Source organism: Pogoniulus pusillus, chromosome 1 (assembly GCF_015220805.1).
Source record: "Pogoniulus pusillus isolate bPogPus1 chromosome 1, bPogPus1.pri, whole genome shotgun sequence".
Taxonomy (NCBI): domain Eukaryota; kingdom Metazoa; phylum Chordata; class Aves; order Piciformes; family Lybiidae; genus Pogoniulus; species Pogoniulus pusillus.
The window spans coordinates 6,317,188-6,447,955 of NC_087264.1; the positions used below are offsets into that span (position 1 = coordinate 6,317,188).

The 130,768-nt window shown below is 46.8% G+C and overlaps 2 protein-coding genes and 1 non-coding gene across 3 annotated transcripts; 1 reads left to right on the plus strand and 2 right to left on the minus strand.

The window, feature by feature from the left end:
* Positions 1 to 14,634: 14,634 nt before the first annotated feature.
* Positions 14,635 to 100,528, plus strand: RHOJ (ras homolog family member J). The gene is made up of 5 exons (XM_064156331.1): positions 14,635 to 15,249; positions 82,867 to 82,925; positions 92,608 to 92,772; positions 94,041 to 94,136; positions 95,226 to 100,528. Exons 1-5 carry the CDS (start codon positions 15,072 to 15,074, stop codon positions 95,370 to 95,372), a joined length of 645 nt encoding a protein of 214 aa, XP_064012401.1. The 5' UTR covers positions 14,635 to 15,071; the 3' UTR covers positions 95,373 to 100,528.
* On the minus strand, positions 90,237 to 90,308 carry TRNAC-GCA (transfer RNA cysteine (anticodon GCA)). The gene has a single exon. It is a non-coding gene; the product is annotated as a tRNA-Cys (tRNA).
* A 16,664-nt stretch (positions 100,529 to 117,192) lies between the features above and the next one.
* On the minus strand, positions 117,193 to 118,952 carry GPHB5 (glycoprotein hormone subunit beta 5). The gene is made up of 2 exons (XM_064153940.1): positions 118,752 to 118,952; positions 117,193 to 117,381 (listed from the first exon to the last, which is right to left on the minus strand). The coding sequence occupies exons 1-2, from the start codon at positions 118,950 to 118,952 to the stop codon at positions 117,193 to 117,195; spliced, it is 390 nt and encodes a 129-aa protein (XP_064010010.1).
* Between the last annotated feature and the right edge of the window lie 11,816 nt (positions 118,953 to 130,768).

Sequence of the window (130,768 nt, forward strand, 5' to 3'; positions counted from 1 at the left end):
CTGTATGGTGCATCTGACCACAGAATCACAGGGGAAATGAAGCTGGCAGGGACCTCTGGCGGTCATCTGGTCCAACACCCTGCTCAAGCAGGGCTCCCTAGAGAATCATAGAATCATAGAATCAACCAGGTTGGAAGAGACCTCCAAGATCATCCAGTCCAACCTAGCACCCAGCCCTAGACAATCAACCAGACCATGGCACTAAGTGCCTCAGCCAGTCCTTTCTTGAAGACCCCCAGGGACGGTGCCTCCAACACCTCCCTGGGCAGCCCATTCCAATGGGAAATCACTCTCTCTGTGAAGAACTTCTTCCTAACATCCAGCCTAGACCTACCCTGGCACAACTTGAGACTGTGTCCCCTTGTTCTATTGCTGGTTGCCTGGGAGAAGAGGCCACCCCCCACCTGGCTACAGCCTCCCTTCAGGTAGTTGTAGACAGTAATAAGATCACCCTGAGCCTCCTCTTCTCCAGGCTAAACACCCCCAGCTCCCTCAACCTCTCCTCATAGGATTTGTGCTCCAGGCCCCTCACCAGCTTTGTTGCCCTTCTCTGGACATGTTCCAGCACCTCAACATCTTTCTTGAATTGAGGGGCCCAGAACTGGACACAGCACTCAAGGTGTGGCCTGACCAGTGCTGAGTACAGGGGCAGAATAACCTCCCTTGTCCTACTGGCCACACTGTTCCTGATGCAGGCCAGGATGCCATTGGCTCTCTTGGCCACCTGGGCACACTGCTGGCTCATCTTCAGCTACTATCTATCAGTACCCCCAGGTCCCTTTCCTCCTGGCTGCTCTCCAGCCACTCTGTCCCCAGCCTGTAGTGCTGCTTGGGGTTGTTGTGGCCAAAGTGCAGAACCCTGCACTTGGCCTTGTTAAATCCCATCCCATTGGCCTCTGCCCACCCATGCAGCCTGTCCAGGAGTATGAGCCGTCTGTCCTGGACTATGTCTGGGCAACTTTTTAATGCCCTCAAGGATAGTGTGCTCGTTTGAAGCTAGCTGGAATATTTTGATTAGAAGAATTAGATGATAGGCTGTGAAAAGGAAACAATGGTGATGGCTACTGCACTCATAGGCTTGCTGAGATGGATAAAAACAAGATCACAAATACAGATAACAGAGCTGCTCTCTGGCTTTGGCTGCCTCCCTTCTCTCTCTAACCTGCTGTCTGTGTAACTAATTCTTCTGCTTCCTAACCCCCCTGGCTCATGCTCCAAACTCACCTTGAAGGTAATGCAAAGTCTGGGATAAGGTAGAGGGGTGGAAAGGAGGTGGAAGGGTGGTTGGGATCACCTCCTGGGGACTCTGGGAGGGCTGCTGTGTTTCTGTATTAGCTTTTTAACTTATTTAATATTTATATTACTGATACAGCTGTAGATATTGTAATTACCTGTTTGTATATTGTGCTAAGCTGTAAATATAAAGCTTCATTCCCTAATTTCCAGCTCAGCTGACTCTAGTCTGGATGATTTTTCATACTTGCTGGGGGGCAAGTAACATCCAAACAGATAGATATTGCACAACCTCTCTGAGGAAATGCTTTGTCTCTTGAGGTACCACCATTGCAAAGCACACTTTCATGAAGACAGCATGCTCTTAAGTGCATCTGAACTAAAACAAACAACCCACAGGGTGACCTGCCATTTAATGCCAGACACTGGAAAACAAACCTAGGCAGCTCTGAGATGGAGGTAAATGAGCATCTGGGCTCATTTTCTGAGAATCATAGAATCAGGGTTGGAAGGGAACACAAGGATCATCTAGTTCCAACACCCAAGTCATGGGCACGGACACCCTACTCTAGATCAGGCTGCCCACAGCCTCATCCAGCCTGGCCTGAAACACCTCCAGCATGGGGCCTCAACCACCTCCCTGGGCAACCCATTCCAGGCTCTCACCACTCCCATGCTGAACAACTTCCTCCTCACCTCCAGTCTGAACCTACCCATCTCCAGCTTTGCTCCATTCCCCCCAGTCCTGGCACTCCCTGAGAGCCTCAAAAGTCCCTCCCCAGCTTTTTTGTTGGCTCTCTTCAGATCCTGGAAGGCCACAAGAAGGTCACCTGAGAGCCTCCTCTTCTGCAGACTGAACAGCCCCAACTCTTTCAGTCTGTCCTCCTAGCAGAGCTGCTCCAGCTCTCTGCTCATCCTCATGGCCCTTCTCTGGACACACTCCAGCATCTTCACATCCTTCTTGTAATGGGGGCTCCAGAAGTGGATGCAGTACTCCAGGTGTATTCCAGTGCTCCATTTTACATAAATGTGCTGCTATGGTAAAAGAGGAGCAGGGAAATGGAGCAATGACCCTAAAAGCTTCATGTGGCTGCATGACTTGATTGCAGCACGGAAAAGAGCACCATACTGCAGTACTGAAGAGTCACCATTCCCTGGTGATACACTGTGCCTACATTTCACAAATGGCCACCACTGAATAAGCAGAGCTTCCTACTGAGAGATATCAGTGCCCTCTCAGAGAAGGAACAATCCAGACAGCAATGAGAAACAAGAAATGGGTGAAAGACTTTTTGGATCAGCCTAAAAGCCAGGAATTGCAGCTTCTGCCACATGCAAACCACATATGGTAGCCACCAGTACATTAACAGCTGTATTACCTGCACTAAAAGCTCTACTGATCACTGAATAACCCACACAGGCCTCTTGGAAAGCACTTCAGACAGCACAGAGCACATTTCCATGGCATGAGCTCAGGCAGGCCAGGCTTTGGCCAGGGAGCTAGGTGTAATTTGTAAATCCTTCACAGGCAGCTAAGGAGAGATGCAGAGCTGTGCCACTAGGTCAGTAACATGAGCCTCTGCAACGGAGAGAGACTGAGCTATGGAAACCTTCTTAGGATAATAGCATCTGGTTTTCTCCTCTACAGGGAGCTCTAGAGAATCACTGCAACCACTCCCTGCTGCTCAGATCAACAGCTCTCCCATAGCCCAGGGTACTCATAGAATCACAGGATAGTCTGGCTTGGAGGTGATCTCTAAACATTAAATAGTTCCAAACCCCTGCCATGGGCAGGGACACCTTCCACTGGACCAGGATGCTCAAAGCCCCATCCAGCCTGACCTTGAACGCTTCCAGTGACAGGTCACCTGCAGCTTCTTGATCTGTTTCTGATGGCTTCTGGCCACAAGAAAATCTTGTCATGCAGTCCATTAGTGCAGAAGGATTGCCAGCCACCAAGCTGAGTTTTCAGCCCATCCACACACATGCTCTGACCTCTCTTTTCCTTAAGTGATGAATTTGCTGTGGGTCCAAAGATTACCTGTGAATAGCCAGCAGAGACTGAAAATAAAGGCTTTGATTATTTTACACCTCTCCCCTCTGTTGCATATTCAGATATTTGCTAGGTCCCAAGGTGTTAACTTATGACTTAAAACCCTAACCTTAGTCCTCCTGCAGCTTGGCATAGATATTTCAGCAGTTTTAGGTACAGTGTCCACATTCCTCTCTCATTTTACCACCACACCCAGACATATTTAAAGCAAGAGGATAATTTGGCAGTGCAAATAAAACTTCCAATTGCTACAAAAGGAGCAAAGTAACCTGCTGCTGCCAGCATTCCTCCCATAACTGTCACGGGTGGAAAGCCAAGCTGCTCCTTTAGCCAGCTGAGGGAGTTCAGCCAGCAGCAAACTAACATGCAGGGGGAACAAACCTCCAAACAAACAAAAAACAACAACAAGGAGTATAAGAGATTCATACACATTTTCTCCTTTAACAAGCTCACTATGAGATTAGACCAAACATTTGCCATTGGAATGGGCTGCCCAGGGAGGTGGTGGAGTCGCTGTCCCTGGAAGTGTTGAAGAAAAGCCTGGCTGAGGCACTTAGTGCCATGGTCTAGTTGATTGGACAGGGCTGGGTGCTAGGCAGGACTGGATGAGCTTGGAGGTCTCTTCCAACCTGATCGATTCTATGATTCCATGATTTCACTGGTGATGCCAGCAAGCAAGTTGATGAAAACTGGTCATGGGCACACCACACCCTTAAAACTAGGCAGGAGTTGGTTAGAAGAGAATATAATAGAAGAGAATAAACCAGGTTGGAAGTGACCTCCAAGATCATCCAGTCCAACCTATCACCCAGCCCTGTCCAATCAACTAGACCATGGCACTAAGCGCCTCATCCAGGTTCCTGCCCTGAAAGCTAGCATAATAAACAGAGAAGTGGAAAGATTCCTCATTCCTGTTTTACAGACAAGATAAGGGCTTTGCTTAAATAATCTGCTCCACCTGTCCAACTCTGAGCTGTAGTATTGGTGCTCCTGAATCTCACTGCAGTGCCTTTGCCACAAGAAGGCTTTGCTTAGAATAGGCCAGCAAGGAGACTCACTGTTAAAATGTGACATTCCTTTGCTTTCCACTTTGGTCCTCCTCCTGTCTGCTTGCTCCTGAAATGTGGGGGCAGTGTCAACCCTCTACTTCATTTTGAGCAGAGGCAGAAAGATCACATGAAGCACAAAAGCACATTCCCTCTCTGGAAGCTGCCTGCTCCCTTCTTTCCAAGAGAGTAAAAACTCTGCATGAATGTTTTATGAATCAGCTGTGTGTTCATTTCAACAATAAAGCCAGCCTAGTAATTTGGCCTGAAAAGGGGAAAGCTGAAAACCTACAGAAAACTGGCTTGGGTTTAGACACAAACTCTTCCCCCGCTGTTGCAGCCATTACATTTGCTCACATCTAACTTGGAGAAGCTTCTTTGCTTCTAAAGAAATCACAGATTAGGTCTAAAGCATTACTCAGAGATGAACAAAATAAATGTGACCCTTCAACGACCTCACTGAATGCATGCACGCACGGTGCTAATTGGTGACAATTTTGGTGCCCTTAGAGCAGCTCCATTTCCTGATCACAGCCTTTGTGTATTCTCAGCAGTCCACGTTGTACAGAGGCAAATGCATTTCAAGATGCAAAAGAGGCACGGATGGGTTTCCTTTGGTTTACTCTCCTGCCCTATTCCTCAGACTAAAATAAATGTAATTTAGGGGGGGAAAGTCTTTATGGAAAATATCGTAGGTGAGGAGGAAGAAATTGTCTACAGAGATGTTTTCCCTGCTATGGTAGTCGCAGGTCAAACACTTACTTAAGGCCACTTATCCAAAGTGTCACAGGGAGAGGGAGAGGGGGAAGAGGAGAGGGAGAAGGAGGGAGAGGGAGGGGGGAGGAAGAGGGAAGAAAGCGATGGAGAGGAGAGGGGGGGGGGGAAGGGGAGGGAGAGGGGGAGGGAGAGAGGGAGATTTAACAAGGCCAAGTGCAGGGTTCTGAACTTTGGCCACAACATCCCCAAGCAGCACTACAGGCTGGGGACTGAGTAGCTGGAAAGAAGCCAGGAAGAAAGGGACCTGGGGGTACTGGTAGATAGTAGACTAAAGATGAGCCAGCAGTGTGCCCAGGTGGCCAAGAGAGCCAATGGCTTCCTGGATACAGTATCAGGAACAGTGTGGCCAGCAGGACAAGGGAGGTTATTCTGCCCCTGGACTCAGCACTGGTCAGGCCACACCTTGAGTGCTGTGTCCAGTTCTGGGCTCCTCAATTCAAGAGAGATGCTGAGGTGCTGGAACATGTCCAGTGAAGGGTGACAAAGCTGGTGAGGGGCCTGGAACACAAACCCTATGAGGAGAGGCTGAGGGAGCTGGGGGTGTGCAGCCTGCAGAAGAGGAAGCTCATTGCTGTCTACAACTACCTGAAGGGAGGCTGTAGCCAGGTGGGAGTTGGTCTCTGCTCCCAGGCAACCAGCAACAGAACGAGGTGACACAGTCTCAAGTTGTGCTGAGGGAGGTACAGGCTGGATGTTAGGAGCAAGTTGTTGCCAGAGAGAGTGATTTGCCACTGGAATGGGCTGCCCAGGGAGGTGGTGGAGTCACCATCCCTGGAGATGTTGAAGCAAAGCCTGGCTGAGGCACTTAGTTCTATGGTCTAGTTGACTGGATAGAGCTCGGAGATATTTAGACTGGATGATCTTGGATGTCTCTTCCAACCTGGTTGATTCTATGATTCTATCCTCATTTCAATTATTCTTACCACAATGTAGAAGGCCACATGGGCAACCCAAGAACAATGGGAAGGCACCCCAAGGCTGCTCTGTTTCGGACTAGGAGCTTGAGAATATGATGACCACAGGGATGTTTTAAAGTCCCAAACTCTTTTAACTGAAATAATCTAGCTCTCATTGTAACATAGGCCCAGCAAGGTGCTGAATCTGATGGCTAGGGAAACCTGGTTTTGAACAGCACAGTGATAGTTAAGCTTAGCATGGTTCTGATATGTTTAGTCCAATATCAACACAATCCCTGCCCTAAAAAGCTCTCACAATCTAAACAGATCAAACCAAAGATAAGAAAAAATGTGAGAAGATTTGCCTGAAGCCAATTTACAGCTCAGTAGTGGTGACAGAAACTTCAATTCTATGTCAGTGCTGGTAGGTGGAAGTAGAGTAGTTGGACATGACTGTTTCTAGCAGCGACACCTGGAGAGAAAGGCTTCACGTTAGTGCAGTCACCTTCAAAATCCTCCATCCCATGAAGCTGCCTTTGTGGATGAGAATTAGGCATCTGCCTGGTTTAGGCTAAGATAAGATCATGAAGAGGAGTATTTAGGAGGACAAGACCTAAGTGAAAATGAAGCCCCTATAAAATCTAGGCAGTGAGGTCTGGTGAGGAAATCAGTCAATGGAAAATTCCTCTCACCCTCAAGTTTTAAACTCGTGAGATTGCACAAAGGAAGACCAAAGGAAGTGCATTGCAGAAGGCACTGGAGAAGCCTGAGAGTGGCAGGGTTGGCTGAGAGAAGAGAGCAGATATCTTCCTCTGGCCAATAGGGGAAGACAGAGCATCACACAATTTCTTCCCTCTGCAGTCCTGCCGACAGATACAGAATAGAGTTACCTGGCAAACGTAGTGCTCATTGCAGAGCTAATTAACAAATCTGTGAGCCCTTCATCACTTACAGATCTTCTCTCCAAAATTTCTTGCACCAGCCTCAATCTTGCTAATCCCCAAGGAAGGAGCTCCAGGGACCTCCTTTTCAGACCTGTGCTGAAGAAGATGAGGCTGATGCTTCCACACAGACATGTGGGAGTTGAAAGTACTCTGCAACCCCAGCTGTCAGTTAATTTGTTAATTAGCAAAAGGTCAGAGGCACTTCATCTAGAGCAGAGCTGTTGCTGTTTGCTTGAGAAACTTTGTTAGGAAGTGCCTCAGGTGACACCTTCAGTGCAAATAGTGCTTGCCCATATCTGTTGTCTACTTTAGCTTCTCTCTTCTTCACATGAGTCCTTGGCTAGAAGCTTCTCAAATGAGCAGGCAATAAACTGGGTTGGATACCCAAGATCCACACATACCTGAACCAGCTTCCCAAGCATTCAGTCTAGTTGGGTTCCTTTTTGAGCTTTGGCTATGTCTTCCCAAACGTTGTGCCTTGGAGACAGTCTGCTCTTACTGGTTTTGTGAGGTGGGAACAACTGAGATCTTGTGAGCAAATCAGACCATTTCTGAAGTTTCTAACCTATACTCAACACTGGTCAGGCCACACCTTGAGTGCTGTGTCCAGTTCTGAGCTCCTCAATTCAAAAGAGATGTGGAGGGTACTGGAATGTGTCCAGAGAAGGGTGATGAAGCTGATGAGGGGCCTGGAGCACAGCCCTGTGAGGAGAGGCTGAGGGAGCTGGGGGTGTGCAGCCTGGAGAAGAGGAGGCTCAGGGCTGACCTCATTGCTGTCTACAACTACCTGAAGGGAGGTTGTAGCCAGGTGGGGTTGGTCTCTTCTGCCAGGCAAGCAGCAACAGAACAAGGGGACAGAGTCTCAAGTTGTGGTGGGGAAGATCTAGGCTGGATGTTAGGAGGAAGTTGTTGTCAGAGAAAGTGATTGGCATTGGAATGGGCTGCCCAGGGAGGTGGTGGAGTTGCTGTGCTTGAGGTGTTGAAGCCAAGCCTGGGTGAGGCACTTAGTGCCATGGCCTAGTTGACTGGATGGGGTTGGGTACTAGGTTGGAGCCTGCTCTTCTCCAGGCTGCACACCCCCAGCTCCCTCAGCCTCTCCTCACAGGGCTGTGCTCCAGGCCTCTCACCAGCTTCGTCGCCCTTTTCTTCCTGTCCAGGGGAGATTGGCAAGTAGATCTGCTGAGCCCTTTCCCTGCAAAAATTGAAGGACATATGGTTTGGGATTGAAGAGGTTCATTGTTAAGATTGTGCTTGTCATTGCTCATACAAATTTGGGCTAAGAACCTTTTAAGGTCGTGTTGGTCATTACACATCTAGGTGTGCATCGCTCCAAGCCTGTGTGCTTTTGGGCATCTCATTCTGAGCAGGCAAGACAAAGGTGCAGCAAGCATTCAGCACTGGTGTGCTTTGCTGTGGAGTCTCAGACAGGAGCTGCTTCCCCCTTTCAAAGCCTTCAAGTCTCACGGAAGGGAAACGGAGCCAGCAGGATGTGCTGGGCTGATGTGCTGGGGTTTATGTTCATGTCTGGCTCACTTCTGCTGGAAACTGCAAAAGCTTTCCTGTGGAAGGAGCTGGGAGTTTGGCCCTTCATGTGCACATCCATTGTCATATATTTAAATGGAGAGAAGAAGCTGGAGGTGCTTGGAATGGGCTGCCCAGGGAGGTGGTGGAGGCACTGTCCCTGGGGGTCTTCAAGCAAAGCCTGGCTGAGGCACTTAGTGCCATGGTCTGGTTGACTGGCTAGGGCTGGGTGCTAGGTTGGACTGGATGATCTTGGAGGTCTCTTCCAACCTGGTTGATTCTATGATTCTATGACACAAACCAACAGGGGGGAGGTAATCAGCCAGGGTAAAGCTGGTTCTCCACAGGCTGCTCTGCAGTGCTTTACTTTGGGTCTTAATTCCTGTAACTCTTCATTCCTCTTTTTAAGCCCTTTCTGTGTTTACAGATTTACACTAAGAAGGGAAAAATACAGGGGGGGGGGGGGAAGTTGTTTCATTGTTGTCATTTGGTTTTGTTGATTTTTTGTTGGGGGGTTTTTGGGGTGGTTTGTTGTTGGTTTGGGTTTGTTCTTTTTTCTGTTTGTGTTTTTGGTGGTTTTTTGGTTGTTGATTTTGGTTTTTTCTGTTTGGGGTTTTTGGGGGATTTTGTTGTTGGTTTGGTTTTGTTGGTTTTCTGTTTGGGGGTTTTTTTGTGGTTTTTTGGTTGTGGATTTTGTTTTGTTGTTTTTCTGTTTGGGGTTTTTTGGGGGATTTTTTTGTTGTTGGTTTGGTTTTGTTAGATTCTTGTTTGGGGTTTTGGTGGTGGTGGTTTTGTTTTGTTGGTTTTGTTGGGGTTTTCTTTGGGGGTTTTTGGGGTGGTTTGTGGTTGGTTTGGTTTTGTTGGGGGTGGTTTGGTTTTGTTGGTTTTGTTTTGTTGGTTTTCTCTTTGGGTTTTTATAGGGTGGTTTTTTTTGTTGCTTTTGTTTTGTTGGTTTTCTGTTTGGGATTTTTTGGGGGTGGTTTTGTTGGTTTTGGCAGGTTTTTGTTTGGGGTTTTGGGGGGTGTTTTTTGTTGTTGGTTTTGTTTTGTTGGTTTTTTGTTTGGGGTTTTCTTGGGGGTGTTTGTTTTGTTTTGTTTTGTTGTTGTTTTGTTTAGGGTTTTTTCAGGGTGTTTTTTTCAGTTGGTTTTGTTTTGTTGGATTTTTGTTTGGGGTTTTCCTGGGGGTGTTTTTTTTAGTTGGTCTTGTTTTGTTGTTGTTTTGTTTAGGGTTTTTTGGGGGTGTTTTTTTGGTTGGTTTTGTTCTGTTGGATTTTTGTTTGGGGTTTTCCTGGGGGTGGTTTTTTTTTGTTGGTTTTGTTTTGTTGTTTTTATGATTGGTTTTTTAGGGGGTGTTTTTTGTTGGTTTTGTTTTGTTGTTGTTTTGTTCAGGGTTTTTTGGCGGTGTTTTTTTTTAGTTGGTTTTGTTCTGTTGGATTTTTGTTTGGGGTTTTCCTGGGGGTGGTTTTTTTAGTTGGTTTTGTTTTATTGTTTTTTTGATCAGGGTTTTTTGGGGGTGTTTTTTGTTGGTTTTGTTCTGTTGGTTTTTAGTTCAGGGTTTTTTGGGGGTGGGTTTTTTGTTGATTTTCTTTTGTTGGGTTTTTGTTTGGTTTTTTTTTAGGGTTTTTTTTGTTGTTGGTTTTGTTTTGTTGGATTTTTGTTTGAGTTTTTGTGTGGGGTTTTTTGTTGGTTTTGTTTTGTTGTTCTTCTGTTTGGGTTTTCTGGGGGTGTTTTTTCTTTGTTGGTTTTGTTTCATTGGTTTTTTGTTTGGGATTTTTTGGGGGTGGTTTTTTTTTCTTTATTGTTTGGGGGTTTTGTTGCTTTTTTATTTGGTTGGGGTTTTTTTTGGGTTGGTTCATTTTGCTGATTTTTTTGTTTAGAGTTTTTTGGGGGTGGTTTTGTTTTGTTGGGTTTTGTTTGCATTTTTGGGGGTGGGGTTTTTTTGTTGTTTTTTGATTGGTTTTCTTGGGGGGTGGGGTTTTTTGTTTGTTTTGTTGTTTCTTTGTTTGGGGTACTTTAGGGGCAATTTTTTTGTTGTTTGTTGGTTTGTTGGAGTTTTTTGGGGGATGGTTTTGTTTTGTTGGCATTGTTTTGTTGGTTTTTTGTTTGGGTTTTTGGGGGGCTTTTATTGTTGGTTTGGTTTTGTTGATTTTTTTTTGTTTTTTGGGGTGGTTTTGTTGGGTTTTTGTTTCGGGTTTTTTGGGGAGTGGGTTTTTTGTTTTGTTGGGGTTTTGTTTGGTGGTTTTGGGGGTGGTTTTGTTTTGTTGTTATCTTGTTTGGGCTTTTTTGGGGGTGGTTTTTTTGGGGGGGTGGGTTTGTTCTGTTGGTTTTTTGTTTGGTTTTTCTGGGTTTTTTTTTGTTGGTTTGGTTTTGTTGATTTTTTGTTTAGAGTTTTTTTGGGGGTGGTTTTGTTTTGTTGTGGTTTTGTTTGATTTTTTGGGGGGGTGGGAGGTTTTTTTTATTTTTTTTGTTTTGGGATTTTTTGGGGTGATTTTTTTTTTGTTGGTTTTGTTTTGTTGGTTTCTTGCTTGGGATTTTTTATGGGGAAATTTTTCTGTTGTTTTGGGTTTTGGGGTTCTGTTTGGGTTTTTTGGGGGTGGTTTTGCTTTGGGGTTTTTTTGTTAGGGTTTTTTTTGTTTGAGTTTTTTGGGGGTGGTGTTTTGTTGGTTTTGTTTTGTTGATATTTGGCTGGGGTTTTTCGGGGGTGGTTTTGTTTTGTTGTTTTTTTGTTTGAGTTTTTGGGGAGTGGAGTTTTTTGGGGGTGTTTTATTTTGCATTTTTGTTTGGAGTTTTTTGGAGGAGGTTTTTTGTTTTGTTTTGGGGTTTTGTTTGGTTTTTCTGGGGGTGGTTTTTTGTTGGTTTGGTTTTGTTGGGGAGGTATTGGGTTTTTTGGGGGGGTCTTTTTGTTTGGTTTGTTTTTTGTTTGGGGGTGATGGTTTTTTGTTTGCTTAGTTTGGGTTTTTTTTTGTTGGGGGTCTTTTGAGGGTTTTTTTGTTTGTTTGGATTTTGGGGCTTTTGTTTGTTCTTTTTTGGGGATTGCTTTGCTTTATTTTGTTGGGGTTTTGTTTGGGTTTTTTTGGGCGTGGGTTATTTTGTTGGTTTGGTTTGGTTTGGGTTTGTTTGGAGGGTTTTGGGGGTGGTGTATTTTTCTTTGTTTAGCTTGTGGGGGTTTTTTTGTTTGGGGTCTTCTGAGGGTTTTTTGTTTGTTTTGGGTTTGGGGGGTTTGTTTGGGTTTTTTAAGGGTTGGTTTGCTTTGTTCTGTTGGGGTTTTATTTGGGTTTTGTTAGGGTTTTGTTTGGGTTTTTTTGGGTGTGGGTTTTTTTGCTGGTTTGGTTTGGTTTGGGGGGTTCCGGGGGTGGGTTTTTTGGTTGCTTTGTTTTCTTATTTTTCATTTGGGTTTTTTTGTTTGGTTGTTTTTTTTTTTTGCTTTTTGGTTTTTTTTTGTTTGTTTGTTTTTTTGGGGAGGGTTTTTTTGTTTTGTTTTGGGTTTTTGTTTGGGTTCTTTGTTTTTTTTGTTTGGGGGGTTTGGGGTTTTTTTTGTTGTTTTTTGCTTTTTTATTTTGGGGAGTATTTGGGGGGGGTTGTTGTTGTGTTTGTTTTGTTGGGGTTTTTTGGGGTGTTTTTTGTTGTTGTTTTGCTTTTCTTTTCTTGGGGGGTATTTTGGGGGAGACGTTGGGTTTCTTTTGGGTTTTTTTTGTTTGGGTTTTTGGGGGGTGTTTTTTTGTTTTTGTTTTGCATTTTTGTTTGGGTTTTTGGTTTTTTTTTGGGGGGGGTTGGGTGGGGGGTTTTTGTTGTTTTTTGCTTTTTTTATTTTGGGGGTATTTTGGGGGGGTTGTTGTTGGGTTTCTTTTCTTGGGGTTTTTTGGGGTGTTTTTTTGTTGTTGTTTTGCTTTTCTTTTCTTGGGGGGGTATTTTGGGGGAGATGTTGTTGGGTTTCTTTTGGGTTTTTTTGTTTGTTTGGGTTTTTTGGGGTGTTTTTTTTTAATTTTTGTTTTGCATTTTTGTTTGGGTTTTTTTTTTTGGGGGGGGTTGGGAGGGGTTTTTTTTGTTTTTGCTTTTTTATTTGGGAGGGTATTTTGGGGGGTTGTTATTGGGTTTGTTTTGTTGGGGTTTTTTGGGGTGTCTTTTTGTTGTTGTTTTGCTTTTTTGGGGGGGTATTTTGGGGGAGATGTTGTTGGGTTTCTTTTGGGGTTTTTTTGTTTGTTTGGGTTTTTTTGTTTTGGGTTTTTTCATTTTTGTTTGGGTTTTTGGGGGTTTTTTTTGTTTGGGGGGTTTTGGGTTCTTTTTTTGTTGTTGTTTTTTGCTTTTTTTAATTTTTGGGGGGTATTTTGGGGGGGTTGTTGTTGGGTTTGTTTTGTTGGGGGGTTTTGGGGTGTTTTTTGTTGTTATTTTGCTTTTCTTTTCTTGGGGGGGTATTTTGGGGGAGACGTTGTTAGGTTTCTTTTGTTGGTTTTTTTTGTTTGGTTTTTTTGGGGGAGCTTTTTTGGTTTTGTTTTGCATTTTTGTTTGGGTTTTTTGGGTTTTTTTGTTTGTTTGTTTGGGGTCTTGAGGTTTTTTGTTTGTTTTGGGTTTGGAGGTTTTGTTTGTTTTTTTTAGGGGTTGGTTTGCTTTGTTCTGTTGGGGGTTTGATTGAGTTTTTTTGGGGGGTGGGTTTTTTTGTTGGTTTGGTTTGGTTTGGGGGTTTTGGGGGTGGGTTTTTTGGTTGTTTTGCTTTGTAATTTTTCATTTGGGTTTTTTGTTTGTGTTTTTTTTTTGCTTTTTGTTTGTTTGTTTGGGTTTTTTGGGTGTGTTTTTTTTTGTTTTGCATTTTTGTTTGAGTTTTTGGGGGGTTTTTTGTATGGGGGGGTTTGGGTGGGGGTTTTTTGCTTTTTTTTGCTTTTTTTATTTTGGGGGGTATTTTGGGGGGGTTGTTGTTGGGTTTTTGTTGGGGTTTTTTGGGGTGTTTTTTTGTTGTTGTTTTGCTTTTCTTTTCTTGGGGGGGTATTTTGGGGGAGACGTTGTTGGGTTTCTTTTGGGTTTTTTTTTGTTTGGGTTTTTTGGGGTGCTTTTTTGTTTTCGTTTTGCATTTTTGTCTGGGTTTTTGGGGCTTTTTTTTTTGTTTGGGTGTTTTTTTTTTGTTTTTGCTTTTTTTATTTGGGGGGTATTTTGGGGGGGTTGTTGTTGGGCTTGTTGGGGCTTTTTGGGGTGGTTTTTTTTGTTGTTTTGCTTTTGGGGGGGTATTTTGGGGGAGACATTGTTGGGTTTCTTTTGGGTTTTTTTTGTTTGGGGGGGTTTGGGTGGGTGGGGTTTTTTTGCTTTTTTTATTTTGGGGGGTATTTTGGGGGGGTTGTTGTTGGGTTTGTTTTGTTGGGGTTTTTTGGGGTATTTTTTTGTTGTTGTTTTGCTTTTTTGGGGAGGGTATTTTGGGGGAGACGTTGTTGGGATTCTTTTGTTGTTTTTTTTGTTTGGGTTTTTTTTGGGGGGGTTCCTTTGCTTTGTTGGTTTTTTTTGGGGGGGGGGGTTCGTAGTGAACGAGGGGAACTGCAAGAGGAACTTTCTGAGCGGCTGAATTGAACAATCAAGTATTACTTCTAACACTTTAAAGACCTATAGACACAGAAAGTTGACACGAAACTCTTACCTACCCGGTACAGCTCCTGTCTGCCTTCCCACCTTCTCCTTCCCCTCCCAAACGGAGGGAAATATGTATCCTGAGATCAGAGGAGATGGAGGCTGGGAACAACAGACACGGGCACAGAGAGGAGATGGAGGCTGGGAACAGCAGGCGGGGGCACAGCTGCCGGTCCCACCGTAGCCTGCCTGAGCATGGAGGTCCAACACCCACCTCCCTGACAGCCGCTCTGAGATCCTCCTCGCTGGTCCCAGCGCCGGCAGCCCGGAGAGCGCAGCTCGAGTACGGGATGGAGCAGGAAGCCTGAAAACTTCATCCTGCAGAGAGACCTCTAGTGTTTTTCTTTCTCCATGTCCTGGCAGAGTTCCTCCAAAGTACAAATACACACAGAGCTCCCATTGTTTGCAGCCCTTCACAAGCCCACTGATCCTAATATGGAATTCAGCAGGAAACCCATGATTTCCTGACACACAGCAAGCTGGAGAAAGAAAGGAAAAACTCCATTAAAACCCTCCAGGCTCTCCTCCATGTTAGAAATGAAATGGAAAACGGAGTGGATTTAGCAGGAATCCCTGATTCCTGCAGCCAAGCTGGAGGAAGGGAGACGTGAATCGAAGCCACAGGCTGCTGAGATTTTTTAAGTCGCACTAAGTCCTGAGAGCTCTGGGGCAGGATGAAGATTTCCTGACTGAAGGAGAAAGGACAGACTGGCTTCTCTTTTTTTATGCTGTTCCTCTCTGTGTGTTTAATTTATTTACCTCAATGATTCTCTTGACTGATCTGGTAATTGTTAGAAGCGGCTGTGACAGCCTGGAAACATTAGTATGATTTCCTGAGTTTGAGATTTGCTGCCTTCCCCCCACTCCCCCACCCCCCACCCCCCACCCTAAGCCCAGCTCCCCAACTCAGGAAAAGTCAATACAATCGCACTTCATTTTTCCTTCATGTGCACTTGGAAATCCTGGGAGCAGCAAAAGCAGCGGCAGCAGCAAGAATGAACTGCAAGAAAGAAGATGACAACCGCGCTGACGGGAGCGGCAGCAACACCAAGAAGATGTTAAAGTGTGTGGTGGTTGGGGATGGTGCAGTTGGGAAAACCTGTTTGCTGATGAGCTATGCCAACGATGCCTTCCCAGAGGAGTATGTCCCCACTGTGTTTGACCACTATGCAGGTAAGAAAGTGTTTTAAAAGGGCTTTAACTGAGAGCTTCAGGTGGGACATAAAGGAAGTTTAAGGAGAGGATGTTTCAAAGGGGATGTATGGGTTACTTCTTACCCAGGAATGTGATTCAGGCCTGGGTGCTAGCTGGGCAGCTTAGATGGCAGCTCATACAACTGGGGCAAGGCAGGATTTATTCAAAGAATTCATTTCTTTGCTTCCCATTTTTATTTTGGGGTTTGACAATAAGCAGTGCTCACGATGCAATTAAACTGACTGGATTTCGGGGGGGGACGATAAACACAATTCAGCCTCCACTGATTTATATTCTTGCTTTGGTTTTGAAATTCTGAAGTTCTGAAGTTCACAGGGAGCAGCTGTGATGCACAGTATCCACATTAAAAAATAATATAGGCTGTCTGTGATATTGTGCCTCGTGGCAAATGATAAACACATTCAGATCTTTATGTCTTACTTAAGGAGTAATCTTTGAGAAAGCCAACGTAGTCTCTTTCAGTACTATCCGAATGTAACTCCTCTTTCAGAGCCATTTCTTACTCCATCTACAAATACACTCAAATACTGTAACTTGATGGTGGGGAATGCAGAAGTGGTGACTGGTTTGAGTACTTTATAATGAAGGAATTTGTAGTATAAGAAAAAATATGAGAGCATAATCAAGATCTTTGATGATGTGCACTGCATCGCTGTGTGCAGAGCAGACCTACAGATTCCGTGCAACATTCACAGGCCTCTTTCTGCAGCAGTCACTTTTACCCAGCTGTGTCTAAAATTGTACAGCTGGTGTGATAGGCTAAAAATGCTCTTCTAACTTCTGCTTACATTTTCCTCTCTCAGATTCTGGTGTTTTTCTTCTCTCACTGCTCCTTTTGGTTTACCGTTGTTGTTGTTGTCGTCGTTGGTAAGATCCTTGACAAACAGATTCCAGAAGCGCTGCAAAACTCATTGCTTATCTCGCAGTAGCAGTTGGAGTTGCCCTTCTTCTACCCCCACCTCCTTAAAAACTGAATTTTCATGGCGTGGCTTATCATAGATTTGGTATTCTGTAATGGGAAAATCTCTGTTTTCTTTCTGGCTTGGTGTCAGGTTTAGCAGATGAACTGGCCAAACTAGAAGGCTGTGTAATTGCAGAATCCGATCCATGGAAATGTGAGGATCTTTTCCTCCACGAGAGTGGGCAGCCTCACTTTGAATGCAAGCAACTCTCTCTCCTCTGCTCTTCCCACCAGACATTTAATGACCATTTTAGAATTAAAGAAAACCAAACAACTTTACCCAGACAAGATACAAGAACATTGCATAGTGGAAATAAGTACTTGCACGAGCCAAAAACCCTAAGGAAGCCTGGCTACGTGACTTTATGTCTTATATTGCAACAACACCCACTCTCCCGTGATAAGCTGGCATCTGCCTGTCCTTAACAGTCTCGCTCCCAAGCAATACACCAGTCACAACACCCCCTGCCCTTCAATCTCTCCCATGCCCTACGAGTACCTCTGCATATGGAAAAGCTGGTACCAGAGCATGTATGCATTGTCCTGTGGGCTGTGTGGTTTGGATGGCATGGGGGCACATGCATGTGGACAACCACAAGAGCTGATGCCAGCAAACTGATCCACCAGTGAGGGCACCACTCTGATTTTCTCTTCCCTACCCAGCGTGGGGGCACATGCATGTGGACAACCATAAGAGCTGGTGCCAGAAAGCTGATGCCCCAGTGAGAGCACCACTCTTATTTTCTCTTCCCTACCCAGCGTGGGGGCACATGCATGTGGACAAGCATAAGAGCTGGTGCCAGAAAGCTGATGCCCCAGTGAGAGCACCACTCTTATTTTCTCTTCCCTACCCAGCGTGGGGGCACATGCATGTGGACAACCATAAGAGCTGATGCCAGCCAGCTGGTGCCCCAGTGAGGGCACCACTCTGATTTTCCCTTCCCTACCCAGCCACAGGACTTGCTTTCATTTTGTTTCCTCTCTGCTAAAAGTGGTAGAAATTGCCAACAGGCTCAAAAGGGAGAGGAAGGATGAGAGGATGGGAATATGAAGAGAGTCACTGTTCAATCCTTATTTCTTTAGGGTGCCAGGTAAAAGCAGTATCCATGCACTTTTCAATCAGCCTATATTTTCAGGGTTTGAAGCCTTAGACCTCTAAAATGTCTCCAGCTATTCTTATTTGCTTTCTTAACTACTATAGCACAGAAATGCAAACCAAGAATGTTTTCAATGAAAGAGCTCAGGAAAATAAGGAGGGAAATAGCTCTATATATTAACATGCTATGCAGAGATATACCCTGTTCAGCAGCAGTGGTTAAAACAAAAATTGGTCAAAACATGGAATTTCTGGGTTTTGAGAAACTCCATCATTTAGTAAACCAATTTCACTACAAAACTACATACAAAAGTGAGCAGTGGAAATTGCTCCTAGAGCAGAGTGATGAAAGAAAATCTTACTCATAAACCATAAAATTATTACATGGCATGAAGTATAACATATCCTATTTAAAATATCTTGGGTATTGAGAGAAAAAAAGAGCTCACTTGGGGCTCACCTTACCCTTGAGTTTACCACCTTCTGCATACTATGTTGCAACAGCCCCTTCCACATCTCTCTTCATGGCAGCCCATGGTCTAGAGGAGGCGTAGCATGGCAGCACCATGGGCACAGCAGTACCACAAGCATGGTGAGACCACAGGCACTGTGACACAGAAGGAGACTTCACACACGGGCAGATCCTACAGGGTTCAAAATTCAAAATCTTGTTTGATTTTACCCCAGGGAGTTGCTTTGTTTACCTCTGCCCATGCCCTTGCCAAAACCAACTGTTTCAACTTTTCCAAACCATTTGATCCAGATCTTCTGTGCTGGAAATGCTGAAAAGCAATTAATTGCTGCAGATTTCTGCAAAGCTGCACTTTCCATTGCAGCTTTTTCACTCAGGCATTATTACCAGCAACAGCAAGCACCCTCTCCTGCCTCAGCAGGTCACAACCTGGCAGCAGCAGCAAGCACCCTCCCTTGCTTCAGCAGGTCACAACCTGGCAGCAGCAGCAAGCACCCTCTCCTGCCTCAGCAGGTCACAACCTGGCAGCAGCAGCAAGCACCCTCCCTTGCTTCAGCAGGTCACAACCTGGCAGCAGCAGCAAGCACCCTCTCCTGCCTCAGCAGGTCACAACCTGGCAGCAGCAGCAAGCACTCTCTCCTGCCTCAGCTGGTCACAACCTGGCAGCAGCAGCAAGCACCCTCTCCTGCCTCAGCAGGTCACAACCTGGCAGCAGCAGCAAGCACTCTCCCTTGCTTCAGCAGGTCACAACCTGGCAGCAGCAGCAGCAAGCACCCTCTCCTGCCTCAGCTGGTCACAACCTGGCTGCGAGTCCTAGGACATTTACCAGTTTCCTTATTTCTAATGGAAAAAGGGAAGGGGGTTGGGGTAGTGGTGTGTGGAAGCAGAGTGGTGATCTCAGAGCAGTTTCTCACTGCCATGACCCCAGTGACTCTGGAGACAGTGATACTATCCAGCTCAGCAGTGGGAAAAGCTCCAGATGCACCATTGCTTTGGCCAAGGCACTAACTGTTCACGGCTCCACACACCAGCTATGTCTGCTTGCCCTGCTTCGTTGCATCTTCTTAATCACTTCCCTGGACAGTTTTTCATGCCACAGATGAAGCAGGTGAACATATTGAGAAGGATGGCCCAGAGGAAGCAACTAGCATTTCAAAGGGCTGAGCTCCACCAGCATTAGACCTGTACAGTACTTGTTCAGTGCCTTTCACATGAAAAGGCTTGAAACCACTTTGTAACATTTGGGCCCAGCCTTCCTCTAAGAAAGTTGAAGGCAGTAGATGGATTTCACCCAGGGAAGGAACAGGCTTCCTGCAGATAACTCACACATTACAACTCAGATACAGAAATGCCTGGGATGAAAGGCTATTGGTGATTCACCATGTATGCAGCTGCACTGTACAAAAGTCCAAACTAGTTATTAGCTCCATGCTAGTAATACTCTCCCACAGATTTCACCCACAGTCCACAAAAATGAATTTGCTCAGGGCTTATTGCCAGGACTGAGATATGATGGATGTAGAGTAGGGTCAGAGACAGTGACAGACAGATGGGGAAAGCAAATTTGTTGCTTGGATCCAAAAACTGTTTCTTTTGTCAGATTCATGGAAGTTTACAAGTCTGGTTATTTCTCAAGGTATTTTGAAGAGGTTTTGCTGGAGGGCAGAGTTCTGAATAGGTTTCCTTACCTTTGATGCATTTCCAGGTCCCACTCTGAAGTGGTTTAGCCATGAGGTACGTGGCTATTTCAAGGGCAGGCAAACCAGCCAGTGAGAAACAGGATATAACTGGCAATAACTGTAACAATAGAGAATGTTTAGATAGTGAGTAGATGCCTTAACAGGCTGGTTCCATTCTGTCTTTTGACCATCAAATGCTGATCATCCATTAGCAAAGGTCTCTCAGCCAGGGTGACTCGTATTGTGCCTCGCTGTGTGAGGTTATAAATATTTAATTAGGGCTGAGGTTGTAACAACAACAACAACAAAGAAAAATCAATTCAATTGCTAGCAGAATTGATTCAGTAGTCTCAAAACTAACTGACTTGCCCTATGAGATACAGAAGGGAGGTGTGTCCTTTGTTACCTGGGAAGCCATCAAGCTGCCCATTTGATATTTATGAACCTTAAAGAACCCAGAAACTTTTAGCATAAAATCTATTCACCCTAAAATTTCTATTCAGGCTTCCTACTGAGGTGGTTATGTCCCATGCTTGCCAATGTTTAAAAGGTATTTGGACAATGCCCTTAATAACATGCTTAAACTTCTGATCACTCCTGAAGTAGTTGGATTAGATAATCACAGTAGGTCCTTTCCATATAGAACTATCAGTTTCTAGTCTAATTCAGTCTAATCTATTCTTAAAGTATGTGCCTGAGGGGTGGTTGTGGCCAGGGGGAGGTTGCTCTCTTCTCTCAGGTGGCCAGCACCAGAACAAGAGGACACAGCCTCAGGCTGTGCCAGGGGAAATTTAGGCTGGAGGTGAGGAGAAAGTTCTTCACTGAGAGTCATTGGACACTGGAATGGGCTGCCCGGGGAGGTGGTGGAGTTGCAGTCCCTGGAGCTGTTCAAGGCAGGATTGGACGTGGCACTTGGTGCCATGGTCTAGCCTTGAGATCTATGAGGTCTCTTCCAACCTTGATGATCTGTGATACTGTGAACTGTGATTTTTACTGTAAAAGCCCTCAGTGACTGAGGAGTAGTACCAATGCCATGCAACTAACTTGTCCCACTGTGCAGACAAAGGTGAATAGACTCATCAGATGAAGTCTATGAAGAAGAGGGTGGCAAGTCATAAACTGTCTAGTTCAGGCATAAAACGCAGACAAATGCCATGCATATAGCTTTAAAAGCCAAAGATGCACCTTTGGTAAATGAAGGAAGTTCAGAGGCCAATAGGATGAGATTTAACAAGGCCAAGTGCAGGGTTCTACACTTTGGCCACAACAACCCCAAGCAGTGCTACAGGCTGGGGACAGAGTGGCTGGAGAGCAGTCAGACAGAAAGAGACCTGAGGGTACTGGTAGATAGCAGCTGAACATGAGCCAGCAGTGTGCCCAGGTGGCCAAGAGAGCCAATGGCATCCTGGCCTGTATCAGGAACTGTGTGGCCAGCAGGACAAGGGAGGTTATTCTGCCCCTGGACTCAGCACTGGCCAGGCCACACCTTGAGTGCTGTGTCCAGTTCTGGGCCCCTCAATTCAAGAGAGATGTTGATGTGCTGGAACATGTCCAGAGAACAGAGCTGGTGAGAGGCCTGGGACACAGCCCTGTGAGGAGAGGCTGAGGGATCTGGGGGTGTGCAGCCTGGAGAAGAGGACATTCAGGGGGGACCTCATTGCTGCCTACAACTCCCTGAAAGGACACTGTAGCCAGGTGGGGGTTGGTCTCTTCTGCCAGGCAACCAGCAATAGAACAACGGTACACAGTCTCAAGCTGTGCTGAAGGAGGTACAGACTGAATGTTAGGAGCAAGTTCTTGCCAGAGAGAGTGATTGGCATTGGAATGGGCTGCCCAGGGAGGTGGTGGAGTCGCCATCCCTGGAGGTGTTGAAGCAAAGCCTGGCTGAGGCACTTAGTGCCATGGTCTGGTTGATTGTCTAGGGCTGGATGCTAGGTTGGACTGGATAATCTTGGAGGTCTCTTCCAACTTGGTTGATTCTATGATTCTATGAGCCTAAGTTGATCCCTCCAAAAGAGAGCCACAAAGGATCTGCATTAAAAGCACGAAGAGGCACAGATCTGTGCTTCCCTCACTTCGTTTGTCGGCACAGAGTGGTGAACATTTATAAATAGTGAATCCATTTGAAAAAAATTAGCAGTGGCATGTGATCAGCTAATGAATAGCATACAGAACAGCTCAGCCATGACTGAAGCTCTGCAAATTAAAAGCAATATAGAAGGAGATAGTCAGGAATTACCGTTACAAGACACACCTTTTTGCTCTTTAGTGGTGATTTAAGATAATCCAACTGACTTTGCACTGAAGTGGACTGGAGTGCTGACTGGTCTTGCAGAACTGTGATTCCAACCTTGCTGGCCCAGCAGGTCATGCAGGAAGGGATAGTCTTCTGCTCTGGTATTTGAATTAGCATAGGAGCAGTACCACTTCTCTTCCCAGAGCAGTCAGCTTGTATCATAGAATCAAGCAGGTTGGAAGAGACCTCCAAGATCATCCAGTCCAACCTAGCACCCAACCCTAGACAATCAACTAGACCATGGCAATAAGTGCTTCAGCCAGGCTTTGCTTCAACACCTCCAGGGACGGTGACTGCACCACCTCCCTGGGCAGCCCATTCCAATGCCAATCACTCTCTCTGTGAAGAGCTTCCTCCTTACCTGTCTAAATCCATAAACCTGTTAGATCTTGCCTTTATGTCACAGTGCTGACTCAAATCCCTGCTCCTCTTGTCCTCCCACAAAAGAAAGTGGTTGGAAGTGGACTGTCACCGGTCATGGGGCTGCCTCTGGCTGGCCGTTCTCAGTCCTGGAGTAGGCAGAAGTACTCGAGGGAGACTGGGATCACCCTGAGAGGCCAATATTGAGAGGTTGTGCACAGAGCAGCTTTGCGTTGCAGCCTCTCTCAAGACATGGTAGTAACCAGATGAGAGCTGTAACGTCCCAAGTATCTCCAGCTACAGGCAGAAGAGTACCTGTGCACAATTTCAGTATGCCAGTTACTCAGAACTGACTGGTAATGCCCACTGATTTCCACCCTTCTCTGTTTGCCATGGTGTGTAAGCAATGACTTAAATCCCATATCATCCCTAACTTCAGTAGACAGGAAGAGACTGCCCAAGGAGACTTGAGATTTCAGCATGGGTGCTGCTGTGGGAGTCTTTACACTACCACATTCTTGAGACAGTTGTCTCCTATAAACAGTCTTGGTAGCACATTAGAGAAACCCTTCATGCAGTGTTTGGGGTCATTAAACTGAAAAAGCTATAAATAGCACTGAAAGAGAGCTGTGATGTTTATTTGCATGGATGTTTGCAATGTTGCCTCTTCTTTTTTTTCTCCCTCTCCCTTTTAATGTTCATCCAGTTTTGATCGTACAGATTTGAACTTCACCCTTGAGACAAGAAAGCATTGGCTCTTTTAAGATCTGGAGTTTTAGACTAGCAGCCACAGAACAGAGGTATTCATTTGGCTTCTCGGGAGCTAAAAGGACTTCTCTGCCAATCTCCCTGGTATCACCCAGAATAAACCATGGATCTCACTAGAACATTCGAGGTCTAGCACAACAGCAACCCACCGATGCAATTCAAAGGCTTTCATGAATGGCTTTTGTGAAGATAAATTTTGTAGACCCCCTAACTCTTAGCCTCCTCATGGTTGCTCCATACTCAGAGGCACTTTATACACCCCCCAAGCATCTTATGATCTTTTTCTTACGAAGGTGTTTTATGGTATGCAAAGACTTGAGATAGGTCTCTCGCCTATCTCTCTTCCTCACACACATCCCGGTATTGTCCTGCGGGCGCACAAGCCACTCGAAGCCCGCGGAGACAGAGGTGTGTACATGCTCTGTGAGCCTATTTACTCAGGGCTGATGGTTTCTGCAGCAATGCTCCGAGCACTGTGGTGACAAAGACCCTGTTGTTCCCTGACACTTCTGAAATGCAGCTGTGGCTGAGAAGGAGCCTGCAGCACTTGAGCTGCTTCCTACTTTTGCTTCTGGCTCTGTTACACAGCTTCACCTTGTGCCGTTGCTATCCCTGGTTCGATTTTACGCTGACAAAAGCTTTGTGCTACAAAGAGACACAAATGAGCTCTGCACCAATCCCTCCCATACCTACCAGCATCCTGGTGATTACCCAGGACTCAACTGACAGCTCAGAAGCTGCTGCAGCCTGACGCAGAGAACTGATTTCTCCATCTGATATTAGCAGTCAATGGATGTCCCTGTGCATCAAGCACAGCAGGGGCCAATGCTGCACCACGAATAACATTTGCAACCTACAAACTAGATGTAGAGAATAAGCAAACTACAACGCACATCAGGAAGGACTGGAAGAGTAGGAAAAGCAGCCATGGTGCTCTATCCAGAATTATCCACTCTAAATTGCACCTAAGCTCTTCTGTCTACTGTTTTCACAGTGTCACAGTATCACCAAGGTTGGAAGAGACCTCACAGATCATCAAGTCCAACCCTTTACCACAGAGCTCAAGGCCAGACCATGGCACCAAGTGCCACGTCCAGTCCTGCCTTGAACTGCCCCAGGGACAGCGACTCCACCACCTCCCCGGGCAGCCCATTCCAGTGTCCAATGACTCTCTCAGGGAAGAACTTTCTCCTCACCTCCAGCCTAAATCTCCCTTGGCGCAGCCTGAGGCTGTGTCCTCTCGTTCTGGTGCTGGCCACCTGAGAGAAGAGAGCAACCTCCCCCTGGCCACAACCACCCCTCAGGTAGTTGTAGACAGCAATAAGGTCACCCCTGAGCCTCCTCTTCTCCAGGCTAACCAATCCCAGCTCCCTCAGCCTCTCCTCGTAGGGCTGTGCTCAAGGCCTCTCCCCAGCCTCGTCGCCCTTCTCTGGACACGCTCAAGCATCTCAATGTCCCTCGTAAACTGGGGGGCCCAGAACTGAACACAGTACTCCAGGTGTGGTCTAACCAGTGCAGAGTACAGGGGCAGAATGACCTCCCTGCTCCTGCTGGCCACACCATTCCTGATGCAGGCCAGGATGCCACTGGCTCTCTTGGCCACCTGGGCACACTGCTGGCTCATGTTCAGGCGGGTATCAATCATCACCCCCAGATCCCTCTCTGTTTGGCTGCTCTCCAGCCACTCTGACCCCAGCCTGTATCTCTGCATGGGGTTGTTGTGGCCAAAGTGCAGCACCCAGCACTTTGAGTTTTATATTGGCTATGTGGTGTTTGAAGAGCAGTAGGAAACACAAAGACTACTAAGCAAGAAGATAGACTATTTGAATGTGTCCTGGTGGTTCAGATATAGAACTATGGGGTTTTTTCTAAGGTCAGACACAGTCCTGAGGGAATGGCTTGAAAATATGAGAAAGTCAAATGGATTAAAAATAATTCTTTGTGTGATATGTGCTTAAGCCAAGGACTTATCACGGTGCAGAAGTTACAGGGGACCAGATTTTAACAAGGTCTGCACAAAGGGACTTTGGACCAGATATCAGTGAGGCTGAGCACTATCATAAGCTAATGAGCAGGAATTCTGCAAGAGATAATCACAGAATCACAGCCTAGTCAGGGGCTGGAAGGGACCTCAAAAAATCATCATGGAATCAACCAGGTTGGAAGAGATCTCCAAGATCATCCAGTCCAATCTATCCCCCAGCTCTAGCCAGTCAACTAGACCATGGCACTAAGTGCCTCATCCAGGCTTTTCTTGAACATCTCCAGGGATGGTGACTCCACCACCTCCCTGGGCAGCCCATTCCAATCCCCCTGCCAGAGAAGGATCACCTGGAGTAGATCACACAGGAACGTGCCCAGGTGGGTTTTAAATATCTCCAGAGAGAAAGACTCCACAACCCCCCTGGACAGCCTGCTCCAGTGTTCTGTCACCTGCATAAGGAAAAAATTCCTCCTCATGTTTACACGAAACTTCCTATGAATCATTCTAGAATCATAGAATCAGCCAGGTTGGAAGAGACCTCCAAGATCATCCTGGCCAACCTAGCACCCAGCCCTAGACAATCAACTAAACCATGGCACTAAGTGCCTCATCCAGGCTTTGCTTCAACACCTCCAGGGATGGTGACTCCACTACCTTCCTGGGAAGCCTCAGCTTCCACCCATTGCCCCTTGTCCTGTCATCGGGCATCACCAAGCAGAGCCTGGCTCCATCCTCCTGGCACTCACCCTTTACATATTTATGAGCACTGATGAGGTCACCTCTCAGTCTCCTCTTCTCCAAGCTAAAGAGCCCCAGCCTCTATAACAAAATGTGAGCAAACAACAAATCCTGCTAGGGGCCAGCATAATATCTAAATTGGGTCTGGAATGGCAAATTATCTTAAATCTGCTCACTGCTGCATCAGAGATGAGGTTGTGGAGTCTCCTTCTCTGGAGATATTCAAAATCAACTTAAATGTGATCCTGTGCAACCTGCTTTACAAGGGAAGTTGGACTAGATAACCTCCAGAGGTCACTTGCAACAGTTACCATTCTGTAAATCTGTGATTCTGACCTTGACTCCCTGGGATTTGACTTTGCCCCAGTCCAGTGCTCTTGTACTCAGTGCTGTAGAAAGAGACTTTTTGGAGTATGGAATGTGGAGAGGCAAATAGCTTTTGAAATTTTGCTTACTTAGCAATGGACTGCAGCAAGGAGATAGGGTAGGATTTTCTGGAGTACAAAAAGAGTTAACAGTGAGAAATCAATGAGAAAATAACCCTTTTCTTATCCAGTGCTCCAAAACAGCCACTCTTTGGGGACAGAGTGGCTGGAGAGCAGCCAGGAAGAAAGGGACCTGGGGGTACTGGTAGAGAGTAGCTGAAGATGAGCCAGCAGTGTGCCCAGGTGGCCAAGAGAGCCAATGGCATCCTGGCCTGCATCAGGAACAGTGTGGCCAGTAGGACAAGGGAGGTTATTCTTCCCCTGTACTCAGCACTGGTCAGGCCACACCTTGAGTGCTGTGTCCAGTTCTGGGCTCCTCAGTTCAAGAGAGATGTTGAGGTACTGGAAGGTGTCCAGAGAAGGATGAAGAAGCTGGTGAGGGCCTGGAGCTCCGCCCTGTGAGGAGAGGCTGAGGGATCTGGGGATGCTTAGCCTGGAGATGAGGAGGTTCAGGGGTGACCTCATTGCTGTGTACAACTACCTGTTGTAGCCATCTGGGGGTTGGTCTCTTCTCCCAGGCAATCAGCAACAGAACAAGAGGACACAGTCTCAAGTTGTGCCAGAGGAGGTCTAGGCTGGATATTAGGAGGAAGCTGTTGGCAGAGAGAGTGATTGGCATTGGAATGGGCTGCCCAGGGAGGTGGTGGAGTCACCGTCCTTGAAGGTGTTGAAGAGAAGCCTGGCTGAGGCACTTAGTGCCATGGTCTGGTTGACTGGATAGAGCTGGGTGATAGGTTGGACTGGATGATCTTGGATGTCTCTTCCAACCTGGTTGATTCTATGAGTCTATGATTCTATTCTGTGATTAGTTTTTCCCTGTCTTTCTAATCAGCAAAACAATGCTGGAGGTGACATCAGCTGAGGAAACCAAAACTGAAACTATAGCCTCTGGCTTTTGAGTAACAATCTCTACAGTCTGAACTAAGTCATGTCCACCACTTTAAAAATGAATAATTGACTCAGTATTTGTGGCCAGCCATCCACCAGCCAGAATGATATACAGGTGTTGCTGAATAACAGTCAGGCAAACACCAGATGCTCCATATGCAGGAAACAGAACCAAGCACTCAGCAAAGGCAGTTAAGCAAGCAAAACCTTTGCAAAGATATGAAAGCAACCAAATTCCTAGTTGTGCAAACTTAATTTCTCCAGGACATGGCAGAATGTTTACTAAGTCACCATTACAGTGGCTTAGTTACTGACTGAGTGCAAATTCTCTCCACTAAAACTTCCTTCTCATTTTCTGTCCTCTTGATAAACCATGATACCTAGATGTCTGTACTGATGCTTCATACCATTGGTACCATGCATGTATATTCTGCCCTGAAGGCAGTGCCTTTCCTATGTCCTAAGTTTCCATTTGTTATGGCCAAACCTAGTGACATCATGGAAATGGCAAGGGATGAGGAAGAGCAAACCTATTTCCTTCAATTGTTCTGTTCAGACAAAGTCATTAAACAGCAATGACATCTCCTGTCAAATTATTGTTTATCTTTGCAATGAAAAAAACTCCAAGTTACTATGTTGCTAGCCTGCTTTTTCAAATGATCACTCATCAGTCTCCTAGCTGATATATTCATAGTGGTTAGATGTTGTGCTGAGGGATTTGGTTTAGTCAAGGACTTGTCAGTGTGAAACTAATGCTTGGACTCGGTGATCTTGAAGGTCTTTTCCAATCTAAGAAATTCTATGATCCTGGGAACTAAGGCAGGGAGTAAGTTACTGTAGAATGAAAACTGTATGAATTGTCACCTCAAGTTTTATCCCAAGAGGTACTAAATGAATTCTAGACTGAATTTACGAATTGATATTTAGATCTCTTTTTTTTTCCCCACAAAGGATCATGGAAAAACATGCTTTAAAACAATGGCTAATAACAAACAGTTTAAAAGGGGAAAAAAGTTGGTTTACCATATTTGTTATCCAGCATTACTCATATTGAAAGTCAGAAATCTCTCACTCAAGACTCTCACCCGTGAGAGTGGTGAGAGCCTGGAATGTGTTGCCCAGGGAGGTGGCTCAGGCCCCGTCCCTGGAGGTCTTTAAGACCAGGCTGGATGAGGCTGTGGCCAACCTGGGTGTCCCTGCCTATGGCAGGGAGGTTGGAACTAGATGATCTTTGTGGTCCCTTCCAACCCTGACTGATTCTATGATTCAAGCCATACTACCACCACACTTGGCAGAATGCAGGGACTAAGGCTTACATGCAACTCCTACATATGCTAAAATGCTCAAGCATCATTCATAAGCCAATGACTTTCTGATGCATCCAGATGGACAGGAAAACTCTCTCAAATCTGAGGATGCATCATTACACCTCACTGCAGTCCTATGCACCATCCATCATGTCTCAGCAGTTAGGATACCACCAAGGGAGAACACCATGCAAGAGAACCCAATGATGCTATCCAACCATGTCATTGCTACTAACTTTAGCTAAAATGGATGCAGAGCTCATTGTGCAGTGATGGCTTTTCCTTAGCATTTGATCTGAGGCATACATATTCTTAGATCTATGATGAGGACCAGAGCCCTTTTTTTCAACAGCTGTCACTGTGGGCATAGAAAGTCATCACATGGCAGTAGGCAAGATTGCTTAGAAGGGTCCTGGGGAACACAGTAACTTCTGCCCCCTGTGGCACTTGCTAGGAAGTGACATCTCCAGATAGCCCCCTTAAGTAAAGTGGTGTATCATCATCATATCATAGTATCATAGTATCATCAGGGTTGGAAGAGACCTCACAGATCATCGAGTCCAACGTGTATTTGCAATCCCAGGGAAGGGGAAAGCATGAAAGACCATGAGAGCCTGGCATTTTAGCTAGCACAGCTCCCCAGATTTAATGTGGGTTGAGTGCACCAGCAAATAGAACCATAGAATCAGTCAGGGTTGGAAGGGACCACAAGGGTCATCTAATTCCAACCCCCCCTGCCATGCCCAGGGACGCCCTACCCTAGAGCAGGCTGGCCAGAGCCCCATCCAGCCTGGCCTTAAACATCTCCAGCCATGGGGCCTCAACCACCTCCCTGGGCAACCCATTCCAGCCTCTCAGCACTCTAATGCTCAACAGCTTCCTCCTCACATGCAGTCTGAACCTATCCACCTCCAGCTTTGCTCCATGGAGCAGAGCTTGCCCCAGGGTTGCCTATCTGACTCCAGGACTGGCAAAGCAATGAATCCATAAACATGAAATGCACAAACCATCCCCAAGGGAAGAGAAGGCTGGAAAAAAACTGCTCACTAACAGGAGAAACACTGAGGAGGGGAAGGTGGGAAAAAGACTCCCAAAGGAGAAAGGTGGACAGCTGTAAAAATATTCCCAGGAACAGTGAGTGGCAGTCAGGAAGGTGATGGCCTGGGAGCTGGAAGGAAAGAGATGCACAGCAGTGTACCAGGATCCTCACTCCTGTTTCATGACAGGATGCAGTTGTATCATGGAAATAGCAGCCCTGGTGATAAGCACAGGATCCAGCGCTCAGGCGTCTGAAAGAGTTAAAGAGGACTGCACAGAGGGGCTGGACAGAAGGGTCTAGCCACAGAGCAAGAGAGTGTTTGAGATGGCTCACTAGAACTACTTTCCAAGCCCTGCAATTCTGAGGGGACAGAGGCCACGTCTCATATTAAAGACTAGCTGGCACAGACATCCAGCTCTAACTTTGAAGTAATGATATTAACAGTATCTGCTAATGCTTGGCTCTCTGCAGGCTTTAAGAAATAGAACAGCTTCAGCAATGAGTGGGAAAACATACATGTTCAAGCATAACAGTCATTTTTATCCCCTGGGAGATGAGACAGAAAGAGCATCTATTTACAATAATAATGCTGCTTTGCTGAGAACAGACCATAAGGAAAATCCCATCAAGTTGGAAAATGTGTTTTAGTTTCACAAACTGTCTCATGCTCCAGCTCCAGAGTAGGCAGCAATCCAGCTGCTGCAAGCAGCTCCATCCTCAACAGCCAGACCATTCCTCTCTCAGACACTCTTGGCCTCTAAGCCACCTCCCCACCTCCCTTTCAGAACTGGTGAGTTTACTTCAGCATTTACCTCTCCTCCACTAACTTCCACAAAATCAATGCCTTTTTTTTCCTAGTTCTGGGGTTAAGTTTCTTGTGACCCTGCCCATGAGCATGCATTCAGAGACCTTATTTTTCATTTAAAGGGTGAAGCATTGGCCAGCAAGACCAAGGAAGTCACTCTGCCTCTGTACTCAGCACTGGTCAGGCCACACCTTGAGTATTCTGTCCAGTTCTGGGCCCCTCAATTTAAGAGAGATATTGAGGTGCTTGAATGTGTCCAGACAAGGGCAGCAAGGCTGGTGAGGGGGCTGGAACACAGCCCTGTGAGTTGATGCTGAGGGAGCTGGGGGTGTGCAGCCTGGAGAAGAGGAGGCTCAGGGCTGACCTCATTGCTGTCTACAAGTACCTGAAAGGAGGTTGCAGCCAGGTGGGGGTTGATCTCTTTTGCCAGGCAACCAGCAACAGAACAAGGGGACACAGTCTCAAGTTGTGCCAAGGCACCCTAACCCTAACCCTAACCCAGGTTTAGGCTGGATGTTAGGAAGAAGTTCTTCACAGCAAGAGTGATTGCCCATTGGAATGGGCTGCCCTTGGAGGTGGTGGAGTCACCATCTCTGGTGGTGTTTAAAAGGAGGGTGGATGAGGCACATAGTGCAATGATTTAGCTAATTGGAAGGGTTAGGTGTTAGGTTGGACTCAGAGGTCTTTTCTAACCTGGTTAATTCTGTGAAATTTCCACCAGAGAATCTCAGGTCTGGAACAAATCTGCACTTAAAATGCCACTTGAGGCTATCTATTTATATTATCAAGCAACGGCTTGTAGAAGTAATGTTGAGGACTTTGTGCTGTCTATTCAAGCTTGGACAAAAGTACTACTCTTGACAGGTCAGGTTACATGATTCTATTCCCCAAATGACTCCACATGAGCACACAAACTTCACTAACCACAGATAGATGACAGAATACCTCTAGAGGTGTTCATTCTTGTTTAGTCTTCACTTTTGTTGAGTCATAACTACACACAGACCTTTTCAGCTGCATCAAAACATGAAGGATACTATAGAATTCCTTCCAGTTTCTTTCTAGTTTAGAATCATAGGAACATAGAATCTTGGAATGCACTGGATTGGAAGTGACCTCTAGTGATCCTCTAATTCACCCCTCTGCAGTAAGCAGGAACATCTCCAACTAGAGAGCCCCATCAAGCCTGACTTTGAATGCCTCCAGAGATGGGATCTCCACCACCTCCCTGAGAAATGTGTTCCAGTGTTCTATCACCCTCATAGTAAAGAACTTCTTTCTAATGTTCAATCTAAATATACCCTTCTTTAGCTTAAAACCACTGCCCCTCATCCTAGTGCTGCACAACTTTGTAAACAGTCCCTCCTCAGCATTCTTTTAGCCCCCCTGAAGGTACTGGAAGGTGTGCCTGGAGCCTTCTCTTCTCCAGGCTGAACAATCCCAGCTCTCTCAACCTGTCTTGGAAGGTGACATATTCCAGCCCTCTCGAACCCTCCTCTGGACCCACTCTATCAGGTCCACAACCTTCTTGTATCAAGGACCCCAGAGCTTAACACAGTACTTCAGGTGAGGTCTCACCAGAGCTGTGTGATAGAATCAGCTCTCTTATTTAATCCCATTTTGACTCTCTGAAAACTCACCATTAAAATTTTGAGCAAAAGCCAGAAAAAAAAAACTTAAGATGGCATTTAGATGCTCTTATTTAGGCTCTGAGAAAGATAGCTTACCTTGCTAGTGCTGCTTTGCTTTCTTCCATGTATGTAATCTCCAAAATTACTCACAACTCCCTCCCTCTCTTTGTCATCTCAGGGCATTGAGTCCAGCATCAGTAAGTTTGCAGATGACACCAAGCTAGGAGCAGGTTTTGATCTGTTGGAAGGTAGGAGAGCCCTGCAGAGGGACCTGGACAGGCTGCATGGGAGGGCAGAGGCCAATGGGATGAGATTTAACAAGGCCAAGTGCAGGGTTCTGCACTTTGGCCACAACAACCCCAAGCAGCACCACAGGCTGGGGACAGAGTTGCTGGAGAGCAGCCAGGAGGAAAGGGACCTGGGGGTACTGGTAGATAGTAGGCTGAAGATGAGCCAGCAGTGTGCCCAGGTGGCCAAGAGAGCCAATGGCATCCTGGCCTGCATCAGGAACAGTGTGGCCAGTAGGACAAGGGAGGTTATTCTGCCCCTGGACTCAGCACTGGTCAGGCCACACCTTGAGTGCTGTGTCCAGTTCTGGGCCCCTCAATTCAAGAGAGATGTTGAGGTGCTGGAAGGTGTCCAGAGAAGGGCAACAAAGCTGGTGAGGGGCCTGGAGCACAAATCCTATGAGGATAGGTTGAGGGAGCTGGGCCTGTTTAGCCTGGAGAAGAGGAGGCTCAGGGGTGACCTCATTGCTGTCTACAACTACCTGAAGGGACATTGTAGCCAGGTGGGGGTTGGTCTCTTCTCCCAGACAACCAGCAATAGAACAAGGGGACACAGTCTCAAGTTGTGCCAGGGTAGGTATAGGCTGGATGTTAGGAAGAAGTTCTTCACAGAGAGAGTGATTGGCATTGGAATGGGCTGCCCAGGGAGGTGATGGAGGCACCGTCCCTGGAGGTGTTGAAGCAAAGCCTGGCTGAGGCACTTAGTGCCATGGTCTGGTTGACTGGATAGGGCTGGGTGCTAGGTTGGAGTGGATGATGTTGGAGGTCTCTTCCAACCTGGTTGATTCTATGATTCTATGATCTAGTTGCTGCTTGGAGTATTTTAAGCCTGTTCCAGGAAAGCAAGGGAGTAACAGATTTCATTAAAAAGATATGTGAAATACAGCATTAAGAAAGTAATTTTCCAGGAGTACCATCCATGAAAACAGGAACAAACTCCACATTAAAAGAGGAATTCATATTCCAAAATCATTCAGCTAATCTGCCAGAAACCAGGCCTTACAGAAGAACTTCAAATGAGCTGAGACAGTTCATGATATCATTAACATGGAGAATTTCCCTTGCCAGGCATAGTCATCTTCTCTGATAGTGTGTGCCACTTGGAGACCTGCTGGGAATTTACCTAAACCATTCAGTTTGATTCAAGTCCAGAGGGGTGAGGTTGCTGTGGTTCTTGTTATTTTACTATTTTAGAGTGTTAAGTGCATTTTCTCCCTCTACTCTCCCTCCTGGGAAACCACTGAAATGGTGAAATAATTCATTCTTCCATTATTTGAAGTACATTGCCCAATTTATTTCTTTTCCTGTAAAGAGTTGCCTGCAGCAATACATTAAGTCCCTCCTGATGCTTCCAAGGAAGGAAAGAAGCATCAGAGAATGTGAATGCAAAATGAGGTCCCAATCTGAAATAATGTTTGACATAGGAAATTTATGCCAAGAACATCACAGAACCAAGCAGGTTGGAAGAGACCTCCAAGATCATCCAGTCCAACCTGTCACTCAGCCCTATCCAATCAGGTAGTGACAGGACTAGGGAGAATGAAGCAAAGCTGGAGATGGGTAGGTTCAGACTGGACGTGAGGAGGAAGTTGTTCAGCATGAGAGTGGTGAGAGGCTGGAATGGGTTGCCCAGGGAGGTGGTTGAGGCCCCATGGCTGGAGGTGTTTAAGGCCAGGCTGGCTGAGGCTGTGGGCAGCCTGCTCTAGGGTAGGGTGTCTGTGCCCATGGCAGGGGGTTGGAACTAGATGATCTTTAAGGTCCCTTCCAACCCAAACTATTCTATGATTCTGTGATTCCCACCTGAAATGCTAGAGAAAAAGAGTTTGCCTTTCCAAAGCACATCTGGGTGCAGCATGAAACATGGAGCTGGCCAGAACTAGATATGGGTCCTGTAAAGCCATCTCTGAGCCAGCTGAGTCTAAAACCAAACCACAGACATCGCACACATAGCAGCTGCCCCACAAGCACTGAGTGTTAATTATTACTGTGTGGCTCTTCTGATTTCCTGAAGTGCCTCCGAGCTGGCAAGAGCTGCAGCTGGCCAGGGCATGAGAGCAGATGTTCCTGCCTTTTGACAGATATCAGCCCTGACTGATGGAAAATGCCCTCTGATATGAGTAAGAACCAACAAACTGCCAGACAGAACTTCACAAGACAGTAGTGGGACAACTGGAACGTGTCCAGAGAAGGGCAATGAAGCTGGTGAGAGTCCTGGAGCACAGCCCTGTGAGGAGAGGCTGAGGGAGTTGGGGGTGTGCAGCCTGGAGAAGAGGAGGCTCAGGGCAGACCTCATTGCTGTCTACAGCTACCTGAATGGAGGCTGTAGCCAGATGGGGATTGGTCTCTTCTTCCAGGCAACCAGCAACAGAACAAGGGGACACAGCCTCAAGTTGTGTTGGGGGAGGTCTAGGCTGGATGTTAGGAGGAAGTTGTTGCCAGAGAGAGTGATTGGCATTGGAATGGGCTGCCCAGGGAGGTGGTGGAGTCACCATCCCTGGAGGTGTTCAAGAAAAGCCTGTCTGAGGCACTTAGTGCCATGGTCTAGTTGACTGGCTAGGGCTGGGTGCTAGGTTGGACTGGACGATCTTGGAGGTCTTTTCCAACCTTGTTGATTCTATGATCCATTGCAGAGGCCATCCAGCAGACACCTATTTCCTGGCAAACTTCTGCCACAGCATACCACAAAAGCATTATTCCAACATTGCTTCCCATGTCTAAGTTAGGGAAGGTTAAAAAAGGCAAACAGCTGCATGAGGAAAAAAAAAAAAGAAAATCCCACAACTAAAAAAGCCTGAGAAGAGTTGAAGTAGGGTGGGAAACAAATGTACATCTTCAGAGGATGGAGGGGAAAGGTATATTTAAGAAAAGACAGCCCAGAAGCAACTCACAAAGCATAAAACAAGTGATCTGAAACAACTATGTTTTGGGGGAATATGACTCACCGTTTGGAACTCTTTGGGGTTAGCAGAAGTTCTGGCCAGAGCATTTTTGGTGAACTATCCCACCAGGAGAAACTGCTGAGTCATGAAAGCTGAAGCATTTTTTTCATACTTGTAAGGACAAATTCTTGAGGTCCAGAGCCCTCTGGCTATTTCTGACAGCACAACAAGAAGGACCTAAATTGAAAACAAAATATCTGAAGGTTTTGTTTTCATTCCATTGTAAAATGAAAATAAATTGTAAAACCTCAGAAGCTGTTGCAAGGCATCCCCCTGGCCACTTCCAGTTGGTTGCTGTTATTATCCATTTTACAGTTAGTGTAATCATTATTATTCAAAGGCAGACTTAGAATCATAGAATCAACCAGGTTGGAAGAGACCTCCAACATCATCCACTCCAACCTAGCACCCAGCCCTAGCCAGTCAACCAGACCATGGCACTAAGTGCCTCAGCCAGGCTTTGCTTCAACACCTCCAGGGATGGTGCCTCCACCACCTCCCTGGGCAGCCCATTCCAATACCAATCACTCTCTCTGGGAAGAACTTCCTCCTAACATCCAGCCTAGACCTCCCCTGTCACAACTTGAGACTGTGTCCCCTTGTTCTCTTGCTGGTTGCCTGGAAGAAGAGACCAACCCCACCTGGCTACAGCCTCCCTTCAGGGAGTTGTAGACAGCAATGAGGTCACCCCTGAGCCTCCTCTTCTCCAGGCTAAACACCCCCAGCTCCCTCAGCCTCTCCTCACAGGGTTGTGCTCCAGGCCCCTCACCAGCTTCATCACCCTTCTCTGGACACATTCCAGCACCTCAACATCTCTCTTGAATGGAGGAGCCCAGAACTGGACACAGCACTCAAGGTGTGGCCTGACCAGTGCTGAGTACAGGGGCAGAATAACCTCCCTTGTCCTACTGGCCACACAGTTCCTGATCCAGGCCAGGATGCCATTGGCTCTCTTGGCCACCTGGGCACACTGCTGCCTCATCTTCAGCTACTATCTATCATTACCCCCAGGTCCCTTTCTTCCTGGCTGCTTTCCAGCCACTCTGTTTTAGTGTGCCACTGCTGTGACCTGTCAGGCAAGAATGAAAACAAAGCCGTCAGAGGTTATGAGAAGGCATAATAGGTGGGGCCTAATGGATCTTCCTCTTTAGAAGAGCTGGAAGCATAACCTGAAAGAGACTGCTTTCATTTCCCAGTGGGTGTGGTGGGTGTGGGTACCTAAAATTAGATAGAGGCTCTATTTGGTGTAAATATTTGTGCTGCCATACACAGCTTTTTGTTTGATGATCTCAGTAGAAGGAGATTGTGCTAAATAGATTCTGACATTGCAATAATAGATTTTTAGCCAATTCTTTTGAATGTTAGCTATGCTCACAAAAATTGCTGGGCTCACATGGTTTTGGAAGACTGACAGAGCTTGGGAAAAAGCAAATCTAAGTCAGGAAACCCTTGAAGTGAAGGAATGCAGGAGATAGAATAGAAGACCAACAAGCACATGAATATAAAAAAGTGAAATAAGTAAATAATATGCTTAACATATTTCTGTGCAAACCATTCAGCTTCCAGAAAGTCAGAATGAAGATATTTATCATAGAATCATAGAATCAACCAGGCTGGAAGAGACCTCCAAGATCATCCAGTCCAACCTAGCACCCAGCCCTAGACAATCAACTAGACCATGGCACTAAGTGCCTCAGCCAGGCTTTGCTTCAACACCTCCAGGGATGGTGACTCCACCACCTCCCTGGGCAGCCCATTCCAATGGGAAATCACTCTCTCTCTAAAGAACTTCCTCCTGACCTCCAGCCTAGACCTCCCCTGGCACAACTTGAGACTGTGTCCTCTTGTTCTATTGCTGGTTGCCTGGCAGAGGAGATCAACCCTCACCTGGCTACAGCCTCCCTTCAGGTAGTTGTAGACAGCAATGAGGTCACCCCTGAGCCTCCTCTTCTCCAGGCTGCACACCCCCAGCTCCCTCAGCCTCTCCTCACAGGGCTGTGCTCCAGGACTCTCACCAGCTTCATTGCCCTTCTCTGGATATGTTCCAGTCCCTCAACATCTCTCTTGAATTAAGGAGCCCAGAACTGGACACAGTACTCAAGGTGTGGCCTGACCAGTGCTGAGTCCAGAGGAAGAATAACCTCCCTTTTCTTACTGGCCACACTGTTCTTGATACAGGCCAGGATGCCATTGGCTCTCTTGGCCACCTGGGCACACTGCTGCCTCATATTCACCTACTCTCTACCAGCACCCCCAGGTCCCTTTCCTTCTGGCTGCTATCCAGCCACTCTGTCCCCAGCCTGTAGTGCTGCTTGGGGTTGTTGTGGCCAAAGTGTACAACCCTGCACTTGGCCTTGTTCAATCTCATCCCATTGGCCTCTGCCCATGCAGCCTGTCAGTGTCCCTCTGCAGGGCTCTCCTACCCTCCAACAGCTCCACACCTGCTCCTAGCTTGGAGTCATCTGCAAACTTACTGATGCTGGACTCAATCCCCTAGTCCAGATCATCATCAGATCATTATAACATGCAATGGACAATTCTTCAAGAAGAAAATACCATTTTCCCATTATATATTAATGAGACATGCAAAGAAATATATTAATAACTGTGTGATATCTCCTTTGGGTCCAGAAAAGAGTGTATTGGATTACAAAGAAGACATATGTTTGGGAATATTTTTTTTCAAATATCTATATTAATGAGTACAATAAGTTAGAGAATTTCCTATAGTCTCCAGGGAATTTTCCTCCAAATCACTTGCACAGATGCCTTTTACTAAGCAAAGACAATTGTCCCTGTGCCCCTCACCATTTCACTGATGCAACCCCTGTTAATGATGGGGGCTAGTAAATGAACTTCAATTCTCTCCATGTTTTTTACCAGCATGTCCAGAAGAAAAAGAGATTAGAATCATAGAATCAGTCAGGGTTGGAAGGGACCACAAGGATCAGCTAGTTCCAACCCCCCTGACGTGGGCACAGACACCCTACCCTAGATCAGGCTGCCCACAGCCTCAGCCAGCCTGGCCTTAAACACCTCCAGCCATGAGGCCTCAACCACCTCCCTGGGCAACCCATTCCAGGCTCTCACCACTCTCATGCTCAACAACTTCCTCCTCACATCCAGTCTGAGTCTCCCCACCTCCAGCTTTGCTCCATTCCCCCCAGTCCTGTCACTCCCTGATAGCCTCAAAAGTCCCTCCCCAGCTTTTTTGTAGGCCCCCATCAGATACTGGAAGGCCACAAGAAGGTCACCTCAGAGCCTCCTCTTCTCCAGACTGAACAGCCCCAACTCTCTCAGTCTGTCCTCACAGCAGAGCTGCTCCAGCCCTCTAAGCATCCTCGTGGCCTTTCTCTGGACACACTCCAGCATCTCCACATCCTTCTTGTCATAGGGGTTCCATAACTGGATGCAATACTCCATGTGGGGTCTCAGCAGAGCAGAGTAGTGGGGGACTATCACCTCCTTCGACCTGCTGGCCACAATTTTCCTGATGCAGCCCAGGCTGGGCTGCAAGTGCACACTGCTGGCTCATGTTGAGCTTCTCATCCACCAGCACCTCCAAGTCCTTCTCCTCAGGGCTGCTCTCTAGCCACTCACTGCCCAGCCTGGTTTTGTGCTTGGCATTGCCTCAACCCCGATGCAGGACACTCCACTTGGTCTTGTTGAATCTTATGAGATTGGTTTGTGCCCACCTCTCCAGCCTGTGCAGGTCCCTCTGGATGGATCCCTTCCCTCCACTGTTCCTTCTGCACCACACAGCTTGGTGTCAGCAGCAAACTTGCTGAGGGTGCACTCAATGCCTCTGTCCACGGCACCAACAAAGATGTTGAACAAGACTGGTCCCAGGACTGATTCCTGAGGGACTCCACTTGTCACTGACTTCCACTTGGACATGGATCCATTGACAACCACACTCTGAATGCAGCCATCAAGCCAGTTCATTATCCGTCCCGTGGTCCACCCATCAAACCCATGTGTCACCAGCTTGGAGACCAGGATGTGGTGCAGGACAGTGTCAAAGCCCTTGCTCAGGTCCAGGTAAATGACATCTATGTAAATGACATTTCCAAGAAGTTAGGCTATCCCCTGTGTTAGTGCCTGCACTGGGCTGAGTCCCTGGGACAGAAAGGTCCATGGAAAGTCAGGGAGATTTCATGTAATGATCGGGCTTTCTGGGCTGCAAGTGCACACTGTGGCTCGTGTTGAGCTCCTCATCCACCAGCACCTCCCAGGCTGATCAGCAGGTGAATACAAATGCCATCTCAGCAAGGAGCAGAGGCACTCTAGTATTGCAAAATGTCCCACACCTCCTCAGACAAAGGCAACTCCACCACAGCCCCAGTAAGGGCCAGAGTTCACCAGTAACAATAAGAGAAAACAGTAACAGGAACCAGAAAGTCAGGGCAGAACAGGCAAGATAAACACCAACTTGAACAAATGTGCAGAGCCCAGAAGGAACCTGGCATGCACACAGTACAATAGAGTTGTTCCTGGCTTAGAAAAGAATGTAGCTGGCTGGAAGACTCTTCTCTCTTGTCTGGGCACTCTGGGCAGTGTCCAGATGTGAGAGGATGGAAAATATCTGTGTCTCTCTGTCTTAAGAACACTTAGTATAACTTTTTTGAAGCTGAGAATTGAAATTCAATTTGAAAACAAGTATTTATGGTTCCCTGGAAAATCCAGTCCCCTTCTTTTGATTCCAAAGAGATTCAGATCCGCTGGTACTGATAGATAGTAAGCTGAAGATGAGCCAGCAGTGTGCCCAGGTGGCCAAGAGAGCCAATGGCATCCTGGCCTGCATCAGGAACAGTGTGGCCAGTAGGACAAGGGAGGTTATTCTGCCCCTGTACTCAGCACTGGTTAGACCACACCTTGAGTGCTGTGTCCATTTCTGGGCCCCTCAATTCAAGAAAGATGTTGAGGTGCTGGAACATGTCCAGAGAAGGGCAACAAAGCTGGTGAGGGGCCTGGAGCACAAATCCTATGAGGAGAGGTTGAGGGAGCTGGGGGTGTTTAGCCTGGAGAAGAGGAGGCTCAGGGGTGATCTTATTACTGTCTACAACTCCCTGAAGGGGCATTGTAGCCAGGTGGGGGGTGGCCTCTTCTCCCAGGCAAGTAGCAATAGAACAAGGGGACACAGTCTCAAGTTGTGCCAGGGTAGGTCTAGGCTGGATATTAGGAAGAAGTTCTTCCCAGAGAGAGTGATTGGCATTGGAATGGGCTGCCCAGGGAGGTGGTGGAGGCACCGTCCCTGGGGGTCTTCAAGAAAAGACTGGATGAGGCACTTAGTGCCATGGTCTGGTTGACTGGATAGGGCTGGGTGCTAGGTTGGACTGGATGATCTTGGAGGTCTCTTCCAACCTGGTTGATTCTATGATTCTATGATTCATTCAGCCTCCTGAGCTGCAGAAGTTTCCCAGTTCCTCCATAGCCAGGTCTCAGACATCAAGGCTTTCTCTGCAGGATCAAGCCCATTGCTCAGCACCCACCCCTCTAGTTTATAAGATACTCATTAAACCTTTGGCTATGGAAATACAAGCACTAAGCACGATTCTTGATATCAGAGACTCTTGGTAGCTGTAGAAAGGATGTCAGACAATTTTTGCAATCACCCATTTGGAGGGAAGACAACAAATTTCTTTAGCTCAGCAAATAGATATATATATGGTAACTAGGTGATGATCACCGACTCTGGGAATGCAATGGATACACTCCAGATGTCTCTTCAACATCTGCTGGGTTTTATATCCACCCATTGACAGATGGGAAACCTCAGTTCCAAAAAAGAACAAAACAAAAAAAAAATCAAGAAAGATCTATGGGCTGAGTTTATATTAAGGTAGCCAAGACTAGAATTTCTCTCTATTTGTTTGTCATCTTGCTAGCTCTAGAAATACCTCCCTCTGCCCTCTTGGAACACCAGAGTGTATGTTTCCCAGACTTGTAGCTGACTTAAAAGAAAACAGATCTTACACTAGGAAGAAGTAAGCCTATAGAGATTTATATGTCTGAAGGAACAAGGGTGGGAAAAACTCCAGAGGAAAATGTTTATGAAGGAAATCAACTTTGCTAGAGGAATTCTGATGGTTTTCTACCATCATATGCTTGGGTAAGGAAAGAACTTTTTTTCAAGTGAGTGAACATAAACATAGCTGGCAGCACAGGCTGAAGGAGTCTTTGAAAGGACAGGAATTTGACTGTTCTCAAAAATCTTGTTTCACCTTGTTAAATGATAAAGGGAATTGTAAGCATGAAGATGTAATGATCATAGAATCAACTAGGTTGGAAGAGACCTCCAAGATCATCCAGTCCAACCTAGCACCCAGCCCTAGCCAGTCAACCAGACCATGGCACTAAGTGCCTCAGCCAGGCACCTCCAGGGATGGTGACTCCACCACCTCCCTGGGCAGCCCATTCCAATGCCAATCACTCTCTCTGACAACAACTTCCTCCTAACATCCAGCCTAGACCTCCCCCACCACAACTTGAGACTGTGTCCCCTTGTTCTATTGCTGCTTGCCTGGCAGGAGACCAACCCCCACCTGACTACAGCCTCCCTTCAGGTAGTTGCAGACAGCAATGAGGTCACCCCTGAGCCTCCTCTTCTCCAGGCTAAACACCCCCAGCTCCCTCAGCCTCTCCTCACAGGGCTGTGCTCCAGGTCCCTCACCAGCTTTGTCACCCTTCTCTGGACACATTCCAGTATCTCAACATCTCTCCTGAACTGAGGAGCCCAATGTATTGAGGCTACATAGGATCAAATTAACTTATTCCCAGTGTTTCCTTGTAATTAAAAAAGAGATCTTTTCTTCATAACAAGCCCCCAGATGATTTCAGCACTGGCCTTCTGGGTACTAATCCATCACCAACCAGGTGTATCCTGCTAAGTGTCTGATTTAGCAGTCTCTCTGCTAAACAAGAGAGAATATGCCCAGACACCCCAAGCTGCTTTATGAACACAGCAGTAACATTTCAGCAGAAGGAGAGGACTTTGACGAGGTATATAGGCATACATCTCCTGATGGTTTTCTCATCTTCATTTCTCCAGAGATCTCAGCAGTGCTTGATCTATCTGTTTTCCAGAATCTGCTCCCAAATTCAAAGTCTGAAGCTCCTGGATGAACAGAGGAATGTTGCCATTCTGAAAGGGCAGAGATTCTGAGAAACTCCTTTGTTCTGAAATCCTCTTAAAACCAATCCAAACCAGTTTCTTAGTGGTCCTCAGTGCTGCGGTATAAACAAGATTCAATTCTCATCCCTTTGCCATTTGCTCATTGCTTTCCCCACTGAAATAGCACCAGCTGGTCATTATTATTTCACACTCTGGAGGGTTCAAATGTTCATCAGCTCTCCAATTCTGTGAGTTCTCTTTACAAAGAGCAAGAAAGACTTCTGAGCTGTTTGGCCAAAAAACACACTTCATACATGGGCACAGCTTAATAATGCATACACTGACTAATGTTAAACAATCCATTGTACACTACTGAGTGCTTAAACATAAATCAAACCATTGTTATTTTGCATCATCTTGATCATTAAAGCCCCACAGGCAGCAAGCAAATGAGGTTCAACAAGGACAAGTGCAGAGTCCTGCACCTGGGAAGGAAAAATAAACTGCACCAGTACAGGCTGGGAGGTGATCTGCTAGAGAGCAGCCCTGTGGAGAGGGACCTGGGAGTGCTGGTGGATAACAAATTAACCATGGCACAGCAATGTGCCCTTGTGGCCAAGAGGGCCAATGGGAAGAGTGTGTCCAGCAGATCAAGGGAGGTTCTCCTTCCAATCTACTCTGCCCTGGTGAGACCTCATCTTGAATACTGTGTTCAGTTCTGGGCTCCCCAGTTTATCAGGGACAGGGATCTGCTGGAGAGGGTCCAGCAGAGGGCTGCGAGGATGATTAAGGGACTGGAGGGCATGGCTGATGAGGAGAGGCTGAGGGACCTGAGGCTGTTTAGTCTGGAGAAGACTGAGAGAGGATTTAATCAATGTTTATAAACATCTGAAGGCTGGGGAACAGGCTCTGCTCACTTGCTCCCTGGGATAGGACAAGGAGCAGTGGGTGTAAGTTGCAGCACAAGAGGTTCTACCTCAACACAAGGGGGAACTTCTTTACTGTAAGGGTCACAGAGCACTGAAACAGGCTCCCCAGAGAGGTCATGGAGTCTCCTTCTCTGGAGTCTTTCAGGGCCTGTCTGGATGCATTCCTCTGTGATCTGTGCTAGATTGTGTGGTCCTGCTCTGGCAGGGAGGTTGGACCCAATGATCTTTTTGGGTCCCTTCCAACCTCTAATTATCCTGTGATCACAGCAGTTAATAGTAACAGTATTTAACATCAAGGAGTATGGTATGCTAAACAAACACTAGGTTCAACGTAGTGTTTCATAAACAGCCTCTAGTATAAGCACAGTAATACATGAGAGCTCCAAATTTTGATATGAAAGTATATTTGTGTCACTACTTACACCTTCTGTGGAGGGCAACATTGACACTGGGGCAGTCACACAGCTGCAGGTCAGGAATCAAGGCCAAATCATCTATGTCATCCACCAAAGTTTTACCCACAAGCAGATCCACCTGTGCCATTTTCTGTGTATGCAGGTTGATCCTGGTTTATTTTTCTCCTGAAAGAGTTCAACATTTAAGCCTTGTTTCCCTTGCCAAAATACTTCCCAGTGCCATCCACGTACATTGTGATTGCTTCTCTCAATCTGCTTGAAATACAGGCTGCTGAAGGCAACATGCCTGTTGTCATGGCCAGGATGGGGATTTCATTCCCTGCCCCAAAGCCTTTCCAGCAACATGCCTGTTGTCATGGCCAGGATGGGGATTTCATTCCCTGCCCCAAAGCCTTTCCAGCAACATGCCTGTTGTCATGGCCAGGATGGGGATTTCATTCCCTGCCCCAAAGCCTTTCCAGCAACATGCCTGTTGTCATGGCCAGGATGGGGATTTCATTCTCTGCCCCAAAGCCTTTCCAGCTGGGCAGACAAGCTTTCTGTTTACACCTCTTCAAGTTGTTTCTCACAGCCTGGCTGAGTCCATGTCCACATGAGTGATGCTGGAGACCTCTAAAATCTGTCCTGAGGGAAAGAGCAGAAGTACAGGATGAAGGTCCACAGACCATTACAAATTTGTGTGCTCTCTAACGCTAACAGTCACACACCATATCTAGCTGCAAGGCTTCATTCAGCCCCATACAGGCAAGAATATGCATGTCAGGAAGCCCAACCTTTAGAAAAGTCCTCCCCATAAGTATGCTAACAGCCACCTGCACTTAAACATGAAGTGAAGACAAACACACTTTTACCTGTTTTGCTGGAAGAGTCCCAGAATGAGGAAAGCCTGGATCATGCAACATGAAAATGATACTCTCCATTTATTAAGCATGCTTGACAGTACAGAGAAGAAATTCTGAAGCCTTTTTCTTGGCCAAGTATTTCTCCCACTTCATACCATAGGTATGCTCCAATTGTGCTGGGAGCAGAATGGCAATACTATGACTCACTTCATGTTGTAGGCTGGAAGTACCATATTTTGCTGCAGAAAGAAATAGGTTGCAGGCATAAGATTTAAAAGACAGCTTTTTGTTAAACTATGCTCTGGTATATTCTAGAGCACATTCTGATCAGTTTCATCACCCAGTTCTTCATCTACAGCCCTAGCTGTGCTTGCTTTTAAATCCATAATTGTACTGGGACTAAAGCATGTCTAAATTAACTGATAGTGGTGACTGTAATTTATAGTGGTGACTGAGAGAGTTAAGATCTTTGTGTGTGTGTGTTTCCTTCCAGAGTAGCTCTCATGGCAGTAATTGCTGCCACACAATTTTGGCATCAATTCAGTGTTGTGTCTGTGCTCAAGCACTCAGGCACAGATGAAATGATGCTGTTGTTCTGTCTCATCAAGGCCCATTAAAGCAATCCAAACCTATTTGTTTGTCAACCTACAGGGAGTGGAAACAATCATCCTCCTCCTTTGGTTTTTTGCAACAATCATAGAATCAACCAGGTTGGAACAGGCCTCCAAGATCATCCAGTCCAATTTATCACTCAGCCCTATCCAGTCAACTAGACCATGGCACTAAGTGCCTCATCCAGACTTTGCTTCAACACCTCCAGGAACAGCGACTCCATCACCTCCCTGGGCAGCCCATTCCAATGCCAATCACTCTCTCTGCCAACAACTTCCTCCTGACCTCCCCTGGCACAACCTGAGACTGTGTCTCCTTGTTCTATTGCTGGTTGCCTGGGAGAAGAGACCAACTTCCACCTGGCTACAACCTCCCTTCAGGGTGCTGTAGACAGCAATGAGGTCACCCCTGAGCCTCCTCTGCTCCAGCCTAAACACCCCCAGCTCCCTCAGCCTCTCCTCACAGAGCTGTGCTTCAGGCCCCTCACCAGCTTCATCGCCCTTCTCTGGACACCTTCCAGCACCTCAACATCTCTCTTGAATTGAGGAGCCCAGAACTGGACACAGTACTCAAGGTATGGCCTGACCATGATGAGTACAGGGGAAGAATAACCTCCCTTGTCCTACTGGCCACACTGTTCCTGATGCAGGCCAGGATGCCATTGGCTATCTTGGCCACCTGGGCACACTGCTGCCTCATCTTCAGCTACTCTCTACCAGTACCCCCAGGTCCCTTTCTTCCTGACTGTTCTCCAGCCACTCTGTCCCCAGCATGCAGTGCTGCTTGGAGTTGTTGTGGCAATTACTATACAGTTTTCCCACTAAGACTACCATGGGCTGACCACTTAGCTGTAAGTTTCTGTTGGTAGTAGAGCACCAGTGAAAAGCACATTAACTCCTGGTATTTAAAGATGATGCAAAATCCTTATGCTCTTTGGTATCAGCAAGTTTAATTTGTAACAATCCAGCTCTGTACACTCTGCACAGACTCAGACACCAGCTAACACCACTGGCCCCATCAGACCTAAACTGGAAACTTCAGGAGGCCACATAGCAATTCCTAAAAGACACCCAGAGGATTAGAAAAATGCCCTGGGGAGCAGCACCTTGACCCATAGCTTCTCTCCCTAGGACTGAAACATTTTAAAATATCAAGGTCCTGTCTCAAAATCAAAGGTGCACAGGTTGTGGATGATTTTTAGAAGTATCCTAAGCACTGACAGTGTTTTTTAACTTGTGATGAGCAAAGATCCTGTGGCAGGGCTTTGTCAGCCATACTGGCCAGCTATGCTTTCTAGGGCTTGCCCTTTAAAGGATAGCACCAGCATGCTTGCCTGGAACACAGAGAAGTCATGTAACTTGTTGGAGGTTCCTCTATAACCCTCTGGAGTGGGTGCAGAGAAGGGCAACGAGGCTGGGGAGAGGTCTGGAAAATATGACCTATGAGGGAACTGGGGTTGTTTAGTCTGGAGAAGAGTAGGCTGAGAGGGGACCTTATTGCTCTCTACAACTACCAAAAAGGAGGTTGTAGTGAGGCTGGAGCTGGTGTCTTCTCCAAATTACTAATGAGAGGACAAGAGGAAATGGCCTCAAGTTGTGTCAGGGGAGGTTTAGGTTGGATGTTTGGAGGAAGTTCTTTACTGAGCAGGTGGTCAGGCAATGGAACAGGCTGCCCAGGGAGGTGGTGGAGTCACCATCCCTGGAGGTGTTTAAAGGAAGAGTGGATGTGGCACTTGAGGCTATGGTCTAGCTATGAAGGATGCTGGCATGAAGGTTGGATTCAATGATCCTGGTGGTCCTTTCCAACCATAGCAGTTCACAGTGATTAGATGTTGGTTTAGTCAAGGACTTGTCAGTGTGAAACTAGTGCTTAGACTCTGTGATCTTGAAGGTCTTTTCCAATCTAACAAATTCTGTGATTCCGTATAGCCATGTTCAAGCAGCTGAGAAAACTCAGATTTAATACCTGAGATTTGTGTTTAACAAGTAAAGCCCCTGAGCACCCTCCACACATTGGTCACCATTACACATCGAAGAAAGCAGTGCATACAGGACAGTGCTGTAAGCCTCCAGCCTGCTTTGGCTTGGCTTCTAGCCAGAAATCTTTTCACCTCCCTTGACCAACTTTAAGCTCTCAGCTTTAGTGAGATCAGTTGCACCTGACACTTTTGGCTCAGGACTGCATTCCTTGAGGGAACTCTGAATCCCCTAAAGGATCTGCTCCAAGCAGACTTTTTTCTTTCCTCTTAGGAAGCAACAGTGTAGGATGCAGGAGACTTACTTCAGAGGATATATGTGCAGATAAAGATTCAAAGCTTGTTTATATAGAAATGTATGGATGGCAGACAGAGGCATTTTTGCTTCTGGTGGCAGCATCCTCACTAGTCCAGAAACTTCATTCTCCATCTGACTCTGCAACCACTGTGAAAGCTCCTTCCTCATGTGCGTGCAAACCGTGGCTGCACACAGCACCTCTGTGACCGTGGGGAAGGACACTGCAGGATTTAAAAGGCAGGATATCAGGGTGGAAACACATGTCCTGTAAGGCCAAGCTGGAATTATTTCACTCTGTATCAAATCATCCTTCCAAAGAACGCTCCCAAAACAAGCCAATGTCCCAGAAGGTCACAAAAATAATAGAAGGTTTAGAAAATAAGGTCTGTAGGAAAAAGCTTTCAGTATTGCAAACATCAAGGTTAGGGGGTTCTGGAAAAAATAATACAGAGCAGCAAGGTAACAGTCCAGATGGACCAGTGAGGAACAGAGAGTAGGAAGCTCAGGACAGAAGGGAGTGTTGTTTTTTAAGATCACATATACAGAGTAGCCAAAAATACCTCCATCAGTCCAAAATTTAGAGCACAGCTTTTTAGCTAAATGCATACTGGAATCTATGGGCCAGGTGGACAACTGAGTGAACTGACCTGTAAATTCATGTAGCACAGTCACTGCAGGTACACTGCTCAGAGCAGCACTGGGCAGGGAGTGACTGCTCGTTCACATGCCCCAACAGCAAATCTTTACCTCCAAGAGTCATACTACCTGTTTGTGTTCAGCTTATCTGGTTGAATAAGAATCTACAATAATAGGACAGGAGAGGTTATTCTTCCCCTGGGCTCAGAACTGCTCAGGCCACACCTTGAGTGCTGTGTCCAGCTCTGGGCTCCTCAATTCAAGAGAGATGTTGAGAGACTGGAATGTGTCCAGAGAAGGGTGACAAAGCTGGTGAGGGGCCTGGAGCACAGCCCTGTGAGGAGAGGCTGAGGGAGCTGGGGGTGTGCAGCCTGGAGAAGAGGAGGCTCAGGGGTGACTTCATTGCTGTCTACAACTACCTGAAGGGAGGCTGTAGCCAAGTGGGGGTTGGTCTCTTCTCCCAGGCAAACAGCAATAGAACAAGAGGACACAATCTCAAGTTGTGCTGGGGGGAGGTCTAGGCTGGATGTTAGGAGCAAGTTCTTGCCAGAGAGAGTGATTTGCCACTGGAATGAGCTGTCCAGAGAGGTGGTGGAGTCACTGTCCCTGGAGGTGTTGAAGAAAAGCCTGGCTGAGACACTTAGTGCCATGGTCTAGTTGACTGGATAGGGCTGGGTGCTAGGTTGGACTGGGTGATCTTGGAGGTCTCTTCCAAGCTGGTTGATTCTATGATTCTATATCCAAAGAAAGCCATGATACCCACAGCATACTGTGATTGTTGGAGAGTGCACAGGCATAGGAAAATAATCTTCACAGCATCCTTCTGGCCTGAATTCAGTGAAAGGCTGAAGTAGAAAGGCAAGTCTTTGATATGCCATTTGCTGTTGTTATAGCCTCTGGTATTAAGTTTTAAACTGTCTAATAGTGTAATAATGAGCTTTCCATTTCTTTGCTGACGTGGTTGATGCCTGCAGGTTATTCAGTTTAAAAGCCAAAACATACAGACAGAGAAAATTTTCTTCAAGGTTGGAAAAATATATCTCCTGTTGGAAGGGTGTGATTTGATTAGCCTTTGTTCTCCCAAATCTCACAAAAACAAGCATGCTCACACATCTCCCAGTACAAGGCAAGCAAAATCAAAATGCCTCTTCCATCTGGAATCTTACTAGTACCTGCTGCGTAGCAGGATCATACAGGATCATATGTGCAGGTTACAAGGCTTGAAATATAGGACTTTGCTTCACAAAATGTCTACATAGCATCATAGAACCAACCAGGCTGGAAGAGACCTCCAAGGTCATCCAGTCCAACCTAGCACCCAGCCCTATCCAATCAACTAGACCATGGCACTAAGTGCCTCATCCAGGCTTTTCTTCAACTCCTCCAGGGATGGTGACTCCACCACCTTCCTGGGAAGCCCCTTCCAATGCCAATCACTCTCTCTGTCAATAAGTTCCTCCCAACATCCAGCCTATATCTCCCCCAGCACAACTTGAGACTGTGTCCCCTTGTTCTATTGCTGTTTGCCTGGGAGAAGAGACCAACCCCCACCTGGCTACAGCCTCCCTTCAGGTAGTTGTAGACAGCAATGAGGTCACCCCTGAGCCTCCTCTTCTCCAGGCTGCACACTCTCAGCTCTCTCAGCCTCACCTCATAGATGAGAGAGTGCCACTCACTGAAAGAAAGGTTGTGCCCCATCCTTGATCCTGATAGCTTGAATCACATCTGCTTGTCCTGGGACTGCAGTTCCATCTGTGGTTGGTACATGCACCAGGATTTGATGTAGGTTTATCTTGGTCTTCAATTATGTGATTTGCCAGCAAGTTCTCAACAAATACGTAGCAACAACCTGTAGAGGCAGGTGGAAAACAAACAAACTCCACCAAAAAAACAACCCCAAAGCAAGTAATTTCCAAATCTTGTAGTGAATGACACGTTATGACTTTGTGGTCAATGAAATTGCTGTAATATATATACATATATATATATATAGGAGAGAGAATTAAATGGGTTTTGCTTTTCTTTTTTAATTGTGATTATTATATTTAATTGTGATCATTATAATCATATATTGTGATATAGGCTGTATGTTAGGAGGAAGTTCTTGACAGAGAGAGTGATTTGCCATTGGAATGGACTACCCAGGGAGGTGGTGGAGTTGCCATCCCTGGAGGTGTTGAATAAAAGCTTGGATGAGGCACTTAGTGCCATGGTCTAGTTGACTGGCTAGGGCTGGGTGCTAGGTTGGACTGGATGATCTTGGAGGTCTCTTCCAACCTGCTTGATTCTATGATTCTATGATTATCCATACCACTACATTGTAGCCATACAATTACACACTGCCTCTGTAAAACTTGTGGTGTAATTTCTCTGCAATTCAAAGCAGCTGTTAAATGATGCTAGGAAACAGTCCACGTTGCTGTATTGCCTACCTCCTCCCCCTCTGCTTTTGTGTTCTCTTCCTCTCTCCTCCTCCCAAACAATTTCAGAACTATAATATATCACTGCCTGCCTCAAATTGTAGTAACCAGGCTCAGTTCCATCAATGTCAAACCTGGGGGAGGTAGATCTCTTCAAACAATGTAGGAGTCTCATTGTCAGAGAAAGGGTCAAAACTATCTTATGGCGAGTGTCTTGGTGAGTAAGGCAAATAACAATGGAGAGCACAAGAAAGTGTTCTTGACACTGATGAACATGAGAAGATTGTTGTAAGTCTTACTTTCTGTAAGTGTCTCTGAGTGTCTGTGTGAAATCCAGGGAATTTTAAAGTGCTAGTTATTGGTACAAATGAGTCCAAATGAGATACGTGGGTCCATGGTAAATGGTATAGCAGATTCTATTTTACCATATTTAGGAGGAAATACAACAAGCATTCATATCTTCATGAGATGTGCAAAATATTAGACTCCAAATTACCTGACAACACAGCTGGGAGATAATCTGCCATCTATCTTTTTTTCCTACCATCTGTCATTTTCCTGACTTGCCTGGAATTGGCAGGTTGGGAATCATAGAATCAACTAGGTTGGAAGAGACCTCCAAGATCATCCAGTCCAACCTCATGAACATGCCTGAAGTTATCTTCCAGCTTCACACCATTCTTTTTACAGAACTGCATTGTGTGAGCTGAGCATAATCTTAGTGCAGTGTCAAAGGTACTTGCTTGCTTTCAAAGGTTATTAGTCAAAGGAACAAGGACAAAAGATAATAATTAAGTCTAAAGAGACAAGGAGGAGAGGGAGGACAAGGAGAAGAGGGGGGACAAGAAGGAGAGGGAGGACAAGGAGGAGAGGGAGGACAAGGAGGAGAGGGAGGACAAGTAAGCCACAACAGCTTCCACCCCTTCTTGCAAAACCATGTGCAAACCTTCTCTGTGAAAAACAAGTTATATCAAAATATATATGGCCAGGTGCATATGGTAGCTCATTGCTGCTTGAGTCACAGAATAATAGGGGAAATGAAAACAGACCTTTCCCAAGCTATCCAAGGACTGAATTTTGGTAGCTGTTTTAAATGATGTTGTGATTTAATTGGTAACAGACTCAAAAGCATAACTGAGTTTGCAGAGCAGCACTGCCCTCGTAGCCAAATTTTTCAAAGAACAGCAGGAGAGCATAGAAAAGATCATCACAATGCTTTTGCTGTCATCACTCACTCTGTTTTCCCAGGGACAGCTGATGGAGGGCTGTTCCACTGGAGGTGGAATGACAATGAAGGACTTCACATTTAAGTAAGCAGGGACTGCAACAAAAAAGCAGTTGTGGCAGTAACGCAGCCATAGAATGGTTTAGGTTGGAAGGGACCTCAAAGATCATCCAGTTCCAACCCCCTGACATAGGCAGGGACACCTCCCACTACAACAGGTTGCTCAAGGCCTCATCCAACCTGGCCTTGAACACCTCCAGGGAGGAAGCAGCCACAACCTCCCTGGGCAACATGTTCCAATGTCTCACCACCCTCACTGTAAAAAGCTCTTTCCTAACATCTAGTTTGAATCTCCCCTCTTCCACTTTAAAATCCATTACTACTCATCCTGTCATTACAAGACCTTGTCAATAGTCCCTCCCCAGCTTTCCTGTAGGCCCCCTTCAGATACTGGAAGGACACTATAAGGTCTCCTCCAAGCCTTCTCTTCTCCAGGCTGAAGAGCCCCAACTCTTGTAGCCTGTCCTCATAGAGCTGCTGCAGCCCTCTGAGCATTTTCGTGGCCCTCCTCTGGACTCTCTCCATGTCCTTCTTGTGTTGGAGGCTCCAGAACTGCACACAGTACTCCAGGTGGGGTCTGACAAGGGCAGAGTAAAGGAGGAGAATTCCCTCCCTTGCCCTGCTGGCCACACTGCTCTTGCTGCAGCCCAGGACACAGTTGCCTGTCTACACATTCTATACTTGTGAATTTTTCAATCAGACTGTGCATGGAAATGACAGTGCAGTCTTATTTTAATTAGTTATGGAACATGGGGTGCAACAGAGCCATTTTCATAACTAAGTTGTTTGTAGTGGAGGCATTTCACTTTTAAGGGTAACAGTTCATAGAATCATAGAATCAACCAGGTTGGAAGAGACCAAGATCATCCAGTCCAACCTAGCACCCAGCCCTAGACAATCAACTAGACCATGGCACTAAATGCCTAAGTTAACTCACCTTCCCAGGCTGTTATTACTCTTCTAGATGCAGATGTTGTGAATTACAGTCAGTGTCAAGTTCAGACCATGAAGAGAGTTTCAAAAGCCAGTTCTTGCTTCCAATGCATTCAACAGGACTTTTCCATTTACTTATTGGGATTCAACCCAGAAAGGCTGAAATGCCAAAGAACAAAAAACAAGTAGACTAACAGGCTGGGTGCTCTGGACATATATGCAAATGTCACTGCAACAAGAGAAGAATGTATTCGATAACATTAAATTTGATAGCAAATTTGATGGAATTTCTGCACATTTTTAATCTTCAACAATGATGGGAAATGATAATTTACACAGGAGTTTAACAGATTGCCCCACTGCTTGCTGGCATTTAAGATTTTCAAGTCCCATGTTGAAGCATGACCTTGGAAAGCCTGAAAGGGAAGAGATCTTTTAGGAACAGACGTCTCTTGAGAGTGCAGCTCCCACATGTATCACTCATAGAAGAACAAACACACTTTTTGGCAGGACAAACTCCTAGGACATTTTCTAGCAATAGCATCTTTAAGGAAGACACAAATGGTGTGTTCTTAAAATTCATTGTCATGATTTTCATAGGAACCATGTTCACTCAGATCTCACTACTGCCAAATAAAAACTGGGGTGCACACTTAGAATTATGGAATCACAGATCAACCAGCTTGGAAGAGACCCCAAAGACCATCCAGACAAATCTAGCACCCAGCCCTAGACAATCAACTAGACCATGGCACTAAGTGCCTCATCCAGCCTTTTCATAGAATCATAGAATCAAACGCGTTGGAAGAGACCTCCAAAATCATCCACTCCAACCTAGCACCCAGCCCTATCCAGTCAACCAGACCATGGCACTAAGTGCCTCAGCCAGGCTTTTCTTGAAGACTTCCAGAGACAGTGACTCCACCACCTCCCTGAGCAGCCCATTCCAATGCAAATCACTCTGGGAAGAACTTCCTCCTAATATCCAGCCTATACTTTCCCCGGCACAACTTGAGACTGTGTCCTCTTGTTCTATTGCTGGTTGCCTGGGAGAAGAGGCCACCCCCCACCTGGCCACAATGTCCTTTCAGGTAGTTGTAGACAGCAATGAGGTCACCTCCAGGGATGGCAACTCCACCACCTCCCTGGGCAGCCCATTCCAATGCCAATCATTCTCTCTGCCAACAACTTCCTCCTAACATCCAGCCTAGACCTCCCCTGGCACAACTTGAGACTGTGTCCCCTTATTCTCTTGCTTGCCTGGCAGAAGAGACCAACCCCTACCTGGTTGCAGCCTCTCTTCAGGGAGTTGTGGACAGCAATGAGGTCACCCCTGAGTCTCCTCTTCTCCAGGCTAAACATGTCGCAGGTCCTAATATCTGAAAGTGTTCAATGCTCTTTTAATGCCTAGTTTGCCATTAAAAGGATTTGAGTGAAAACTAAGATTCAGTTAAGTGTAATTTTATATTTAGATAATTTGTTTTATACCCTCAAAGAATCATTGGATATACAACACACCTATGCAAACTCCATGGATCACAGTATTTCCATGCAAGGCTAATGCTTCATCTGGTTGGTCTCTAGCTGGTTAATAATGAGAGGCTTACATGAATAGATGAGAACAAAATTCAGGCCCCCATGACTCATAACAAGGTAGGAAATAGAATCATAGAATCAGTCAGGCTTGGAAGGGACCACAAGGATCATCTTGTTCCAACCCCCCTGCCATGGGCAGGGACATCCAATCCTAGATGAGGCTGGACTCAGCCTCATCCAGCCTGGCCTTAAACACCTCCAGGCATGGGGCCTCAACCACCTCCCTGGGCAACTTATTCCAGCCTTAGAATCATAGAATCAACCAGGTTGGAAGAGACCTCCAAGATCATCCAGCCCAACCTAGCACCCAGCCCTAGCCAGTCAACTAGACCATGGCACTAAGTGCCTCAACCAGGCTTTGCTTCAACACCTCCAGGGACAGCGACTCCACCACCTCCCTGGGCAGCCCATTCCAATGCCAATCATTCACTCTGCCAACAACTTCCTCCTAACATCCAGCCTAGACCTCCCCTGGCACAACTTCAGACTGTGTCCCCTTGTTCTGTTGCTGGTTGCCTGGGAGAAGAGGCCACCCCCCACCTGGCTACACCACTCTCATGAGGAAGAACTTCCTCCTCACGTCCAGTCTGAATCTCCCCACCCCCAGCTTTCACAGGATTTCTTAGACTGGAAAAGACCTTCAAGCTCATCGAGTCCAAGCATTAGTTTCACACTTACAAGTCCTTGACTAAACCAAATCCCTCAGCACAACATCTAATCACTATAAATCACTATGGTTGTAAAGGACCACCAGGATCGGCCAGTCCAACCTTCATCCCAGCATCCTTCATCACTGGACTATAGCCTCAAGTGCCACATCCACTCTTCTTTTAAACACCTCCAGGCTTTGCTCCACTCCTCCTAGTCCTGTCACTAAAAAGTCCCTCCCCAGCCTTTCTGTAGGCCTCCTTCAGATAGTGAAAGGCCACAGTAAGTGGGATGGAAAAGTGTCAATGGAAAATTAAAAAGCATTAGTCAATACTTCTTAAATAATAAAGCAATATTAGAGTTTCGAAAGAGCCCAAGCCACTTATGAAGTACATTCCCCATGAGAATTAGTGGGTTTGTGCTCTGCAGTGGTTCTGCTGCCTTTCAAACCCTTCACTAAGACTCTGTCCAGAAAAAAAAAATCATGGCAAAGAGCTGACTTAAAAACACATGTCCTCTCTCTGCTGTCAGAGAGGCTCTGCAGGAACACACACATCTGCCCACACACATCCAACCACAAGAGCAAGGCCAAAGTGTTTATCAGTGGAACCTTACCAGATACTTTTTTAGATCTGTTTGCATTAATATCAACACTGACTCCTAAGCTTTTCCAAGATTTGACAGCAAGTGACATTTAAAGGGACAAAAGATCTTTTCACAGACAGTGCAACACGGCCAGTCACGCATCTGCCAGGGCTGCAGCATGATCACGTGAATCCAGAGTCACAAGCACTCTAGCCACTTTGATAAATGCTATCATCTCTTCATTCCTGTGTAGGGAAAGCACATTGCCTGCCAGATAAATTTTGCTGTCTTTCCACTCTCCTGTCAGCACTGGTGTCAGCTGTTTGCAAGTCCTTGTGTGCATAATAACCTTCCTGGGAATATTTCTAAAGTTTATGCCCACAGAAGGGGTCTGTCGATGCATTGGATTTGGACTGCACCCACAGCCTGTGTCACAGGAAAACATTGTACATCTTCCATCCACAAACAAAAGTCTACAGCTATCTGAAGGGAGGCTGGAGCCAGGTGGGGTTGGGCTCTTCTGCCAGGCAACCAGCAAGAGAACAAGGGGACACAGTCTGAAGTTGTGACAGGGGAGGTCTAGGCTGGATGTTAGGAGGAAGTTCTTCCCAGAGAGAGTGATTGGCATTGGAATGGGCTGCCCAGGGAGGTGGTGGAGTCACCATCCCTGGAGGTCTTCAAGAAAAGCCTAAATGAGGCACTTAGTGCCATGGTCTAGTTGATTGGATAGGGCTGAGTGCTAGTTTGGATTGGATGATCTTGGAGGTCATTTCCAACTTGATTGATTGCATGAATATATATTAGGAGGAAGTTCTTCACAGAGAGAGTGATTGGCATTGGAATGGGCTGCCCAGGGAGGTGGTGGAGTCGCCATCCCTGGAGGTGTTGAAGCAAAGCCTGGCTGAGGCACTTAGTGCCATGGTCTAGATGACTGGATAGGGCTGGGTGCTCGGCTGGACTGGATGATCTTGGAGGTCTCTTCCAACCTGCTTGATTCTATGATTCTTTCCTCACAAGGCATGGATAAAAGAAATTGTGCTAGCCACAATTCTCAACAGAAGTGATTAAAACCAGGCTGCCTTTGCCTCACCCCCCCTATAATTTTAGTAAATCCAGTATTTTCCAAAGAAACACCTTAAACTCCTCCATGTCAGTCTTCAGAGAAAATTAACCAGCTCTGCCTTTACAAACACTTCCTTTTATAACTTCCATTTGGAAGGAAATTTCTTAGGAAATGGCCATTCTTTTAAAAGAACATGCTGCAAAAAGCATAAGACAGAGGGAAAGAGTCTTTCTTTTTCAGCATTCATTTGCTGAGTTAGTTTAGGCACCCCAGGCACCTTGTTGGCCAGAGGGATTTCAGAAGATACATTGCTCAAAGTGAACCACATCAGACCCAGCCACAAGCACATGAAACACTTTGCTGTTTTCCTCTCCCCATTGTACAGGACTGAGGTTGAGGAAGCCACACAGTTACCCATGGTGCTTCTGCTGTGAGCTGCAATGACAAACAGCAGCTGTGACTCATTGTTGATGTCCCTCCACCATCAGTGTGTTTGATGAGCTGATATTTTATGAGTATTTCCTAAGCACAGTAATGTGAGTCCTACAGATCCCTGTGCTGGATGTTAACCCACCCTTCCCCAAACACAAGTCTTGGTGCTGCAAGCCAGCATAGAGCAGCAGCATTTGAATAAGGCTGGGTTGTCATTGCAGGAACACATAGCCCATAGACCAACATGGCACGGTGGAGCGGGGCAGAGCTTCACTCCGTGTCAGTACATGCAAGGAGGATGTAACACACGAGTTGAGCCCATTTCTGTTTCCATCTGCTCGCTCTGGTCCTGCTGCCAGACTGACTCAGATGCAGGAAGCCTCTCCCCAACGGGGAGGGGTGCAGGCCAGAGTGGTGTGATCGTCCAGAGCAAGATTGATGCTGATGATGACTCTATGGGGAATTTGATAGGGGGAAATGAGACATCAGCATTTGAGGAGAAATCTTCACAGGAAGGATTTAACAGGCCTTTCCTGGTAATGTTTTGAACTGGGAATAAACCCAGTGAAAGTGTCCTCCCCTCCTCCTTTGTACCCAAATCATGAGATCAGGCCCTTTGAGTGAGTATCCCATAGCAGTGGTGGGATCAGGGTCAGCCCCATTCCCTGGCCAAGAGAAAGATGACCTTTAAGTCATGATGCAACAAAATTCCTGGAATGAAAAAATGCCACTGACTCAGAGAAGCAATTGGCCTCTGACCCTTCACTGCCTTTTGTGCAGACACATCCCATCTCATCTCTGCTCAGCTGCTTTGGATTCCCTACGAGCACCAGCCACGGTCAGGGGCCAGTAGCAAAGTTCAAGTATTAAGTGATGCTTTTGACTCCACTCTGACCCGTGAATAAGGACAATTTTCTAATAACCAGATTAGAGGAGAGCTACCTTTTTACATTAGACAGGGGAAAAGACACCACGGTGAGAGTTTCCTTAAAACAGAGTGTAGAAACTAGGACCAGAATATCCTACCAGCCTGTCCAGACACAAAGAGTAGCAGCAGGCTCCTGCTCGGCAGGTGGAAGTGCTGCAAAACTCCTGCACTGCAGGAGGTGCACCAATATTTTGACACCTAGGGCTAGGTGTTGTTCCTTCCCAGAGGTACAGTCTTCCTTGCAGACAACTCCCTGCATGTACACTGCAGACAGGGTTAAAAACAGACAGCAAAGACAGAAGTATGGCAAGTTAAGAGGGAAATGATTCAAGAACACAGACCAAGCAGCAGCGTTTGCCATATGAGCCGCAGCAGGGAAGCAGACCAGTTTGCATCAGACCAGACTCACCACTGACCATGCAGCTAAACTGCCAAAAATACCACCAAAAATCATAGAATCATAGAATCAACCAGGTTGGAACAGACCTCCGAGATCATCCAGGCCAACCTAGCACCCAGCCCTAGACAATCAACCAGACCATGGCACTAAGTGCCTCAGCCAGGCTTTGTTTCAACACCTCCAGGGACGGTGACTCCACCACCTCCCTGGGCAGCCCATTCCAATGCCAATCACTCTCTCTGCCAACAACTTCCTCCTAACATCCAGCCTAGACCTCCCCCAACACAACTTGAGGCTGTGTCCCCTTGTTCTGTTGCTGCTTGCCTGGCAGAAGAGACCAATCCTCACCTGGCTACAGCCTCCCTTCAGGTAGTTTTAGACAGCAATGAGGTCACCCCTGAGCCTCCTCTTCTCCAGGCTGCACAACCCCAGCTCCCTCAGCCTCTCCTCATGGGGCTTGTAAATAGTGCCATACATCTCAGCCAGTGAGGCAGCTCTGTCCATCCCACTCCCATGCCAGGCTGATCCGTCACATACCTCTGTCACATAGCTGCTGCCTCTGTTCAATTCAGGCAGAGGGATTTCCACTGCTGCTTATGAGACACACTTCTTGTGCTCATTTTAAAGCAATGCCATGTGGTACAGTTACACCAGCTGGTAGGGGGAAATTCTGCAAGGCAAGCAGGCTGCAATTCTGCCTGTGCTCTGTCTCTTAGAATCCTAGAATCCTAGAATCAACCATGTTGGAAGAGACCTCCAAGATCATCCAGTCCCACCTAGCACCCAGCCCTAGCCAGTCATCTAGACCATGGCACTAAGTGCCTCATCCAGTCTTCTCTTGAACACCTCCAGGGACGGTGCCTCCACCACCTCCCTGCGCAGTCCATTCCAATGGCAAATCGCTCTCTCTGATTTACAAAGTGTCCTTAATCCTTACATATTTCAACAGTCACTCAATCAAGTGGCCACACATGGCCACCTCGCCCTCCAATCTATCATAGTATCATAGTATCATCAGGGTTGGAAGAGACCTCACAGATCATCTAAGTTGCCTTCAAGGATGAAACAACCCAGGAAGTCACTCCCATACTACCTCTAAATGGTCATTCTTTAGGAAGACCAGGAACAGTTTCCATCATGCTATATTTATATTTGCTCTAGCATTCCTCTAAGAACCACAGCAAAATTAAATTTAACCTTGGCACTGGTATAAAAATATGTGTCAAGACAAAGAAGGCCCTGCTCTTTGTGACTACTGTCAGTGTTATTTAATAATGCTGGAATAGCTCCCAAATATTACAGCTTACCTTTTGACTGTGATGAAAACAAACAACAGATAAAGTAGCTGTATGCTGTGTACAGTTCTGGAGCCCCCAGCACAGGAGGGACATGGAACTGTTGGAGCGAGTCCAGAGGAGGACCATGAGGATGCTCAGAGGGCTGCAGCAACTCTGCTATAAGGACAGGCCACAAGAGTTGGGGCTCTTCAATCTGGAGAAGGCTTGGAGGAGACCTTGTAGTGGCCTTCCAGGATCTGAAGGGGACCTGCAGGAAGGCTGGGGAGGGACTATTTGCAAAGTCTTGTAATGGCAGGATGTGGAGTAATAGGTTTAAACTGGCAGAGGGGAGATTTAAACTAGATGTTAGGAGGAAGTTCTTTCCAGTGAGGGTGGTGAGACACTGGCACAGGTTGCCCAGGGAGGTTGTGGCTTCTTCCTCCCTGGAGGTGTTCAAGGCCAGGTTGGATAAGGCCCTGAGCAACCTTTTCTAATGGGAGATGTCCCTGCCTATGGCAGGGGGTTGGAGCTGCATGACCCTTGAGGTCCCTTCCAAGCTAGACCATTCTATGATTCTATGCAGGAAGGGAAGGAGGTGAACCACAAGTTTGGTCTGTGCAAGAGGAGAAGGCAGAAGTTGCAGTGCATCCAATTTCTGCACAGATTTGGTAGATGCAGAAAGATTTTTATTTTTTTTTAATGGGAGCTGTAAGCATATGGGGGACATAAAATAAAACCAGAGCTTAGTGCTGAAACCACAGTTGTTCAAACAAAGGGGCTCATCACAGCCTCAGTTACACACACAAGTGCAGGTGCAGACTGATCTCTGCCAGCATCTGTGGAAAATGTCCCCTGGCAAAAGAACACGTCACACGAAAGCAAATGCTGCATGCACACATGCACAGCTTGCTGCTGCCAAGCTATGCAAGCTATGCTAGGAAAGGGTCCTCTCCAGTTTGCAGTGCTTGCTGGCCTCCTGGAAGGGTTGAGTGTTTGTTGTCTGAGAGGTGAGGTTAGGTATGGGTAAAGCTTGTTTACCTGGACGTGAGGAGTAAGTTCTTCCCCATGAGAGTGGTGAGAACCTGAAACGAGTTGCCCAGGCATGTGGTGGAGGCCCCAACCCTGGAGGTCTTTAAGGCCAGGCTGGATGAGGCTGTGGGCAGCTTGATTCAGGGTAGGGTGTGCCTGCCCATGGCAGGGTGGTTGGAACTAGATGATCCTTGTGGTCCCTTCCAACCCTGACTGATTCTATGATTCTACAATTCTACCTGACCCACAAACAGGCTCTGGCTGATGTAGTCCCCCAGTGGGGGTCTGCTGTGAGAGCTGATGGAAGGGCAGCAGCATGGGAGAGAGAGCAGGGTTGTGGGGCCAAGCTTGGAATAAAAGCACCAAGCAGCAGCATCCTCCCCATCCTGCTTCCTGTTCCCATGGGGTAGAGATTGCACAACTCTTTCCTTACATCTGCTCTCTGACTCGTGGCATAAAAAATGTAGCCAACATGTAAACACCATTTGATGCATTGGTTTTGTCCTGCCTCCACTTTGACTGCAGGAGCTCTGGATAACACTGAGATCAGAGAAAAAGACACAAAAATGTACAACGTGCACTAGGTGAAAGTAGCTATGTTTGTGCTACCTTTAGTGTTATCTAGAGTGAAAAATTTTAACCCTGCCTCCCCATGACAAAGATCAGACTGAAACAAGAATAGGAAAACACAGACAGAAGGTAAAGAGAAAAGGTGCTTTCCTCAAAGCACAAAACATGCCAGCAAACAAAACCTACACTGTTCTGGTCTTTTTTTTTTCTTCTAGCTATGTCTCCATGGTTTTGGACAGAGCTCTGTGGTCCACACTTGCTTCCTCTTTCCTTCCAATTCGTTTCACCACAAGTTGTAACTGAGCACACGATGTGGTCACTAATTGCAGAGCAGAGTGCCTCATTGCACTGGAGAGTTAGCGAGCAGCTGGGCAGACAGATTTACACATCCCAAACACGCAGGGTGCTCCCTCCACCTCATCCAGGCAACGTCAGAGAGGTTTTACAACCAGCACCACCTCTCCCTTGCACTTGTCTCCCCGTGAAATGTGGTGGCAGTTTTCCTTATATGGACGGGTTTGAAAGCAGCCAGAGAAAGATCCTTAATAATGTCAGTGTATGACAGCAGCAAAAGCCTCTGCAATCAAGCCTAGATCTGATATATATAGGTGAGCCCTGGCACTACTGTGGCCCATGTCACTGTGAACTGGCATGAGCAAGAGTTGCTGCACAAAATGGCTAAACTCACCCAAGAATCTCACAGCTTGCTTTTATCTGCCTTTTTTTTTTTAAACCTATTTTTGCCATGAGGACATTGAGGGTCAGGTAGCAAAGTGCTCATCTGGTTCTCTTGGGAAGTGCCCACATAGGTTTGCATGTGCTCAGCCACAAGCCAGCCTGGTTTGCTGCTGCCTTTCAAATAGCCTTTGGCTCTTCACTGGTCTTTGAGCCAGCAGTGTGCACTTGCAGTCTGGAGTGCCAATCAGATCCTGGGCTGCATCAGAAGTGTGGCCAGCAGGGCCAGGGAGGTGATTCTCTCCCTCTAGTCTGCTCTGCTGAGACTCCACCTAGACTACTGCATCCAGTTCTGGAGCCCCTATTCCAAGAGGGATGTGGAGATGCTGGAGTGTGTCCAGAGAAGGGCCACGAGGATGCTCAGAGGGCTGGAGCGCCTCTGCTAGGAGGACAGACTGAAAGAGTTGGGGCTGTTCAGTCTGCAGAAGAGGAGGCTCCCAGGTGACCTTCTTGTGGCCTTCCAGGATCTGAAGGGGGCCTACAAAAAAGCTGGGGAGGGACTTTTTAAACTCTCAGGGAGTGCCAGGACTAGGGGGAATGGAGCAAAGCTGGAGGTGGGGAGATGCAGCCTGAACATGAGGAGGAAGTTATTCAGCATGAGTGGTAAGAGCCTGGAATGGGCTGCCCAGGAAGGAGGTTGAGGCCTCATGCTTGAAGGTGTTTAAGGCCAGGCTGGATGAGGCTGTGGCCAGCCTGATCTAGGCTACGGTGTCCTTGCCCATGGCAGGGTGGCTGGAACTAGATGATCCTTGTGGTCCCTTCCAACCCTGACTGATTCTATGACTCTACGATGCTTAGGCTCTGAGCATCACCCAAAGGGATGTGCTGCCTTCAATGTCAACCAAACCCAAAGACTCCTTTGTTTTGAGATGAAGACACAGATTAAGGCTCAAGATTCTGTGCTCAGCTGCCCCTGGTCCCTGGTGTGGCTTGAAAGAGCTGCATCCCCTCTGTACACTCTGTTTCCCCTGCTGTGAAACAGGAAATTTTTTCTCTCCACCTTCATTGTTGGTGTGTTTGCTCTGCAGAGCCAGGCTGGCCTCTGTCTGCCTGTTTGCACCAGCCTAATACAAAGGAGTCATAATCTGAGGTGCTGCCATCATAAAAATAGAAACAGAGAACAATATCTTCCTTAAAGACAAGGCTCTTTTGTGGATCTGATTGTGTAGAGTACACTGCATAAAATCCATTCACTGTGCTAACCACTAACTCAAATCAAAGGTGCTGTTTTGGTCATACTTAGTGATCACTTGTGGGAAGTAGCTGTGGATTTCCTGACTCAATGCATTTCTCCTCTATTTGCAGTGTTCTGTGATTCTTCTTTAAAGTCCCTTTCCTCTGAAGTCAGGTGTGATCCTCATTAGTGGCACATCCACGCAGCTGAAGAAGAAGTGTGTCAACATTTTCTAACACCTATTAAAACTCCAGAAAACAAGAGGGAAGGAACTGCTCAGCTCTTGGGAGAGCAAAATGAAGCAGAAAAAAAAATGCCAGGCATGATGTTTCAAATGGTCTCTCAGAATGCCTCTTTAAGAAGGGCAACAAGGCTGGTGACAGGTCTTCAAAACATGACCTATGAGGAGCAGCTGAGGGAACTGGGGTTGTTTAGTCTGGAGAAGAGGAGGCTGAGAGGGGACCTTATTGCCCTCTACAACTACCTAAAAGGAGGCTGCAGTGAGGCTGGAGCTGGTCTCCTCTTCCAAATTACTAATGATGGGAGAAGAGGAAATGCCCTCAAGTTGCATCAGGGGAGGTTTAGGTTGGATGTTCAGAGGAAGTACTTACTGAAAGGGTGGACAGGCACTGGAACAGGCTACCCAGGGAGGTGGTGGAGTCACCATCCCTGGAGATGTTTAAGAGGAGAGTGGATGTAGTGCTTGAGGCTATGGTCTAGTGATGAAGGATGCTGGGATGGAGGTTGGACTGGCTGATTCTGGTGGTCCTTTACAACCATAGTGGTTTATAGTGATTAGATGTTGTGCTGAGGGATTTGGTTTAGTCAAGGACTTGTCAGTGTGAAACTAGTGCTTGGACTCGATGAGCTTGAAGGTCTTTTCCAATCTAAGAGATTCTGTGATTCAGTGATTTTAACAGCTGCATATTTCAGTCAATCATTAAGCAAATATAGCCTTAAATGAATCTAGGTGGAAAAGAAAGATGTCTGCCAGCTGAAAGTAATTTGCAAATATATCCAATTTCATATGGGCTCATACTTTGATTTTTTAAATTGAGGTATAGGCTACCATCCTGTATTTGGTTGACTATGTTCCTTTCTTGCTTATAGGAAGAAAGGAAATGTAATAAAACTAATCATTTCATTGTAAATCTCTGCTTTTCTGCAACCACTGCCTTTTAAGATCAAAACATTTTATCAGTAATTTACATTAAAATAGACACTGATTGTGTCAGTATTAGTTCACTTTTCTGCTTCAAGACAACATGACTGCGGCTTCCCTGAAACAGAAGTAATTTCTCTGAGCTCAAAGTTGCCTCTTCTCTCAGACAATCAGTAACAGAACAAAGGGACACAGTCTCAAGTTGTGCTGTGGGAGGTATAGGCTGGATGTTGGGAGGAAGTTATTGACAGAGAGAGTGATTGGCATTGGAATGGGCTGCCCAGGGAGATGGTGGAGTCGCTGTCCCTGGAGGTGTTGAAGCAAAGCCTGGATGAGGCACTTAGTGCCATGGTCTGGTTGACTGGCTAGTGCTGGGTGCTAGGTTGGACTGGATGATCTTGAAGGTCTCTTCCAACCTCCTTGATTCTATGATTTGATTTAATTCCAAAATTGTATTCAAGCATGGAATGATTAATAGAAAACTTAAACTAAATCATCCTAACCTAAGAGACAGAAGCTTGAAGAGATTTTTTTTTTTAGAGTAGAGAAGCTACATAGTTCAGAATTGTCATTGTACATGAGAATGATAGGTTAAAAATGTAAAAAAAACCAAAATCATTTTAAAAAAATGTATCATAGAATCAACCAGGTTGGAACAGACCTCCAAGATCATCCACTCCAACCTAGCACCCAGCCCTAGACAATCAACCAGACCATGACACTAAGTGCCTCATCCAGGCTTTGCTTGAACACCTCCAGGGATGGTGACTCCACCACCTCCCTGGGCAGCCCATTCCAGTGCCAATCACTCTCTCTGGCAACAACTTCTTCCTAACATCCAGTCTATACTTCCCCTGGCACAACTTGAGACTGTGTCCCCTTGTTCTGTTGCTGGTTGCCTGGCAGAAGAGACCAACCCCACCTGGATACAGCCTCCCTTCAGGTGCCTCATCCAGCCATTTGGTGTTTTTTTTTTTTTAAATAAGTGGATCTGCTGGGAAAACTCAGTCTCACTTCAAAACTTTTAAATCAATGCAGTGGTCAAACCTATCTACATCAGCCTTAGGTTTAATGCGTTCACAACAACCTGGAAATGTTAAGTTTGATATTAAACCTTCTTTTTGCCATCATGAAAAGCACTCCATGCCAGCTGCCAGCCCAGATACATCTATTTCTCTTTTACTCCCCACCCACATTCCACGGGGTGAAGGATTATGCACAATTAATTAATAATCTGTATTAATGTTGATATCCAGGCAATGATTGTTAATAACTATGAAAACTATTAACATTAAAACTCACCAGAAACTTATTCATGGGTTCAAAAATGCACAGGTTGGAAATTATCCACAGAGGACACAGGCAAAACTCGAGCACTTAGATCTTAAAGTGGCAAATGCAAATATTATACTGGAAGAGGCTTTTTGGTATTTACTCACAATGTACAAATCAGACAGTACCCAAAGCACGTGGAACTCTGTCTCATTGGCTGCTGAGACTTGATTCTTCCCAGGCTTCTGGGGAAAGGAGGCAGACAATCTCTGACCTTGTCTCCTGGCTCCTCTGGACGATCTGTGTATCTCCAGGACTTCTCATCTTAGCAGGAGACTTTCAGGTACAGGCAGGTTGTCTTGCCACGTGCAGCCTCAGCACAATGTCATGCTGGGTCTATGCAAGCCACCTGGAGCCTGTTGCTGGTAAGCTCTCCAGGCAAATTCAGGATGCCAAATAAGATGGCAGCAGCCCCCATGCTACCTGCTTATCCCTTTGATCAATATCCAGCCTGTGACTAGTGGGGCATAGGGCATAGATTAGCCAATCTGAATGGCACTTTACCAGGCCTCACCATATTAGGTGAAGCCCCCCCCCCCCACACAGTTGCCTCCTCCAGCACACTAGGAGCAGGGGATCAGGGGAACATGTCTGGGCAAGCCAACATGGGTAAGCTCATGTTAGCCCCATCAAGCCTACCACCACACCCTGGCCATGACCCAGCAAGGTACTGGGTGCCACAATGTTCATGGCACCTCTCTGGCATCCAAGGTCTACATGCTGGATTCCCCTGGGGAGTTAACTCCTTCCATTGTTCACAGCACATGTTACAGCTGCAGCAGGGAAACAGCTTTACGTAAATGGCTTCAGGTCTCTTCAACAAACAGAACAGTTCAGACGAGGGTCAGTTATTTCACATCATTTCACTTCATTTCTCCCAGTGGAAACATCTGATCTCTTCTGTTGAAAGTGACAGCTTCCCATGGAAACTTCTGATTCTGTAGAAATCACATTTTCTAGCTGAAAACTCCTGTATAGCTCTATGCATGAATTTGGATTTATTTTTTTCCCATCCAAAGGAAAAAATCCTCTGGCCTCAGCTCAACCAGGCACTTCAGCACCTCTTCTGTATATCCACAGCTGGCCTGAAGCCAACAAGCAGCCTCTTGCTCTTCACAAGACCCATTCAGTGTTGAAAAGGCCACCAAACCACTCCTCATGATAGGAAATACTCTTCTTAGACCATGGGGACAAGATCACACTCCTCTTCACCCGAGTGCAATCACACTTGAATACAGGATAATGGCATTCTATGAACAGGTTTGCATCCACCTCTCCCTTTCACAGCACACTCCTGGCAAAGCTGGCAGCTCGTGGCTCAGACAGGTTCACTCTGAAATGCGTCAAGAACTGGCTGGAGGGCTCGGCCCAGAGAGTGGTGGTGAATGGTGCCACATCCAGCTGGCGGCTGTCACTAGGAGTGTCCCCTAAGGATCAGTGCTGTGCCCAGTCCTGTTCAATATATTTATCAATGATCTGGACCAGGGGATTGAGTCCAGCATCAGAAGGTTTGCAGATGACATCAAGGTAGAAGCAGGTGCGGATCTGTTGGAGGGTAGGAGAGCCCTGCAGAGGGACACTGACAGGCTGGATGGGTGGGCAGAGGCCAATGGGATGAGATTTAACAAGGCCAAGTGCAGGGTTCTACACTTTGCCCCCAGCCTGTAGTGCTGCTTGGGGTCGTTGTGGCCAGACTGCCTGGAGAGCAGCCAGGAAGGGACCTGGAGGTGCTGGTAGATAGTAGCTGAACAAGAGCCAGCAGTGTGCCCAGGTGGCCAAGAGAGCCAATGGCATCCTGGCCTGTATCAGGAACTGTGTGGCCAGTAGAACGAGGGAGGTTATTCTGCCCATGTACTCAGCACTGCTCAGGCCACACCTTGAGTGCTGTGTCCAGTTCTGGGCCCCTCAATTCAAGAGAGATGTTGAGATATTGGAACATGTCCAGAGAAGGGCAATGAAGCTGGTGAGGGGCCTGGAACACAAACCCTATGAGGAGAGGCTGAGGGAGCTGGGGTTGTTTAGCCTGCAGAAGAGGACACTCAGAGGTGACCTCATTGCTGTCTACAACTACCTGAAGGGAGGCTGTAGCCAGGTGGGGTTGGTCTCTTCTGCCAGGCAATCGGCAATAGAACAAGGGGACACAGTCTCAAGTTGTGCCAGGGGAGGTCTAGGCTGGATGTTAGGAATAAGTTCTTGCCAGAGAGAGTGATTGGCAATGGAATGGGCTGCCCAGGGAGGTGGTGGAGTTTTTGTCCCTGGAGGTGTTGAAGAAAAGCCTGGCTGAGACACTTGGTGCCATGGTCTAGTGCCCATGGATAGGGCAGAGTGATAGGTTGGACTGGATGATCTTGGAGCTCTCGTCCAACCTGGTTGATTCTATGATCCACATGAACACACACAAACATGCAGGGAGTCAAGACCAGGCATTTAATCCACCTACATCTGTTGCTTTTCCAAAATCACAATCACTTCTTTGTCTACAGTACCTCCACACTGAAAGTCAAGTGGAAAGCTTCTCATCAGGATGTAAGAAAAACATTAACAGCATTTAAAACCTTTGTGGTAGCCAAGGGAGGAAAATTATTCCTAATTTTAGATTTTCTTATCAGAAAGTTTAAACATCTCCAAGATTTTTGTTTACACTGATTAGCATTTCTCCTTCCTAAGTCATATAGGTTTAGAGCTGCTCCACAAATGTTTGGCTAATGTCTGCAAGCTGCAGGGTAAATAGCTGCTAAAGTTTGGTCCTGTTGCTAAGTGCAATGGGCACGATTCTGTCTTTAGGAAATGCAGAGAGGAGTTTCTCTCATGGGCCTTTTTAAGTTCAGAAACAGGTATTTTATTTACAAGCCCTTTCAAGCAATGCCTCAGGGGAAAACATGCATGAGAAAAGCCAACACTGAGGTCAAACAAGATGTAGACAAAGCATCAGTGAGGCTGGTGTCAGAAGTGGCCTCAAAATGTCACTTAATCTTTCCCCTGCCAAACCTAAGATTGACAGCATGTAAAACACCAGTTATGGAGTTTGGGCAAATCCAGTGCTCCTGAACTCTTGGCACTTAGCATGCCATGCACTACATCACACTGGAGACAGATAGATTCAGCTCAGTGTGCCAAACGTGCCCCTTCCCTAGTGGTTTACAGCTCAGAGGATCAGGAGCTATTTTAAGTCACACTGCCTTAGCTCTGGAATGATGCCCAAAGCACTGCTTTGCTCTCTGAGCCAGAGAGGTCCAGCTGCAGGTCTCCTGCTCAGATGCACATGGCAGAGCCTGAAACACACAAGCCCTGCAGGTCTGTGCCCAAATGTGGCGCCTAGATGTCTGCCCATCACTAGACACATCTTTGCATCTGGTAGAAGAGGTAGCTCAGGATAGATTTGGTCAGCTTGCCTGGTACCTGCATGTAAGCGGTAAGAAATCCAGGCACAGCCAGTAGCCATGCTAGTGGCTGCTTCCTGGTTTATATTCCTGCACATCAATCAGATTTCCCCTAATATCAGGTCCTTATGGAGAAGAGAAGGCTCAGGGGTGACCTCATTGCTGTCTACAATTACCTGAAGGGAGGTTGTAGCCAGGTAGGGGTCAGTCTCTTCTCCCAGGCAACCAGTAACAGAACAAGAAGACAGTCTCAAGTTGGCTTTTAGGAAGACACTGTAACAGCAAAAAAGCCTGTGCTCTTAGGCAGCTCTGCCTTCCCAGACTGCTTTCCTCTCCCTTCCAAGCAAAAAACAATCCTACCTTTGATCCTTGACCAGCATCAGAATAGAATAGAATCAACCAGGTTGGAAGAGAGCTCCAAGATCATCCAGTCCAATCTAGCACCCAGCCCTAGACAATCAACTAAGCCATGGCACTAAGTGCCTCAGCCAGGCTTTGCTTCAACACCTCCAGGGACAGTGCCTCCACCACCTCCCTGGGCAACCCACTCCAACGCCAATCACTCTCTCTGGCAAGAACTTCCTCCTAACATCCAGCCTATACTTCCCCCGGCACAGCTTGAGACTGTGTCCCCTTGTTCTGTGGCTGTTTGCCTGGCAGAAGAGACCAACCCCACCTGGCTACAGCCTCCCTTCAAGTAGTTGTAGACAGCAATGAGCTCTGCCCTGAGCCTCCTCTTCACCAAGCTAAACAACTCCAGCTCTCTCAGCCTCTCCTCATAGGGTTTGTGTTCCAGGCCCTCCACCAGCTTTGTTGCCCTTCTCTGGACATGTTCCAATATCTCAACATCTCTCTTGAATTGAGGAGCCCAGAACTGGACACAGTAGTCAAGGTGTGGCCTGACCAGTGCTGAGTACAGGGGAAGAATAACCTCCCTTATCCTGCTGGCCACACTGTTCCTGATACAGGCCAGGATGCCATTGGTTCTCTTGGCCATCTGGGCACACTGCTGGCTCGTGTTCAGCGACTATCCACCAGTATCCCCAGGTCCCATTCTTCCTGGCTGCTCTCCAGCCACTCTGTTCCTAGCCTGTAGTGCTGCTTGGGGTTGTTGTGGCCAAAGTGCAGAACCCTGCATGTGGCCTTGTTAAAACTCATCCCATTGGCCTCTGCCCACCCATCCAGCCTGTCCTCTCAGCTGTGATGAAAACCTTGCCCTCTCATGCTCCAGAGTTATTTTGTCAAATACCCTGTGCATTGCCTGGACATTTTTCAGTGAGATTGGTCTCATTTTTGCCTCTAATCTTCCATTCAGTCTGATGCCTTTTTATCAAGTCTTGTGTTCCCTTGATAACCAGATGCTTGACATAACTGGAGATAGTCTTTTTCCCAGCACTTAACAGCAGCTAGAGAAATGATTTGTTGCTTTACTCTATCAGAAGAGAGGACCCAGGTAAACTGTCAAAGATTCCTCTCATTGCAAATTTTTCTCCTTGGGGTAAAATCCAGGCCCCTTGATCTGCTTATCCTGATTGCAGCACCACTGTTACGTGATTCCAAATACATCCTTCACAGAACTGAGTTTCAATTAGCAGTTGATTTAAAGAGCCTTGACTGACTTTACCTGTGCTAAAATAAATTGCAAATGCCATGGCAGGTCAGAACAGATATTTAAAACATGGACAAGATTACATCAATTATCAGTTACTCTTAGTTAATATCAGAGCTCCTCCACCTTTGCTACTGACTCGAACCCAGCTCTAGATAAATATATTTTCCTAAGTATTGTGCTGTGGTGATGGAAGCTTTAAAAAAAATCATAGAATCATAGAATTGCTTCATTTGGAAAAGGTCTCTAAGATCACAGTATCACAGTATTATTAGGATTGGAAGAGACCTCACAGATCACCAAGTCCAACCCTTTACCACAGAGCTCAAGGCTAGACCATGGCACCAAGTGCCACGTCCAATCCTGCCTTGAACAGCCCCAGGGACGGCGACTCCACCACCTCCCCAGGCAGCCCATTCCAATGTCCAATGACTCTCTCAGTGAAGAACTTTCTCCTCACCTCGAGCCTAAATCTCCCCTGGCACAGCTTGAGGCTGTGTTCTCTCGTTCTGGTGCTGGCCACCTGAGAGAAGAGAACAACCTCCTCCTGGCCACAACCACCCCTCAGGTAGTTGTAGGCAGCAATAAGGTCACCCCTGAGCCTCCTCTTCTCCAGGCTAACCAATCCCAGCTCCCTCAGCCTCTCCTCGTAGGGCTGTGCTCAAGGCCTCTCCCCAGCCTCGTCGCCCTTCTCTGGACACGCTCAAGCATCTCAATGTCCCTCCTAAACTGGGGGGCCCAGAACTGAACACAGTACTCAAGGAGTGGTCTAACCAGTGCAGAGTACAGGGGCAGGATGACCTCCCTGCTCCTGCTGACCACACCATTCCTGATGCAGGCCAGGATGCCATTGGCTCTCTTGGCCACTTGGGCACACTGCTGGCTCATGTTCAGGCAGGTATCAATCAGCACCCCCAGATCCCTCTCTCTGTGGCTGCTCTCCAGCCACTCCAACCCCAGCCTGTATCTCTGCATGGCGTTGTTGTGGCCAAAGTGCAGCACCCTGCACTTGGAGCTATTGAACCCCATCCCATTGGACTCTGCCCCTCTGTCCAGGTGGTCAAGGTCCCACTGCAGAGCCCTTCTGCCCTCCAACTCAGTCACATCTGCCCCCAGCTTAGTGTCATCTGCAAACTTGCTGATGACTGACTTCATGCCCTCATCCAGGTCATCTATGAAGATGTTAAAGAGGATGGGGTCCAGCACTGATCCCTGAGGGACACCACTAGTGACAGCTGCCAGCTGGATGTGGCACCATTCACCACCGCTCTCTGGGTCCGGCCCTCCAGCCAGTTCCTAACCCAGCACAGAGTGTTGCCATCCAAGCCTAACACCACTATTGCCACTAAACTATGTAGTGTGCATGTCCAATATAGACAATAGTCTACATTCTGCCTCTCAATTTTTTAATAGGCTCACATTGCTGTCACAGCTAAAATTTTGTCCTTTCATTTATCTCAATGCCATGAAAAATCCCACAGTCTCAGGAAGAGCACTTCCACTACACCACAATTAAGAAGATAGTATTCTTCATTATGAGCCTCTGAGAGGAGAGGAGGCTCAGAGGTGATCTCATTGCTGTCTACAACTACCTGAAGAGAGGCTGTAGCCAGGTGGGGGTTGGTCAAGCAGCAACAGAACAAGGGGAGACAGTCTCAAGTCGTGCCAGGGGAGTACCATTGGAACACATATCAGAGTCTATTTGCCTGCAAATTTAGTGCAGTTACCTAGGCAGTTATTATTAGTTTCAAACTCAGGAGCAGAACTGCTTCCCATGGGGAGAGCTGGTGGTGCAAAGTGAGCTGAAATACTCAGGAACCACCGCCCAGCCTGCTGCAGTGCATAGCCCTTTGTTTAAGAGAGAATGAAATCTAACAAAACCTTGAGTGCTGTGTCCAGTTCTGGGCTCCTCAATTCAAGAGAGATGTTGAGATACTGGAATGTGTCCAGAGAAGGGTGACAAAGCTGGTGAGAAGCCTGGAATGCAGTCCTGTGAGGAGAGGCAGAAGGAGCTGGGGGTGTTTAGCCTGAAGAATAGGCGGCTCAGAGGTGACCTCATTGCTGTCTACAACTACTTGAAGGGAGGTTGTAGCCAGGTGGGGGTTGGTCTCTTCTGCCAGGCAATCAGCAATAGTACAAGGGGACACAGTCTCAAGTTGTGCCAGGGGAGGTCTAGGTTGGATGTTAGGAGGAAGTTGTTGCCAGAGAGAGTGATTGGCATTGGAATGGGCTGCCCAGGGAGGTGGTGGAGTCCCTGGAGGTGTTGAAGAAAAGCCTGGGTGAGGCACTTAGTGTCATGGTCTAGTTGACTGGAGTTGGACTTGATGATCTATGAGGTCTCTTCCAACCTTGGTGATACTGTGATTCTCCCGCTCTACTCCACTCTCCTGAGACCCCACCTGGAGTACTACACCCAGTTCTGGAGCCCCTGTTAGAAGAGGGATGTGGATGTGCTGGAGCATGTCCAGAGAAGGGCCATGAGGATGATCAGAGGGCTGGAGCAGCTCTGCTATGAGGACAGACTGAAAGAGTTGGGGCTGTTCAGTCTGGAGAAGAGGAGGCTCCCAGGTGACCTTCTTGTGGCCTTCCAGGATCTGAAGGGGGCTACAGAAAAAAGCTGGGGAGGGACTTTTTAGGCTCTCAGAGAGTGACAGGATTAGGGGGAATGGAGCAAAGCTGGAGGTGGGGAGATTCAGGCTGGACGTGATGAGGAAGTTGTTGAGCATGAGAGTGGTGAGAGGCTGGAATGGTTACCCAGGGAGGTGGTTGAGGCCCCATCCCTGGAAGTGTTTAAGGCCAGGCTGGCTGAGGCTGAGTCCAGCCTGATCTAGGCTAGGATGTCCCTGGGCATGTCAGGGGCGTTGGAACTAGATGATCCTTGCAGTCCCTTCCAACCCTGACTGATTCTGTGATTCTATTCCATGATTCTATAAAGAACTGCAAGATTGATTAAATAATGAGAATTATCAAGCAATGCAAGCTTTAGATCAGCTGTTGAGGGCAGACAGGTAGAACTAGGGAAGTCATGTTACCTCTGGCTAGATCATTAATGAAACCATTGTTGGACCACACTGTGTAATCCTACCGACTGCTTGATAAAGAACTTGGGAAAGAGGTGAAAAAATGAGAGCCATAAGAACAAGAAAATATGCCTTGTAGGAAGATACTAGATAAGCTATTTAGAGCAGAACAAATGATGCTATGAGTCCTATCTGGCTTTAAAATCACTAAATGTCTGTGGCCTGAAGACAAAGCAGTGAATTCCTTACCACCTCATCAGACGAAGAGCTACACTGAGTGAAATCAGCTGAATCCTGGCCCTGGAGGTCTCTCTGTGCTCCCAACACAGGGAGCAGACTGGAAATGCTTTTTAGATATTGTAAATATCAGATGGGCAAAAGTATTTGCTCAACAGAACACAGATCTCATTCATTGATGAGGTGACAGAAAATGGTGAGGTTTACTTAGAGCCTTTCCTTCAAAGAATGCTGGCTGTTGGAGGCCTCTGTCAGCTAGTGGTAGATGATTACAGGAGCAATTAAAGGATATTTAGTACAAATTACATCTAAAGTGAGGCATTTAGGCCAGAGAGAGGGCAAAAAAGCATGGGTTTGATTTTCCTTTCAGAAAGAAGATAGTTAAACTACAAGATAAGTCTGGTGTAGAAATGGGGGAACACGCTGTGAGCAATGTGTAACTTCTCTTTCTCTTCTTCAAACAAACCCCTGAAAAATCTACCCTGTCTTCTCTAGGCTAAGCTCCAAAGAGAAAAAGACATCTATAGAGTTGAAGAGGATTCCCAGTTCATCATAAAACCTTTCACAAAGCTACATTCAAGAAGAAAGGAAGATGTTACCCAGAAATCAAAGATAACATCAGCATCCCTCAGGGGTATCAGCTGCTGGAGAATGCCTCACATTCAGGATATAGAATTACAGAATCAGTCAGGGTCAGAAGGGACCACAAGGATCATCCAGTTCCAACTCCCTCCCATTGCCAGGGACACCCTGCCCTACATCAGGCTGGCCACAGCCTCATCCAGCCTGGCCCTAAACACCTCCAGGGATGGGGCCTCAACCACCTCCCTGGGCAACCCAGTCCAGGCTCTCACCACTCTCATGCTGAACAACTTTCTCCTCACATCCAGCCTGAACCTACCCATCTCCAGCTTCGCTCCATTCCCCCTAGTCCTGTCACTACCTGGTAGCCTAAAAAGTCCTCCTCAGAGTCATGGATCTCCTGTGCCTTAGCACCTTTAGCTTTTTTGTAGGACCCCTTCAGATACTGGAAGGCCACAAGAAGGTCACCTGGGAGCCTCCTCTTCTCCAAAGTGAACAGCCCCAACTCTTTCAGTCTGTCCTCATAGCAGAGCTGCTCCAGCCCTCTGATCATCCCAGTGGCGCTTCTCTGGACATGCTCCAGCATCTCCACATCCCTCTTGTAATAGGGGCTCCAGAACTGGATGCAGTACTCCAGGTGGGGTCAAAGGAGAGTGGAGTAGAGGGGGAGTAGCACCTCCCTCAACCTGCTGGCCACACTTCTCCTGCTGCAGCCCAGGATCCGATTGGCCCACCAGGCTGCAAGTGCACATTGCTGGCTCGTGTTGAGCTTCTTGTCCACCAGCACCCTCAAGTCCCTCCTCTCAGGGCTGCTTTCCAGCCAGTCACTGCCCAGCCTGTATTTGTGCTTGGGATTGCCTCGAGTGGTTATATGAATAACCACTTTGCAGTAATCACTTTGAAAGGTGCCAGAGGAAGGAACCTGAAGTCCCTGAGACCCTCTGGCATTCTCCACAGGCAATGCCTTAGTTCTTGAAGAGACAGTCTGGACTTGAGTCCTCCTTTGCAAAGATGAGTATCAAAGACCGAGTAAAATCTCCTGGGGAAATCATTGATTGGTGATTCCTTCTAAGGAGTTCAATTTAAACCTCAAATCTATGCTGAGGAAACTATAAAAAAAAATTTCTGTCATAGCTGCAGGTGAAATGCATGATTTATTTGAATGGCTTGGCAATAATTCTGATAAAGAACACCAAGGAAACTGGGAACAAAGGGTTCTGGCATTGCTGAAAACATTCTCATTTTCTAGCTTGGTGTTGAAACAGATTTAAGGCATTTTCACAAGGAAGGAGGTGTATCAGCATCTTCACCTGATGCAAGAACTGAGCATGAGATTCAGTTCTCACCTCTCTAGGAGCTGCTGCAGTCTGTGATTCTATTCCCTGCCACTGAATACCATAGAATCATAGAATCAACCAGGTTGGAAGAGACCTCCAAGATCATCCAGCCCAACCTAGCACCCAGCCCTAGCCAATCAACTAGACCATGGCACTAAATGCCTCATTCAGGCCTGTCATAGAATCATAGAATCAGTCAGGGTTGGAAGGAATCACAAGTATCATCTAGTTCCAAATCTCCTGCCATGGGCGGGGACACTCTACCCTAGATCAGTCTGGCCACAACCTCATCCAGCCTGGCCTTAAGCACCTCTAGGGACAGAGCCTCAACCACCTCCCGGGGCAACCCATTTCAGACTTTCACCATTCTTGGAGTTCTTCCAACCCGGTTGACTCTATGATTCTCTACGTGCCTTGCATCAGGTACATATTATCATAGTGAACACACAGATACACAAACTCTATAGACAGGGCTTGCTGACAAATGCAGAAGACAGCCCTTGTGTGAAGTTCTGAGCCTTAAGACAAACTAACTATCCATCCAGGCAGGTGCTACCATCTCTGCTTGTTATCAGGGTCCTGACATCTGTCTCCAAAATAGCTAGACCATAATTTGTTGACAGGAGCTAGAAGATGATTTCTCCCATGTGCTATCACATTAGACATTTCTGAAGATATGGTGTTTATGCTGGCTAATGTTTTCACAGACATGTGTTTCTGCAAGGACTTATTCACAAACATGAACAAATTCTCTATGATGAGCACATCCACTCTCCCATATCACAGCTAAGCAAGTCTGAGCTATTGCATCCTACTTTGAGTCTATGATTCATACCAGAGACTTACGTCTTGCTTTGCACTCTTAATGGAATGAAGGAGATTCTAGGAGAGCAGAAGGGCATTTGTGTCACCTCTCTATAAGCACAGACCATGCTGTTGTGGGGCTGAAGGGCTCTTCCATGTTCCGGTTCAATCACACAGCATTCCCAGGGCTTTGCTGCAAGTAAATGAAACAAAATGAGGGAAGAGTTTGGCAAAGTCTGACCACTGACAGGCAAATATTGTACCCAGGAACACAAACTAACCACCTATTTAGAAACAGCTCCCAGCTCAGAAGAGTTTATGGTCCACACACCAGATCCAGCCCACAAAAAATTCCATGTAACACTCTGCCATTCTGCTGTGGTCTTCAAGCGAGACAGCATGTTTCAGGGGGCTGTGTTGAAACCTCATTAGTACAGAATCATAGAATCAACCAGGTTGGAAGAGATCCCCAAGATCATCCAGTCCAACCTAGCACCCAGACCTAGCCAGTCAACCAGACCATGGCACTAAGTGCCTCAACCAGGCTCTTCTTCAACATCTCCCAGGGATGGTGACTCCACCACCTCCCTGGGCAGCCCATTCCAATGCCAATCACTTTCTCTGCCAACAACTTCCTCCTAACATCCAGCCTAGACCTCCCCCACCACAACTTGAGACTGTATCCCCTTGTTCTCTTGCTGCTTGCCTGGCAGAAGAGACCAATCCCACCTGGCTACAGCCTCCCTTCAGGTAGTTGTAGACAGCAATGAGGTCTGCCCTGAGCCTCCTCTTCTCCAGGCTAAACACCCCCAGCTCCCTCAGCCTCTCCTCACAGGGCTGTGCTCCAGGCCCCTCACCAGCTTCATCACCCTTCTCTGGACACTTCCAGTACCTCAACTTCTGTCTTGCATTGAGCAAAACCCCTGGAGCACACAGATCTGCAATGTAGCCATAGAGATGATCCAAAATAGTTATTCAAACTCTAGCAAGAAATACCCAGCAAATTTATGACCTAACTAACATTTTTAATGCCATGTTTTTCACATCCTGCATTTGGTTAAAACCAGCCAGTGAAAGGAGGAAAATGTCTGCCCTGTCACATCACCTGATGCAACCCAGACTAGAGCCAAATGAGAGCCAGGGCTGTGAAAGTATTCAGCCACGTTTTATTGCAGTCTCCACTGCACTTGGTGTTAAAGGCCATGCTGTTTCAGTACTTAACTAATATATCAATATAGCCAGTAAATGGCAAGGAGAGTTGGGTCTTAGCTTGTTACTGCAAGACTGCTCATAAAGCTGAATTCACAAGCCCCTAAAAGATCCTGCATTACCCAGTGACTGGGAAGCAATTTTGTAGTCTTCTCATCACTGAGAGAAAAGGAAAAGATAGTGACAGGGTAAGTAGAAGTAAACTGAGATAAAGCCAAAATTGAGGCCTACATGTCTAGAAGAACAATCTCAGTTCATAAATGTGACCTACCAAGTGGATATGCTAAACAGCCTCTTGTCTGAAAGAGGCAGACTGATAAACTCACAGTATGAAAACACCGTGATGCTTTCACAGGCAAAAGCCATTTATGATACTGTGATGTTGGTATCTGTTTTGCCTGCATGCAAGTGTGGAGGAGATTTCAGCATCAATACCTTAAATCTAGACATTGCTGTTTCAAGAGCCAGTGATTATTTGAATTGTCAGGTGTGAGCCATTCAGTCCCAAGTGCCTTTCAGAGCCAGGAATACAAAGACAGCAGTTTGCCTGTTGCTGAAGTTTAGCCAACAAGACAGGTTTTTTGGGGGGATGGTAGCTGTAAACGTAGAGAGATGATCTGGACAGGAAGGATATCCTCTGATGATAAAGTACATTAGAATCATAGAATCAGTCAGGGTTGGAGGAGACCACAAGGATTACCTAGTTCCAACCCCCCTGCCATGAGCAGGGACACCCTAGCCTAGATCAGGCTGCCAACAGCCTCATCCAGCCTGGCCTTAAACACCTCCAGCAATGGGGCCTCAACCACCTCCCTGGGCAACCCATTCCAGGCTCTCACCACTCTCATGCTCAACAACTTCCTCCTCACATCCAGCCTGAACCTACCCACCTCCAGCTTTGCTCCATTCCCCCCTAGTCCTGTCACTCCCTCATAGCCTGAAAAGTCCTTCCCCACCTTTTTTGCAGGCCCCCTTCAGACACTGAAAGGCCACAATAAGATTAGACCAACAAGAAGAGAGAAAATATAGAAGTTGATAGGGAAAGGAAAAGTGGAAGTAAAAATAAAAATAAGAAGAAAAAGGAAAATAAAAAGAAGAAAGAAAGAGAGAGAGAAAGAGAGAGAGAAAGAGAGAGAGAGAGAAAGAGAGAGAGAGAAAGAGAGAGAGAGAGAAAGAGAGAAAGAGAGAGAGAGAGAAAGAGAGAGAGAGAGAAAGAGAGAAAGAGAGAGAGAGAGAAAGAGAGAGAGAGAGAGAGAAAGAGAGAAAGAGAGAAAGAGAGAAAGAGAGAAAGAGAGAAAGAGAGAAAGAGAGAAAGAGAGAAAGAGAGAGAGAGAGAGAGAAAGAGAGAAAGAGAGAAAGAGAGAAAGAGAGAAAGAGAGAGAGAAAGAGAGAAAGAGAGAAAGAGAGAAAGAGAGAAAGAGAGAAAGAGAAAGAGAGAAAGAGAGAAAGAGAGAAAGAGAGAAAGAGAGAAAGAGAGACAGAGAGAAAGAGAGAGAGAGAGAGAGAGAGAGAGAGAGAGAGACAGAGAGACAGAGAGAGAGAGAGAAAGAGAGAAAGAGAGAAAGAGAGAAAGAGAGAAAGAGAGAAAGAGAGAAAGAGAGAAAGAGAGAAAGAGAGAAAGAGAGAAAGAGAGAAAGAGAGAAAGAGAGAAAGAGAGAAAGAGAGAAAGAGAGAAAGAGAGAAAGAGAGAAAGAGAGAAAGAGAGAAAGAGAGAAAGAGAGAAAGAGAGAAAGAGAGAAAGAGAGAAAGAGAGAAAGAAAGAAAGAAAGAAAGAAAGAAAGAAAGAAAGAAAGAAAGAAAGAAAGAAAGAAAGAAAGAAAGAAAGAAAGAAAGAAAGAGCAAAGTATGGGGAAAAAAAGAGAACTGGCTGGTGCCACACAGAAATCCAAAGTAAGACCCACAGGAGGCAGGATGCTCTAGGAAGAATTAAAATGTGATGTGGAAGCTAGGTAGACTCAGGGTGCATTTTTCCACAATCTCCTGTATTTCTTAGCCCTTGTGTATATGAAGAGTATTGGTAGGATATTATCACCATCTTCATATCCCCTCAGCATTTCCCAGAGGTCACCAAGAGTCAAAGCAAACTGTACAAACTATCAATAACTGTTCTGTGTGTGGCTCTGTAGACATGCCACAAAAAATCCATGACTTCATAGACTACAGAGGACAGATAGTTGAGTAGATGATACAGCATGTTCTTCTGGCAAAGCATAGCACAGTAAAGAACTAGACCTCTATCCAAGCAGCTTATCTCCATCTCTGATGGAACAAGGCACAGAAACAAAGGGACACAGTCTGAAGCTGTGCCAGGGGATGTATAGGCTGGATTTTAGGATCCAGAGAGAGTGATTGGCATTGGAATGGGCTGCCCAGGGAGGTGGTGGAGGCACCGTCCCTGGAGGTGCTGAAGAAAAGCCTGGCTGAGGCACTTAGTGCCATGGTCTAGTTGACTGGCTAGGGCTGGGTGCTAGGTTGGGCTGGATGATCTTGGAGGTCTCTTCCAACCTGGTTGATTCTATGATTCTAGGAATTTAGTATCTGACCAGGGCTTTTTGCCAGTGCAGCTCTGTCAGTCAGACAGCACCAAGAGGTAGGACAGTAAGACTTCACTGCAGCCGAAGTCTGCACAGAGTAAATTTCAGTGTGACTTTTCAGTTTTAAAAACACTGAAGACCCAAAGTGATCTTTGTAAACAAGACCCAGCTCAGTTTGCCTGCACTCAGAGTTTGCCAGCATGAGAGGCAGAGCTGGATAACTGCTTTAGTTGTGATGTGTGGCAAATGTCTCCTCATGTTCATCAGATCAAACACATTAGATCACCTGCATCTCTAAGCAACCCATGGCCATGCAGCTGACCTGTGAGCATCCTGCTTTGGGGGTGCTCTGCAGACTCCATACTTAATCAAAGGCTGAGAGTGTAAGAGGTGTTCACATGCAGCCCTTAAACACTATGTGTAGCCCTAAACACCACCTCAGCCAGCTGAGACTAATGCACCACAGCTGGAAAATTGCCTCCAGCTGAAGGGTACATCTTCCCACAGCTGGTCCTTGAGCAGACTAAAATCAGCAGAACAGAACTGGCTCCTGCACTTTCTGACACAAGGGCAGACTGAAACCTGCCATGGTTTCAGTTGGAAAAAAGTGCCCATCTCTCATCTGCCGCTAGTAAGCTGTGCAGGACCACCTGTGGGCCCCATTGCTTCTGAAAACAAAGCCAAGAAAAAACTATTGTCAGTAGACCTGTGCAGTTCATATCTCTACTGGGACATTTTGAGACTCCCTACACCACAAAAAATTTGAAAACCAGAGATCTGGGGAGGCTTAGTTGAAATGATAAGCACTATGAGGAGAGGCTGAGGGAGCTGGGGGTGTTTAGCCTGCAGAAGAGGAGGCTCAGGGGTGACCTCATTGCTGTCTACAACTACCTGAAGGGAGGCTGTAGCCAGGTGGGGGGTGGCCTCTTCTGCCAGGTACCCAGCAACAGAACAAGGGGATACAGTCTCATGTTGTGCAGGGGGAGGTCTAGGCTGGATATTAGGAGGAAGTTGTTGGCAGAGAGCGATTGGCATTGGAATGGGCTGCCCAGGGAGGTGGTGGAGTCACCATCCCTGGAGGTGTTGAAGAAAAGCCTGGCTGAGGCACTTAGTGCCATGGTCTGGTTGACTGGCTAGGGCTGGGTGCTAGGTTGGACTGGATGATCTTGGGGATCTCTTCCAACCTCCTTGATTCTATTCTATTCTATCAGCAAGAACCTGTGTGATGTTTTCAAGCCTTCACTTTCCCAAAAGTAATTATTAATATTTCTCATCTCTCATTAATTGCAAATTGCTCAATCAGATCAGCCAGTGGACACCAGCCCCCCCAGCCCCAGCCATAGCTCTGTGCCCACTCCAGCTGTTTAACCTGGTGCTTTAAAAAAATTAATAGTCCATGGCCTGCAAGAATACCATTCTTTTGAGCAACCTTCCTGATGAATGTTCAAAGTTTTCCTGTCGACTAATAGATGGAACTGCATTTTCTCCCTTCCTTTCCATTTGAGTAGTAATGATTTAAGCAGATTAATTGGTTACCGAAATATCATTAACACTGATCACATCCTACATACAAAAAGAACACAGATATCAGTTATTAATGAGGTTCATCCAAAGGCAATGAGAAAACTTTTTCATCAGTACTGATGGGCTCAAAATGCAGTTCTGCAAAAGAACTCTGCAAAAAGACGAGCCACACTGAGTGTGATCAATAAACTAATATATGCTTTCCATTATTTGGAACAGAACCTGTTCAAAATCCCTGCCAGTGTTAGCACTCTTTCTCCCTGGCCTTTGAAGCTTCCATATAGTAAGAGCTGTCACTTGACCTGCAATAGCATGCATCAGCACACCTCCACCAACACCCACCAAACATCAACCACCACTGAACATTTCATCATTTCAAAGCCTGGAAGAAATACAACTATATTTAAAAACCCTCTTAACTCTCCACATCAAGCATACCTCAGTCCTCACAGTGGGGAGGCAGGAATTCTGTACTTTCAAGTCCTGGCATCTCATGGTGGTTGCAGAGACAGATGTAAATGTTCTCTAGTCTCTTGGTATCCGATAGCAACAGCATGTGCAGCTCCATCACTCTTGCCTGTCTGTAAGGAAGTAAGGGTTTAGCATAAAGGATTTGCTTTTGTTGTGACCTTAGATTGGCTTTGGTTTGGGTTGAATAGAGTCACAGAATCAGAGAGTGATTTGCCATTGGAATGGGCTGCCCAGGGAGGTGGTGGAGTCACCGTCCCTGGAGGTGTTGAAGAAAAGCCTGGCTGAGGCACTTAGTGCCATGGTCTAGTTGGCTGGATAGGGCCGGGTGCTAGGTTGGACTGGATGAGCTTGGAGGTCCCTTCCAGCCTGGTTCACAGACTCATAGAATCATCGAATCAACCTGGATCATAGACTCATCGAATCAACCTGGTTCATAGAATCATAGAATCAACAAGGTTGGAAGAGACCTCCAACATCATCCAGTCCAACCTGCCACCCAGCCCTGTCAAATCAACTAGACCATGGCACTAAGTGCCTCAGCCAGGCTGTTCCTGAACACATCCAGGGATGCCAACTCCACCACCTGCCTGGGCAGCCCATTCCATTTGGTTCAGGATGCACATTGTAAGACATGTGCTAATGTGTCTAGCACAAGGGTTTATTAGCATTTTAGGATTAAAACTCATAAAAATGGGGCCACTGGCCTGTGCATAAACATTGTCTCTTGGTTTTTTTCTTCCAGTAACTGTGACTGTGGGAGGACAACAGCACTTGCTGGGACTTTATGACACCGCTGGGCAGGTAAATTACTGCAAAACGTTTATAATTTTCCTTTCCCATGGTTTGTTTATTACTACCATGCACTGAAGTTGATTATTAGTGCCATTTGTGTGGGGTATCTTTTGCAAGTATTAACAATCAGTTGTGAGTTCTAATGGTTGAACTTTTGACCTTTTCATTTTCTAGATAGATCTTTCATTCTGTCTCGGCAATAAAATGAAATACAAATACACAAATATACTCATTCCTAATAATTAACTTGGAGCAAAAAAAACTAAAGCCTGATTAGACTATTTAACCTCCCATATATAAACCTCCTACTGCAAATATGATGTGGCATATATAAATCCAGCATTTTCTTACATTAACCACATGGTGGCATTGAAGATACAGAATAAAAATCCCATTTCCAAGATCAGAAAACTAATGTAACATAGCACCAGCCTTTCAGTCACCAAGTACTGACTTTTTAAATGGCAACTCAGCCAGATTGGCATCCATCTTTCTCCCAGGACAAGGGTGTTCATTACAGGAGAGTCTATGCCACATGCTTATTTCTATATATAATGTTTTCACTGCTTCCAGTGTCCATGGTTTCACACAGTGTGCTTCAGTAAAAGCCTGCAGAACAATACTGATCTGCAGGCCATTTTCACCTCTGGAGAGGAGTGAGCATTTCTCACTCCCTTGCTCTGGTTCTGCCAATAAAGAGAGCACAGGGAGCAACACGTTTTCACGGTGAAATTTGCCTCTCCAAATGCCAGCACCTGGTAAAATAAAGAAAGAACCACAATCTGCACAGAAACCCTGCAGAAAATCACCTGCTAGGAAGGGAGGGAACAGGTCCCTCCCAACCTGGTAAGGTTGAAACCTGCATACACCTCAGCTCCTGCAGTCAGAGCTGGCACTGCAGGGAGCAGGAGAAGAAAGGAAATCTGGGAGCCTGCTTCACTCTCTGGGACCCAGCAGCCCTGGATGCAGCGCTTTGCTTTCACTTTTGGGACACTTTTGGTCTGTGTTTTTTACTGGCCATGTCTGCCTGCTATAAAGTGCATAAAGGATGTAGAAGGCCTCCTATCTGCAGAACGTACTATGCAGCAGTATGCAAAGAGGCAAAAGTGCAGCAGGATAGCCTGTCACTTCCAGAAAATCCTGTGCTCAGCAGGACTGGAGCTTTCAAGCTTTGGGTTTCACTTTCTGTGATTTTATTCCTATCACATATATGTAGGCAGCAACAGTCACTTGATTGCCAGCTGGGTGTCACTTACTCTTCACTTGTCCTTTCTATTCACATGTTGCAAACAGATGATTCAAAAACCAGTCTGAAAATATGACCCAAGCCCCTGTCCCGTGTTCAACTTTCTGTTCTGCACTGACAGAGCCTAGCAAGTGTCTGTCATGACCCAGCAGCACAGCAAGACTTTGCAAATGAGACTGGAGCTAATTCAACCCTCAGCTTTTACCCAGAGCCTTAATATTTCTAACTGTAGAGCTGACAGTTCCACCTGCCACCCATTTCCTCAGCATCATGTCCTCCTATTTGTCCTCCTGAGCCAGAAGAAACACTAATCTGTCCCCTTGGCAAGCTTTACCCTTCCAGCCATATTCCTCTAGAGTCATTTTGCCAGCTACTGCTTCAAAGTAAGCCACCTGGCTCCAAGCATCCTTTCTAACTTGTCAGGCTCATTTTCCTTTCAGACCTTGGTCCAGAGGTTATGGCCATCTAGCCAAAACTCGAAGCATGAGTCACTTCTTGATGACTAGGTTCTATCTCCTTAGAAGCTGAAAGGATGATGCTTCCCATATGCTCAAGTTAAAAGGACAGATCATATGGATTTTTTTCCCTCTCTCCTTCTCCTTGTGACACGTGGCTACCAAAAGCATTAGTGTGAAGTCATAGCCAAAAATAGCACTTAACATTACAATGCTATAAAACATATGCTAATGAAATAACAACTGGAAAATGCAGTCCTGCAACAGGACCTTCTGTCAGCCTGAAGGGAGAGCTGGCAGACGCCCCAGATCTGGAATATCTGCTTTTCTGCATCCCTGTACAAATAGTCCTAGGAGGAAAAACACTGCTCTTTTTTCCCCAGGCTGGACTCAGGTGTGAAGTGCTTTAACAGGCTGACAGGTCAGGGAGCATACATAGATCAGAATGGTAGCCACCAAAAAAAAAGCTCAATTTTTGCTGTACTTTCTGGATCCGAACTCTGCAAGGCAGATTGCAGCAAGAGAGCAGGGAGGGAGCAACATTAGTCAATGTTATCTCAGCTGCAGCGAGCCACGGGTAGGTAACTCAGATAACTTGGAGTGCCACAAAAATGGTCAGAGCACTGCAACACCTCTCCTCTAAAGGCTGAGAGAGCTGAAAGATTTTCAGCCTGGAGAAGAGAAGGCTCTAGGCAGATCTTGTTATCACATTTCAGTACTTAAAGGGGGGCTACAAGAAATAAAGGCACAATCTTTTTAGCGGGAGCTGTTGTGACAGGAGAAGGGGTGATGATTTTAAAATAAAAGAGGAGATATCTAGATAACATATGAGGAAGAAACATTGGTAGCTTGTTTTTAACAGTGTAATATGGTAGGTGCTCCACCCAGGGAAACATTCCAGACCAGGTTAGATGGGACTCTGAGCAACCTCATCTAGTTGAAAATGTATGCAAGGAGATTAGACTAAATGACCTTTAAAAGTCCCTTCCAAGTCAAACCATTCTATGATTCTATAACTTAGAAAGGCCAGGCCTAACACCATCATTTCCATGCCAAACCGGTGGCCAGTCAGAGTAACTGGGAAGCCAGGCAGCAAAACGCAAAGACAAGCTAGGAAAACAAAACAATGTTCAGGTACAGCCCATGGCCACAGGCACTCATGTCCCTTACCAAGCACCAGCATCACTGGCTGCAACACTTCTGAATGTGCCCAATTCACATGCAGTATCCATGGCTTCAACAGCCTCTGAATGAGAAATGACCCATTGCAAGGCTTTACAGCCTTCTCCTAGAGAGTAGGCACTAACAGAGTCATTGATGTGGTCTGGAGGCTCCTTTCAGCCCACAGACATAGGTATGTGAGCCTGGGAAGAAGCCCAAATAAGCTCTTATCCATGGCCTTTCTGTTTGTGCTTCAACATAGAATCAACCAGGTTGGAAGAGACCTCCAAGATCACCCAATCCAAACTAGCACCCAGCCCTGTCCAATCAACTAGACCATGGCACTAAGTGCCTCACACAGTCTTTTCTTAGTGCCATGGTCTAGTTGCTTGGGCAGGGCTGGGTGCTAGGTTGGACTGGATGACCTTTGAGGTCTCTTCCAACTTGGTTGATTCTATGATTCTTGAACACCTCCAGGCAGAGTGATTGCACCACCTCCCTGAGCAGCTCATTCCAGTGGCAAATCACTCTCTCTGCCAACAACTTCCTCCTAACATCCAGCCTAAACCTGCCCTGACACTTGAAACTGTGTCCCCTTGTTCTATTGCTGGGTGCCTGGGAGAAGAGGCCAACCCCCACCTGGCTACAGCCTCCCTTCAGGTAGCTGTAGACAGCAATGAGGTCCCCCCTGAGCCTCCTCTTCTGCAGGCTGCACACCCCCAGCTCCCTCAGCCTCTCCTCACAGGGCTGTGCTCCAGGCCCCTCACCAGCTTTGTTGCCCTTCTCTGGACACCTTCCAGCACCTCAACATCTCTCTTTAATTGAGGAGCCCAGAACTGGACACAGCACTCCAGGTGTGGCCTGAGCAGTGCTGAGTACAGGGGGAGAAGTTATCCTTCCCTGCCTGTCGCACATGCCCTGACGGGAGATGCCAGCTCTGCTGCGTGACGCATGCCTCTCCTCACACGGGCTATGTCATTAATGCTCTGTGCTGCTAACACAAACCAGGAATGCTCCTCCTGGAATTAAAAAAAAACTATAAGCTTGTCTAGGGCTACGCAAAATGAAATTAAAGCACGGTCCTGTAGCTGTCCCCTTCCGGCAGAGCAGTTTGCAATGTTAGCGGCAGGGTAAGTCCCGGCCCCTCTCGGTGCGCGCAGCTGGAGCACGGACGCTGGCGACACTCAGCCGCGCCGCGCCCGCAGCTCCTGGCGCCTTTCCCCGGGGCCTTGCTGCCACCGTGTGGCTGCTTTGGGAGGCTGCTGCGCAGCGCTCGCCCTGAGGGCGGGAACGGCCTTGGCACTGCCCCGCCTCGACTGTGGCATAAACAACCCCGCATCTGAGCGCCTGCGGTCACGTTATTAGAGCCTTCTTAACCTGCAGCATCCACATAAAACTAATATGGTGCTGGAACGTGCCCAGAGAAGGGCGACAAAGCTGGTGAGGGGCCTGGAACACAAACCCTATGAGCAGAGGCTGAGGGAGCTGGGGGTGTGCAGCCTGGAGAAGAGGAGGCTCAGGGCAGACCTCATTGCTGTCTACAACTACCTGAAGGGAGACTGTAGCCAGGTGGGGTTGATCTCTTCTGCCAGGCAAGCAGCAATAGAATAAAGGGACACAGCCTCAAGTTGTGCCAGGGGAGGTCTAGGCTGGATGTTAGGAGGAAGTTCTTGCCAGAGAGAGTGATTGGCATTGGAATGGGCTGCCCAGGGAGGTGGTGGAGGCACCATCCCTGGAGGTGTTGAAGCAAAGCCTGGCTGAGGCACTTAGTGCCATGGTCTAGATCACAGTATCACACAGTATCACAGTATCATCAGGGTTGGAAGAGACCTCACAGATCATCAAGTCCAACCCTTAACCACAGAGCTCAAGGCTAGACCATGATGACTGGATAGGGCTGGGTGCTAGGTTGGACTGGATGATCTTGGAGGTCTCTTCCAAGTGCTAGGTTGGACTGGATGATGTTGGAGGTCTCTTCCAACCTGGTTGAATCTATGGTTCTATGAACCTAGCTCAATACCAAGTCCTGGGGAACACCACTTGTGACCGGACAGAAACCAGATTTAACTCCCTTCAACATAATTCTTTTGGGTCAGCCAGGCAGCGAGTTTTCTACCCAGGGAGGAGTATGCTCATCAAAGCCATGAGCAGCCAGGTTTTTTTCTAGGATAATGCTGTGGGAAACAGCGTCAAAGGCTTTGCTGATGTCTAGGTAGGCAAGATCCACAGCCTTTCCCTCATTCACCCACTGTCTTAGAAGGAGATGCCATTAGTCAAGCAGAACTTGCCTTCCATTAAGCCATGCAGACTGGGCCTGATCACTTGGTGGACCTGAGCATGCTGTATGATGACATTCAAGATCATCTGCTCCATAACTCTCCCTGGCACCAGAGTCAGACAGGTTCACTCACCATCTGTGTCAGGAAGTTATCTTTTATGCACCTCAGGAACCTCCTAAACTCTTTCCTGTCTGCTGTATTGTATTTACAAGTTGCGGTCCTCCACAGGAAAAGTGGTACTGACTGTGAGACTTCTCCCAGATGCTTCTAGAATATTTCAAATCTTGATCCTGGTTGGATGGTTTGTAACAGAGTCCCACGAGGGTATCTGCTTTGTTGGCCTTGCCCACCCATAAAAATTAACCCGATTGTCACCATCACTAAGCCCAAACACTCCTAAGATACAGGGCCACTCCAGTGACTCACCTTCCTGGCCTCTGTTACAAAGGGTTAATTAATTAATTAATTAATGTTAGATGATCTTTTCTAAAATTAGTATTGTTTATTAATTGGGGCCTGGAGCACAAATCCTATGGGGAGAGGTTGAGGGAGCTGGGCCTGTTTAGCCTGCAGAAGAGGAGGCTCAGGGGTGATCTTATTGCTGTCTACAACTACCTGAAGGGGCATTGTAGCCAGGTGGGGGGTGGCCTCTTCTCCCAGGCAATCAGCAATAGAACAAGGGGACACAGTCTCAAGTTGTGACAGGGTAGGTATAGGCTGGATGTTAGGAAGAAGTTCTTCACAGAGAGAGTGATTTCCCATTGGAATGGGCTGCCCAGGGAGGTGGTGGAGGCACCGTCCCTGGGGGTCTTCAAGAAAAGACTGGATGAGGCACTTAGTGCCATGGTCTAGTTGACTGGCTAGGGCTGGGTGCTAGGTTGGACTGGATGATCTTGGAGGTCTCTTCCAACCTGCTTGATTCTATGATTCTATGATTCTATGAATTTTGGTATTCAGCATTCTTGCCACCCCTTACCACTAATAATAAGAATAATAATTGGTTCTTTTGGCAGTCATGGGAACATTTTACAGATAATAACTAGATCTGGAAATAACTTGCAAAAAGGTAAACCTTAACTGAACTGAATGAGAAGATTCTTGTATCCAAATACTGCTTGCTGTCAATATACCACTTGTCCACTAGATGGACTCAAGGAGCTACTTTCTGCTTATGGCAGAAGGCAATGGTGAATCACAAAGAGGCTTTAAGCATTTACTCACAAAATACTATCTCCCAACTCACAGGGTTAGATACAGCTTCAGACAGTACTCAAATGCTTTCAGGGAATTCTGTCTTCTTGGCTGCTGAGACTTGATTCTTCCCAGGGTTCTGGGGAAAGGAGGTAGACATTCTCTGACCTTGTCTCCTGGCTCCTCTGGACAATATGTGTATCTCCAGGACTTCTCATCTTGTCAGGAGACTTTCATGTCATGCTGGCTATGCAGGTCGATCACGTGGAGGCATTTAGAGCCTGTTCCTAGTAAACTTGAGACAGTGGCGTTTCTAGGCAAACCATAAGGCAGTAAGCAGTAGCAGCAGGCAGTAGCAAGCACAAAGACAACAGCAGAGCACACGTTGTGTTACCTGCTCAACTCCTTTTATCAATGTAGCTGAGACTAATGGGCCTCTGGACACAGAACAGTCAATCAGAATGGCATTTACCCAAGGTTGACCATATTAGGTGAAGCCATAGGCTTGCTTTACCAAAATTTGGGAAAAGCATAGGCCTTGCACAAGGCAGGCACAAGCTAAGCCTGTGTACTTTGTTTACCACAGGAGAAAAGCATGCCTGGGCAAGCCAGTACATGTATAAGCCTATTTCTGGCTATCAGGCTTACCACAACAGCCTATAAACTGAAGAGTATGTAGCCATCCAATGTAATACTCCAGTTGTGCCAATCTCTCCACTGTATTTCCACGATGACAACTATGTCATGGCTTTTCACCTGCACAATGGCTTCCAGCTTCTCACAATTGTTGCCCATATGTATCAGTGTAAATGCATTTCAACTGGGCTTTATGGGTGGAAAAAAGGCCTAATTCCCACCTAACCATTGCCAGGTGTTTCTGTGATTTCTAGCCTATCAATATCCCTTCTGTCTTAGCTGTGGCTTGGCACTCCATCTGCTTCCTCCACTGCAGTGCCAAACCCAAGGACTTGGAAAAAAAAAGACTCTTAGGGGGCACCCAGATTTGAACTGGGGACCTCTTGATCTGCAGTCAAATGCTCTACCACTGAGCTATACCCCCAGCTGCCTGTTTCATACCTGCTGTGTACTTACTGCCTGCTCAGTAAATATGACTTCAAAAGGAAGGTTTGCCAGTCTCAACTTATAATTAAGCTGTCTCATTTGATGACTCAACCAAAGCAAAACAGAAGCAAGACTGAATTAAGACACAATCAAATCTAGGCATACAGTGATAGAAGCCTGCATCAGTTTCTTTTGCAGTTGAGACAGCAGCTTGCATTAGTCCTCACTCTAATGTGACTTTTCCCTACCTCAAATAAATATTCTTAAGCCTGAGCAACAGCACCTGTACTTTTTTTTCTTTTCATTGAGTTATTTACTATCTCAGTATCTGCAAGGCAGCTCCTCCAGCTGAGTTTTCAATATAGTTATAACCAAAAGAGACCATACTGCGGCAATTTGAGGCTTGCCCAGAATGCAGAAACTATAAACTAAAAAACTTGGGCTCACTCAGGCCTGACAACATCAGGTACTACCATTTCCCACACTCCTATGTTATGTTCCTTCTCATTTTTTACAAATTCTGGCTGCCTCTCCCCACCCCACCCCCCCAAAAAAAAATCTTCAGAACAGATGTATCCCCTCTAAAAGCATCTGGTTTGTGACACTGAGATTTTCTAATGGGTTTAATTGAAAAGTACACAGCAGACAACCACGTATGCTCTCACTAAGAGACAGTCTGTCCCCTCCACGCAGCTTGCAAAACCTCTGCTCACTCTCAACATCTCAAGCCTGAAAACAGACCTTAAATCTGCCTTCAAACTCAGCTATCAAAGCCAGCTCACAGCGTAACACAGCTGTGCCTGAGCTGTTTGAAAATTCTCCCTCTTCATAACTAGCCAACAGAGAAAACATCTCTCCTTCTGCAGACCAGTGCCTGTGGAAACACTAAATCAGCCCCAGTGATTTACCCAGACCACTGCAGGCTGGATTTGATCTGCTTTGACTTTTGAGTGTCTGACAGAGAAGTCCAGAGAAGAGGAGGCTCAGGGGTGACCTCATTGCGTCTACAACTACCTGAAGGGAGGTTGTAGGCAGGTAGGGGTTGGGCTCTTCTCCCAGGCAACCAGCAACAGAACAAAGGGACACAGTCTCAAGTTGTGCCAGGGTAGGTATAGGCTGGATATTAGGAAGAAGTTCTTCACAGAGAGAGTGATTTCCCATTGGAATGGGCTGCCCAGGGAGGTGGTGGAGTCACTGTCCCTGGAGGTGTTGAAGAAAAGCCTGGCTGAGGCACTTAGTGCCATGGTCTAGTTGATTGGATGGGGCTGGGTGCTAGGTTGGGCTGGATGATCTTGGAGGTCTCTTCCAACCTGGTTGATTCTATGATACATCACTGTATGCCATACATGACTGCCACAGTACCAATAGCTCAGAGACCCATAGTTATTGTACACAGTCAAATCCATAATGCCTACTGGGGTGTAGATAGCACATAATATTACCAGAAAAGCCCCTAGAGATGTGTGCCATCAGCAAATATCAGCTGGTGGTGACAGTTAAATATTTCCAAAGATGGCATCAGACTGCTGGGTGGCTGAGGCTGGTACACACAAGACCAATTTTATTACACTGCTAGAGGCAGCCACAGTGGATGCTGTTCAACACTGCCCTCTACACCAGCACCTCCACAGATAATACACACACAAATAGCATTGCATGAGCTTTTTGGGGTAAAGATGCTGAGAAAACAGTACCACTGGCCCAGGGTATGATTCTGCTCATTAACCCAGAGGTTACTGAGCATGTCCAGAGAAGGGCCACGAGGATGATCAGAGGGCTGGAGCACCTCTGCTAGGAGGACAGACTGAAAGAGTTGGGGCTGCTCAGGCTGGAGAGGAGAAGGCTCCAAGGTGACTTTCCAGTATCTGAAGGGAGCCTACAAAATCTGGGGAGGGACTTTACAGGATATCAGGGAGTGACAGGACTAGGGGGAATGAAGCAAAGCTGGAGGTGGGGAGATTCAGACTGGAGGTGAGGAGGAAGTTGTTGAGCATGAGAGTGGTGAGAGCCTGGAATGGGTTGCCCAGGGAGGTGGTTGAGGCCCCATGGCTGGAGGTGTTTAAGGCCAGGCTAGATGAGACTGTGGCCAGCCTGATATAGGGTAGGGTGTCCCTGCCCATGGCAAGGGGCTTGGAACTAGATGATCCTTACAGTCCCTTCGAACCCTGGCTGATTCTATGATTCTCTGTATGAGCACAGAGGGGTAGTATTGAGAGCAGTTCAACAAGAACAAACATGATGTTCCCATTTGCAGTAATCCCCCACCCTGTAACATTCTTCCCATTTTCCACTGGTAGGAGGACTACAACCAGCTGAGGCCTCTGTCCTACCCAAACACAGACGTGTTCTTGATCTGCTTCTCAGTGGTGAACCCTGCCTCATACCACAATGTCCAGGAGGAGTGGGTGCCTGAACTGAAAGTCTGCATGCCCAACGTGCCTTATGTCCTCATAGGAACACAGGTAATGCTTCCAAGGTATCTACAGAGTGAGGGGACTCCTGCTCCACCCCAGGGATGGCTGGAGGCTGAGCTCTGTGGAAATATTTCCTATTTAACTTCTTGTGTGAAATGCAGCCAGACTTGCCCATTAGAGAAGAACTTGAGGACTAGGAATGAAAACCAACATGAACGTTTCCCATCGTGCGAGTCACGGCTGGTAAAGCTTATCCCATCCCTTTAGTCAAATACATATTAGCTTAATACACTGGCAACAAGGCATAAATACCTACAGGGGAAAAGGATTTCTGACAGGCCTTTGAGGGGGAGGGGGTATGGGAACCTAATGAATTCCATTGTCAAAAGCAGAAGCTAAACTTCAAACTACATTTTAAGAATGGGAATAATTAAGCAAATGATTTACTTATAGACATGAGGAGGAAATAGCCTCCCTCGTGCTTTACATCAATATTGCAAACAGGTACTTGCCCTCCAGCATGTGTTGTAGTGAATGTTAGATTAAGTGATCAAACCACTTTATTTTGGCCTTAAAAGCTAGAAGTGTATAAATTAAATAAAAATGCCTTAAATACAGGTTTGCTTCCAAGACAAAGAGTGGCTGGAAACTTCTGAGAAGTAATGCTAGGAGTATGAAAAAAGGCCAAACACTGGACCATAACCTAAGTCACATTAGAGAAACAGATCAAATTCTGGTCAAAGCCAAAGTCTTCATGACATAGGAAAGTCAAATCATTCAAACATTACCTTTGTTTTCCACACTGGAATAATCTAAACCACTCATTTTAAAATAAAAGTATTACTCTTTGGATCTCACAGTGCAAAAATGGATGGGTTTGAAATACCAGAATGCTTCATTTTGATGTTTTCCATTAAAATAAAGGATTCTGTTTCAAGTCAGTCAGACTGAGCTGCATCTGTCTGGCCTGTCAGGGTGTGTTTTGGGTGATGCAGTGCAGGATTACAGAAGCCTCTGCTTCCACTGGGGCTCAGGCTAGAAGCAACACTTTGCAGGATGCATTATGAAAGCCATTAAGAACTGCATCTTTACTGTACCACAACTGTCTGAGCTGCAGCCCAATAACCTGCCAATGAGAACTGATCAATGCTAAACATAGTTTGAAAAAGAAAACCTTTTCTGAAGTATCATCTGAGGCCAGGAGGATGGATGTCCTTATGCCAGGACTTGACTGTGGGTTCATAAAGCTATGAGTATCTGTCACAAGAATTAAAGCAGGATGATACTAAGCACAGGGTTTGTGTATTTTCTGTTAGATTGATCTCCGGGATGATCCCAAAACTTTGGCTCGGCTGCTTTACATGAAAGAGAAACCACTCACCTACGAGCACGGCGTGAAGCTAGCAAAGGAGGTAACAGTGTTTTCTAAGGGCCCCAAAAACAGATTGATCAAAGCTTTCTACTGAATTAGCTTCAAGGTGAACTCCTCTGGGGCATTCTGGTCAGTCCCATGCAGATATTAAAGCCTCTGTTCAAACAGTCTGGACAGTTTTGGCTCCTGAGCCTGCTGTCCTGCTGCAGTATCTGATCAAGCTACACACAAAGCAGCAAGATGGACAAGACTGGACAATAAAACAGATTTTACTTCTTACTTTGTCTAAGTGAAGTGTTTCTTGTTCAGGTTTCTGCCAGGAGGTGCATGTGGTAAACTCCCCTTTCCAGTCACCTCCTTCCAAATCCACGTCTATCACTTACAAAAGCACAAACAAGTTGATTCTCACTACCCATTGCACTTCAAGCAACAAAGAAGGAGCTCCCAAGTTTCTGGGTAAAATGACTTGCCCAAGCCCTGAAATGAGGGCATCTGGACCCCAGTCACTTTCATCCTATACGCTGCAGATGCTGTTAGAGGCCCTGGCTCTCCAAGAACAGCAAGGGCATCCATTAGCAGAATAAACTAAGACTGCTTTTCCAGACTACTGTGTTTGTGCCATACCAGCACCCCCAGAGGACTTCCATCTAAAGATGTTCCCAGAAATGAGATGGGAAACCCTTCTCCAGGTAACCACCTTCCAATATTGCAGGAGGCAATTCACAAGGGGTGGCAGGTCAAAGAAGAAGAGCCAAGTGTATGACTCAGAATCTCCTTGCAACCACCCTCCCTAGTTGCACAGACAGGAAGCCAAGCTGCTGGCCCAGCATTCGAACACAGAGACAATCATCTTCTTTCTGAAGGGTCGTGCAGTGAATTCCTGCTCCCCTTTAGCACCCTGTGGTGAGATATTGGTGTTGATGCTTATCCCTGCTCAGGATGACCACCTCAGCTTGTCCCTTAATCCCATAAGCAGACAGATAAAAGACAGAGCAAGGACCTGAGCTCCTTTCTAAAGGTCTGGGCTTCCCTCTGTGGCAGGACTTGCATGGATGTAGCAGGACGGTAGAACAAGGTTGCTCTGTCTCTACCAGCAGAGGGTACTCCTGTTTTCTCTCTTCTCTTTCAGATCGGAGCACAGTGTTACCTGGAGTGCTCAGCCCTCACGCAGAAAGGCCTTAAGACTGTCTTCGATGAAGCAATCCTGACCATTTTCCACCCCAAAAAGAAGAAGCAGCGCTGTGCAAAGTGCCACAGCTGCTGCACCCTTGTGTGAACTCAGTTGGAAAGAAAACAAAACGAGATGAGCTCAGCGAAACCAAGCAGGTTAGAAAGGCAATGAAGTCACATGCAACTGAAATGGGGACCATGACCAGAAAGGTGCCCTTCTTACCCAGACATAGGAGCCCTCCATCCTGTGAGACCTCCAAGCTGTATTACAGTAAGCCAACTCATGTCTATGTGCTTTCCTAACCCTCTAAAGACGTATGCAGCCTGTTCCCCCTACTGCAGACTGCACTGAGCCAACAGAAACCAGGACGCATGCTACTGCTTGGCTCCTCACCTTAGCAGTAAGGTGAAGGTGCATGTGGAAAAACAAAGAGCTAGAGGTGGTCAAACAAACTCTATTTGTGGCCTTAAGCAAGAATTGGGCAAAATTAGAAATTTACAGTACTTAGGAACTGACTGACAGCACATGGAGAGCTGTAGAAATCTATTATGTAAGATATCCACTACTGGTAGGACGTTCTTTACCTTTCTTTCACAAGGCTTGCTAGTTCAGAATATACATTAGCTTGTTCAAAACACAAGGAAGCAAAGATGAAGTGATTCCAGTTTATTTTTACTTACTGGTGAAGCTTCACAGCATCAGGATGTTGCTGCACCCAAGCTATCAAAACGGATCAACGTTTACCTCCAGACTTAAGGAATGTTCTTACAACACCAACAAAAATGCAAACACCTGTATTTTTACAGGTGAATGTCCAGGCTAAGCCATGTTTCCAGAAGGTGGGAAAGGAAGAATAGGGTTGTAGCATTAATGTACTGATTTCTGCCACCAAAGAATGTTGCCCTGGACATGAAATAGCATTGTGGAGCAATTTCCTCTCCCAGCTGAGAACATGAATGAGACACGTTGCCATAGCAACTGAAAACCTTACAGATCATCTGGATTTCTACATCTCACCCAGCAGACAGAAATAGCAAAACCCAAAAAGCCAAAGGTCATCCTTCCTTCAAGTGCTTTAAGGTGATCCAGTTGCCTTAAGATTCTTTTTTTTCTTTTTTCAGTGAAGTATCTCATATGAAAACAACTCAAAGTGGAGTTGTGAACACGCTGGTTTATTGTAGTCTCCCTCCACCCATTCATTAATTCTTTCCTTGCTCCTTTTTTTTTGTCCCATCTTCATTACTGTGAGTGTTGTTTAAATTGCAGGGTGGCTGCAGTCCTCAGAAGTGAACTTTCACACGAGTCACAGATGATGGGCTGCAGCTGACATCAGAGAGGTGGGAAGCTTAGACCTTAAGGGAAGGGAAAATGCCTGATCGCTCTCTTTGCTGTCAAAGACTAAGGCTGTGCCTTTTCACTGAAGCCTCTCCAGGGTGCCTGTACTTTTGCACATCACAGCAACACACTCAGAGGTGAACTCAAAGGATGTGTAGTTGCTTGCATCTGCCTTTCCATGCCCTGGCAATGCCATGAGACTGTCTTGTGGATTTCATTCCCCAAAAGAAAATTGCAGTACCAGTAAATACAGATTTCAAGACCTCTGATCTGATGTAATTTTCCATAACGAAGCATGGCCAGAACTGCTCAGAGTAAGCAAATAACAGCAGTGAAACCTCCCCAGTTCAGGGACATGTGCCCTGCACCCCTCAAAATCCTCTCCAGGAGACTGCTAGCCCACTGCTCTCCAAAAGCACGGGACCGTGGCTGAGTACACACATGACACCAGACAAGCTCTTGTGATGAGTGGTGAATTGCAGACCCAGTGGCACAGAGAAGGAAACAAGCATGAAGTGGAGCCCAATCCTGCTGCCACCAAGGCTTATGGATCCAAGCTTCTACCCTACTACAAAATGAATCTACAATGGACACCTACAGAAACCAACTCGGACAGCCTAAAGCATTTTCAGGTAGAAACCAAACAGTTCTCTCTGCCAAAAGTGACTGGATTTGAGGCAAATGCCTTGTTGCTGTACACTCAGCCAACTTTCACTTTCCTGCTGCACACAGGTATGGACAAAAACAAAGCTGTGCTGAATCGAAGACAGACAAAAGAAAGACTTCATCATTGCTGACATTCTTTGTGCATACTTTATATTTGGTTGTATTATGTCCCAGCTATTTGCTTCAAAGTAACTGGCTGATAAAACACAGCTCAGAGCAAGGACGATGCTGAAGCCTGGTGAAGGAGTTCATGTCATGCCACGGAGGCTGAGTCACAATCCCCAGGCAGAGCCAGAAGTATTTACGCAGTTGGGACACTGACAATCAGAATCACACAGAATGTTAGGGGCTGGAAAGGACCTCTGGAGACTGAGTCCAACATCCCTGCCAAGGCAGATGGACATAAAGCAGGCCACCCAGGAACACATCCAGGTGGGTTTTGAATGTGTAAAGTGATATCAAGGGAATATGAGAAAGACTAGGAGCAGATTAAATGAATATTTTTAGGTGAAGACAGTTGGCTTATAGCATGACTAGAAGGCCACCAAAATAAGGTTTTGAGAAGAAAAAAATCAGTTTTCAACAGATTTCAGAGAAAATTAGAGTCTTACTGTGCTGCCACTTCAGTGGAAATAAAATAAGGCTGTGGCTTTGCTTTAGCTCATGGAGGTTGCTGTAGAGAGCTAACCTATGTACCAGTTTCTAGTTAAAATAAGCCTATTTTAGCTGAAGCATGATCTGAATGCTCAAGGTTGGAGCTGCCAGATATTCTTAGAGCATCACAGAATACAGAGGAAATAGGAAACCAAACTGACAGCTCAGCTTATCATAAAATAATGAGCACATTGAAAAGCACAATATAGAATTCCCAGCATGCATGCGAGAAAGCCACAAATAATCAAAGGATGCTTTTGCATGCCACCAAGTATCAGGGGTGTCTATTAATACTAATGGGATGGCATATGATAGGCATACAAAATAAAATAGAAGATGAAAACATTAAATAGGAGGTTGTAGCATTAATGGAAGTGCAGTGGTTTGAGGAAACTGAACTAAAAATGTGGTGATGTTGAAGCTGAAATGCTACTGTCCTTATGCGTTAATCTGCACCATCCTGCATAGATCACTGCATAGCAGTGAACACAGACAGAAAAGACCCAAAAAAGCCAAGACTAACCAGGGCTTCATTTGCACCTTTAAACCCAAGCAAATCAGTCTCATGTGGCAGTAGAATTTCAAGTTTTCCAAGCTGATTGTGAGTGAAATTCTGCATCTGGCAGCTGCAAAGGAGGGAGGTGGTCACCATCCGCTGAGAAATGGCCTCTGCTCTCCATTTGGTTCCAATTCTTCTGTTGACAAAAATAAATGTTTTTAAATAGCTATGTTTAAGGCAGTCCTATAAATATTATTCCTGTGTTAGGTTATGTTCACAGACTTACTCGAGGGTCTTCCCTGTCATGCTATTATTTTGGGGAGGCATATCATGGGCCAACAGGCTTTAGAAGGAGACTCTGACTACCTGGCAAGTCATACCTAACACCTTTGATAAACACCAAGGGATGGTGAGTGAACAGGCAGAAACTCATTTGCAGAACTATCAAAACACCAGGGCACAATGCAAGCACAGGCATAAGGCAACAGACAGATACTTCAAATTATTTTCAAGTACCCTTAGTAACAAGAAAAGAAAATCAGTGAAAGATTGCCAGGCGAAAGAAGATGGCTTTTCTCGCTGGATGATGAGCCAGAAATGAGACTCCAATTTCACCTTCCAAGGAACTGAAGAGCTTTGTAAAGGTGATAAACTGTCCCAGGCACCTATTTGATAATATCTCTGACTGATGTCAAAAACCTTCCTGGACAGTGCTGCCTTTGCTAATAGTCTATTATCATTTCACAAGCAGTTGCAGCTTACAAGGAACCTGTTAGATCCTGTGAAACCCACCTCCTTCTGAAACCTTGGCATTCTACCAGCAGTTAATGGTGAAGTTGTAGTCCCAGAATTCCCAAAGGGCTTCCATGTAAACTCCTGCAAGGACATGTTAGAAATATTAGGTATTAGAGAGATATATCAACATTAGAGAGGTGTTCTCACATTAAAATAACCTACAGATGCCTCTGTCCTTCAGAGCACTGCTAAAACACAAGCCAGCAGAACTGAGGCAATCCTGTGCTGTGTCACCACTGCCAGCATGACCTCAAGGAGATCCCACAAAGACTTCCACATTTTGTCCTCAGAAAAGTTGAAGAGAATGCAGGAACAAAGCTCTAAGCCCACCCAGGTCCATCCAGGAGCATTTGTTCAACTGACTGGAAGTTCTATATACCTTTATCCCCCAGGAATGGTGAGGAGTGGCTCTCAAGATGTGCTCCCCCTGGTTGTCCTATGTGCCAAACACTCTCAGAACTTCTATTTATGCCCTGTCAATATATACTCTTACAGTAGTATGTAGCTTATGAAGAACAACCAACTACAAACTCTTGCTTCACATTGCCTTGAGTTAGGAAAGATGTGAATCTTTCCCATGACTTTGATGCAAATCATCTTGCTAGTGGGAACTGCAGAATTCACCTCGAGTCAAGCATGACAATTGAAACAATCACTTTGGCAGCTGTCATTGATATTTCCCACTTTTTTCTCTTTCAAAGCACTGCTTTAGCTCAATATAAATACAGAATTAAATATAATGCTACAACTTGATATGTAATAAGGTTACTTCAAATACTTCTACTAAGGAGCCACTGGCAGTCTTCCTCATTCTGAAAAGCATCTTACTTCACAAGCAATTGTCTCCAACTTCTTTGTGCCTCGTTCATGTAATGAGGAAGGCTGAATATGGACATTGTGATGTGCTCTTATAGTTAATGTACAGCAAAATCTCTTCTATCAGCTCTAGTGTTGGTGGCCTGAGTTCCCCCAGAGCAATGATTTCCCATTCCCCACACACAGTACAAATCACCTGGTATTCTGTCATGCTCAGAATCTTAGAACCATAGAATCAACCAAGTTGGAAGAGACCTCCAAGATCATCCAGTCCAACCTAGCACCCAGCCCTAGACAATCAACTAAGTGCCTCAGGCAGGCTTTTTTTCAACACTTCCAGAGACAGCAACTCCACCTCCTCCCTGGGCAGTCCATTCCAATGCCAATCACTTTCTCTCTGACAACAATTTCCTCCTAACATCCAGCCTAGACCTCCCCTGGCACAACTTGAGACTGTGTCCCCTTGCTCGGTTGCTGGGTGTCTGGGAGAAGAGACCAACCCCACCTGGCTACAGCCTCCCTTCAGGGAGTTGTAGACAGCAATGAGGTCAGCCCTGAGCCTCCTCTTCTCCAGGCTGCACACCCCCAGCTCCCTCAGCCTCTCCTCACAGGGCTGGGCTCCAGGCCCTTCACCAGCTTTGTCACCCTTCTCTGGACACCTTCCAGCACCTCAGCATCTCTCTTGAATTGAGGAGCCCAGAACTGGACACAGCACTCAACACTGTGGCCTGACCAGTGTTGAGTACAGAGGAAGAATAACCTCCCTTATTCTACTGGCCACACTGTTCCTGAGTCAGGCCAGCACCATGATCCATCTGGTATCTGACATTTCTAAGGAAGCATGGTAGAGAAGAGCTAAGGAACAAGTTGGAAATGAGGACAAGCCTTGAGCACAAAGCAAGTAGGACTCCCTCAGGAAAAAAAAAAAAAAAAAAAAAAAAAAAAAAATCACTGAAACACAACTGTAAGCAAGTGGCTAAAAACCCACCTCAAGGGTGGGAATATCACTGTAGAAACAGAGATCAACAGAGAACAAACATTTCGCTCCTAGTGACTATCTCTTGACAAGGATGCATGGCTTCACTTTCTTTCAACAGCAAGATGTCAAGATCCCATCCAAGATGCTACACCAAGACTCCAGAGACCTAATTTGAGAGCCATTCACAGCACAGTGGAAAAGGCTGCAGAAGTTCTTGAAAACCATTTCTCCTCATCACACACAGTCCCACACACAGCAAGTGACACAGTGGCCAATCACAGAAATGATGCATGTCTAGCAGCTGTATTTTCACCACACAGGCTGTCATATCCTTACCAAAATGTCCCTCTGCTTCAGACAGGAGACATGCCCATTTGCTGACATAGCTTGCTTATGGTTCATGAGGGTTTCTGTAGCCTTTTTTCCCCAAGGGGCATAGCAAATACCTCTTGATTCACCACACTGAAACATCCTCTGGATTAAGATGAAGTTGGACTTGGTGATCCTGAGGGTCTTTTCCAACCTCAGTGTTTCTGTGACGACTTAATTGCCATGGAGTCAATCAGGTCTGTTTAAAAGCACATTTGTCTGCTCTAGTAAAGGAATCAACACATGCCCATGCTGTCCCAGGGAGCATTTGTTCAATGAACAGGTAGAATACAGGGATCCAGCTGCACGTGCTTCTCTTCCCATGCTTTCCTTTTACTTGAAGAGGACTTTTAATATGTTTAATCCTACATTTAAATAAAAGGCAAATGTGGAAACAGCAAAACATTGTCTTGGTTCACAACTCCACAGGACTGGAAGAGCAGCTGCTGTGACAGGACATGACCGTGGAGCAGCCTGCGTCAGACAACTTCTAGACACATTTAAGCTCTATATAGAAATGAAAAAACATCCCTATTATAAATGTTTGGTTTCCTCTTAGTGAATAAAGACCCTCTGAAAACAGGAAGAAGCCTCCTGCTGGTTTCAGTAGTGTGCTCTCAGCTACACCTAGCAAAACAAAACACAAATAGAAATAGTTTTGCATTGAAACAGTGGGGGAAACCCCCTGATGGATGTGGTAGAATAGCATCTATGCTGCTGACTTGGGGCAGAGCTGCAAAACAAGGTTTAGAGCCACAATTAGTCAATTCAATCCTAAAACTTAGATTTCATGTTATCGTCACCTTAAGGGGTCACCCATCACTGGGATGACAGAAAATATTCATCAGATTCTCCTTTCTTACTTTCAGTTAAAGCTTTCAGAAACATGTGAACAAAATCTATTTAAAATGGGCAGTTCTAAGAACCCCACTAAGAGAAGAAGAGTTAAGAACCTGATTTAAAGTGGAGAATGAGCTCACAAACCACACGTATCAAAGAGCAAAAACAGTTAAGAACCTGATTTTAAGTGGAGAATGAGCTCACAAACCACATATATCTAAGAGCAAGAAGAGTTAAGAACCTGATTTTAAGTGGAGAATGAGCTCACAAACCACATGTATCTAAGAGCAAAAACAGTTAAGAACCTGATTTTAAGTGGAGAATGAGCTCACAAACCACACATATCTAAGAGCAAGAAGAGTTAAGAACCTGATTTTAAGTGGAGAATGAGCTCACAAACCACATGTATCTAAGAGCAAAAACAGTTAAGAACCTGATTTTAAGTGGAGAATGAGCTCACAAACCACATATGTCTAAGAGCAAGAAGAGATAAGAACCTGATTTTAAGTGGAGAATGAGCTCACAAACCACATATATCTAAGAGCAAGAAGAGATAAGAACCTGATTTTAAGTGGAGAATGAGCTCACAAACCACATATATCTAAGAGCAAGAAGAGATAAGAACCTGATTTTAAGTGGAGAATGAGCTCACAAACCACATGTATCTAAGAGCAAAAACAGTTAAGAACCTGATTTTAAGTGGAGAATGAGCTCACAAACCACATATATCTAAGAGCAAGAAGAGTTAAGAACCTGATTTTAAGTGGAGAATGAGCTCACAAACCACATATATCTAAGAGCAAAAACAGTTAAGAACCTGATTTTAAGTGGAGAATGAGCTCACAAACCACACATATCTAAGAGCAAGAAGAGTTAAGAACCTGATTTTAAGTGGAGAATGAGCTCACAAACCACATGTATCTAAGAGCAAAAACAGTTAAGAACCTGATTTTAAGTGGAGAATGAGCTCACAAACCACATATATCTAAGAGCAAGAAGAGATAAGAACCTGATTTTAAGTGGAGAATGAGCTCACAAACCACATATATCTAAGAGCAAGAAGAGATAAGAACCTGCTTTTAAGTGGAGAATGAGCTCACAAACCACATATATCTAAGAGCAAGAAGAGATAAGAACCTGATTTTAAGTGGAGAATGAGCTCACAAACCACATGTATCTAAGAGCAAAAACAGTTAAGAACCTGATTTTAAGTGGAGAATGAGCTCACAAACCACATATGTCTAAGAGCAAGAAGAGATAAGAACCTGATTTTAAGTGGAGAATGAGCTCACAAACCACACATATCTAAGAGCAAGAAGAGATAAGAACCTGATTTTAAGTGGAAAATGAGCTCACAAACCACATGTATCTAAGAGCAAAAACAGTTAAGAACCTGATTTTAAGTGGAGAATGAGCTCACAAACCACATATATCTAAGAGCAAGAAGAGTTAAGAACCTGATTTTAAGTGGAGAATGAGCTCACAAACCACATATATCTAAGAGCAAGAAGAGATAAGAACCTGATTTTAAGTGGAGAATGAGCTCACAAACCACATATATCTAAGAGCAAAAACAGTTAAGAACCTGATTTTAAGTGGAGAATGAGCTCACAAACCACATGTATCTAAGAGCAAAAACAGTTAAGAACCTGATTTTAAGTGGAGAATGAGCTCACAAACCACATATATCTAAGAGCAAGAAGAGATAAGAACCTGCTTTTAAGTGGAGAATGAGCTCACAAACCACATATGTCTAAGAGCAAAAACAGTTAAGAACCTGATTTTAAGTGGAGAATGAGCTCACAAACCACATATATCTAAGAGCAAGAAGAGTTAAGAACCTGATTTTAAGTGGAGAATGAGCTCACAAACGATGTATATCAAAGAGCAACAAGCAAAAATCATATAAATGGTTGCAAGGACGAAAAAAATCTCTCTATCTTTGAGAAATAGGTTAACAGGACTAACTTTGAGCATGACTCCTAACCCCTTCCAGTGTGTGCAATCCTCAGTGCAGTGTTTGCTTCTTCTAACTGTAATTTAAGGGTGGGATTTTCAAAGATGCTGTCTGTTGGCTTGCCTGCAATTCTCATGAAGACAATGGAAAATTTCAGTGGGGTCCACATATGCCTAATGTGGAAAGCATTTAGAAGTCTTCACATTTCCTCCTTTTCTATCCTTTCTTGTGGGTGACCAAGCTCTGAGCACACAGGACACACTGAGCCAGGTCCAAGAGTCATTTTTTGGCTGCTGGTTGTGGACTCCTGAAAGAAGTTAAGCACCTGGAGACTTTTCTGATGTAATCCTTAGCCTGAGCTTTGCAGACTGGATTTGTAACTTTTCATTTCAACCACTACTGAGACTGAAGATGAAAATTATCACATTACCAGTGTAATAGACAAGACAAATGGGTATCTTGGTCAAGTGTGACACTGCACTCGTTGCTGTCACTTGATTTCATCTCATCACCTTTAGGATGACAGAAATAATCTTGTGTTTGTTTTTTTGCCAAAGATCACTTTAAGCTCTTGCTGATATCAGCTCTGGTGAATTTTGACTTTGATCAGAACGTAAAGAGTTGTCACCAGTGCACAGTTTGCAGACCTTCCAACACAACAGTTATTTGTACTGATAACTTGTAGAAATGTGTCTGAAGCCTGTCAAAGTAGTTTGGGTGGAAGCCATATTCACAGCACAACTGTCAGAGCATTTCTCCCAACACTTTTCCCCAAAACATGCAGCTGCTCTGACTGCACTACTGACCTGCCTTGTCAGTATGGTGTAAGTTGCTGTCTACAACTACCTGAAGGGAGGCTGTAGCCAGGTGGGGGGTGGTCTCTTCTCCCAGGCACCCAGCAATAGAATAAGGGAACACAGTCTCAAGCTGTGCCAGGGAAAGTATAGGCTGGATGTTAGGAGGAAGTTCTTCACAGAGAGAGTGATTGGCATTGGAATGGGCTGCCCAAGGAGGTGGTGGAGGCACCGTCCCTGGGGGTGTTGAAGCAAAGCCTGGCTGAGGCACTTAGTGCCATGGTCTGGTTGACTGGATAGGGCTAGGGTATAGGTTGGACTGGATGATGTTGGAGGTCTCTTCCAACCTGGTTGATTCTATGATTCTATGATTCTAAGTGAGCCCAAACTTTCCCCAAACTTGTAAATGTTAATTCATTAATAAGCAATAACATAATGCAATGTGAGAGGGGAAAGGTATTAGCAAAGCCTTCTTCACTCACGAGCAGAGGTGATCTAAAGTGGTGAGCCTGGGTTACTAAGTAGGAAATCATAGAATCAAGCAGGTTGGAAGAGACCTCCAAGATCATCCAGTCCAACCTAGCACCCAGCCCTGTCCAATCAACTAGACCATGGCACTAAGTGCCTCAGCCAGGCTTTGCTTCAACACCTCCAGGGACAGCGACTCCACCATCTCCATTCCAACACAAATCACTCTCTCTGGCAAGAACTTCCCCCTAACATCCAGCCTATACTTCCCCTGGCACAACTTGAGACTGTGTCCCCTTGTTCTGTTGCTGGTTGTCTGGGAGAAGAGACCAACCCCCACCTGGCTACAACCTGGCTACAGAGCAAGGTATAGCATGGTGCCCACGCTGCCCCAGCGAGTATAGTGTGTGCCTGGCAAAAGGACTCAGAGGTGCCTCCATGGAGCCACACTCTGATTCCTGGGGTTCAGCAGCACTTTCAGACTGGGCGGGCTTTGAAGAAGGCTGGAGAGAGTAGCAGGAAGATGGCCCAGACTTGTTCTCTAGTGCAAGGATAACTGAATCCAGTTTAACCTGTTATGATGTTGATGCACTTGTCAAATACAAGCATTTCACTGCAAAGAAACTCTCTGCTTCCCCAAGAACACAAAGACACCCAAAAGAAGTCTCTGGTTTTGTGTTGTGCTTCAGCAGTGCTTGGGTAACAGTGCAGCAAGTCATTCTAATTGAGTTTGTGAGAGAGTTGTAATGAGCTCAGCACAAAGCAAGGCCTAACACATCAGTCAGAAATTAGCAAGTTAAAAGAAGGGGGGGGGGGGGGGGGGGGGGGGGGGAAGTAATTTACTTAATGTGAGCAACTAAATTTTCTCTCTTAAAAGTTGCCGTGTGCAATATTGCTGGAGTACCAAGCTGGGAAAACCAAAAGATGAGTACTAAAGCATTATGTGGAAAGCAGCCAAGAGGAAAGGGACCTGGGGGTACTGATAGACAGTAGGCTGAACATGAGCCAGCAGTGTGCCCAGGTGGCCAAGAGAGCCAATGGCATCCTGGCCTGGATCAGGAACAGTGTGGCCAGTAGGACAAGGGAGGTTATTCTGCCCCTGTACTCAGCACTGGTCAGGCCACACCTTGAGTGCTGTGTCCAGTTCTGGGCTCCTCCATTCAAGAGAGATGTTGAGGTGCTGGAAGGTGTCCAGAGAAAGGCAACAAAGCTGGTGAGGGGCCTGGAGCACAAACCCTATGAGGAGAGGCTGAGGGAGCTGGGGGTGTGCAGCCTGGAGAAGAGGAGGCTCAGGGGTGACCTCATTGCTGTCTACAACTACCTGAAGGGAGGCTGTAGCCAGGTGGGGTTGGTCTCTTCTGCCAGGCAAGCAGCAACAGAACAAGGGGACACAGTCTCAAGTTGTGCCAGGGGAAGCATAGGCTGGATGTTAGGAAGAAGTTGTTGGCAGAGAGAGTGATTGGCACTGGAATGGGCTGCCCAGGAAGGTGGTGGAGTCACCGTCCCTGGAGGTGTTGAAGCAAAGCCTGGCTGAGGCACTTAGTGCCATGGTCTAGTTGATTGGATGGGGCTGGGTGCTAGGTTGGACTGGATGATGTTGGAGGTCTCTTCCAACCTGGTTGATTCTATGATTCTATGTCTGACTTTTGAGAGCCAAATCTTGTTTCAAAGATGAACCAAACCTTCACCTAATTTTTTTTTTCCAAGCAATAAAATTTCAAACCAAGGAAATTCAGTTTTCCACCAATTATGTTTTGCATAGTTTAAAAAGCATATAAGCTCTATTAAGTTTCCTATTTACAGCACATGATTCTGTAACCTTCTGCTTTATCCTTCTTTAAACATGTAATTAGTGTATATTGTAATGGCTCATTAATATCCTCTATTGTACATAGTTTATTTTAACAAAATAAATGTATTACTGCATCATTTGACAGCATCATTTGGATGTAATGGTGCAATGATGTGTTTATTTTCCCAAATGCTGACCACATGTAACTTGCAGAATATTTTAGGTAGGTGAAACATATATAGGGTTGAGTTTGGGTGGTCCTGGAGCTGCCAGCGCCTTCCAGTGCCTCCTGCAGAAAGTCAAACAGGAGTTGATATGTTCTACTTGGGAAAGTGCTGCTTAATCAAGTTCTCTGCTGCCTGGAAACATGGGGAAATGGAGATCACAGAATCAAGCAGGTTAATAATAGATGAGGGGAGAGCAAATGACGTCATTTACCTGGACCTGAGCAAGGCCTTTGACACTGTACCACACCACATCCTGGACTCCAAGCTGGTGACACATGGGTTTGAGGGGTGGAGCATGTGATGGATAAAGAACTGGTTAATGGCTGCACCCAAAGTGTGGCTGTCAATGGGTCCATGTCCAAGTGGAGGTCAGTGACAAGCAGAGTCCCTCGGGGATCAGTCCTGGGACCAGTCTTGTTCAACATCTTTGTTGGTGCCATGGACAGAGGCATTGAGTGCAGCCTCAGCAAGTTTGCTGACAACACCAAGCTGTGTGGTGCAGCAGACAGGCTGAAGGGAAGAGATCCATCCAGAGGGACCTGGACAGAGGTGGGCACAAGCCAACTTCATGAGATTCAACAAGATCAAGTGCAGTGTCCTGCATCTGGGTCGAGGCAATCCCAAGCACAAATTCAGGCTGGACAGTGATTGGCTGAAGAGCAGCCCTGAGGAGAGGGGCTTGGGGGTGCTGGTGGATGAGAAGCTCAACAGGAGCCAGCAGTGTGCACTTGCAGCCCAGAAAGCCAACCAGAGCCTGGGCTGCATCAGGAGAAGTGTGGCCAGCAGGGCCAGGGAGGTGATTCTCCCCCTCTACTCTGCTCTGCTGAGACTCCACCTGGAGTACTGCATCCACTTCTGCAGCCCCTGCTACTAAGAGGGATGAGGAGATGCTGGAGTGTGTCCAGAGAAGGACCATGAGGATGCTCAGAGGGCTGGAGCAGCTCTGCTACGAGGACAGACTGAAAGAGTTGGGGCTGTGCAGGCTGGAGAAGAAGAGGCTCCCAGGTGACCTTCTTGTGGCCTTCCAGGATCTGAAGGGGGCTACAAAAAGGCTGGGGAGGGACTTTTTAGGCTCTCAAGGAGTGCCAGGACTAGGGGGAATGTAGCAAAGCTGGAGGTGGGGAGATTCAGGCTGGACATGAGGAGGAAGTTCTTGAGCATGAGAGTGGTGAGAGCCTGGACTGGGTTGCCCAGGGAGGTGGTTGAGGCCCCATCCCTGGAGGTGTTTAGGGCCAGGCTGGATGAGGCTGTGGCAAGCCTGATCTAGGGTAGGGTGTCCCTGGCAATGGGAGGGGGTTGGAACTAGATGATCCTTGTGGTCCCTTCCAACCCTGCCTGATTCTGTGATTCTATGATGATAAGGAACATGAACTGTGTAACCCTCAGCCCATCAGACGGGGCAGGGAGAGTCAGAAGAGAAAGTGAAACGCTTAAAGGGATGAAGAAGGTAAGTGAGAAAACACAACCCTTAAATGCTGGACTGGAATCAAGAATATGACTGGCTCCAGTCTTTGAAGGGTTCAGCACGGAAATGTAAAATAAATAATTAGTTAATTAATCAATTAAACCCCAAAGATAGTTCCTTTGTTACCCAGCTTTCTATTGCCATTGATCTCAAGACCAGAAGCATTCCCATGGACCAGATGATCTGGTCTGCAAACTAAGACTAGAAATCCCACCATTGCTGGACATCCCTGACACTGATTGGACTAAAGCAAGGCTTAACCAGTCCCTGCCAAAGGCACTCACACAGCAATGACAAAGGGCAGAAAGGTCTAATCTTAACAAAAAGGCACCACAGCCCAAATCCCTGGATGCTATAAATGGATACACATCCCCAGAGGAGTGAGGACAACTCAGGAGGGCACAGCAGGTAGCCTACAACACATTTGATTTACCTGCCCCTGGGAGAAGCTGGCTTCAGCCACTAGGCTTTGCCCAGCCAGACTTTGGGAAGTAACAGCATCTAGGGTTAATAACAAGGTGTTAAATACATCCTCCAGAGCAGAAACTTCCCAAACTGCTGCTTGCTAAATCTGGCTGGAAGAAGCCAGGGAAGGACACCTCTGTACCCTGATGCTGTCACATTTCCTCAGGATCTGCTGCTGGCTGGTGGCAGCAGGATATTGGGCAAGACAGCCCTCACTGAGCCAGGGAAGTGGCTCCTATCTTTTCATATGAGGACAATAAGAGCAGGAGGGAGCTGCCTGTCCCATCCCTCAAAAAGAAAACCAGCCACTGCAGGAAACATGCACCTGGGGGGGCTTCCTGCCCTCCCTCTCACTGCAACACCAGTTTGAAGACAAAAGTAAAACTACTCTGCTTTCTGACATCATCAGTCTGGCTGATGCACACCAACTGCAGCACAGGCAGGAGGGGAGCTGAACTTCCAAGACCTGGAAGGTTTCTGTAGCTATCACATAACAGAAGAGTATTGTGTAAAATCAAAGCACAAAGTGACTATTGCTGTTCAGGTTCAAAGTGCAACCAAGACAGAAAAAAAAAGAGAGAAACTGAGTGTTGTGCAGGGCCCACATGAGAGAATCATACACCAGTTTGTCAGAACAGACCTTTAAGATCATGGAGTCCAACCATTAACCCAGCACTGCCAAGACCAGCACTAAACTATGGGCTGAGGTAGGGACGTGATCTGTTGTTCCTGGAGGTTTTGGGTAGAGGGTTGAACTTCACAGGCTCACAGGATGTTAGGGGTTGGAAGGGACCCAAGGAGATCATCCAGTCCAATCCCCTTGCCAGAGCAGGACAATACAATCTAGCACAGATCACAGGGGAACACATCCAGACTGGCCTGGAAAGTCTCCAGAGAAGGAGACTCCACAGCCTCTCTGGGGAGCCTGTCCCAGTGCTCTGGGACCCTTACAGTAAAGAAGTTCCCCTTTCTGTTAAGGTGGAACCTCTTTTGCTGCAATTTACACCCATTGCTCCTTGTCCTATCCCAGGGAGCAGTGAGCAGAGCCTGTTCCCCTCTCCTGGCAGCCTTCAGATACTTATAAACATTTATCAAATCCCCTCTAAGTCTTCTCTTCTCCAGACTAAACAGCCCCAGGTCCCTCAGCCTCTCCTCACAAGCCATGCCCTCCAGGCCCCTAATCATCCTCGTAGCCCTCTGCTGGACCCTCTCCAGCAGATCCCTGTCCCTCTTAAACTGGGGAGCCCAAAACTGAACACAGTATTGAAGATGAGGTCTCACCAGGGCAGAGTAGAGGAAGAGGAGAACCTCCCTTGATCTGCTGGACACACTCCTCCTAATACACCCCAGGATCCCATTGGCCTCCTTGGCCACAGGGGCACACAGCTGTGCCATGGTTAACTTCGAGGTCTATCCAAGCCCCAGTGCTTCTGTTTAGTGCTGGTGGTCACTGTGCAGGCTGCAAAAAATTAGGGGGTTTCATGGAAGAGACATGTGGTGAGGTGTGACTGCCTCTATGCCACACCTCGCAGACAAAGTTAAGCACCAAAGCAGGAAGTTTGTTTGTTACTTTGAATAGGTGGGACAGTGAAGTTTAAATCTGTGGCTTTCATAGCATCACAGTATCATCAGGGCTGGAAGAGACCTCACAGATCATCAAGTCCAACCCTTTGCCACAGAGCTCAAGGCTAGACCATGGCACCAAGTGCCACGTCCAGTCCTGCCTTGAACAGCTCCAGGGACGGCGACTCCACCACCTCCCCGGGCAGCCCATTCCAGTGTCCAATGACTCTCTCAGTGAAGAACTTTCTCCTCACCTCCAGCCTAAATCTCCCCTGGCATAGCCTGAGGCTGTGTCCTCTCGTTCTGGTGCTGGCCACCTGAGAGAAGAGAGCAACCTCCTCCTGGCCACAACCACCCCTCAGGTAGCTGTAGACAGCAATAAGGTCACCCCTGAGCCTCCTCTTCTCCAGGCTAACCAATCCCAGCTCCCTCAGCCTCTCCTCGTAGGGCTGTGCTCGAGGCCTCTCCCCAGCCTCGTCGCCCTTCTCTGGACACGCTCAAGCATCTCAATGTCCCTTCTAAACTGGGGGGCCCAGAACTGAACACAGTACTCAAGGTGAGGTCTGACCAGTGCAGAGTACAGGGGCAGAATGACCTCCCTGCTCCTGCTGGCCACACCATTCCTGATGCAGGCCAGGATGCCACTGGCTCTCTTGGCCACCTGGGCACACTGCTGGCTCATGTTCAGGCAGGTATCAATCAGCACCCCCAGATCCCTCTCTGTCTGGCTGCTCTCCAGCCACTCCGACCCCAGCCTGTATCTCTGCATGGGGTTGTTGTGGCCAAAGTGCAGCACCCTGCACTTGGAGCTATTGAACCCCATCCCATTGGACTCTGCCCATCTGTCCAGGCGGTCAAGGTCCTGCTGCCTTCCAACTCAGGACCTTGCCTTTAATGGGCATTAAAGAGCCCCAAGGAGATGAAAGTGGCCTGGAAGGGGCTCCTTGTGCTCTGAAAAATGGACTGCCCAGGGAGGTGGTGGAGGTGCTGTCCCTGGAGGTGTTGAAGCAAAGCCTGGCTGAGGCACTTAGTGCCATGGTCTAGTTGATTGGCTAGGGCTGGGTGCTAGGTTGGCCTGGATGCTCTTGGAGGTCTCTTCCAACCTGGTTGATTCTATGATTTTAGGAAGTTCTGAACAGGTCATAGCATCCCAGCTGCTGCATGAAGGATGTGTGAACACCCACAGACCTGGTTGCAAGTGTCAGTATTTGACAGATTGAAAACTTAGTAGTGTAACAACTTCTGGAAAAAAAGCCCCAGAATTGCAGCTCCCAGGAACAGGAATGAAGATGGCTCTTTGAAAGTCATTGTGTGCCCACCTGTGGGAGAACAGCATAGCTGGACAAAGAAGGATACGCACCACTCAGCTTGGTGGGCTCTGATGTCTGGCCCTTTGTCACCTGTAGCAGATCCACAGCATCTTCATTCACTTCTGCTTTCCTCCTTAAAAGACCATCTAGAAGTGGGCAGCTTGGTTTTGGTCAGTACATCCTTTCCAGTCTTCCTCTTCCACTCCCCCAAGTCTGGCTGCTCCCTCCTCAATCAAAATCCTCTTTCAGACCCTGCAGTGTTTTCTTCTGAACACTTGCTGGGGTTTCTACTGCCTCACCACGTCCAGCTATAGCTCATAGTTCCAGCTGGCTCCAAAGGAAGGAAGTTTGTCACTTTCTAACACTCCTTCTGATCCTGACACTACAGCACAGCCAGACTCTGTGACAGAGATCCAGCAAAGGAAGTGACTTCACATCAGCACGAGATGTTTTGCAGGTGTTCAAAGATCTGACAAAGAGTTCATAGGAGCTTATGTAACTGAATGGGTAGCTTCAGCGAGACCAGTGGATGTAGTCTACCTTGACCTTAGCAAGGCCTTTGACACCATCTCCCATGATATTCTAGTGAGCACACTCAGGAAGTGTGGGATGGAAGAGCAGGCAGTGAGGTGGATTAGGAACTGGTTACAAGATAGAGTTCAAAGAGTGGTGATCAATGATGCTAGGTCCAGCTGGAGAGCTGTAACCAGTGGAGTCCCCCAGGAATCAGTGCTGGGTCCACTCCTGTCTAACATTGTCATCAATGACATTGATGAGAGGACAGACAGACAGAGTCTGCTCAGCAAGTTTGCTGCTGACACCAAGCTGGGAGGCTTGGCTGAGACAGCTGAAGGCTGTGCTGCCATCCAGAGAGACCTGGACAGACTGGAGAGCTGAGCACAGAGGAGCCAGATGAAGTGCAACAAGGACAAGTGCAGAGTCCTGCATCTGGGGAGGAATAATGAACTGCAGCAGTACAGGCTGGGAGGTGATCTGCTGGAGAGCAGCCCTGTGGAGAGGGACCTGGTGGCTAACAAGTTACCCATGGCACAGCAATGTGCCCTTGTGGCCAAGAGGGTCAGTGGGATCCTGGGGTGTGTGAGGAAGAGTGTGTCCAGCAGATCAAGGGAGGTTCTCCTCCCCCTCTACTCTGCCCTGGTGAGACCTCATCTTGAATACTGTGTTCAGTTCAGACTGGAGGGCACTGCCTTATGAGGAGAGGCTGAGAGACCTGAGGCCTTTTAGTCTGGAGAAGAGAAGACTTAGAGGGGATTTGATAAATGTTTGTAAATATCTGAGGGCTGGCCAGGAGCTGGGGACAGGCTCTGCTCACTGCTCCCTGGGATAGGACAAGGAGCAATGGGTGTAAGTTGCAGCAAAAGAGGTTCTGCTTCAACACAAGGGGGAACTTCTTTACTGTAAGGGTCCCAGAGCACTGGGACAGGCTCCCCAGAGAGGCTGTGGAGTCTCCTTCTCTGGAGACTTTCAAGGCCTGTCTAGATGGGTTCTTCTGTGATCTGTGTTAGATTGTGTGATCCTGCTCTGACAGGGAGGTTGGACTCGATGATCTCCTGGGGTCTCTTCCAACCCCTGACATCCTGTGAGCCTGTGAGCTTATACACATTCTGCACAAGAAATCACTACAAATAAATAAGGGAGGACAATGTTGTCTAAAATTGCTTTCATACTACAATGTTGTGGTTTATTAAGGACACAAAATCATTTGCAGGTTTCCCATAGTAGCTGTGATTTTTGTGAGAAGGATAATAAGATCAGAGGAATTGTGAGATGCCATCTGAAACTAAACACAAAGACTCTCTGAAAGGCAGTTAAACTTCCATCAGCAGAAAACTGCTCCTGCTGCTGTTGGACACATCAGTTGCTATTCAGAATTAAAAGAGGTAGTCATAAAATCATCTTGCTTCCTACTCAAACACAGAGCAGCTTTTTCAGTGCCAGCCAAAATGATTGACAGCAACTAATAAAATGCAATTTAAATTGAATCTGACTCAGTGAGAACAGGACACTTGGGAAGTCTCAAGTATGCATGCATGGAAATGAATCATAGAAGCAATCACGTTGGAAGAGACCTCCAAGATCATCCAGTCCAACCTAGCACCCAGACCTATCCAATCAACTAGGCCATGGCACTAAGTGTCTCATTCAGGCTTTTGTTGAACACCTCCAGAGATGATGACTCCACCACCTCCCTGGGCAGCCCATTCCAATGCCAATCACTCTCTCTGCCAACAACTTCCTAACAACATCCAGCCTAGACCTCCCCTGGCACAACTTGAGACTGTGTCCCCATGTTCTCTTGCTGCTTGCCTGGCAGAAGAGACCAATCCCCACCTGGCTACAGCCTCCCTTCAGGGAGTTGTAGACAGCAATGAGCTCTGCCCTGAGCCTCCTCTTCTCCAGGCTAAACACCCCCAGCTCCCTCAGCCTCTCTGCACAGGGCTGTGCTCCAGGCCCCTCACCAGCTTCATGGACCTTCTCTGGACACCTTCCAGTATCTCAACATCTCTCTTGAAGTGAGGAGCCCAAAACTGGACACAGCACTCAAGCTGTGGCCTGACCAGTGTTGAGTACAGGGGCAGAATAACCTCCCTTGTCCTACTGGCCACACTGTTCCTGCTGCAGGCCAGGATGCCATTGGGTGTCTTCTGGATGAAGTCACCCAACTAAGGGGAAGGCAGGTGCAGGTACTACTCTCAGCAGCAATTCTCTCCTAATGTCTATCTGAGAAGGTGTCTTTTTTATTGCTGTTTTTTTTCCCCTAAACTTCTGTAAGCCTCTTCCTCTTGGCAAATCTTCTTACTTTCACATAATTCTTCCCTAAACAAAATGGGAAATTAAAGGATGAACATGGATTTGTCCTCCTGCATGTGGGAACCAGAGGACAAAGGCACTTGGGTGGCTATGCTCACCAGGGGGCACTTGCAGCTTCACCTAGGTGCCCTGTAGTTTGTCTGAGAAGTGTGAACCATCGTTTGGCACATTTGCTCTCTTCCCTTTCCTGGGTTTGTCTCACTCATGCTGGCCACATGACTGACCACTCCACAGATGTGAGCACATCTGGCTGCCCTGTGTGCACCCTTAGAGGAGCAGGACTCCATGGAGCTGAGCAGCTGGGGGAAGTGTGGGAACACCCTCTGTAGCTCCCTCTTTCCCACCACCTCAGCCAGGGGCTCACTGAAATAAATCACAGTCGTTGTGTTTCGGCTTGGTCCCTCTAACTCTGGAAATCGTCAGGAGAGAATCCTTGGGCTCTAGGGAATGTTGCTGGTTCTACAGGATGTCAGTTCTGCTTCTATCCCTGGACAACAGCAGATGGGTAGCCATGCACTTTGGGGCTTAGAGAGTTTATGTGCTTCTCTGTGTTTTCAAGGAATCATAGGATCAACCAGGTTGGAAGAGGCCTCCAAGATCATCCAGGCCAACCTAGCACCCAGCCCTAGCCAATCAACTAGACCATGGCACTAAGTGCCTCATCCAGGCTTTGCTTCAACACATGGATCTTGAATACCTGGAGTACTGTATGCAGTTCTAGAGCCCTCAGCACAAGGACATGGAACTGTTAGAGCTAGTCAAGAGGCAGGCCATGAAGGTGCTCAGAGGGCTGCAGCAGCTCTGCTATAAGGACAGGCTACAAGAGTTGGGGCTGTTCAGCCTGGAGAAGAGAAGGCTTCGAGGAGACCTTGTAGTGGCCTTCCAGGATCTGAAGGGGACCTGCAGGAAGGCTGGAGAGGGACTATTGACAAAGTCTTGTAATGACAGGATGAGGAGTAATGGGTTTCAACTGGTAGAGAGAAGATTTAAACTAGATGTTAGGAAGAAGTTCTTCACAGTGAGGGTGGTGAAGCACTGGCACAGGTTGCCCAGGGAGGTTGTGGGTGCTCCCTCTCTGGAGGTGTTCAAGGCCAGGTTAGATAAGCAACCTGTTCTAGTGGGAGGTGTTCCTGCCTATGGCAGGGGGTTGCAACTGGATGATCCTTGAGATCCCTTCCAACCTAAACCATTCTATGATTCAATGACCTCCAGGGACAGCAACTCCACCACCTACCTCCCTGGGCAGCCCATTCCAACACCAATCACTCTTTCTGTGAAGAACTTCCTCCTAACATCCAGCCTAGACCTGCCCTGGAAGAACTTGAGACTGTCCCCCCTTGTTCTGTTCCTGGTTGCATCCTGGGAGAAGAGACCAACCCCCACCTGGCTACCTTTTTTTTTTCCTCTATCAGAATAGCTCCAATTAAGCAAATCACTGAAATACTGTGCTTCATTGTAAAAGTTCACTGATACCTGAAAAACATTTCATTATGAGCTTAAGTACTTTCCTGAGTCAGAGCTGAGCTAAGTATGCATTCAAGACAGCAATTTGGATGACCATTTCCATTTAGTTGGCCCTAAGGCTTTTTCTTCGGCTGTTGTTCCTGATGGATCTCAGGCAAAGAAGAGCTAATGCGGGGAGTGGGGGGGGGAAGGGGAGGGTGTGGAAATGTTGATAACTGCATTTACATTACTTGGAAGGAGCTAAAACCCCAGACATGAATAAACAGGCTGTAACTGAGGGGGTAACACCTTCGTATCCTGTTTCCACCTCCCAGTGGCTGCTCAGTCTGCGAGCACATTGTGCATGGACGGTCACAGAGCATGAAAAGCCTGCAAGGAAGGGAAGCTGCACCACTTATTTTACCCTAAGATTTGCCATTGTCAGGACGTGTGCTACATTTCTACTGCAGTAATGCTTTCAACAGAGTGAGGAGGGGGACTAAGCCTGATCTGCCTAGGATCGTCAAAGATTAGGAGCATTACAGATCAAGATCAATTTTTGGATTCACTCACACTCTATGCAGTGCTGGAGGTACCAGGAGTATGAAGCCAGGGAAGAATCTGGCACCTCCTCTCCTAAGCTGGGAAAGGGGAGCTCAGTCAGCCTCACATTCAGTGGTGGCAGTGGAGCAGATGTCACAGTCACAGCGGATGGCCACTGGATACGTGTAGGAGGGATCCACATCAGGAGCACACTTGGGCAGCTTCACTGTCATCATCTTGGTCTCATTGTAGGTGCAAACACGGTGGTAAGACTCAATGTAAGGTGGTTCCAGCACTGGTCTCTGCGGGAGGAAGAAATTCTGGCCTCAGGCAAGAGGCAAGACAATAATCTGGAGTCCCAGTTTCCTCCCAGGGGATTTAGCATAAGTATGGGAGCCACTGGATCCCAGTAGCATTGCAATAAAAGAAGAGACTCTGCAAGGTCTGTGCTGCCGGAGAAGCTTGGAAGTAGAGTAAATCAGGTGACAAGAAGTCCTTCGAAGGAACCTTATCCTACCAGGGAAATCTGGCTGTGGGTGACCTTTCCTCTCATCCCACCAAGTAGTGAAAAGCTTCAAAGCTGGCACACAGACCCTGGCTTCTCTTCTGGTCACTGCTGTGGACAAAATTCCTTCGGAGTCACTTGAAGCTTCCCTGTGTAAATCAAACTGGGTCTGGGCCCTGGAGCCTTCCAGTGGCAGAAAGTCAAAGTCAGAACTTGTTCTCTGGAGTGTGTGTAGATGTGCTTATGCTCTTTTTCTCTCCTCTTTTATGCCCCTAAAACATAACTACTTCATACTTATTTAGGCTTGTGACTTAAACCAGGACTAAATTAGAAACAGACATTGTCTTTGGGATTTGCTTGAAGCTAAATATATTACCTATCAACTGGGAGCTTCATCTGAATTGCAAATGGATTTTTTTCCAGAGAAGTAATAAAGGCTTCCTCTCCCTAAGTGTTCAGGATACAAGAGGCTTTCCAATTGCATAATAAGAGTATTATCCAAGTGCTTTGCTAATATCACCACATGGTGTGCATCCTGCTTTGAGGCACTGGGAGGAGGCAACACAAGACAAAGTGCTGTCCCTCCGAGAGTGGTCAGCAACAGCTGGTGAGGGGCCTGGAACACAAACCCTGTGAGGAGAGGCTGAGGGAGCTGGGGGTGTGCAGCCTGGAGAAGAGGAGGCTCAGGGCAGACCTCATTGCTATCTACAACTAACCGAAGGGAGGTTGTAGCCAGCTGGGGGTTGGTCTCTTCTGCCAGGCAACCAGCAACAGAAGAAGGGGACACAGTCTCAAGTTCTGCCAGAGGAGGTCTAGGCTGGATGTTAGGAGGAAGTTGTTGTCAGAGAGAGTGATTGGCATTGGAATGGGCTGCCCAGGGAGGTGGTGGAGTCACCATCCCTGCAGGTGTTCAAGAAAAGCCTGGCTGAGGCACTTAGTGCCTTGGTCTGGTTGACTGGCTAGGGCTGGGGGCTAGGTTGGACTGGATGATCTTGGAGGTCTCTTCCAACCTGGTTGATTCTATGAGGGGGTGACAGAGCAGGACACAGCCCTTGGCTGTAGATAGCTGCAAGCTCTTTAATGTTTGGTGAGTTTTCTTGAAGGGGAAGCACCCAGCCAGGGGCGCCAGTGCCAGTCAGGCACGCTCAGCCCCGGGCACAGCCTCACCTCCCAGGTCTCACAGCGTCCCCAGCACGCATCTGTGGTCACTCGCAGCCCCCTGCAGCCAGGTTTCTTGGCCAGGAAGGTGAACTCACGGACGGCGCAGCCGGTGAAGGTCCGCAGGTCGATGGCAGAGGTCCTGAGTGTGTTGCTGCAGCTGGCCAGTAGCACAAGGAGAACACCCAGGATGACACAGTGGAGCTCCATGCTGAGGCAAGAGAAAGAGAAGCGGAGTGAGCCAGCACAGAGCAGGAAGCAAGTGCAAGTGTCCAGGCTTAGCTTGACCTGGGACAATCTTTCCTCCCCTCAGACACATTATTCCTCACTGTGCTAGTTTGAACCCAGCTGGGATATTTTAGTGAGAGGAATTAGATGACAGACTGTGACAAGGAAAACAATGGTGATGGCTACTTCACTCATGGGCTTGCTGAGATGGATAAAAACAAGAACATAAACACAGATAACAGAGTTGCTCTCTGGCTCTGACTGCCTGCCCTTCTCTCTCTAACCTGCTGTCTCTGTAACTAATCCATCTGCTTCCTAACTCCCCTGGCAGATTCTCTAAACTCACCTTGAAGGTAAGGCAAAGTAAGGTAGAGGGGTGAAAAGGAGGTGGAAAGATGGTTCGGAGCCTCTCCTGGGGACTCTGATTTCTGGGAGAGGTATTGTGTTTCTATATTACCTTTTTAACTTGTCTATTTCTGTCTCTAGCTGCATAGATAGTTGAGCTCAATCTCACCTCTGCCAGTTTGTATTACCAGCAGAGGGTAATAATCAGAGGGCTGGATTAGGTTAGGGAGTCTCCTGGCGATGTCCCTAACCCGGGCACCAGGAAGGGAGCAGACCTCCCTGTGGGATGACAAATGGGTCCCTCTGTCCCCCTCAAGACCGAGTCCCCAACAACTATCTACACAGCTAGATACTTGCTGCTTCTCTGCCTCACTGAAGAAAGCAACCAGCCACCCTGGAAAACTTTCTCTGTCAAAAAAAAAGAATGAAGAGAGAGAACTGGAAGGTGACTTTGAGCCACAAGATCCATTTTATACAGCACATATTTGCATTGCATTTAAAGATGCCCACCTAGAAATCCCAGACTTGACATTTAATTCTCAGAAAGCCAGATCCTGCATGGGGCAGAGACCTGTCTGCACTGGCCTGTGTCCTCAGCTGGCCAAACCAAAGTTAATTGAGCTTGGCCAGCTTTTTGCCTGACTGATACTGAGTCTCCAGGCTCCTGCTAAACCAAATGCCTTAAGTCTGCTCATTCTGCACATGAAGTTTACTCCATGTTGTGTCTGCATGGTGACATACATGGAGTCATACAGTCTGTGAGTCTTACAGAGACTACATGCAGTCTTACGTGATTAAAAGAGCATTTCATAGAATCATAGAATCAACCAGCTTGGAAGAGACCTCCAAGATCATCCACCCAGCCCTAGCCAATCAACTGGACCATGGCACTAAGTGGGCCCCCCAGTTTAGGAGGGACATTGAGATGCTTGAGCGTGTCCAGAGAAGGGTGACGAGGCTGGGGAGAGGCCTTGAGCACAGCCCTACGAGGAGAGGCTGAGGGAGCTGGGATTGGTTAGCCTGGAGAAGAGGAGGCTCAGGGGTGACCTTATTGCTGTCTACAACTACCTGAGGGGAGGTTGTGGCCAGGAGGAGGTTGCTCTCTTCTCTCAGGTGGCCAGCACCAGAACGAGAGGACACAGCCTCAGACTGCGCCAGGGGAGATTTAGGCTGGAGGTGAGGAGAAAGTTCTTCACTGAGAGAGTCATTGGACACTGGAATGGGCTGCCCGGGGAGGTGGTGGAGTCGCCGTCCCTGGAGCTGTTCAAGGCAGGATTGGACGTGGCACTTGGTGCCATGGTCTAGCCTTGAGCTCTGTGGTAAAGGGTTGGACTTGATGATCTGTGAGGTCTCTTCCAATCCTAATAATACTGTGATACTGTGTGAAGTGCCTCAGCCAAGCTTTGCTTCAACACCTCCAGGGACGGTGACTCCACCACCTCCCTGGGCAGCCCATTCCAATGCCAATCACTCTCTCTGACAACAACTTCCTAACAACATCCAGCCTAGACCTCCCCTGCCACAACTTGAGACTGTGTCCCCTTGTTCTGTTGCTGCTTGCCTGGCAGAAGAGCCCAACCCCCACCTGGCTACAGCCTCCCTTCAGGTAATTGCAGACAGCAATACACAAGCATCAGCATGGTAAGAACACACTACAATTCCTTATTTTTAAACGCAGACATTTGAGAGCAAAAGATACAAACTTCAGAACAAACCAAACATTTATTCTTTGCCACTTTGCAAAACTGCTGCTTCATCAGACATGACATGGAGCAAACACAGTTGCACACTCACCTAGCCTGTTGGAGTCCTAAGTTGTAGGTGGTCTTTCAGGATGTCAGAGCAAGCAACAAGAGACCTGCACGGCAGTCTTTGTCAGCTCTGCGCTCAGTAGCTCTCCCTAAGAGCTCCTCCTGGAGTGCTTAATTGCTCAAATTTATAGAAAGGGTCCTGCCAGTCACAGCAAGATAAAGGCAGATCCTTACCTGAACTACCCAAGGCATCAAATTCATTGACTGTAAAAGCAAACCTCTCCTTTCCAACAGGGATTAGCTTAAACGATACTGATTCATAACAGCAGCCTTGACACAAAAGCAGTATCTTGGTGAGTGAAATAATGAGCATGTACTGGGGCAAAATAGATCTTCTCTTCCATAGAGGAATTGCAACACCTTTGTGAGGGGATGGGAGGTTGGCTCTGAAGTCATCACTACCTCCCTAACTCGCAAGCCCCTGAGTAAACACACTGAAGGCAGACCTGTCAAAGACTTGTGTAAAGAAAGTCACCAATTTTTGTCTGCTGCTAATGGCCCTTTTCAGCTCAAATGCTCTGTACAAGCAAGGGCAAGGGATGGGGAAAAGGTGTGAGTTTGCCAGAAAAGCAAATGTTCTCTTGAGCTGGGCAGCTGTCACACAGGGAAGAACCACTGCAAAGGAAATTTGGAAATGGTGTCCTTTGCCTTTGCTATGCAGACACGGATTTCAGCTATTCACAGGCCAGGGAGAAGCTGAAGAATCTCGGCACTGTGAAAAACTTACTGTCAGTGAGCTCATAAGAAGAGCAGGAGAGAGAAGGGCAGCCAAAAGCCACGTAGGGACCTCAGGAAAATCACCTTTCCCAGCCAGCAACTCACAGCTGGACAGTAACTTTCCAGCACTGACCAAATATCCAGACACAACTAGAAAAGGCAGGGCAAGTGTTGGTGAATACAGGTCCCTTAGGGTGATGCTGTTAAAGGGGGACACAGCAACATAATACAACTCTGAGGACAGAGAACACAGAGGAAACCTGAATTTAATAACCTCCATCTTACAACTAGAGAAAAGCCAAACCAGCATCTGCTAATGTCCAGGAAATTCATCACTCACCAAACAGGAGTTCTCCAGTTCTGGGCTCCTCAATTCAAGAGAGATGTTGAGGTGCTGGAAGGTGTCCAGAGAAGGGCAACAAAGCTGGTGAGGGACCTGGAGCACAGCCCTGTGAGGAGAGGCTGAGGGAGCTGGGGATGTGCAGCCTGCAGAAGAGGAGGCTCAGGGCTGACCTCATTGCTGTCTACAACTCCCTGAAGGGAGGCTGTAGCCAGGTGGGGGTTGGTCTCTTCTGCCAGGCAAGCAGCAACAGAACAAGGGGACAGTCTCAAGTTGTGCCAGCAGAGGTACAGGCTGGATGTTAGGAGGAAGCTGAGTGATTTGCCACTGGAATGGGTTCCATGGTGGATTTGACATCCCTGGAGGTGTTGAAGAAAAGCCTGGATAAGGCACTTAGTGCCATGGTCTAGTTGATTGGATAGGGCTGGGTGCTAGGTTGGACTGGATGATCTTGGAGGTCTCTTCCAAGCTGGTTGACTCTATGGTTCTATTTAATACACTGGACAGAGGAGAGACCACACAAAGAAAGAGGCAGCAAAATCTGTTTCCAGTCTAGATGTATGAAATAACCAAGAGTTAGAGATGGCTCCTACCGATGTCAGGAATCAGTGTTCCTGTGGGACCAAAATTAACAGAGATGGAGAAATGTATGAATGAAGCAAGATGATATGAACTTGCATGGATTTGCTGGTCAAGTACACAGAATCATAGAATCAACCAGGTTGGAAGAGACCTCCAAGCTCATCCAGTCCAACCTATCACCCAGCCCTATCCAATCAACCAGACCATGGCACTAAGTGCCTCAGCCAGGCTTTTCTTGAACACCTCCAGGGACAGTGCCTCCACCACCTCCCTGGGCAGCCCATTCCAATGGCAAATCACTCTCTCTGTGAAGAACTTCTTCCTAATATCCAGCCTATACCTACCCTGGCACAACTTGAGACTGTGTCCCCTTGTTCTATTGCTGGTTACCTGGACTAGGGCATCGAAGAGAGGAAGGGATTTGTGTTAGAACAAAGTGAGTTACACAGGCAGGTTTGTGAATCATCGAGTAGGACATGCTACCATGTAAGTGTAATCTGATTAACTCACGGAAAAACTTCACACCAGAATCACTTCTCCCTCTACAAGCTAGCATTAGACTTTGCCTCAGTGGGTTGGTTACTCTTTGGTGCTAGTTCTGAAAGAAAGATAACATTGGTGTCCTGAAAACAGCATTACAAACCAGACACAGATGCTGTGTCTCGAAGTACTACTGCCTGTCACTCGCTCAGTTCCTAAAGAACGTGGAGGTTTGCAAAGGGACAGACAAAGGAGGTTTAACCTTCAAAGGGCAGAGCGGATCTGTAAATTAGAATCAAAGGAAGCGAGCAAAGCTCAGGCAAAGCCCCGAGAGGAACTCTGCCAACAGTAAGCACAGAAAGCACAATGCAGCCATCAGGAAACGTCTTCTGGGATGGTAATTAGATAAATGGGGACTTTTCCTACCCACAATGGGACACCAGTCCCGGCTGAAGGTCTCAGACACGCAAAACCGCTCCTGCTTTAAAACAATTTCTGCTCATTTCGCTTCCTGAGCTTAACACAACACAAGCTGGCAGCGTCTGAATGGGCCTTGGGGTGAGAAGAATAACGTCAGAAAAAAGGAGTTGTCGAGCCTGCTGTGGAAATGAACAATGTCACATTTAGCACTTCGGGGAATGACCTGTCTTGGCAGAACAGCCCCGTGAACAGACCTGCAAAGCCTAGCTGAGGAGATGCGAATTACTGTGAAACAGCCCTCTGCTAACTGCAGCAGTGGCACAGCTGCTCCAGCACAGACGCTGCCTTACTAACGTCGCTGCTGCAAGGAAACTGTCAAACACTGCTCGTCTCTCCTCCTCTTCCATAGGAACCTGGCAAAGCCCAGGGATGAGGTTTAGCAATAAGAAACAATGCTAACCCATGGTTTGCCTGAGGCACTGTCAACACTATTCTACTGACAAAGACCTGCGGCTGTGACGGATTCCTTCCAGGAGAGATGTACAGAAGACCCTACAGCTACTAGAAGAGCTGGAGTAACTCCTAGGATCCTGCCAAGTTTTGTGCTCCTCTGACACCTGCAAGGCAAAGCAATCATAGAATCATAGAATCAACCAGGTTGGAAGAGACCTCCAAGATCATCCAGTCCAACCTAGCACCCAGCCCTATCCAATCAACTAGACCATGGCACTAAGTGCCTCAGCCAGCTTCCTCTTGAACACCTCCAAGGATGGGGACTCCACCACCTCCCCAGGCAGCCCATTCCAATGGGTGATCACTCTTTCTGTGAAGAACTCCTTCCTAACATCCAGCCTAACCACCTCCCTGGGCAGTCTATTCCAATGCCTGACCAAACCTTCCTGTACATAATTTCTTTCCTAATGTCCAACCTTAACCTCCCCTGGCACAATTTCAGGTCATTTCCTCTCTTCTATCACTTGATACTAGTAAGAGACCAACACCCATCCCACTACAACCTCCTTTAAGGTAGTGGTAGAAAGCAATGACCCTTCACCAGCTTTATTGCCCTTCATACAAGCTACCTTCTTCCATGGTCTATAAAACCTTAGTCCACTTCCATTACAGAGTGCCAAAACAGACACTAGACACCTTGCTTCTCAGCATCATACTGCCGTTTACTGCAGCCTGTACAAAATACCTCTCCTACACGCATTTGGCACTCTACAAGCAAAGAAATCGAAGTTATGCTGCTTAATTTCTACTCTTGCTTACTTCAGAGACAGTTTTTTTCTCAAGACAGGATGTTTTAGGTAAATACAGAGAGTCTCAGTAGAGCAAAGAGCACCTTAGTATCACTGGTCAGGCACCACAACTGTACCAGTGAAAGGGTAGCTCCTGTTCTTGAAAGCAAAAAACCAATTCTTTCAGTTGCCCCTGTAGCTGAGTATCATCTTTTGAACAGTGCTGCCCTGTTCATAACCTAATTCTTTTGTATGCAGACTTTGTGTCTAGACAGCCTTAGAAAAACCACTTAGCACCAAGGGGTTGGGGTTTGTTGCATGTGCCTAAGTGTTGGCTCATGTACTGGTCACAACTAATGCAGTGCAAAGCTATTCAGTACTTCCTGGAGCTGGTGGGTGCATCACTGCAACACAGGCAGGAAGCAAACCAATCACATCTCTCCCTGAAGGTCAGATCTATAAAGGCTTTCTAGAGGTCACCCAGCTAATATACACACTATAGTAGATGATGTAGTAGGATATGTGTACTGCAGGAAGAGGAAATGAGTGCACATCACTCCTGTTAGTTTGCCCTATAGACACAGCACATTTGTCCAATCTCTCCACAGATCTTTATTTCACTTTGGGTGACAGTAACAGGACTTCCATCATTGATTCTGACAGGAAGAGAATTAAGTTCTGCAGTTTACAGAAGAGCTGTACTTAATCTCTCTCATCATGCTCTGTACTTAGAAAAGGGAAGATCTCCATCATCCTTCAAGTGAATGCACCCAAGGTAATCACAGAATCAGTCAGGGTTGGATGGTCTAGCCTTGAGCCCTGTGGTAAAGGGTTGGACTTGATGATCTATGAGGTCTCTTCCAACCTTGGTGATACTGTGACCACAAGGATCAGCTAGTTCCAACCTCCCTGCCATGGCCACAAACACCCTAGCCTACATCAGGCTGGCCACAGCCTCATCCAGCCTGGCCTCAAACACCTCCAGCCATGGGGCCTCAACCACCTCCCTGGGCAACCCAGTCCAGGCTCTCACCACTCCCATGCTGAACAACTTCCTCCTCATGTCCAGCCTGAACCTATCCACCTCCAGCTTTGCTCCATTCCCCCTAGTCCTGTCACTACCTGACATCCTAAAGAGTCCCTCCCCATCTTTTTTGTAGGCCCCCTTCAGATCCTGGAAGGCCACAAGAAGGTCACCTGGGAGCCTCCTCTTCTGCAGCCTGCACAGCCCCAACTCTTTCAGTCTGTGCTCACAGCAGAGCTGCTCCAGCCCTCTGCTCATCCCCATGGTCCTTCTCTGGACACACTCCAGTATGTCCACATCTCTCTTGCACTAGGGGCTCCGAAACTGGATGCAGTAGAAATAATATTTTCTTTTGTTTTTTGGGAGGTTTTTATTTGTTTGGTTGGTTGTTTCATTGTTTGTTTTTTAAACTGAACTACAAATAGAAAAGGTTGGGTTATATATTTTGGGAATTAAACCAGAATTCCCTTCTGCAGTGGAACAAACTGTTCTGGATTAACACACATCTTCTTCCTACATATCCTCAAGTCTAAGCATCTGACTGGGTTTGGGTTGCTACTGATTGTCAAGGTCTTTCACATCCTTTCTGGATGAGAATTTGGATGAGAATCTCAATTTGACCTGCCAGGGGATCTCACAGAAGGGGAGGTAGTGAGGGTATGAGATCTGGAGGGCAGAGGAAACAGGTTCAGACAGCTGTAGCCTACATCAGCTCAAACTCCCAAGGTAGTCTGGGGCTGCAGTGACATTAAGGATTAAGGGTTACCTCTTGAGGGTTGAGAAGAGTTTAGGACAAGATAAAATATGGTCTCTGATCAAGAGGAACAAAAAGAAAACTGAATGAGACAGGGTACATACCAGGCTGGGGTAAGGAGGGATCTGGAGGTGTCCAGTCAAGTGTGCTGTGGGATGGAAAGCCTAAGGACTAGGAAGCCCAGGGAGAGGGGGTAAGGGTTACTTCATGTCCTGCTCTCCCCAGGACAGGGAATCATAGAAGCAAGCAGGTTGGAAGAGACGTCCAAGATCATCCAGGCCAACCTAGCATCCAGCCCTAGCCAATCAACTAGACCATGGCACTAAGTGCCTCAGCCAGGCTTTGCTCTCTCTGCCAACAACTTCCTCCTAACATCCAGCCTATACTTTCCTCAGCACAACTTGAGACTGTGTCCCCTTGTTCTATTGCTGCTTGCCTGGCAGAGGAGACCAACCCCACCTGGCTACAGCCTCCCTTCAGGGAGTTGTAGATAGCAATGAGGTCACCCCTGAGCCTCCTCTTCACCAGGCTAAACAACCCCAGCTCCAGGAAAAAACATACCCATAGACAGCAGGTATATCCTCCCTGCATCACTTATGCTTCCACCCCACCAGCAAAGGGACACCAGAAACCCTTCTCCTCATCATCTGCCCAGTCCTCTTTCTACAGGCAAAAAGATAACCCCAACTCTGCAAAGAGACATTTCCAGACAGGAAAATGTTGCTTGGAAAATGCATTAGCAAACTGATGAGAATAATGAATGGGAATGACAGAATGTGAACACATGGAAAACAAGTCAAGGCTATGGTAAAGGAAAACACATTTGTGCTAGTTTGAAGCTAGTTAGAATGTTTTGGTGAGAAGAATTTGATTACAGGCTGTGAAAGAGAAATAGTGGTGATGTCTACTTCACTCACAGGCTTGCTGAGAGGTATAAGAGCAAGAATCCAAACATAGATAAGGCATTGGGGCACTGCCTGGGCTCTGGGCTGCATTTCACAGTATCACAGTATCATCAGGGCTGGAAGAGACCTCACAGATCATCAAGTCCAACCCTTTGCCACAGAGCTCAAGGCTAGACCATGGCACCAAGTGCCACGTCCAATCCTGCCTTGAACAGCTCCAGGGACGGCGACTCCACCACCTCCCCGGGCAGCCCATTCCAGTGTCCAATGACTCTCTCAGTGAAGAACTTTCTCCTCACCTCCAGCCTAAATCTCCCCTGGCACAGCCTGAGGCTGTGTCCTCTCGTTCTGGTGCTGGCCACCTGAGAGAAGAAAGCAACCTCCTCCTGGCCACAACCACCCCTCAGGTAGTTGTAGACAGCAATGAGGTCACCCCTGAGCCTCCTCTTCTCCAGGCTAACCAATCCCAGCTCCCTCAGCCTCTCCTCGTAGGGCTTCGTATCTAACCTCACACACGTTGGGTGCCAAAATAAAAGAATGTGATGGTTTGGGTGTTCCCCACCCCCCCACACTTTGGAAATCACCCAGACTAGACTCAGAGGCTCTGGGAATTGAATGAACCTTATATTTACAGCTAGCACAATGTACAAGCAGATATTTACAGCATATACAATTATAGACAGAAATAGACAAGGTAAAAGGTCAACAGCCCTCCCAGAAACCTGAGTCCCCAGGAGGGGCTTCCAACCACCCTTCCACCTCCTCCCACCCCTCATTCTTACCCTAGACGTTGCCTTGTGCCCAAGAAAGAATGGAGGGTCAGCCAGGGGGGTTGGGAAGCAAGTGGATTAATCAGAGAGATGGTAGGTGAAGTTAGAGAGAAATGCAGCCCAGAGCTCAGGCAGTGCCCCAATGCCTTATCTATGTTTGGATTCTTGCTCTTACCCTTCTCAGCAAGCCTATGAGTGAAGCAGACATTGCCATTGTTTCTCTTTCACAGCCTGTAATCTGGTCCTTCTCACCAAAACATTCTAGCTAGCTTCAAACTAGCACAACATTTCAAAGCTGTGTTTCAGGGACATCAACCACTCCCACATCAGGCAGCACAGATGGAGCAAGCCTATAAGGAAGTCACCAAATTGTAACCTGACTGCTAGTATTTCCATAGCAAGCTTGAGATCACTGCTCCTAAGCTTTACCTGTGTTTTGCACATGCTGGGTATGCAAAAAGATTGTTGCAAGGGAAATGCTTCTCTTGCATCTCATTTTTCTCTCTCTGTTCTGTTCAACAAAGCACTGAGGTGTTTTACTTCACAGTATCACAGTATCATCAGGGTTGGAAGAGACCTCACAGATCATCAACCCTTTACCACAGAGCTCAAGGCCAGACCATGGCACCAAGTGCCACGTCCAACCTTGCCTTGAACAGCCCCAGGGACGGCGACTCCACCACCTCCCCGGGCAGCCCATTCCAGTGTCCAATGACTCTCTCAGTGAAGAACTTTCTCCTCACCTCCAGCCTAAATCTCCCCTGGCACAGCCTGAGGCTGTGTCCTCTTGTTCTGGTGCTGGCCACCTGAGAGAAGAGAGCAACCTCCTCCTGGCTACAACCACCCCTCAGGTAGTTGTAGACAGCAATGAGTTCACCCCTGAGCCTCCTCTTCTCCAGGCTAAACAATCCCAGCTCCCTCAGCCTCTCCCAGTTCTGCCTTAAATCTAACCTACCATAATGAATGAAGGTTGGTCAAACAGTCATCCCATGAAATCAAGCTTACACAGAAATGACAGCCTGAGCACTGGGAACTAAGTTGTTATTTACTACTGCAGGGTCTGGATTTCATGCTCACATTCCCTGCTGCCAGCATGATGCAATCAAAACAGGACTGTCTACGTCAGTGACTAAGTGAAGCCCAATCAAATAAAACCCCAAACAGTATGACATTAAATGGCTTATTTATAGGCTCCACTTTTCTAGACAATGAATCCAAGCATTTACATTTAATTATGAGATTTCAAATCTCAGTAATAGGTTGGACATTGTTCCATTAAGTTGTCTACTGCATACATTTCATTGCCAACAATTTGAAACTGGTTTGGTAATTTAGAATAGGAAAAGAGAAAGCAGTTTAATGATGGTGGATTTAGCAGGGATGTAAATTATACTTGATTAAAAGGGCATGAAAAAAGGGGTGGGCTATGTGGTGTCTTGACAGTCTAATTGATTTATTTTATCTCTTTTCCTAGGCACTGAATTCATAAGTTAAAGGGTTGACTCTGTACAGACCTGGTACCTGCTCCTGCATTTAAATCCTAAGGCCCCTTTTTGGTTTGGTCAAATCTGAAGCACTTGATAGAAACTAGGGGGCTGCTGTTGGACTGGCACTTCACATAACCCAGACAAGGAACCTTGTATGCCTTTATGGTGAAGTTTCCCAAGGAAAGAAATTCTATGTTATAGCATCACATGCCCCTGACTGCTGGCAACTCTCCTCTCATAGAATCAACCAGGTTGGAAAAGACCTCCAACATCATCCAATCCAACCTATCACTCAGCCCTATCCAATCAACCAGACCATGGCACTAAGTGCCTCAGCCAGGCTTTGCTTCAACACCTCCAGGGACAGTGCCTCCACCACCTCCCTGGGCAGCCCATTCCAATGCCAATCACTCTCTCTGCCAACAACTTCCTCTTGACATCCAGCCTAGACCTCCCCCAGCACAACTCAAAACTGTGCCCCCTTGTTCAGTTGCTGCTTGCCTGGCAGAAGAGATCAACCCCACCTGGCTACAGCCTCCCTTCAGGTAGTTGTAGACAGCAATGAGGTCACCCCTGAGCCTCCTCTTCTCCAGGATGCACACCCCCAGCTCCCTCAGCCTCTCCTTATAGGACTCTGTTCCAGCTTCATCGCCCTTCTCTGGACACATTCCAGCATTTCAACATCTCTCCTGAACTGAGGAGCCCAGAACTGGACACAGCACTCAAGGTGTGGCCTGACCAGTGCTGAGTACAGAGGACCATTTCTCATGGGAGACTTTCAGGAAAGCCCACAGCCACCTCACCCACAGTGGGTTAGTATGCTTTCTTTGAAGGAATCAGAATGTCCACTTTGGCCTCAGCATTTAATCTCTAAAGCCATAGACAGCTCCAAACCTATAATGCAAGACCTTATACCACTTTC

Bases quoted from the DNA above. Each gene is read 5' to 3' on its own strand.
- RHOJ (XM_064156331.1), top strand. From the start codon at position 15,072: ATGAACTGCAAGAAAGAAGATGACAACCGCGCTGACGGGAGCGGCAGC. The intron at 82,926-92,607 runs GTAAATTACTGC...TTCCACTGGTAG, and splicing joins TTTATGACACCGCTGGGCAG to GAGGACTACAACCAGCTGAG. The intron at 94,137-95,225 runs GTAACAGTGTTT...CTTCTCTTTCAG, and splicing joins GCGTGAAGCTAGCAAAGGAG to ATCGGAGCACAGTGTTACCT.
- GPHB5 (XM_064153940.1), bottom strand. From the start codon at position 118,952: ATGGAGCTCCACTGTGTCATCCTGGGTGTTCTCCTTGTGCTACTGGCC. The intron at 117,382-118,751 runs GTGAGGCTGTGC...TTCCTCCCGCAG, and splicing joins GACGCTGTGAGACCTGGGAG to AGACCAGTGCTGGAACCACC.